General features: G+C 45.4%; 1 protein-coding gene across 1 annotated transcript; it reads left to right on the forward strand.

Annotated features, from left to right (window-relative positions):
* Window positions 1-12,239: 12,239 nt before the first annotated feature.
* On the forward strand, window positions 12,240-83,229 carry rerea (arginine-glutamic acid dipeptide (RE) repeats a; the record flags this gene model as incomplete). The annotated part of the gene is made up of 21 exons (XM_079175227.1): window positions 12,240-12,585; window positions 21,262-21,332; window positions 45,862-45,967; window positions 47,645-47,741; window positions 49,248-49,352; window positions 54,457-54,505; window positions 55,023-55,147; window positions 56,530-56,629; window positions 57,339-57,437; window positions 65,105-65,185; window positions 74,556-74,718; window positions 74,835-74,927; window positions 75,450-75,649; window positions 75,904-76,062; window positions 76,158-76,271; window positions 76,367-77,739; window positions 78,401-78,623; window positions 78,718-79,441; window positions 80,411-80,581; window positions 80,696-80,876; window positions 80,967-83,229. The coding sequence occupies 21 exons, from the start codon at window positions 12,240-12,242 to the stop codon at window positions 80,998-81,000; spliced, it is 4,614 nt and encodes a 1,537-aa protein (XP_079031353.1). The 3' UTR covers window positions 81,001-83,229.
* Between the last annotated feature and the right edge of the window lie 38,444 nt (window positions 83,230-121,673).

Genomic DNA, 121,673 nt, shown 5'->3' on the forward strand with positions numbered 1-121,673 from the left:
TAAGATGTCTTTTTAAAATGACAAATGAGCCCCAAGGAATTCAAGCAAAATGGACACAATGTGAATACTACTGAGTCCTTGTACTCCTCGAGTCACCTTTTTCTCAGTGAGGTTGGTGTGTTTACGCACCACTTTCTTCGTGGCTGCTCTTAGGATGAGTTATTTATCCGTAGACCTCGACAGATCAATGTCCAATTACAGTTTTGTCTATTTTTTTGGCTCGTGGCCATCACACTGCAGAGTATGTTCATCTGAAGTACGGAGTCTAGACAATGTCTGCTGAGTCGGTAATTTAGCCCATATTCGGTAAAGGTTTGTCTTTTGATACCTCCGTCTTCATTGGCACCGGTCTCAACAGCCGCACCGAGTTGGATTATTGGCACATTATCCGCATAATGCTGCGAGTCTAGCGCTGCCTAAGCCTTGAAGCACAGCCCCGTTATTGTGCAGATGTATTGCTTTGTCCACACAATGAGAAAATATTGACTTGTTGTCACTCACTCATTTGATTAGTTGAGCGGGTGATTCTGCTTTTCATTTGTCACCCTGGCAACGCAAATGGGGGGAAAACAGCAACAGCCTCTCTCCATCCAGTAATGAAGCACTGGAGCATTGCAGACCATCACATCTGGAAAACCTCTCTCTCTCTCTCTCCCCCCCTCTCTCTCTAAGAAGGAGTGAATGTCTTTATCACTCACGCTGTATCATTGGCACTTGTCAGCTCAGCTTGTATCCACAAAAAAACAACATTTGACAGCTTTCTCGCTGCAGAATGTGCAGCAGCGTGGGAGGGACGCACTCCAACAATTCCACTTTTGATTTTTACAGCTTAGTTGAGTGAGATTTATCCGTATTTACAGTGTTGGCGAGTTACTCCATTTTCTTTTGTCTGTAAGACGAGCAGCTTAAAGCAGTCTGCTGCTGTGTGTGTGTGTGTGGGCCCGGTCACAGAGAGAGCAGCTCACATTTAACCCAACAGGATTCATCAGCAGCCTCCTTCCTCTAAAAAATAATGAGGTAGACTGTAAGGGCCGCCCCCCCAGGCTGCATGTAGGGAGATGATCTCTACGAACCGGCAAATCATTCCTGTTTTTTTTTATGCTAAAAAGACAGGCTAATGACTGTTCTTGATGTGTGTCAGTGCTTTTAGTTAACTAGCTTTAATTCACGGAATGATCTAATGGGCTTGATTGTCAAGTCGAGCAGAGGCAGTCAGTGAGGGGGGGGGGGGTGTAATTGTTTTTGCTGGCGGTGATTCTTTCTGGAAAGGGATGACTGCACAATCCAGATATGTAAACTAGAAGGCAGTGTGCTGATACCTCGTCCTATCGACCTTGCTTTTTGAGTTAATCTTCCCCAGCTCTGCCCAGACACTCGTTGGATTCAACGGTTTGCTTAAACCGAACCTGTGTCCGCTCAATTTTGCAACTCAAACACGTATCATCGTATGTGAGAAATCTTGAGGAAATCATTAACTGTGACGGCGCACCATGAAAAACAAAGAGCGGCAGAGATCAAGACAACAGATGCTCAAAGGGTTTGATTCTGCTTATTGGAGCGTGACACTTGTGTAGTGCAGAAGAGAATCTCACCGCGTTCATGCTAGACAATGATGGTGTGTCTTGCCAATGCCCTGTCAGTCATTTGTTCTCCAGAGGCATTCGCAATATTCATTTCATTTTTTTTTCTTCTTTTTTTTTGCATTCACTCAACACTCACATTTCTTTGTTTGCTTGAGCCTGGTGTCGAGTTCAGGTTGCTTGTTTTGCCTGAACAAGACAGCTTGTAATATTTATCAGGAGGAGGCAGAGTACACTTCCACCTCTTGTGTTTTAATAAAGAACAACGTCGCTCAGCCAGTAAAAGAGGAAGGTTGCTACGATAAAGAAAGCGGACTCTTATTGGCCAGATAGAGATCAACCGAAGACCAACCAGGAAGCAGTTTGCAAACACACATTTCTTTTGGGGCGGGGGGTTAGTGTTGGAGTCAGCGTCGGGGCAACACTGGACATCTGTCTCCGAGTGATCTATAACGCCCACGATCCCTCCCACAGACTGTCGACTTTGGCACTCAAGCAGTACACCGGTTGCTGTAGTACACCCAGCCACCCACAACAGCGGCTTATCTCGCTAGCATAACAAAACAAAAAAAACCGGCCTAACAAAGAGGACGGACAGCAATGGGACACACGGCAAACAGAGGACCGTAAGAGCGCCGCGACACCGTAACTCCACTTCAAAATGGAGGCCTTTGTTCTGAGGTAGTTTGGAGAGGACACCGTAGCGAGTTAGCAGCACATCTTTTCATCCACAAACACACTCACTCCCACTCACTCAGCCTGCTGTCAGTGAAGGAGATCCTCGGCCGGATAGGGCTTCAGAGAAAGGTATTCCTCTGAGACTGTTGTTGAGGGATATGGTCCTGCCATGCGCTGATTAAAGGGACACTTGTAGATAATCCTTTTGGGGGAAAAAGGGGGTCTTTATTGTGGCAGTGGGGGTGAGGGGCCGACAAAAAAGCCCCAGATTTAGATTTAGTTAATGGTTATCACCTTGGTGTGATCGGCAAACTCTGCTAAGATAAATATTTAATGACGGGGCGGATGAAATAGAGCCGTTACTGACTGCCGGCGAGAAACGGAGCTTCTATTTAGAGCCCGTACTGTTTCATAAAGTCGCCGGGTTGGTAGACAGCCCAAGGTTATTAGTGTGGTATGAGAGGAGTGTGTGTGTTTGCGGTGTGTCTGTGGGTCGCTGAAGAGTTCTCACTCTGTTCTTACTGCGGCGATATGAAGGAGAGAAACGCACTCAGTTGGTTATCGGGCATTCACTCGTGAACCCTTGATGGATTACGAGTGTGTGTGTGTGTGTGTGTGTGTGTGTGTGTGTGTGTGTGTGTGTGTGTGTGTGTGTGTGTGTGTGTGTGTGTGTGTGTGTGTGTGTGTGTGTGTGTGTGTGTGTGTGTGTGTGTTAGAAACGGCGATAATGCACGACAGCGACGCTATCGAGACGCACTTCACTTGAACTATTTGTACAAGCAAAACAGCTGTATGTTTTGCCCTTTACTACCTTAGCTTTGCTCTGTGTCGTTTCACGTGCTCGCTGCCCCCCTGGGCTCTTGTTTGATGTCATTCATGTCATGCAAAATTGATTGCGAAGGCTCGCACAAATGCTGCGCCGCAATGAAGTTATCACGGTGTAAAGAAAGATTCCCCCTACATCTATTCTCCTAAACACACACTGTCACACTCGAGTGAATAGAACCTGTTTAAAACGCTGTCAGCCTTGCTGTTAGATCTGTGGCTGGGATTATGAAGTGACGCCTGTATTAGGATTTGAATGCTACCGCACAGCTCATTTAAACACTGATCTAGGCTCTCGCTTGATTCATCCTGTTTACTCATTACATGATAGCTATGGCGAAAGCAATTACTTTCAGCTTTGAAGTACCTTGCTTTTTGGTCACACTGCGACTCTTATTCATTTCGCCGGAGCTCCCAAGGCCCCGTGGCTTCCAATCAGTCCGGTGAGCGGCGTGCGCTAACGTCTTGCCTCTTTGTGTAGGAAATAGGTGGGTAAACACGGCCGAGTCCTTGAAGCACTTCCCCATCCCTGCTATTGGATTACCAGATGCCTTTCCGGGTCTCATCTGCACAGACGAGTGCCAAGATCAATGGAGCTCTTAGTGCAAAGCTAATTCGATCAGGACTGGCTTTGCTACTGCTGATCAGAGATTTCTTTCTTCTTCTTTCTTTTTTTTTTGTAAACGTGAAACAAAAACTTAATCAAGTCAAGCTCGCATCCAATAGAGCCCGTATTTTCAGCCGCCAATTACGAGGCATTTCATATTCATTATTGAATCGTTGAGGAGAGGTGTGGAGATGGAAGTAGTGAACCGCTGCGTAAAGTGATCCGGCCAGTTTTATGCTGAGTGTAGCAGGAACGCTGCTTTTTCTCCAGCAGAGAGCAACTGGCATCATAAATAAGCTACGAGCATGTTTTTGAGAGGGATGAGGTGTCTCCCGCTCTGACAGCGAGCAGAGAGAGAAGGGTTGAAGGGCATATTGACCCTCTTGTTCTGGAAAGTGAAAAGCAGACTCTTCAGTGCCCCTTGTTCCCCATTAATTATTGTTTGATGCTAATAAAGGAGGGAGGGGGGGGAGGGGGGTGGGGATGGGGGGGCATGTTATGAAACATAATTATTCATTGCAGCATTTCCCCCTCGACGAGCCTTGCCTCCCCTCCTCCCCTTGTGCTTAGTGAGGAAGCTGCCAGGGCTGTCAGTTGAGTACAGCAGGCAAAGATGTCCCCTCAGCCTTTTAAGGGGGGGTGGGGGACACACACACACACACACACACAGGAGGGAGCAGGGTGAAGGGCGCCATTTGCCCGGGTGATATATGAGGAGAGACAGCAATATATGTAAGGAGCTGCTGAAAGAAAGATAGAAGGTCAAGGCACATTACACTCCCGCCATTTATTGGCTGAGCACATAGTCTGACCTGGACTGCAAATACAGTTGCTCAGCAGCAGCAGCAGCAGCTTTTTGTTTGTTTATATACGTATGTGTGTGCTTGTAAATGTGCGTGTCAATGGCCTACACATTTTAGATTGACACGTGTGTGTGTGTGTGTGTGTGTGTACACTTAGATGAATGCTGTACTGTAGTGAATATGCTCTCAGTGGCTTTTTATAAGCTTGCAGATGCAGCGGGAAGCTGTTTTAACAAGGCTGTAGCTCCTCAAAGGTGTCCTCCTAGATTTCCATTCAGTGACTACTAGAGGCTGATCTCCTATGCATGAGCACAGCATATGGCGTGCTCATGCATAGGAGATCACAACGCAAGCATGGGATTAGGTAACAATTGTGTCGTGGTAATTGAGTGCAGTATAAACAGTCATTCCAGCAGCGCATATATATATATATATATATATATATATATATATATATATATATATATATATATATATATTTCTTCTCCTGTTTTTATTTAGTTGTATAAAGATAAAGATATAAAGCCTATCGTTCAGGTGATGATCTCTGTGTTCTGAGTGTTATTGGCAGAGGCAGACCTACGTTGTGTTTTCATTGTCATTAATCGCAATGGCCCGGTGGTGAGAGGAGAAGTCGGCGAGGCGGCCACGGTCAAAGCCTAACATTAACATTCCAAGAATATCTGAGGCTTATTCACAGCAACTCAGCCGCACAGCCGGCTGCATTCACCTTCGGTTTAAAAAGACTCAACGGGCCTGTAGTCTGCTTGAGATATGTTGTGTCGGCTGGTATTTTTAAAAAAGATTTTATGGGGGAGCATTTTCACCTTTACTTGACAGAGGCCAGTGTAGAAATGGGGGAGAGAGCGAGTGTGAGGGTGAGGGGTGGGGGGTGTATGACCTACACCAAAGGTCCTGAGGCCAGAATTGAAACCAGCACGTTGCAGTTAAATGTGCTGTAGCCACTTGGCTACTGAGTGCCGGGCGGTATTTCTAATGTGTCATTGTTGTTGCAATATGTAATCCAATATATTGCAGTCGCTAGGTGTTTGGAGAGATGAAAAATATGCAGCTTGTGTTTGCTCGAGGCACAGCACACTATCAGTCGGGGAACAAGTCTCCATTTCACACATGAACAGACAGAGTTAATCTGTGGATCACTACAGCACGCTGCGTAATATCCAGTTTCTATTCTCATATTTTCCCAAAAGCCCATCCCCCCCCCCCGCCCCCGCTGCTAATGCTTTCGGAAAATAGTTACCTTTCGTAGCCGGCATGTATTTTTAGATAGGCCGAAGTATTCGCTTGTGGTCCAGGTAGTAAAGCCTGACTCCTTGAGACTCTTTTAAATTAACGGTGTGTATTTGTAACCTGTGTATGTGTGTGGCCCCTGTGTGTGTGTGTGTGTGTGTGTGTGTGTGTGTGTGTGTTTGTGGCAGGGTGCATTAAATGCCACTGCTGTAAGAGGCCCCGGTCCCAGCTGCTGCATGTTTTATGAGCTGTCCTCTGAGGATATGGGAGCTCAGATCCTGCTTGTTTCCAGCAGTGTTTTCATCACTCCTGGCCACTTCCCCCAAGCTGTGTTTTTTTCTCTCTCTCTCGCTCTCTTTTTGATGAGGGAGAAGGAAACGCATCCAGAATAAGGCAATATTTACAACACAGCCCCGTCTGTGGCCGCAGCGTGGCCCGCTGCACGGAGGCCCTACAGACTCCTGATTCATATTATTCTCCCATGCGCACTGCAGAGGGTGCTTTCCCCTCTGCCTCGGATCACCGGCCCACACCACTGAGATGGTGGATGACAAGGCTGAACGCTACACTGAATATTCCACTCCTTCCCCGCTGGCTGCTCTCTGAAGCCGCCCCCTTTTTCCTTGAACAAACACATTTCCAACTGGAGAACATTCACTCGCGCCGTCTGTTTACAGTGTTACACATTGACTCGGGAGTTATGGCTGCGCGGTTTGCGAGAACGCTGAAATTAGCACGGAGGGTAACAAACAAAAAGGGGGATGTTGTGCGTTAACAATCCTTTGTTGTGTTTTTTTTCGTAACGACAGCCAATCGCGACTGTTTGGTTGTGTGGCAGTTGGTAGTTAGAGGAGAGGCGTTTGCATATGAAATAATAGCCCTTCCTAATTAGAGGTAATGCCATCCTGTGGTATCTAGAGGTGGAGGTGTTTTTTTTTTTTTTGGGCTCGCATCATTATAAGACGTTTAATGGAGGGATTGCCCCCCCCCCCCCCCTCCTCCTCCTTTCCCTCCTCCTCCCCACCATCTGCTCGAGAATGGAGCAGAGTTTGCCGACACACAGCTAAATAATTTAGGCGGAAAAAATGGTTCTGTGTACTGACCTAATGGCTTTGTTTTTTTTGGGAGACATCCTTCAGTAACCCCGCCGGTCTGTGCTGTCGGTGTGAAACCCCAGAGCTGTCTTATCTGTCGCTCTCATCTATTTATGTTAGTTCTTCCTCTGTGTTGGCACATCACTCTGTGTGGCGCGGTGATTAGAGTAGCTGGAGGATGTAGGGCAACCATATGAATACATTTCCTCCTCACCCACGCTCATTCAGACGACCAGTTGCAGTTGAACTGATGGATGCAATCGTTGAGCTGATCTTGGAGGAAGGGGGGGGGGGGGGGTTGATTGCAGGATATCAGTGCAAGTGGTGCATGATTGAGTGCTCAAATATTAAAATTCTCAAGAGTCCTTTTATTCTAACAGACGAAAAAAATCAGTGTTGTCTTTTTCACTATGCACATCTGACATGAAAGTGTCATGTAACTCACTCCCCCCCCTTTACAGCTCTGCTCCATTTTTATGTTTGAAGATACATATATGACACCAATATTTTTAAGTGCAAGTCAGGGTTGGATGTGTCCCCAGTGCATATTTATACCTCTCCTGACCTCAGTTCTACCCTTTGGGTAAATTTCCATTACAACAGCATAATTCACGGAAAAATTATTGTATCGTCAGTGCTTCTCGAGAGGTGAAAGACACAAGAAATCCTTTCAAATCAGGCACTTTATTCACACGGCCTACACATCTACAGGGAAGCTCAATCAAGAGACACATTCATGATAGCGCTGTGCTTGCCGCTACATACCTCACATTCCCCTGCTTCTCTTATCAATGACACATTGGGAGAGGTCCATTACCGGCCCCTGCCCACAATTATTAATTTCTCAAGAGTGCCTCGCGTAGAGGAAGAGGGGGAAAGGGTGACAATGGACAACCCTGGCATTTCCCTCAGGAGCCGTGTCTAAACATGACGCCCGGCGTAGCAGTCGGAGCGGCCCGAAATGGCCTTCAGCTCGACAAAAAACGTGGCCGACTGAGAGGGGGACCGTGTCTGGAAGTAACTGGTATTAAGGCTGCGAAATGAAGTCCTGCTCACAGACCCTGTACATAATGGACATCTCGGGCTGTGGAGCCGCCCCCTCAGGGCCCATTCGGGGACTAGAGGAGGATATTTTGACTAGACGGAGTAGAGGCTTCGGCCCCGTGGAGCACACGGTCTGAGCCCTCGCGTCTGTGGTGGAAAGTACCTGTGGACTGTTGGACAGAGAATATGTTTGTCTTTGTGGATGTTCGGTTTACGTTACAGAAAGACGCCAGTATATGCTGGAGGATTTAGTACATTCTCTTAATGTTTTGAGACAGTGATAGTTTAATGTTGCACACGGTGTCATTTTGCATAAGAATCTGCTCTTGTGCAGCAGCCTTTTTTTTACCGTTGGAGTCTCGAGGCAGGCTTAAATGTTGGAAAGCCCCAAGCTATCTTTTTCTCGAGCACGGCTTTTACCTACTAAACTAACCCCGGATGCCGACTAAAAATAGAGCCTTTTGTGAGCACAGCTTTAGCAGAGAGAGAGAGAGAAAAAAAAAAAAAAGATGCGGTTTACTCATCAGTGAATTGAAAAACAAGTGGAGCAGACAAGTGTCTCTGCCCTGCCAATGTGAACTAAAACAGAGAGGGCCTCGGAGAATAAAGCGAGCCGTGATTGCACCAGGTAAGACAAAGCAGAGGCGGCGTGCAGAGACCACAGAGAATCCCTTATGAAGTGGCCTACCCCTCGCCTCCAGCTGAGCCTTTCATTGTACTGTTGTTTCTAGGGGCCTTTGGGTGGCAGCTTAGATTAGATCGCACCGAGTAATGGATTGGAGCTGACGAAAAACCCGCTGCAGCTCCGCATCACCGCAGCTAGGATCCGTCCACTGCTGAGGATCTGGCTGCTTTATTCGGATCAATTTGAGTTGCCCTCATTGTTAATAACCCTGTGTTTATTCATGCTAACATTGTTCTCCTCTAATCTGTATTCACGCGAGTATTTCATTCAATCCCTCCGCAAAGCCGGCCCTAAATCCTTGCCAATCACATTTTGCTACTTCATAATTCTCCAATTGAATATGCCATGAATGACTCTCTCTCCCAAAACTGAGCGGATCACTGTGCTGGATATATTGTCTTTATTTTACATTTTACATTTAAATGTAGAAAATTCTAGTTCCTCTATTATTTAAAAAAAGAAATGCTGTATGAATAAAATGTCCAGCTTTTGCGAATTTTAAATCCAAGATATTCAATTACAAAAATTTGGCGGGATAAAAAAAAAAGAAAGAAACCCGACAGCTGTATAGGTACTCAAGCAAAGCGTGTTAATTTGGATGTTTATCCATAGACATGTTTTAATTTAAAACTACAGAGATGAGCATGGATTTGGGTAAATGCGAGAGTGATTGGAATGAATAAAACATGGATTTTCTTCTTTCTTTTTTTAAGGCTGTTTGGGAGCGAAAAACAACCAAAAAGAAGCTGTGTTTAGTAACAGAAACCTGCTGTGTGGCCATTGTGGGGGATGATGTGTTAATCGAGCCACAAACTGTGTGTTTTTTTCGGGCCAGAGGTCTCATTTCTACCGCCTTGGAAAAGAGAAATGTATTTGAGCAGGGCCCCGCTGGCTGCTAGTGCTTGACTCCATTGCAGTAATGTAAATGGTGGATTAGGCAACGTTGGCTGGGACGCCCTTAACCACCTCTCCGGCCACTGCCCCCCCCCCCCCCCCGGCCCCCCCTTCTCTTTTCCATTAAGACAGCTGGTATCTTTCAAAGGGTCCCGGCTCAGTGATTGATGTGTAATAGCTCCGAGCCTCACCTGCCCCCTCACAGCGTTATTCATCGGCCAGCTTTTCTACTGAGCACTTTGTTTCCCGGGTTGTGGGTGGAGAGCCCCCCCCCCCCCCCCCCCTCCTCACTCTCTCTCTCTGTCTCTCTATCCGTCTCACTCTCTCTTTCTCTTCCCTGTCAGCCATCAATACATTATGACTTTTCATTGCCACGGTGGCACTACTTCACACTGAATCGCTCCTTTTTTTACTCACTCAATGTGTTCGACTTCAGATTGCTCATGTATCTGCATCACACTGCAGCTGCTGATGTGCAACAAACGAGCCGTAGACGTATTGTTAACTGACTAGTGAAAGTTTGAACACCAATTAAGAGCAAGCGCATGTCCGTACGGGGGATTTTTTTTAATGAAAAAATACAACTATGTCATTGGAGATCCAGAAATTGGAATGAGGCAGTTGTGTGTAAAGTGTATCCAGATGTGAGCTAATAGCACCTAGATTGTTAAGATACTTATAGAAGCTTACAGCGGCCCACGACATCAAAGGAGAATGGGCCAGCCCTCCATTTGCAACAGTTCAGGGTCCTCGTTGCTCTCGCTGGGAGAGGCTTATGTTACTGATTAGAGGGGAGTAGTGCTGCTTAGCTCACACACGGATTGTGGCAGCTCCCCGCATTTAGAGCCGTGCAATCAAATGGTACCTTCATCAATGTTTTCATGTTCCTCACACCTCCGAGTCATGCTGCTGGATATGGACACAGGACCCCCTCTTGTGTCCATATCCAGCAGCATGACTCGGAGGGGGGGGGGGGCACAGTATGTATTTTGGCACACACCGACAGAGGTGTGTATCCGCGTCGAGGTGTGTGTGTGTGTGTGTCCTTTCCTGAGCCCTTGCGTCCTCTGTGTTGCGCACTAATGTGCTTCCTGCATATGCGTACGCTGGCGGCCCAGTGGTCGCCGTGGTAACTCATCATTAGGTGATTAATGGGGCTGTGACGAGGCTGCGGTTTAATCAGGCCCGGTGTTTGTGTTGAAGCCGACGACAAGAGCAGCTGCCCTGTCAGTTGGTGTCTGCTCGTGAGATGACAGCACCCGCTGCTGAGGAGCGCCGTTGTCAAACACGCTTCATTGTGTGTGTGTGTGTGCGTGCGTGTGTGTGTGTGTGTGTGTGTGTGTGTGTGTGTGTGTGTGTGTGTGTGTGTGTGTGAGTCAAAACCCTCTCCACCTTCCTCTCTCCTTCTGCTCTTTACATCCCATTCTCTCTCCAGCCTTTACAATAAACGCACGTCCCCTTGCAGACACGCTGTATAAATCTCCACTCGAAGCGGAGTCTGCTTCACCTGGCTCCATCTCTTCTTCCCCTTCCTAATTTTTCACTCTCCCTCTCCCACCCTGCTATCACCACCATGGTAACGCGGGCGCTGATTGCCTGGTCTGCTCCCTCTGGGGGCTGTAATAACTATTTCTAGTTAATTTGTTGCAGTGGGGGGTGGGGGGGGGGGGTAAACACTGGCAGTAAATGAGAAGCCTCCTTTGTAGGCACAGTGTGTGGTGGCAGTGTGGTGCAGACGGCGTGCTGCTTCAGCTTTTGCCCGCTTCACTGTTTACGGAGGATTTCATTATGGCATGAGGAAGCGGGAGCTGGGTTTCCTTTTTGAGTGAACAACAGCAGAAAATGGCAGTGGACCCGGCACGGCAAATGACTGGCTCAGCCTCTCTCCTTACCCAGTGGATTGCTGTGTTCTTCCCTCCAGAGCTGTCACTTCACATTAACACAGCGGTGACTGTCAGACGGGGCAGAGGGTTGGGGTGCTGTTCAGTAAGCCAGAGTACACACACACACACACACACACTGCCACACACAGATGAGTAAAATTCAGCCTTGTGTCATCACAGATGGTCTGCAGAAAAGCGAGCCAGTTAACGCCGTCGTTGAGCTTTATGCTGCGTCGCTCCCATTGAAGGCGACAAGCAGCGTCTTGTGCCGAAAAGCCCCTCGACACATTATCTCCGAGGAATTCTATTGGCTGCCAGCCTCGTCCTCAATGCTGCAATACCTCTCTATGCGTATTCAGTTACGACTCCCCTTAAGCTTATTGTGTTACAAATACTGTGCATGTAGCACTTGTCATTGTCTCTCTCTCTTTCCACTCTTTTGCCCTTTAATAACTCAGTTTCTGAAAGAATGAAAATATGCTTGAGCAGGAAGCTAGGAGGTTCTGTTCTTTGATAAAGCTACTCAGTGCTCTCCAGAGTATACATGGTCGTGGAGGGGAGTGCCAACAATTACTGTGATGTTGAGAAGAGTCAGCACAGCTGCCTGATCTCTAGGAACTAATCTTGTTTTTCTCCCCCCACAAAAGATCTCCTCCAGCACAAAAACAAAACCCTCTTTACTTAGAAAATGTTGCTTCCTTACTATAAGGATAATGAGTTATGCTAATTGTCCCTCTTCTCTTGTCCACAGCTTTTCTGAAACACTGGGGTTGTTGGTGTGGCCAAATTTTCCCTGGATTTGACTGGTAAATTCAGAAGACTGAAGCCCAGGCTCACAGTCTACCTTTCACGGAGGCCCAGCCGTGAGAGGACTGAGGAAGGCACGTGGCGGATCATGACGGCCGACAAAGAGAAGGAGAGGGAGAAAGAGCGGGACAGGGACAGAGACAGGGACCGGGACAAGAGAGAGTCCGGTAAGTCCCGCCGGCAGGACGGGGAGAGCGAGAGCTCCAGGCCCCGGCGCAGCTGTACGCTGGAGGGCGGGGCCAAGAACTATGCAGAGAGCGACCACAGCGAGGACGAGGACAATGGCAGCACGGGCGGAGGAAGCGGCACGGCGGAGGAGGCCGGCAAGAAGGGCAAGAAGAAGACGCCCAAGAAGAAGTCGCGCTACGAGCGCACGGAGAACGGGGAAATCACGTCCTTCATCACGGAAGACGATGTTGTTTACAGACCCGGAGGTAAGTCCTAGTCACGACTAATCTTAAGTGGGTATGCGAGTGGGCTGCACTCGTCTGCATGGTCACCAACTGCGGTGAACAGTAGTCCATCTCCATGAATCAATTTCCCAGTTTAACAGCACAATCACTATGTCCCACTTTGTTGTCAATCAGCTGTTTTGGGGGAAGAATTGATTCACATTTTGACTGAATCAAAGATGAATCCCTTGGTTAAAGAAGCGGTCGTCTCTGTGTTGCAATAAGCTGCTGAGGGATTGTAGAGTAGCAACTCTCTAACAGCAGAAGTACTTCCTCAGGCTAGAGGCCAATACGTCATACAATCAATTCCAAGTTGACCCACTCTGTGCTTTGTCTTGGCTTAAGTCAATAAAGCAAAGTGGTGCTTCACTGGATGATGTGATAGTGACGACAGCCACGATAATGATTTCATCCCAACACCGTCTGCCTCCCTGAATGTATGCTATCTCCTCCGGGGCCGAAAGGTACTCTGGTTTCCTGTAGAGATGTTTGAGCTACGCTGCGGCGTGTTTTTATTCCGTCTGATGCGCGAGGCTAAAAGGAGAACCAACCTTTTCCGCAGCTGTAAACATGGCCTCTCTTTCACCTACTGTTTAGAAATTGGTTGTATTAGAGGGAGGGGGGGTGTCAACACTTACTGTCGGGAAGGAAGCCAGACCAGCTAGGTGTGTGTGTGTGTGTGTGTGTGTGTGTGTGTGTGTGTGTGTGTGTGTGTGTGTGTGTGTGTGTGTGTGTGTGTGTGTGTGTGTGTGTGTGTGTGTGTGTGTGTGTGTGTGTGTGTGTGTGTGTGTGTGTGTGTGTTAGTGTGCTCTCAGCTACTGCTCGCTGCTATCCGCAGTGCAAACTAAATCACTGCTGCCCGTGTCTTTTCGTTTATCTAGCAGCTAGCAAAAGGTCAAGTAGTGTGAGAGGGAGAGGGGGGGGGAGGAAATTACAACCAGTGTGTTATTGTCACAGCATTGTTATTGTCTTCTTCAACTACCTGCCCATAAACACATCCACCCAAACACTCCCTCCCTTTTTTTGCCTTTTCAAATACTAAAGAGACAACTTCAAGTAGGTGCAGTGAAACAGCCAGACCTCCCCACCCTACACTTACCGTCTAGCTGCGCAATCTTGTCGGCTAAATTATCTCCATCTGCACCGGTATCAGTAGAAGTACCTCTAGAACGCATTAACCCAAGTCTCGTTGTTGCTCACTCTCTATTTCTGTTTCTCTAACTCTCAGCAACAGACTCCATTGAAGCATTTTTTGCGCCGCATTTCATGTTTAATAGAGAGAGCACCAGCGCTTTGTCTCATACTTAACCATGCGGAGAGGGGAGGGGGGGGGGGGTAGAGAGAGAGAGAGGGGGACGGAAGCAGTCAGTCACATCAATGAAACATTCAAAAGGCACATAAACAAAGTCGACCGTCTCAGTGGATTAGCCCTGCCGAATATTTATATTTCCACATCCGAGTGCACAAGCACAGCCAGTGTCTGGTTGATGGGGAATATTTATGTTTCCTGTCTTCTCCCTCAATTAGTTTGACAGGTCTAGAACAGAGCGGCTCGAGTGTCACACAACCTGCCCTCCCTCCACAGAGACTGCTGCTGTTAGATTGGTTTAGATTAGGGATGAGAACAGGATTGGGTAGTCGGTGGCCCCAGCACCAGTACACTAGTTTGTAATTTACCTCCTATTGTCAATGTAGAAGATCCTCCACCTCAGCAACTGACCTCCTGCTGTCTCCTCTGCTCATTGTTCAAGTGATAAGCCCTGTGTGTGTGTGTTTGTGTGTAGTGTGTGCGTGTGTGTGTGTGTAGGGCGTGTTTTCCTCCTCCTGCTTGGTCATTGGTAGCAGCCTTCTTGCAATCAGATTTGATGCGTGCAGCTTAGGCAGGCACAAAGCCTGCGATGGATTATGCTTTACTAAATGTTAAATCCTTTTATAGCCGTCTAGTGACACACAATATGTAAAACTAACCACCCCTGGAGAGGGATTTACTCCGCCCCAGACATGGGGAGAGAGAAGAACTCGGTGACGGTAAGAGGGGCAGAATCAGAAAGAATTTGTCAACCAAAAATGCTGTTTTGATTGCTTTTGACACAGGGAGCTTTAGAAAAACATACAGGCCTGTGTCATCACACAAGACATAATAGGTAAGCCAGTAGTGAAGCCGTCTGCACACTCCCAATCTGCAGCCACCTCCCAATCTCTCTGCTCAGCCTCTCTATCCCTTGAAGATGGGTTCAGGCGGCTTAGTGCACATCGATTGGATGGGTGTGCAGTCGGGCCAGTAGGTGGGCCTGCAGCTAACTGCTACTGCTTAAAATAAAAAAGGATGGAGGAGTGTGTCTGCGGCGGTGGCCGGGGGACTTTGTCCCAGGCCACTGGTGTGGTGGGCTACTGGGGTGAACAGTGCAAACAGACATGCCAAATCGATCTGTGTCCTGTGGCTGAGCTCTCACCTTTTTCCCCAGGCCCCGGCAAAAACCCTTCCAGAGCGTGTTCTCCACACTCGTCCACCACCCCACCCCAGAGTATAGATCCTCTCTCTGGAGATTATACCCACTGCCATAGGGGGGGGATCAATAGGAGACACCCTAGAAGCAAGAACACACGCATGCACAGGTCACTGATAACCACTATTTCTGCATGCTCACAAGTGTACTTCGACTTATATTCATGCACACACCAACACATATACAAGGCATGCTTTTAGCAGTCATAGAGCCAGTTCCTATCTGTCAAAAAAGCACACTCCTGCAACACACAAAGACACAACACGGTCCACATTGCTCATCCCGGCTCTCCACTGCAGCAGGACTCTGCTTGGCGCTGCAGGCGGCTGGCTGCCATAGCATGTCTCCTTCCTTCTTAACTGACTGGCTGGCTAGTCTGTTTAAAATGGAGAGAGCTAATGGAAACCACCTGCCCCCCCCCCCCCCCACTCCTTCAGCCCTTCTACCGCAGTTTATGTCACACAACATGGCTGCCACAGCCAACCCTACTGAGTTTCAGGACGATAATGATTAGATTGGATCATGTCGTAGAAGGCGAAGTGTATAATATGTATAATACAGAGAGATTGCAGGCTAGTCTGAGAAAAACACCTTGTGTGTATGAGTGTTGGGGGAGTTGTTGATATGGACAGCTGGCGCTTCTTGCCGCAGCCACAAAAGAACCCTAGGGAGTGTGTGTGTGTGTGTGTGTGTGTGTGTGTGTGTCTCATGTGCACACAAAGTAAGTGTGTGTCTGACACACACATGTAGAGCTGGATAACTAGCACTCCCTCTCTTCTTCAAACTCTGGACCAACTGTTGGCAGTCACACAACACAATTTCTTATACATTTTAAACTTAATATTTATATTTAATAAAAAGTGAGTTTTGAACGAGTGTAAAATATGATTTCAAGTGAATGGGCTTAACCGACAAACTGACAGTTGCTCTAACACACCAACCCTTTACAGGGTTCGGACAAAGTCTTTAAAGTTTGAAGCATGTTTAATTTGAACCGCTTTTTTACGCTTGAACTTGAATATAATTCTTGAAAAATGCTAAATTTTCAACATAATCTGGTGTTTCATCTACACAACCACCCATGTGAACCAAAAAACATTTTAGTATTTGAAGTGAATATTTGTTTGTTACACACTAGACTCAGCGGACCCCCTTCAGCCGTCAGGAGAAAGTAAAAGAACTGAATGAGTTGCCATGAGCAATAAAGTTTTATTGAACAAGTGTTGCAACTGTCGCTGATTTGCATCGCTGCCGGTATAAATAGTTTTGATGCAAAGTATTTGCAGGCGAGCGTTTCACATTTTCGCGTATTGTTTTTTTCCTCACGCCGCTGGTCGGTAAAGGCCTTTTACTCTGGAGATAGGCGAGCGTTGAATAATCATAATCAAAACATCACAGTTAATGTGAACAGCTGATAAAATAGGCAAAGTGTTAATCCTCATTGATTGCTGTGGGTATAATTGAATTCTGGGAATTTGTATTTTTCACAGTTGCATTATTTGTTACAGTTTAGATGTGATGATAAAGGCTTCGAGGGTCTTGACATTTTTGGATTAGGTACCTTTTAAAGTGCTTGGATTTGACTCTTAAAAGGCTGTACGAACCCTTCATTCAGTGCCTTTAAAAGTGATTTATAATGTAAGGTACCTCGCACAGAATTCCATCATGGGTATACATTTGAACTGCAAATCATTTATTACTTAAAGTGAATTGCCCTTCATAGGAACGCAACATTCGACTGAGGTCTGTTTTCAGTACGAGTCCTCTTGAGAAGCCTGTCTAATGTGGTGCAGTATGGGTCAGATCGGTCACTCTGCACCGCGGTCTGGAGCTGGATGAGCATCGCACATCCCCTGCTCCACAAAGACTAGCTGCAGATCAGTTTGGCTAACATGAGGGACAAGCCCTTGGAGTCGTCTCGCATTGAAACATAGCAGTGTAAATCTGTAGCCTGTCGCTAACTGAACAGATCTATTTAAAAAAAAAAAAACTCTCTGCTCGCCCATCTCTCCCCACGCTGGAGACTCTGGGAAAAGGGCTTTTTAGTGAAATCCAACCACCTGCCGACTGCTAAATGAGAAAGCGTGGGCTAGCCGAGAGGGAGAGGAGAGGAGAGGAGAGGAGGCGGAGTGGGGGGGGGGGGGGGGGGGGGGTTGTCAAAGAGCCTCTGTTCTCCCCTAGGAGCCCAGTCAGCTGTAGGCCTGCCCTATTGTAGAAAGCCGATGGTATCGCTTGCCAGGTATTTCCCCCTGTTTTTCCAGCGAGAGGAAGCGAGCGTTATTGGGCTCGTGGATGGCGATCGAGGAAGGAAGGGAAGTTGGGGAAGAATCAAAGTATCCGTGTGCCTGCAGGCCTTGACCCAGCAGGAAGTGGCCCAAGGCTGACTTGGTCATCAGCTGGTCCTCCTTGCAGAGAGCGGTCTGTGCTGGATCAGTAATGACACCAGTTCCCCCTCTTTCTCCAGAGCTCTCTCTCTCTTTCTCTCTTGGCCCTCTAGTCCCCTCACACCCCTGTGGTTCCATTATTGCATTCCTTGTGCTATTTAATTTTAGGATCAGTACACTCAAGGGGGGTAGCTTTGCTAAAGCTGTGCACTACTCTGCTGTGTGTGTGTGTGTGTGTGTGTGTGCGTGTGTGTGCGCGCGTGTGTGTGCGCGTGTGTACGTTTGCGCATGTGTGCTCTGCCATGTTTGAGCCGAGCACCCCTTTTAACAATGCAGGTGCGTCCTGCCTCATGGCTAACACTTACCACCTGCTAGCACGGCTTAGACAAATGCCCCTCTTGATGTAATAAGCCTGTTTGTGTCCCAAAATGTGCTCATAGTCTTGCTGCGTTTAGCTGATCTCATTCCACTGCCTCCCCCCCCCAATCACTGTTTACAAAACATTGGCATATATGACTGTGTTCACATTGAGACTTTTCCACTGTTGGCGGCTCGTAAAAGAAAGCCAAGCTGATTTTTATCTAAGGAAACCCCCCCCACCTCCCCTCCCCTCTGCTGAAATGCTGCAGCAAATTAAATAGCATCTTATTTGCTTGATACAGAGAGAGAGGGAAGGACACGGCTCTTTTGCTGAGGCTAGGTGTGTTTTAGATTAGACATGCTTGGAAGCCATTAGAGAATGGCTGGCTGAACAATGAGCTACAGCTGAGTAAATTACTGTGTGTGTGTGTGTGTGTGTGTGTGTGTGTGTGTGTGTAAAAATATATATATATATGTGTGTGTGTGTGTGTGTGTGTCACACGAGGTTGTAACAATGAATATGATGTCGCTTAAACTCGGCGGTGACGATGTAATTGGAGGAACGGTGACCGCCAGGATCAGGTTTCAGCGCAGTGCTCAGGTCTAAGGAGCTGTGCTCAGTATCTTCACGATGACGTCCCCCGTGTGTCAAAAGCATTGAACTTTCCCTCGCTCTCTGTCTTTGTGGGTGGCGCGGCGGTCGGCGGTGGATTGTAGGGTGGAGGCGAGTAGAAGAAGTTAAACTTAACAGCTGCAAAGGGAGCGAGAGCGCTCTACTACAAAGGCCCTGCTGTGGCTCTCCCTCCTACGGCGAAGGCCACATCCATCCAACGAGCACACACTTCAACCCTAAGAGAAGGGCCCATCCCCCCCCACACAGACCCCTCCACAGCTAAACCTCTCGTCCCTCCCCTTTCCACTTCCCCACTTGAGCGAGGAGACCCACTTCCAACTGCACAAAATGGCAGGAATGTTTAACAAGCCCGGCAGACCCCGAAGGAACCGCGTCCCCCCCCCCCCCACACACACACACACACACACACACACACACACACACACACACACACACACACACACACACACACACACCCAACCTCCCTGAGCGCCGTTGCCTCCTTTTTGGTTCAAGCGGGAAGAGTCCGAAGCATTAACCGGGTTTTAACTCCCACGTTCATTGGGAATCGTATTATAGCCGCTCTCAGAGAAATGCCCTTGAGGTAGTCAACTTTTAGTGCCCAGGATGAATTCAAAATGTGCTTTTGACGTTCGGAGAATAGACTCGCTCGCTGTCTGCGAATGATTAAACTAGATCCCTGTCTCTCTCTCTCTCTTCTTTTCTTCCAAACCGCCTATCTTTTTCACTCCTGCTGTCTGTTCTTTACGCCTGTTGATGTGCTCTGGGGTGCAGACACGGAGATCTGGCCCCTCTAAATGAATGTGCCGACGAGGTGAAGGGACACTAAACCCTAATTCCCCCGATTTGACTCCTCCGAAACATGTCATCTCATTCAGATTAGTCTCTTTTGTTCTCGGCCCTCCCTCCCTCCCCCCACTCCCTCCCCCCACTCCCTCGCTCCCCTCCTCCTCCTCCTCCTCCTCCTCCTCCTCCTCCCGCGTCTCTGTCTCTCTCTCTCAACACACACACTGTGTTGCTCACAGATCACACAATAGCACTGATGGATATTTTCATTCATGTTATCTTGTAAATGACTTCCAGGGATGGTGTAGAGGAGGGAGAAAAAGGAGGGAGCGGGGAGAAGAGAGAAGAGGGCAGTAGTGAGAGATATAATGCGTCACTCAGAGCCAGCGAGGGCGATAACCCCCCCCCCCCCCCCAGAACAGCTCATTCAGCCCACAGCAGATAACAAGCCCACCCTGGGGTTACACACACACACACACACACACACACACACATGCACAGAGCCTCTTAAAAAAAACAAAGCCCATGATGTCACAGTCGCACTCGTACACACCAGCCCCTCTACAAATGGTGTCTTGGGTGTCGGAGCCATTTAATATCTGTGCCACCCCTCTTTTGCTCTGTAAGCGGTAAGATAAACCACAGCCAGATCGATAACTCTGTTGACACAAACAAATAAATAACAGACGACGGTGCCATCAGTCACTGGAGAAAAAAAAAAAAAAAAGCTAGCCGCTCATCTTTTGTTTGGAAAAGTGTGGCGTAGTCCTTCTGCTCAGCGTTAGTTTTTGGTGAAATGATCGCCAGCAGTGTGCGTTGTTAGTGCACGTCTTACCTTTTTTTTTTTTACTCAGAGCTTACAGGCCGTCTTCATCGCCCGCGTGTTGATGCGAGCGTGAGCGCCCGTTGCACCAAATGGCAGGCAAAGCCAGCCTTGGGAGCAGTCAACATAGCTTGTTGCATTGCTTCCATTTGAACAGAAGGTCAATTTTTACGTGTGTGATGTATCTTTCCAATCAATTAAGTGTCTGTGGCTTTTGATTGCTTTGCCCCGTTGAGCAAGCAGGAGCTGTCTTTTACTGGTTGTTATTTAAACCAAAAATAAATATATATTTTTGTCTCCGTTTGATCACACTCCTGTTTTTTTTTTGTGTTGCAGCTAAAAGCAAAAGCGCAAGGTGAATGGGAGACTATTATGCTAATTTGCCTTTTGTGGATTCAAATCTCTTTTTTCTCCTCTAATAATTCTAACCCTTGGCTGTTTTTCTGGAAAGTACTGTGCCAGGCTTAGCCGTAACCATTAGCCGTGTCCCCCCGCCTCCTCCTCCCTTTCTTCTCCACAGAAGTGGCTGTGTGTTTTTGTCCTCTGCAGCGTGAATGTTTTTGTTAAGGAGATGAGGGTTCGCGACCCGGCCATACCACCAGTCACATTCAATTTAACAGCACAGCCGGGCCAGGGCCACCTCCTCACACACACACACACACAATGTGAGGGGGCTGCGTTTAACACTCGAGGGTTATGTAATTTGGCAACATTTTAAAACATGAGAGGACAGAAGGTGAATTTTTTTTGGGGGGGGGGAGGTTTCGCCGCTATGCTAACACAAAGCTAACTTGGCATATATCAGTGCAGCGACAGAAGTTGTCATTTTTTTGTAGGAGCGCGTTACAGTGCTGACTCGTGGGGTAGAATGGGTTTAAAGTCAGTATTACTCACTGGTGTATAAATGGAGTGGAACAATAACATAATTCCCCTTGGGCGTAATGTTTGCTTTGGAAAGGCAACCTTGTAGCGCTCCAAAAGTCCTTAATCCTATTACTCGCATTCCAATTGAATTTGACTCGAGGAGAAAAATGTCTTTTCAGCAGAGGTAACGGCACCCAAAATAATATATTACCGAGTCTGTCTGCATAAAACATGAACGCTTTGGGAAGAGTGAAGATCTTCCTTCAAGCTCACTTTTCTTTTGTTTCTTTTCTCTCACAGATTGTGTGTACATTGAAAGTCGGCGGCCCAACACTCCCTACTTCATTTGTAGCATTCAGGATTTCAAGCTGGTGAGTACATTTTCACTTCCTGTCTGTGCTGTTTTATCCCCTTGTGTCCTCACACTGAGGGCCTGAGGGTCACCACTGATTCGCCCACCCACCCCGTGTGGCGGGGCGTTTAGGTGGAGGGTTGCACATTTGTGGTACACTGTGGTAGTCTGATGAGGACGGACTACAAATCATAGTGAAATAAAATCAGTTTGTTTCAGGAAGTTTGTTTTTAAAGGGTGATGTGGAAAAGAGAATCCGGCTTGAATATTAACCACCTTTGTGGTCCGCTGGCAGTGTAATAATGCTTGCGATGGAAATAAAGATGTTTGTCGATGCACTTAATTGATTTAATGAAGGAGACCATCACCAGTTTTCAATTGATTTTTTTTTTTTTTTACAGCCTAATGTGGCCAAATTGCCTCTTTTGCTGAATAAAGAAAGAAATTAGTTTTTAATTTGCCACTGAGAAAGGCTGATTCATCAGACTCAGTCAGTTTAGTGAAGTGGTGCTTGTTTTCTCCGCAATAGGACACCTACAATGTAACACACACAGACAAATTGATATTCACACACTGCATTCTCTATGTCTGCTAAAGTGGGGGAGGGGATTATATTGAGTTCACCCGACAGATCTGTCTTTATTCATGTTGAGGAGAAAGAAATGCAGTTAGATCATTTTCTACACTGTAGTCCTCTAATGGCACACTGAACAGCTTACAGCGACCTGCAAGCCATTCCAATTACCTTTTTTTTTAAATCAATATATGATCTTGAAGTGCTGTATTAGAGGTCATTGCTACCAAACAAGTGTTTCTTTTGACTCCGGAAATTTGCCGGGTCACAAAGTTCCCCAAATGCGAACCCACCGCCTGAAGTCAGTTGTTTTTAATTGGTCCTTTGTCCCGTTTTCACATATGGAGCTCGGAACACGTTTTGGCCGCAGCTTTGCAGTGATGTGCATTTAATGCAGCAAAGGCTGCTGGAATATGTTAGTGATGGGTCCGTGTTGCCAAATGAAGCGGCACCTGACCCTGCCGGAGCGAGCATCGCCCGTCTCTTAACGGATCGGTTGTCTGAGCAGAGTGCAGAAGGCCTCGGTGAGGGGCGGCCGGGCCCCAGGGGGCCAAAGTAATGGCTGCCAACAGCTAGGGTGATGATGTGAGGTCAGCTCAGAGGCCACCCACAACACTTCTGGAGAAGGTGGACTAGTGTGTGTGTATGTATATATACGTGTGTGCGTGTGTGTGTATTTGAGGTGGGTGTGTTGGCACTTAAGTTTCATGTGTGAATACGTTTCTGCGTGAAGGGCAGTTGTTGTGTGAAGAAGGGTTTTTAAGGTGAGCTGGAGGCCTTGCAGAGGGGAGGAGAGCCAGACCCCACAGCAGCAGGGCTGTAATCGGATTGCTGCTAGAGAGTGCTGAGGACGGCAGGAACCCCTTCCTCGTGCACACGCACACACACACACACACACACACACACACACACACACACACACACCTGCACCTTGATTAACAGTGCCAGAAGAGGTCTGGGGCAGAGATTGTCCGCGGAGGGGGGAGAGAATACTGGCTTCATTAGCTGACCCCTCTCTCTCTCTCTCTCTCTCTCTCTTTTCACTCTTTCTCTCTCTCTATGTGTCTCCCGCTCTCTCTCACTCCCCCCTCCCACCCACCCATCTGTAATTAATGAAGAGCCATCTGCATGCCTGTATGTGTTTGAGCAGACTGTACCCTTGTCCTCCTATGTTAAAACAACAAGCCCTGCTGGCTCTCTAAACAAGTACAGCATTTTTCAACGAGCTCACTTTGTCGCTGGGCTACAAATCACAAAAGATTGGCACTGTGTTAGCGATGTTGTCTATTCACTAGACCAGCACTAAATCCTCTTTGAGGATGATAGCTGATTCAGGCTACAATTGCACACGTTGGTGTAAAGTACCATCTACCCTGCTGTCAATACTAGGGCACAGACCTTTCTGCTCTTTAGTCGGACGTGATGGTCAGCGTAATGTCATTTCCTTCTCTTGCCACAATATGTCGAAAAGGAGAAACGACAAGCGACGTGAGCTCCATGGAAGTGCGCCATGCATCAGACGTCAACTTGTTCTCTTTATTTCCTATCCTCTCATCCCTGCTTGCCTCTGTCTCCGACCCCCACTTATCGATCCCCCCTCCCCCCCTCTGTGTGGGAGAGCAGGGCTCTGCAGGCGCAGCAGAGGGGGAGGAAATTTCATTGGTCCCGAACCAAACAACCTCATCAATATTGCCCGTCTCGCACCCTTCTTTTTTCCTGTCTCTCTCTCTCCCCCCCCCCCCCCCTTTCTGTGGCTCCTCCCTCAGTCTTTAGGTTGTATCAGTCTCACTCGTGTACTTTATCTAATGACCTGTGAATCCAATTAGCGTTGTATAGAAATCCTGAATGCAGCTATCAATCTTTCCTGCCTCTCTGTGTCTCCATATCTTTTTTTCCTCTCTCTGTGAGTGGACATTCTGCATGTATGTGTGTTTTTTTTAATGCTTCTGTACACACGGCGCAGTCGTTCATTAATAAGACATGCACAAAATAAATCCATTCTGCAGCATTATTGGGGTCGTTTTGAACATTTAGTTTCCCCAGTTTGTTTACTCAACAATGCTGCCCACTGTGACCTCTGTGACATATTGATCCAGTCATATGGATTTCAGTCTCCGCCCCTTCCTCCTAAAATGTCTGCCTAGAAACAGAGGTGGCCAGTAGGAGGCCATTTTAACCGTTAACGGTGTTAAACAAAATCAGGGGTGGAAGCAAAACATCCAAATGCAGCCAGTTAATTATCTTTCATGCCCATGTTTAAATATTAGCTGGTAACAACATGAACTACAATTATTTCCAAAACCTACAAGACGAGATCCACATTTGAAGCATTAAAACGGTGGCACTACAAGTGAAATACTGCTTATGATGGAACCATTCAACGTTAAAGGTAAATTTAGGTGACTAAGGGACTAGAATCGCTGCTATTGCTCCAAATGCACACAGAACTAGTCAGCAAAATGTGTCTTTTCTTCCTTCTGATGTGATCAATTAGGTCAAATACGGGCCAACAATCCTCCGGTGTGTTTTCCCACAAGGGCTAGTTTCAGTTTACACCCGGTGCCGTGACCTTGTAATGTGTTTACAATCTATATCTGATAAGAGTAATGCAGTCAGCCTGCCGACCGCTCAGTGTGTGTGTGTATGATATGTTGGTCATAACGTTGACATGCAACTTATGTGATGAACATGCATATATATCTGCATCATCACTCCACACGCACACTGTGTTGTTGTGAGAGGAGAACCAATAAGGGACTGAGCTGTGGGCAATCTGCAGCCATTGAGCCCGGCTTCACCGATCCATCCTGCTGTTCTTACCTAGATTGTCTCCTCCGTCTCCATTTCTCTCACTCTCATCTGTCTGCTTCTACACTTCATCCCCCCCTCATCCCCACTCCTCTTTATCAGCTGTCACTCACCCCCTCGCTCCTCCCATCCCATGTTCTAGTCATTGTGTCCATGTCCTCGACGCTCATTGACCCCCCCCCCCCCCCCCCCCCTCTCTCTGCTTGTATCTAACCTCATTTGCTGTTATTGGCCTAGTCAGCTGTGTTCAGTCCTCCCTCCCTTCCTTCCCCACATCCCTCTCTCTTACTCCCTCTGCTTTTTCCCAGAGTCCCCGTCTCTCTCCCTCTTTCGCTAATGGAGTGATTGCAGCGTTTCTCCCTCTGGGAACACAGGATTGAGGAGCCCAGTACGCCAACATACCCACCCACCCACACACACACACACACAGACTCTCTGCCACACACACACATCTCTGGATCTCCCTGCTTACGGACATTTAATTAGATGCCATGTACAATGCAATTATCGTGCCAGGAGTCCGGCTCGTATGTTGCAGGCCTGATCAGCTTAAAAGGATGAGGGATTTTCTTTGTCATATAATCAGTATACTGTGTGTGTGTGTGTGTGTGTGCTTGTGTACTGTATCCAGTGATTATCATGTTGTGTAAGGTCATAACCGTCTCCAGGTTTAGTGCTCTGTTTGCACTGTGAGATGTGTGCACTTGAAAACACGCTCTGATGGAGTGTGTTCGTTTGGGCTTCCAGCACTCTCTATAACCTTTACTCATATTAACTCTCTTAACTGTGGACTTTCAAATTTACGCAAAAATAATAAATAATCTTACAAAAAAAGTGTCTGCTGCAATTATTTGGTAAGAAATGAAGTTCGGCTGCAATTGAGATTTGTTACATGCATCCCAGATGCTCACCCAGCCGCGTACACTTAGCTGCATTTAGGAACTATTTGACACAGTCTCTGTGTGACGGGTGGACTTTTCTGGTGTTTTTGTGAAAACATATCACTTGTTTGTGTTTTAAAATTTGTTGAACCGCTTAATGGGGAAATCCAAAACACTTGATTTGCAGATAGTTTGGAAATTAAATGATGTTTTCTACATTTTTACTGAGCATTGCAACACGGCACAATTATTTTTAGGACTATAATACAATTTGCAGTTATGTTTTAATGATGCTTAATGTATCTATTTGTATTTATTTAAATAAAAATCCAGACTTAAAACAATGGTGCAAGATTAAAATATGTTGTATTATAAACATACATGTTTAACTTGATGTGATCACCTTCAAAGATCTAATAAAAAGATCTAATTAAAAGTCATTTATCACTTATGAACATCCAGTTATCAATGTATAACCAGATCATATTCACTCTCCATGTGTAGTTACATGTGTATTATAATGCATGTTTGTGTTGGATGGATTTAACAGCATAGCTTTCCCTGTAGCCATGTAAACACACACACACACACACACACACACACACACACACCAAATGTTAATTGTATCCCAGACAACTGCATCTTGATGCCTTGAGCTGGTGCTTATCATACAACCCTTTTAAAATGCCTCCTATTCAAAGTCCATAATTAAAAATGTTTGATAAAGATGCAAATATATGTGCATAAATATGGATGCTCAACATGAGCAGTTATTAGGTTTTCTGTGGACCCTGAGTACAGTCCTAATGGAATCCAAAGTGCTGAGAATTAGCTTAACAATGAGAGCCACTAGCTAATTAGCTTGCGGCTAGCTTGTCTGCGCTCATTCAGAATCCATGCAAAACATGTCACTTGATGTACAATGTGGCATTGGTAAGTGGAGGTCCCTGGCATCCTTCTGATCCTCCCTCAGATTTCTGCCTTTCTGTAAAGCTGCAGTCACAATGTGCGCTGTGATGCATGCAGCGGGGAGTCAATGAAAGGACGAACGTCAGCTTGTAATGCACAACCGTTGCGTTTCTTCCACCAAAACGTCTCTGATTGGCGCCGAGCCGTCGAGATGATTGCAGAAGGTTGACTAGACGGGCATCACTTGTCTCTCGTCACTGCCTAGAAGGCTGAGTTCCCTCTTTTTATCTCCCCCGTTTCTCCCTTCACGGCTGCCCACCCTCCCCATTGAACATTTTGAAATGCAATTATGGATCAGTGAGCACCGCCATCAGTCGCACTTCTTGTTAATATTTATCGAGTAGAGCAGCAGCCGCTGCCATCTCTTGAGAGAGGGGCGCTACCCTCATTAGGGGCAATTTTGTGTGTGTGTGTGTGTGTGTGTGTGTGTGTGTGTGTGTGTGTGTAAAAGATCCTCAGCTCTTCCTTTCATTCCACGGTCCACTCAGCTGCTTTAAGCGACGTGGTACATTTCACAGACGCGAACATGTGGAGGTGCAGCCCTTTCACTATTGTGTGTGTGTGTGTGTGTGTGTGGCTGTCTTAAGTGTCTGCTTTCTGTGAGGAGGCAGCTCTGACAAGGGCATCTATGGACATGGCCGGCCAGCCGAGCCTGCTGCAAGCTGTGTGATTGAAGCATTCTGCCTGTAATGTTCCCCATTGAGTAGCCGCCTTAAAGCAATAGAACCGCAGCATAACGGCTACTAAACCCTGAACGGCTGTTCTTTGTCACTCACCTACAAAAGGGAAAACAGACCAGAAAATTGCTGCTGATTTTTATAACTGTGGTTCGGCTGCAGCAGGTTAACATGAGAAGCGGAGTATTTTTATTCAATGTGAACAAATCAAATCATGTTCAGATTACCTCCCATTTATTTGACAAATAGCCCCCCCGCCCCTGCTCACTCTCCTCCCCTCACAGCTGGTTGTGAGCAGACACTGAGCAAAAGATTTTTTTATTTATTTTTACTGCTGCTCTGGCAGTATCAAGTGACTCTCCCCATTATGACCGTGTTGATTAATGCTCCTCGATGAGGAGGTATGCCCCCCCCCCCCCTCCTCCTTTAGTGCCACGGCACACTTGAAATTTCATTGAGTAAAGCTATAAATGCCATTCTTTGTGGTAACATTAGGTCTCTTAGCTGAGGTGCCGGGGGTCACTAGGTGCAGCAGCTGCTGTTTCTGTGCGAGTATGTTTCTTAAGCGGACACAATCTGCGAGGCTGACGAGCGCGAGTCCTCCTCTGGTGTCGGTTTGCGAGCGCTGTGCGTTTCTGGAATCGGATGGATACAGGCACGCATCTCTCAAACGGCTACACGGCTCTGTCTCTCTTTGGGGAGGCAGGTATGATTGATTGTCCACAGGAGCGCAGTGAGGAATAAATAAAGCAATACAAATGGCAAGGTTGAGATAACAACATAGTGCAGGGAGGCTGTATTCAGCTCTGCTTGTGGGTATAACACCAAATCTACCCTCCCCCCTGGCTCCTCGCCTCTGTTCTCCCCCGTATCCCCCTCTTTTCATCTTTTTGGACAGATAACACTTTTTTCTCTCATCCTCACTGCCCTCCCTGTGCATTAGCTAAATGCTGCTATGGAAACTATGTGCTCAGCCAATGGGATTCTCTCTTTCTCTCGGATAGAAGATGGGAGGGGAGGGAGGTAGAGACGGACTGAAATCAAAATGGGGTTTTGTGTGTGTTTTTTATGAGTGCTGATTACCTTCCCAGACATAGAGGGTGCAGCCTCTGGATAGTGGGGGGTTGGGAGGGCTGAAGGGCCGGGCTAGCTAGCGGTCGTAGCATTTTCATAAGACTCTTTAAAAGCTCAATCAATAGCCACCTCTTTGACCCACTACTGCTAAATTATTCAGCAGAGAAGCCTTTCGCCCACTCTTCTCCCCCTTTGGACTTTCATTAGTCGAGTTTACTTTCACCAGCTTGGATGCATCTCTCTCACACACACACACACACACACACACGGATGCATGCAGATTTGTCAAGTCATTTTTCAGTGACGGATGACATTTGGGCCTTGCATATATATCCAAGTGCTAATTTCACCCCTCGTCGCTGAGTTGTTGAAATATTCAGCGGCTCCTCCGACACTTTTCTTTTTTATTCTGGCACATCACAAGTGAAATTGTCTCCTCTGATGTCTTCACTAACATCTGAAGCGAATTCACGGCACTCTGGCGTGGAGCACTGCATTTTTATCTGTAAAGCAGTAGAACAAACAGGCAGAGCCATCTTCCTGGGCTCCGGCGTTGATGAGAAAGTGGTAAAACAAAGACGCCAAGAAAAGCAGGTATATTTGAAGCTCGAAAGAACCTCAGGACTCCCAACCTGGTCGTTGTATATGAAAATAATGACAGGGGCTTTTGAATGACCTGAGCAGGTCTGCCTTTGAAATGAAAACAGGCGACTCCTCCATAGGGGGTTGCACACTAAATTAGAGGTTGAAAGGTCCTTTGAAGTATGCAAATGCTCATCGTGTCTAACAATCACTGGGGCTAGATGGTTTCTACGGTAGATACCAGAGAACTGCACATGAGGCCCTTCAACACTGTGTGTGTGTGTGTGTGTGTGTGTGTGTAGACTACAGTACATCTATTTAAATATTTGTTTATATCCTACATATAAGCAAATTAGTTTTTATGGGCTATTGCTATAATTTATGTGATGTGATTATGTCACATTTTGTAGACTTTTTCATTGTCTTCATCTCTAAAACAATTATGGAAAAGTAAAATACAATATTGGGAAATACTGGCCGCAAGTTTGAGGGAAATGCCACATCTTGAGTTGTTGTCTCCCCTCTCACCGTTTTAATGCACAGGCTTGTCGGGGCTCAAGGCCGATGGCCGCAACAGCAGCTGGTTTTTCTTTTTTTTACTCGGACACAATCTGCAACTTTTTATAGCAGAAGTATATCTGACTGAGATCTGTTTCTCTTACTGACTGACGGGTGAGAGGTGACTGACGCATGTAAAGAGAAGGTGGTTCGCTCCCTCTCTCTCGTGTCGTCTCTGTGTGTGTGTGTGTGTGTGTGTGTGTGTGTGTGTGTGTGTGTGTGTGTGTGTGTGTGTGTGTGTGTGTGTGTGTGTGTGTGTGTGTGTGTGTGTGTGTGTTTGAGAGTGAGAGTGTGTGTGTTTGTCAGCCCGAATATTATGTGTGAGAGAGATTGCTCGGCCTAAAGTTTGTTGCCTGTACACAACATGTCGTCAGTGTGGGAGTTCTTCAGCTTGCAATTAGTCACAGCTGCAAGTCCAAAATAAGCACTGGAAGAACAACTAACTTAATCAGACATTTATTATGTTGTAATTCGTTCCCGTGCATGCAGCTCAGAGTAATCAGTGACCGGCTCCTCCGCCAACATTTAGAGTCTCTCCCTAGCACATCCTGCTTATAACAGTTAAATTATAACACTGTCAAGATGTGTCCAGATGTAATCTTGTCAAATTATTTTTGTGAGAAACTTGAGTAAATACAGTTGTTTTAAGGAGCTGTATTCACAGAAATATAAAAGAGATATTGGAGAACTGTTTAAGTGCTTAACACTAGCTCTAAGTAGCTTATAATACATAATTAAAACTACCAATGCCAATAAAAATACAATCCTTTATTTCCTGCTCATTAGAATTAAGTGTTTTTATGCAAATAACCACTGTGAGGACAATAACAAAGTAAAAGGATAACATTTACACTTTTTGACATTTACACTGACTTTTAAAACAGTTTTCGGGACAGCTCTGGGCTTTCAAGTAGTATAGTTCTTTAGAAAGGAAATTAAAATCAGCAAAAATCCCAATTGGCAGGTCAGATTTAAGAAAAATCGTAAATGGGAATCGTCCAAGAAAATTGCAATCAGTGCATCTTTAGTGTGTATCTCAGGAGTATCGTGTTCAGAGCAGAATCTCTCGTCTCTGCCAGGCCACCCAGCACTGAGTGTAGTAACCAGACACTAAACACATTTGCGTGGATTGGTCAAGCTTTAATTGGATTGGCCTCTGCTTTGAAAATGGACGGCTAATTTTACCCCACCTCCCCGTCCTCGCCCACTCTACGTTTCCACTTCCCTCCTGCTGTTATTTTTCTCCTTTCCGCCCTCCACTATTCCCCGCTCTCTCAGCTTAAGTGGGTATCTGGCGGGCTTTGCCACTGGTTCGCAGCTCAGCTCAGTGTAATTTCCACCTTGTCCAATGTGTGACATGCCAATAAAAAAAGAATGAGAGAGAGGAAGAGGAGGAGGAGGGGCAAGAGGGTACCGCTGTGGAAGTGGAGATTTACAGTGGTATCGAGTTCACACGCTTCTACCAGGGCCCCTCTCTTTCTCCGTTAAAGAACACATGGTGCAAATTAACTCTCGCCGGTCGAGAGAGAGCACAGCGAGGAAGGAAAGAGCGAAGCAGGGACCAGGGCATCGGGCAGAGAGAGGAGCAGACACGAGCAGAGGACATTTAGGGGATTGCTGTGAGGTCTGAGGAATGTCGACACTTCGTACCTCGGAGCCCGCTGCCTCACGCGGCCCTTAAAACAACAGCAACATCACCACGGGCTGCCACCTCCAGCAGCTCATACAGACCGTCTGACTTTATCTATTCTCCATCTTGCTTCACGCTTGTTGATCTAATGCAACGCAACCGGCTCACATGTGCTCATGCTTTAATCATGAAAGGGGGGAATATCACTCATGTTTAAGAGCTCTCGTGTGCCACCGCTCTAGCACAATGACGTCCAGTCAGTAAACACGAACAAGGAAACCGTCTCTTAAACCTCCAAACCAAAGAACAAGAGTCTGTATCAGTCATGTAATCAAGATTTAGACACGGGAGGGTCCTCACAGATCTAGCTTTTACTGTTAAATCAGGATTTTTACTCTGAACCATAAAATGCACCATATCCCCAAAGATTTACTCGGCACAGCCTCGCCTTAAGTAGAACAAAAGGTGTCTCAGTTACTGCAGAGAAAATATGTAACATTTAAAAAGGAGGACAGGCGGGTTTTTCTAGATTTTGACCAATAACAAATGTGGACCGATTCTTTTGTGTGTGTGTGTGTGTGTGTTTCCTGTACAGTGCGTCACATGTCCGCCTGCAGTGGCTGCTTTGATGGGCCGGTCTAAATTGTGTTTGCCTGTCTTGTCACCGCCAATGGATCACACGGGCCGAGGGGGAACCACAGCTGGGAGGGGCTTGGAGACGCTTCACCACACACGCACACACACACACACTTCATTTATTCTGTGCATAGGTGTTTGTGCATTTTCGTGACTTCAAAACCCACACACAAAAACATTACACACTTCATTATTCTTGCGTTGTGAGTCCCTAGCTGTGCTTACCACAAAACCCTCCACTCCAAACCTCACAATTCTCAACCATCGCCTCAATTCGTCTGCTTGTTTCAGCAGCACATACCTCGGCTGGGATTTTATGCTACTACCAGTTGATTTCATTGTTGCCTGGATCTTAAACCGTACACTGTGAAGCAGCATAAACACTATCTGTGATAGTAAAGACATTTCCTGGCATCAAAGGGCTGAGCTGTGCTATCCCCTCAGTAGCTGTATTCATTTCTGCTCCCGCCACGCTCAAACGCTCTTTGTTCTTCTCTTTATAGGAATGTACTTAACAGTTTGGCAGTGTTGTGTTTGTGAACAGAGCCGCCTTTGTTCCAGCAGGCAGTTAACACTTGTGCACAGAGCAGAGGGAGGAAAAGTCTGCGTTATTAAGCCTACTGTTAAATTAGCCTAAGCACTATCTTAATGAAATGATTAAGAAAATACAGACCTCCCCTAAGTCCCCCTTTTTTTTTTTTTTGTACAGCTGTCAAATCCCCATGTCTTTTATCCAGCAGCTTCTCCTCTATCCCCGTGGCCTGCTGTTGTTAAGGCAAGCCGCTGCCGTGCGAGGCTATCTATATTTGGAGCTTTGTGATCCGTGCTGTGTAATTTCCTCATCTTACTCGCTCCGGAGCTAATTGAAATAATCGGAGCATTTTTATTTTTTATTTTTTTTTATTCCAGATGGTTCTGGCTGAGTGTTTATGGTAGGACTAACACAGTCCGCTGTGTAGACTTTCACTGCAGCGTCACGACAAGCTAACCGTGGGCTATTGAGTTTAACAGCCCATTTATAGATCGCCATAATGCCCTCCCCATTTGAGGGTGAATAACTCTTTTATAGGCTCCCATCATTTGCTGTTTTCATATCTTACGGCATTCTTCACCTTCTTCCACATTATTTCCCTCCGACTCCTCTGTTCTTCCTCTCCTCTACTGTCTGGCCCTTGTGATGAATCTTGTGCTTCAAGGCATTGTGGGATGGGGGGGGGGGGGGGCTGATTTGGGCCCATTACTGATGGTTGCCCAGCACGTGGGCTTGTCTGTATCAGTTCACACACCAGCTAGAAAGGACAGTGGGGGGGGGGGGGGACAACAACTCCTGCCTCCCTCCCACCATCTCCTCCCTTCATCCTCTCTTCTCCAGGTGAAATGGAATGATTTAATGTGCTGCCCTGTCGGATTGGGTAATGGAGTTGGCGGATGAGTGTGAGAGGCTCTCTCCATCAGCAAAGGGGAGGGGGTGTCGGAGGTGATTGAGACCCCCCCTCTCTGTGTAGGTGTGATCCCAGTATAGACGGTGACCTCTCGTCCTCGCCTTCCCTGCAGAGCCAAGACACACACACACACACACACTTACTCTAAACGCACGGCCCATTTCTTCATCGCGTGTGCCGCAGTGGAACCTGTGCTTACACTCCTCTAGCTGCAGACTGGTGACGGGACCTGTAGGGGACCGATGGAGCTCGCTGTTAACAGATGGCTGACTGTCTCGTGTAGTACCTTTTTGGCTCAAAACGCCATCTCCAAAGATGCCTCCCTGGATCGTTAGAGGGTTTTATAGATGGGGCTTACTCTGAGTGATAATGAGACATAATGTTATTTATTTGTCAAAGCACTGCTTTAGCTTTCTCTGTAGCTGCTAATTGAGTGTTTCATGCAGGTTAATTTAAGACTTTCTGTTTATCAGATCACACAACTTGAAATAAAGTCACTTTGAGCCTGTCTAAGAGGTTACATTGCAGCACAATACAAATACTAATTTAAACAGTGAAAGGGAGAATATTGATTAATCCTATTGATCACCCTCACACTGTCCTTGCTCTCACCCAGCGTCTTTGTTTGGGCCGTTAACATTTTACATGCTGTCGAACCCTTTTTTATCAACATTCACATCCAGTCCACCTCAGCATAAAGCCTAAAGGCGGAGGTCTTGCTTCTTTAGAGAGTCAATACAATAACCCTGCTCTTGCGTGGACGGCTGTTTTGGGACTCCTGCTTAACTCGGGGACACAGCAGCAACTGGCCATAATTAGGTGCAAACTGTTTGCGGCACACTAAAATGACATTTAAATGCCAAATGGCAGTGAGGCTGTGAGCCCTCGTTAGCTCATCAGCAAGGACTCCTCATCCAAAACCTTTAGCACTCCAGCTATCGTCAGCAGAGGTGCTGCCTTCTGGTAAACAGGAGAGGGTAGGTATTTAACTAATTCACTTACTTAACACTAAGTGTGTGCATATGAGGCGGCAGCTCCTGCTGCTAGCACTTTTTTAGCCAAGCTCAGCGTTTGGTGAGGAAATAGCCATGCAGCTATTCACTCACCTAGTAGATGATTTGATTTTTTTTACTCCCAATAAATCCTCAGATGTCTTGCAACTGTACACAGCTGATTTTGGCTCTTTGGAAAAGCCTTTTGTCTATGTAGCACTGACACCCACTCTATGCTGTTTCATATAACTGCTCTGTCTTTAGTGCAGCTTTTAGCTGCTAGTCTGGTGCTTGTGGACACCGCAGGCCCTTATAAGGAGCGTGTGTGTGTGTCAGCTCTGTGTGGTTCTGCAGAGAATCACAAGGTGTCTGGAGCCCACCTGTCAAGCCTTACTACAGCCACCTTTTACACCAGCCTGACAAAAACCACCGGAGCACAGCCGTATGCCAGCCTGCTGATGTGCTATGCTAACATGCTATAACAAAAATATTTATGACGGTAATACGTCATGCTAAGCTCGCAGTCATTGGTTGCCTTGAATGAAAAGAAGCAGTGTTTTCACAGGGCTGGTGCAGCGGCCGCTGAGCTTTATAGCCTTTAAAGTAAAGCAAGGCTACACATCCACACACCCCGACCAAAGACTCTAGTGTGTGTGTGTGAGTAGCGTGTTTAATCACTGCTAGCTGGTGGGCTCAGAGGGAGAGGTGGAATCAATTCAGTGGGCTATGAAGAGAGGAGAGAGAAAGGAGGAGGGGGAGGGAGGGAGGAGGCTGATCAATATCATAGCAGCAGGGTGGAGTAATATCCACTTCATGCAGCGCCGCCACAAACAGGGAGGATTGTGGGAACAGAACAGAAATGAGAGAGAAGAAGAGAGGGAGGGGCAGCGGTAAAAAGATGCAAATCTCCGTGGCGCCGGTAAACAAGAGGCTTTGTGTCAATCACCAGATGAAGTGGCACATTTAGCATTCCCCTCTCTCCCTCAACCATTCCAACACTGCTGGGGATTGTTTGCTCGGCGACGGTGGGCGTGGCTGCACGGTTGATAATGTATGGGCTGCCATGGCAATGATACCCACCTTTTAAGAGAGTCATCAATAACCCCGCCCTGTTGTATTCCACCGACTGTTAGTCAATGTCAGCTGGATCATTCCATCATCAGCCTATCATATCGCTCTCCACACACAATCTAGTACAAGTATCCACTCTGTTACAAAGGGGCCAGCTGTAAGAACACCTAATCACCCTCCACCCAAGGACAGGTGGGTGTCAATCACAGCGCCACAACAGAGGAGGAAAGGCAAGAATCGGGCCGGCAGAAACGGGCTGAAAGCAGAGTAAAGCTCTCTCTTTGTGCTTTGTCGTGTGAGGTTGTTTGCGCGGTAGCAAATCTCACGCGGATGCAGATTGCATGGTATGGTGAACCGTGTTCTCCTTTCTGCTCGATTTAACTTCAAAGCAGCGACCGGGCTGAGCCGTGCAGGCTTTGCGTTGCCGTGTAGAGCTAGAGAGACAGGATGTGATGGCGGACAACTGAACTGTGCACTGTAAACGAACACTTCCTCTGCGGTCGGTAGGAAGTCCCCGCCAAACCATACGGTCACACTGGGATGCACAGATCATCTGTATGTGTGTGTGTGTATGTGTCTGTGTGTGTGTGCATTCCTTGGATTTCCTCTGTGGCTTTCTGAATGTGTTTGTGCATTTATTCCACTGTTGCTGTGTGTAGTATCTTACCCTGAACACGCACGTTACAACTAATTACATTGACCTGGCCTCTTATCTAACACACCGTACAGACATTTTTAAAGACAGAGGTAGAAGTGTGCGTGCGTGCGTGCGTGCGTGCGTGCGTGCGTGCGTGCGTGCGTGCGTGCGTGCGTGCGAGCGAGCGAGCGAGAGAGAGTGACCTTTCAGTAGTGGCAGCAGGGGGCAAGTGAAGGGTGAAAGTGAAGTAAAAGGTGACTTGCAGAGAAGAAAGCACTGTTTTCAGACACAGCAGTGACCTCGCTGTCTTTTCTTTCTCTTTTTTTTTGTCTTTCCTTCCTTCTCTCACTCACTGCGGGTAAACAGTCATCCCCCTCTCCTCCCTGACAGAGTGAGCTGAGGCAAGTAATTCCCCCGTCAACAGCAAAATCCTTTACCTCCCCTGCCCAGCCCTGGATGCTGCTGCACAAAGCAAATGCAGTCTGAGCTTGTGCGTGTGTGTGTGTGCGTGTGTGTGTGCATGTTCAAAGTATGCCTTTTGATTTACAGGCACACACACAGATAAATGGGTGGAGAAGACTTTGATGTGCCTCGGTTGCAGAGAGTAGAGATGTTGGTGTGTTGTCTCTCTCTCTCTCTCTCTCTCTCTCTCTCTCTCTCTCTCTCTGCGCGCTGTATCTGTGTGTGAGTGTCTCAACGTTATGTGTTTGACACACTGAGCTCATCATGACACCCATGCTTTTCCCATGTTCTGCATTAGTGAGCGATTGTTTCAGAACCATGTGTATTTTATTGTGTTACAGTTTTGGAAGTGAGCAGCATATAAATTGCTGCAGTTTTAATTCGTATTTTCTATTTATCACCTATTGATCCAATATCTTCTCTTGCTATATTGTCAATATTGTAAACAAAACGACGAATACCGAATGTAGAAAGAAAAGGTTATTATGGTTTAATTTTACATTCCCATCTTCCCTCTGCTACCTTCAAGCTGTGAAGGGTTTAATGACATGCAAGAATACAATGCATCATATTGCATCCTGGAGGATATCACTAGGTGCTTAAAGTCTCGACAGAATGTGTGCAAAAGGTCTATTGTTTCACAGCAGGTCTGTTCAGTTAATGCAACCGGGTTGTGCATGGTGTTTCACTCTTTATTCTGCCTTACTACATTTAATAATGTTTACCTCCACAAACCATTTATCTTGCTTTGCCTCATTATCTCATCCTTTTATACCATACACCCACTTGACAGTTGAAGCTAAACAAAGTTAATTGCGTAGGAGGATCGATCAATGCTACTGTCACAGAGACGTGAACAATTCACCCGTAACCATCAATTTTACAAATGCCTTTTGGACTTCCTAACTGAAACCAGACTTGGTTTGTACTTTTGTAACGATTGAATTAAAGAAGCAACATGTTCGGGAAAAAATGCTGTTTCAAAGGGACTTTAATTTCAGGTCAGATTAAGCACATTTCAAATGAAACTCAATATGGCGGCTGTTATAACCGGTCTAGACTGGGAGTCATGCAGTACAACTCCTTCTAGCAGTGGGCCAGCCTTGTTATTGCAGCTGTGTTGTCTACAATACATCTCTTGTTGCGGCACAGCAGGAGGCTGCTTAACGCTTCTGGCCCGTGCGTGTGCGTGTGCATGTGCGTGTGCACACGTGTTATAATCACATTCTTCCCCAGCATTCAAACTGCAGTTGCTGTGAGTGATTTTGTGAGCTGTAACTGTATTTGGTGAGAGGCCTGTAACTTTAAATCTTTTGTTTACCACACACTCGCGTCTGATAGCCGACCGCATTTGCATCCGCATTGATATATCATCGCACACATTGGTAGGTAATTTGCATGTGATTATTTGCATATTGTACAAAGCAAGCGTGCCATGACAGACCACCCACTGCTCAGCTAGTGCGGCATCTGGCTGATACACAGCTTACATGATGTATTACTGATAGGGCCGGTGTCAGCGCGAGGCAAGGTCACCTTCAGACGCAGAGATAGAGAGGAGAGAGGAGAGAGTTGAGAGACAGAGAGATGGAGGGATGGATATCTTCAGAAGTATACAATTCAATCAGCGGTTGAGCTCACGGTGGGACCGGCCCTTCAAGGCCATTTTGCGATGCTGTCTGTCCAGTTTCACGCGCAGCGTTAGGATCTGTCTTTGCATGCTTGCTCTCTTCCTCGCTTCCTATTTGCCTCCATCTCCGACTGTGTGTCGCCACTCTTCTCTCTTTTGTGTGTGTGTGTGTGTGTGTGTGTTTGTGTTTGTCTTTGTCTCCTTACAAAGAAACGATTGCATGTATGTATGCGGAAATGAGCTTTGGCGCGTGTGTTAGAAGGATCATAAATATTCCTATTAGCTGTGTATCGATGTGTGCTGACCATACAGAGCAACACACACACACACACACACACACACACACACAACAAGCCTCTAGATTTCTCTGTATCTATGTCACTCTCACACACACACTCCCCATAGACACTTCTCATGGCCTGACAGCTGCTCTTCCATGGAGAAGACCTCCAAAGCATTCTCAGAAACATACACACATAGATACACAGTCTGTTCTATCATCCCTCTCAAAGCACACACCCCCTCAGTCTTTGAAGTGGCACACATCCTAACACACAAAACACCTTTCTGACTCCCCGGTGAGTCGTTGACTGGGTTGTACTACGCGCACACAACCTGTCCACCCTTCACACACATATCATGAATCTTATTTGCTTCGCACGCGTATTACTACTGCATTAACCTACACGTAAGCCTGAAAGTTAAATATGTGTGTGTGTGTGTGTGCTGATTAGTATTGGCTGAGGCAAGCCTTCTCATTTCCTGTCTTCCATTAAAGCGCTCAATCAGCCCACATCTCCTTCTCTGCCATGTCCTGCTCAGGAGGCTGCCGCTGGTAGTCTCATACACACACAAGCACACACACACAAGCCGAGTCTGGATAAGCTTGCTGGGCAGACGTCCAAAGTGACACACAAAACACAAACACACACACAGCCTAATATTCATATCCTTTCTGCACAACCCTGTCAGTGAGCAGTCCCCCCTCTCTTCCTACACAGCAGTCGTCCAGTCAGTATTACTAAGATGTGTCATTAGCTCACCAGGCTATGCTAACAAGGCAGAGCTAACACAATGGATCACAGGCAAACAGCCTCCCAAACAAAACACCAGGCTGTTGAAACACTCTGCGCAACACAAAGGAAGCCTGTGTCGTCCAAAAACACCAGTATTCCTCAGTCTTCTCACGTGTGTGTGTGTGTCTAACTCTGAGTCCTGACTCATGGGTATTACCTTGAGACCAGACAAGTCTCTGCTCTCAAGAGAACATCCCAGGCTACACGCATACACACACACGCACTGGCAAACACACTTGCACACGCAGAGGAAGCCAGGTATCAAAGCGAGATGGCTTTGAAGCGGCTAAATGAAAGACTGAAGGCAGAAATGACAATGTTTTCTGGCAGGCTATAACTGTACGTCTGGCTGGGAGGGAGGGCTTGAGAAATAAAGTCGGTATTATGATCTGAACACCCAGATATGAGCTCTTCTAACAGCCTCCATCTGTCCTCGCACAGCCTATGTTTGAAGTCTCACTTGGATCTGCATTCTAGTCTATAACCTGCTCGTGCTGCAAGGATTCCAGTCTGTGTTCTCAAAACAAGAGGAAGAAAAAAAAAGTGCCTGTTTATTTGTGTGTAGCCTAAATCACTGAACACAAGTTGTCAGGTCCCTGGTGCTCCGTGCCTGTGGTCTGCAGATAATGATCATCATTAGTGGATTTCTTTTTTTTTTTTATATATCCCCTCTCTCCTTTCGCCTTTCATGGTGCTGCTCTCTGTACCATCCCTGGAATCGTCTTAAATTTCTTGGCGTGCAGCAGATGAGCGTCGGAGGCAAAGACAAATATTTAAGTTGGACACAGCCCGGCTGTTTTATGGAGCGTGCAGCGGAGGCTGGTGTTCTCGATTCCCAGCAGCGCGACGTGGTCGACGTCATGCATTGCTCTTAATATTTCTGCCATTATTTTACTGGCTCTCACTGGGACCCAATTGAAAGAAAGCAGAGATGAAGCGAAGACTTGTGCAATCAGCCCCTGCTTGTCATCAGCATGGAGGTGAAACACAGTTTAGGATGAGCGAGGCCTCAGACACAGCAGTCATGTGCGGTGCTTGTGACTCTCCAGTGTGTAAAGTGTGGTTGTCCGTGTGATCCACCAGTAGTGGCCCTCAGGTCTTAATTGGTATCATCTGTGAGTTCCGCGTGACTCGACCCTTCTCCTCTTTCTTCTCCACCTACTCTTTCGCACCATCCCTCATTCTTTTGCCTGGATGACAGGAGGACCTGTTAACATCACTCAGAAGTGTCGCTGTGTGTCGTCAATCTGTACAACGACACGACTAGCGAGTCCGTCGTGAAGGGGTTTATGCACGTCTGCTCGATTCCTTAAAGGAGGGGGGGGTGATTACATTTAAGGCAGGCGTGGGCGCTCATGTTCAAAGGCACACACACACACACACACACACACACAAAGAGCAACAAGAGCAAATCTGCCCACTTTGAAACGGCTAATGCTCATCCAATCCAATATGGAGCCGGGCTGACAGATGGGCCCAGTGTGTTCCAAGCAGAGGGTGCCGATTTAATATCCAAAGAGGTCAAGCCAAAGAGAGGCAGAGAGAGGCAGAGAGAGAGGCAGAGAGAGAGAGAGAAAGAGCGAGAGAGAGAGACCCCTGTGTAGGCACGGCGCAAAGGTCTTTGCCAGCACCACCACCACCGCAGCTGGGACTCACCTCACCTCCTCCCTCTGCCTCCCACACCCTCTCTCCATTCGTTCTTGTTGCCAGGCGGGGAGGCAGGCTGTGTGCAGTTCCTCCTCGCAAACATTGTAATCAGCATTTGTTGACTGTTATTATATGGGCCTTGGAGACGGAGGCTTGAGGGGCAGGTTACCCTTCCTTTTTCCTCCATGTAGCCAAGTGCTCACTGTGAAGCCCATAAGGAGGGGAGGATTGCAGAGTGGAATCCTGCTGCTGCTGCTGCTGGCGCTGACAGCCTGATTTAGAGGCGCTTTTTCTTACCTCTGACACAGAGTCCCAGCCTGCCCCGCTTTACTGCAAGGTTGGGAGAAGAATAGCGGTGCTTATCCTGAAAGCCTGTTATTTGTGTGTGAGAGAGAGAGAGAGAGAGAGAGAGAGAGAGAGAGAGAGAGAGAGAGAGAGAGAGAGAGAGAGAGAGAGAGAGAGAGAGAGAGAGAGAGAGAGAGAGAGAGAGAGAGAGAGAGAGAGAGAGAGCATTGGCTTGTATGCGTGTGTTTGCTCTCGCACCATGCTGGCATTTCTTTTTAACATCCTCCTTTGTCAGTCACTGAGATGTCGTGCATTGCTTTAGCACAGCAGATCTCTTGTACCTCGCCAGTTTACGTTCACACACACACACACACACACACACACATGCAGTTTTTGAGTGTGTGCGTGTTCTGTCGTCCAGATGGAAGTGCTTATTGAGTGCTGGTGTGCTGGCAGAAATCTCTGTCTCAGAGAGAGCAGGAGAAAATAAGGAGGAAAATGAGGAAGAGGGAAAGCCAAGTGGAGAACCCTTCCAATCAGATCCATCATCTTTGTGTTTGTGTGTGTGTGTTTGTGTGTGTGTGTGTGTGTGTGTTTATGCGAGTGTATGAGTGATCTTCCCAGCCAGCCCTTCCTGCCTCCCTCTCTCTAATCTTATCATGTCGGAGCAGCAGATTAGTCCTCCCAGATCCCCATCTCTGCCTCCAAATGCCACAATCAGCCTTTTGTTCTTTGGCTGTGCTTACTCTCTCTCCCCTTGCGGCTGGCGAGGTGAACCCTCCCACAATCCGTCCTCCCCTCCGTGCCCATTTTGAGCCCCCGCCTGTCAATGTCACACCGTTACCAGCCGTGATCCACCGTGCTTGAGCCTCCCCTGCCCCTGGGGCGTTAGCTAACTGAGCCGTTAGCTCAGCCAGCCTGCTAGCCTAGCTGAACTGCTTGACATTCCTTGCTAACACTGAGCTGCTGCTGCTGCTGCTGCTGCTGCTCTTGTCTGTTTGACCTCCTCCCTCCCTCCCTCGCTCTCTGCTGTCTCCTTTGTCTGTGTGTTTGGGATCTGTCTTTCCTTCCTTACTTCTGGCTGCCACCTCCTGAAGGAAGTCATAGATCCTGGCTGCTGATGTCACCAGTGAGAGGGGGGGGGGTTAGCAGAGGAAGAAGAGAGTGTTTGAAAAGCAGAGAAAATAAACAGAGGTTTCCTGTTAACGAGGTGCACTGGGGGCCTGTCGTGTGGGAGCGGGAGGGTCTGGTTTTGTTTTAAAGCAAAGCTCTAGTGTTACAGTTCGGGGAGGAGGACCAATGGGGTATTAGGTTTGAGGGTTACAGGTTGTAACAACGTTCTCTCGGTGGTGTCACAGCTCGCCTCGGCTGCAAGGCAGTGACCATATTGTAAAGGCCACAGCGAGCAGATGCGGGAGAAAGTCCGGCGCTGTGCACTCTCCCCAACATTGAATCGTATTAGTGTTGTCGTTGGTTTTGAAATGAAAAGCACTGTATTGATTTCACACTCTCTTAGCGGAGAACATGGAATTAATCCCAGACTCAGTCCATCGTTTACGTGTACGTCTAACAGAGCTGGGTTCCTTTTCACATTTAAAGCCTGTTGTGGTTAAAAGGAAAGTCTGCCCTCTGTATTTCCTTCATTCCCCGGGTCTTTGTAGTGGTGTGGTCGTACACAGGGGCCCCAGCGCCAGAGTTGACTGCACACACATGCAGCCACACAAAGAAAACTGCACAGCCATTATGGATCCAAGGGGCCAGCCACCTTTAGCTAGTCGGAGGGAGAATTAACCGACTCACACAATGCCTGGCTTGTCCTGGCTGCTTTAAGAACAGTGATGAATGCACTGGGTTGTTTTTTATTTGTATTAATAGTGATATCGTTTGGATTCATTCTACAATGATAATAACAATCTGTATTTCTAAAAAAGATAAAACAAACAAGTCACAGTCATTAGGTTTACAAAAAAACTGATTATAAAACGATGTTGGTAAATAAAAAAACAATGTAGTGTAAAAGAAACCAGCTCATAGGAAATGAAAACTCAAATAGCATGAGTGAAAACATGACTGGACAACCTTTGTGGTGTGCTGCTCACAACCTAAATAGCTGTCAAACCAGACACTTTAAATTCTTTCAATATTTCCCAGTATATAACCATTTGAGTGCCCTCCTATAATCCCGCCCCTGTCTGATGAGTGTACCCAAGAATGCCACAGGCAAGGCTGAGCCACTGCAGGGAGGAGGGGTGCTATTGTGCTCAGCCCCAAAGCATGACTCTCAGATTTATATCTCCTCAGTGAATAAAGGGGTGGCCTTGTACCCTGGGGGGTTTCAGTGAAGCAGGAGGAGGATAGTTGTAATTTTAAGTCTGAGGAAATGAGAAGGTCTTGCTCCTCCTACCTTAATCCAAGCCTTTCTCTCTCCTCAGCTCCCCCCTATGTCTCCTTTGCTTTGCTTCCTTTGCACTATATATTTTTTTTCCTCCTCTTGTTTAATTTCTTTCCCTCAGTAGTGGGTTAGTAAGTCTTTTGGCCTCTCCGCGGTGAGCAACATTCCCAGGGTTTAAGGCCCAGGAGGAGGGAGGGCAGGGCCATGTTTAGCCTCTGGCAGGACAGACAAAGATGGCCGACATTGTGCGGGGCTGGGCTCTCTACAGGCAGCGTGGAATGTCTCTAATCAATTCAGCATTGTGGTCCCTCTTATATGTTCTCTCTGTTATTTTCTATGGCAGGAGGAAAAAAAACAATAGAAAGACAATACAGCTAGGAGTTTGTATGGCGAGCCTGAGCAGTCCATCATTCCTTTTCATTTTCTCCTCGTGTTATCGGCTCATTTTTTTCCACCCCGTGTGTTTATAGAATTGTGATAATTGAAAGCTATGCTTCACTCCCACTACGTGCTCCATATGTTGCTCTCTCTCTCTCTCTCTCTCTCTCCCCCCCACACACCTCCCTCCCTCTTTTGCCTGAAGAGGGCTTAACGCCGCTGTGAGCTTCTAAACAGCAATCTGCTCTTGAGAGCGTCGGCTACTTTGTAGCGACGAGGATACTGATGATAGCCGAAGTAACGTTCGCTCTGTGCTTTGGCTCGTTCGGTTGCTTTAAAGTAATGCGGGCTCATGAATTAAGGTGTAAAACCAGTGTGTGTGTGTGTGGTGCGTCTCTCCGCCTGCTTGTGCTTTTCTGTTTTGCCTTTGATTTCTGGGTCTTACAGGCAGAAAATGAAATGTTCAGGTAGCACACTGGCAGCATTTACAGTCTCCTTAAAGTATTAATTATGTATAAGCAGCGGATAACTACTCGTTCTGATGTGGCAGGCAGTCTGTTAGTCTAGAGGGCAACAGTGTCTGATCACTGGATAGACAAGAGGTTAGGATGGGTGGGCTAACTGCCAGGGGGGGGCATGACGTCATTGCACACATTTCTTCACACATGGTGTGTCTAGGACTATGTGCCTGAGAGGGGGGGGGGGGGGGGATGTGTCTGTGTCTCCAGTCCATAAGTATGGCTCTCTGTTGAATCACAAGCAAAGTGTGTGCTTGTGTGATGTTCCGCGTACACTCGCGTACAATCGTTCAGAGCAGTAAATGCAGCTGACTTGACTGCGTGCCAGCTGCTGTTTAACACGTCCAGGCTCACTTACTCAGTCATTCCTCCTCCCGGCTCAAGGTTGGAGAAAGGGAGGAACGAGGGAAAGGAGAAAAAAAACGGAGGTGGAGGGTTGGAATGAGAAAGATGGAGAAGAGGAAGGGAGGAAGAGGAGGGAGGAATGGAGAGAGTGAGAAAAGCAGAGGTGGGCTTGAGGGTTTAGGGAGGTGATGATTTGCTTGGCTGCGTGTGCTCAGCCTCCTCCCCAGTGACACAAGCGAACAATGTACTCTAAAGGCTTTAAATATCTTTACTCTGACCTCATGTTCCTGCACACACACACACACACACACACACACACACACACACAGATACAGTTAAGAGCCTGGAAAGAGCGGAAGTTAAACTGTCTGTCTTAGATTACCGGAGACCCCCCCCCCCCCCCCTTCCATTTTTTTTCCATATGCTCGTTTCTCCTTTACTCCTGCGGGGGGTGTCAGCGGTGGTGCAGGTGTCTCAGTCGGTTAGTGCAGCGCAGCGTAGCAGAGCCCCTTAATAAAAATGGCTGGGATAGTGTCGCAGTCCAGCACCCAGCCCAGCAGTCTCTAATGTTCTTTCAAACCACTGTGACGGTCAGTTGGGCTCATGTGAAGGCGCAATAAATATTTTATAACATGAAATGAAAACACTAGTTTGCCCTTTTCATCTCTCACCTCAGCGTTGGCCTCAGTTTCTGCCATTTTCTTCCCTCTCCCCCTTTTCCCCCCCCTCCTCTGTTTATTTTATTGACTGGTCCTGGAAAAGCTTTCTTCTCACCTCAGTGCTGCCACCTGCTGGTCATCTGAGGGATTACACGCTTTTGCTGACTTGCACTTTATCAAAAGCCCAGTGGGTGGCAGCACTTAAAGAGAATTGAGCCCAAAGCACAATAAAGGGATACAGTGCCTGTTTATGAGTACACTTTAATAGCCTTAATAGAATAGTGTTTTTGTTGTCATGAAGTGATGAGAAGACAGAGGATTGAACACTCATCCACCCCTCATGGTTCCTCTCTCTCCACACTTCCTCCAGCAGCGGCCATCCCACTGTTTACTTTATTAAAGCTCTAAATGCTTCTGCAATCCCTTTTTAATTGACTCGGTTTCTCCGTGTGCGTTTTGGCATCAGCCTGCGTGAGTCATAAACAGAGCGCTTGCACAGCGTCGCTGTTTGCCAAGAGGCCAGTTTGTGACGTCGTAATCAAACAAAATGATGTCTGTTTATCTTACTGTGGGATCCGTTCTTTGTCTCCTGCTCACTCGCTCTGTGTGTCTCTCTGTGTTGCAGAGTAAACGGGACCATCTGCTGATGAATGTGAAATGGTACTACCGCCAGTCAGAGGTGCCCGACTCTGTCTACCAGCACCTGGTGCAGGATCGCAACAATGAGAACGGTGAGACTGCCTTTTGTTCGCTGAAATACATCCACGCATGTGCATATATATATATATATATATATATATATATATATATATATATATACAGTACACACACACAGAAAGTCAATACACTTACTGGCTCTGTAACACAACACTCCTTCACCAACACACACACACACACACCTGCCTCATCTCTCCAGAATGTCGGGGGGGGGGGGGTATAAGCGTTAGCTGTGAATTGCATTTCAAACAGAAACCAGAAGCCGATGTCCCAGGCGGCCGAGCCAATCCCGTGGCTCGGCGCTGTTCCCAGGGTAACACTCCTTCAAGCCAGACAGCAGAGCTGTCAAGTGTTAATAACCCGCAATGTCATGTGGCCTTTGAGCACTCTCTCGACACCATCGGTGTTGGTGCACTCATCACACTCTGACACATACACATCTACAGGAACATAAGCACAGTCACTTGTTTAAGCAGCTGGATATCAAATGCTGATGACGAGAAGGAAATCTAACATTCTACATCGACTTGTGAGATATATATATATATATAGATATATATATCTATATAGTAGATTATAGATATATAATCTGTTGATGAATAAGTAATAGGATTTTACAGAATAGCCTATGCTGAGCCACATAATACATATTGTTCTTTATTCATATTAATATGAAAACATTTAAATTAAATCATTTAATTAAGATTTTTTTATGAAACAAATTCTTAATTAATAAAGCCATCACATATTGTACATATATATAAATCCTTAGAGTGAGCGTCTCAACACGTTTGGTTGATTGGTTAATTATATCCGTCATTATTATTTTCTCAACCCACTTTGCTGCAGGAAGCACTCCGTGTTCTTGCTCTGAGCCGTTTACAGATACTTGCAGTTTCTTGTTAGTTCTGTATTTGGTTTTCAACGGTACATGTTCCTCTTAAGAATGCTTCTATTTAAACTCAGTATTGAGAAAAAAAATGTACTCACAACACACACACACACACACACACACACACCTGTTGACGGATCCTGTTGGCCGTTAGCGGTTCTCATTAGCTCCAGTTCCCCTTATGGCTGAACTTTTCTCAGTGTTGCTCACAGCTTACAGTCAACTCAACATACATGTGTGTATATAATGTGTAAAACAGCTGTGTAACCAGAGAACATATGCAGTCCCAGTTATAACGAGAGAAACGGGGCGTTGTGCTGTTTCCTCTTTCTACAATGATCCACGTATCTCTTGTGTCACAGGGAAAGCTTTATTTTAGTTTCGCATCATTGCAGCGCTGTGCTCCTCTATCTGCAGCAGGGACTCTGCATTATTAGAATTAATGTCACAAGGTGTGTGGTAGTGGCCACAGCACGCCACAAATCAGGTCATTTGTCAACTACAAGTGCCTGCCAGCCAGCCGCCCCCCCCTCCCCCCCCCAAGGGTCATTTCACTAGAGAACCGAACATTAGGCCCTCTCCTCAGGGGACCACACTTTATTGAGTTATGTGGCATAATAGGACCTCTGCAGAAGTACTTTGTACTTACACAGAACTGTGCTCATGATTTCCATTAGTGAGTTAAAATACTCAGAACGACTTCATCTCTGTTCCCTCTTCGTCATAGATGAATGAGTTGTCTTTAGTTGTATATCGTGTAGATATGTATTCAGTACCGCTGTGGTTTTTCTTCCTCCAGACTCTGGCCGGGAGCTGGTCATCACAGACCCAGTGGTCAGAAGTCGAGAACTCTTCATCTCTGACTATGTGGACACTTATCATGCTGCTGCTCTCAGGTAAACAATAACACACACAGATCTACATGCACACACACACACACACACACACACACTGGGAGCTTTATAATCGTATCAAACATGTCCGCCTCTAAATATCCAGGGACATTGCAACGCTTGCATCTATAGCACAGTACCTCCGTTACAGCTGCTATTTGTGGTGCTTTGTTGAGTTAACGGTTAATCACAGTGAAAATTTACCTGAAGTTTTATTTGTGTTTTATGGAAAACATATGGAAACTTGCTGTCAGGTTGTACAGCAGTTAAAGTAATCCATATTCTATTTCATGTAAATGATATTTTACCGTCACCGGTTTAGTGCTGTCATACAATGAATCCTGTAATCAAAGACTTCTTATATACTCAAACAGATTCACGACGAACACCATCTGTGTTTTAGTAGATGCAACACTGTTGTAAAATACTCGCCTGCTGTGATCCACATTCAGGAGACCGAAGAATGACTCTTTACGACAATGTATCTGAGCAGTGGAGACAAAAGAGTAATAGTCCTACATAACTGTTGTGTTTATATATCGGCTGTCCATGATGGAACATGATATAGCGTGCTTTAATGCTGTGAGCAGGTGCTGTATAAATAGTGCAGGTGTGTTAAGATGCAAAGCCATGAATGAGACACGTGCATCAACCTGTTTCACATTAAAAAAAAAAGAAGAAATGGCTCTTCATCAACTGCCACATACACACACCTGTCAGAACATGAGGCAGTCGCTCTCTCCGTGCTTGATGTCAGGAGAGAGGAATACAGGCGTAATCCTTTTCTTGGTCTGAAATGAGTTACTCTGTTGTCATTCTGTGTTCCTGCCTCTGCCTCTTCAGTCATTCCTGTCTGACCACCTCTCGCACTTCCCCTTCTCTGTAACCCAAACCATCTGTGAGCCGCACAGCGGCGGGCAGTCAGAGCCGTGTCTCCCAGAAACCACAGATTTCAGGGCAAATTAGCTGCAACTTCTCCTGCACACAGCAGCGCTTTGATTTGACTTGTTTTCCAGGCTTTAGATAAACGGGAGGGAATTCCAGTGGGATGCTGTAATGCCGCAGCTCAGCTCCCCTTTAATCTGTTCAGAGGGAGGAAGATACTGTTTCTCTACGAGGCAGCCCTGCTCCATATGCCAGGGGTATCTGTTATTTAGAGAGAGCCCGACACCAGGGTGCTGGAAACAGGAAATGGTATCAAGATGTGGTCAGAGTCTCGGCCCTCTTGGCTCGTTTTGATTCCTGTCCAGATCTCTGCAGCGTCTGTCTCCCTCGCCGGCAGGACTGACATGTTCAGCTGGTGTTTATGGGTTCAGGAGCCAGAGCTTGATGTCTCACCGCAAAGTCAGCAGGCACTGACAGGCTGCTCTATACCTGCTGCTGTATTTGTCACCTCCGATAGACGAACACCCCCGGAGCTTCTAATTAGGCCCACGTCTGCGCCTTCTCGCCCATCATTTTGTCATGTAGTTTGCTTTTGTCTAATAAAGCCTGTCTTCTCTCACACAGGGGGAAATGCAACATTTCCCATTTCTCCGACATTTTTGCTGCCAGGGAGTTCAAAGCCCGCATCGACTCCTTTTTCTATATCCTCGGATATAACCCCGAGACCAGGTGAGGAGCTTTCTGTCACGTCACCTCCATTGATACGTTCTCCTTCTCAATCCTCCCACAGGTCATAAATGCTGGGTCAAATGTCTGCAACTCTTATACCAATTTAGTTAAAATTGGGGGTTTTTCGTCTAGAAATTGTCAGAACATGGCCATTACAATTTCTAAAGCCCAAGATAATGCCTATAAATGTCCTTGTTTTTTTTCCGATCAACAACCCAAAACCTGCAAATATTCAGTTTCCATCACATTAGACGAAGAAGAGCCGCTTCAGGTTTAACTAGGTAATATTTAGCTTTATTGAGTTATTTGAATAATGACTCAAATTATTAATTTATTATTAAAATTGAAAATGCAAAGACAATATTCATTATCTGTCCATGTGACTTACTTGCTAATAGTTTCAGATTTATATTTAAATCTATGATGGGTTAAATTTAATTGCGAATAAGATAATAGCTGTTAGTTACAGCTGAGCGGTATACTGATATAAAAAGACATGAGACAAGATGGTGGGTTTTATGAAGTAATATTACCAGAATGATCATACAACATCCCAACTAGAATTAAATAATGTTCGACGGCACCAATAGGCAAATTAAAAACTATTGAGTCAATATATTTGGGTATTTTAGTAGCATCAATACTATTAAAATGTAAGCATGTTTTAGGAGAAGAGATGAACGAGTCATCTTTCTCTGTTTCAGTAGACATAAAGCTTTCTGCTTCTTTGTCTGCTCTCTGCTCATCACTGCTGTCGGTGTCATCAGTGCACACAGATTGGTCCTAATGTGGTGAAATTACAGGGACCGAGCCGGTGGAAACCCCCGTGGCTTTAATTGTTGAGGCGTTTGTTGATATTTGTCCAATTACACGTCAAGTTTGAACTTTTTATTTTAACGCTATTATTAAGATTAGAATGAAAAAATTGTATTTTAGGTCTTTTGTTTGATTATGATGAACGGCATTTTTCACAGAAGACATCGTGACGTGTTACAGTATGAAAATCACAGGTGTGAATTAAAACGAATGATGAGAGAATTTAGTTTAGCTGCCTCAGTTTCAGGATCCCTGTATTGTGCGCGCTGGCTCAATAGAGGGAACAGACTCATTGTTAATAATAACAGTTATTAGTGACACCTGTACTTTTCCTGCTGTGACACACCTGACCTCTCACACTAATAATCATACACTACATTTGTTTCATCATGTCGAGTGGCATTGTTGATTATTGGTCATTTTTGGAAATTATTATTATAATAGGTTTTGGGTAATCAATGCAATTTAATATGACTGTAGTGCTATAGTTCCATACGGTATGCTATGTAGGTAGGTTATGTATTTTAATTACATTCTCTATTGCACTGATAATAACGTCTCCCTGTGATTTTAAAAATTTACTTTTGATTTACACAATTGTAACACATTGTTACCACAACTGCTCAGCTGGCAGCAATGTGAAATGATTAATGTGTGTCATGAACTCTGAAGACCGACTGATGAGTGTACGCTCCAGCAGATATGTTGTTTAAATACAAAAGTGCGCTAGATAAAATGTTAGTGCATTGTAGTTTGTTGTGCTAGAAGAGAATAGTAAATATCAATCTTTTTTTCCAAACTAATTTGAATATTTAAACATTTAAAATCATCATGTATATGTCATTATTTACCTTTGTATCATTTATGTTTTGTATAGTTGATATACATTTTCCCAAAAGGAAAAATATATCTAAAATACTTGTGGTACATGCTGGTTGGTTTATTGAACACGACGAGCCGCTGAATTCATTTATGTGCGCGAGCAAAGTTGGCGTTTGTGACAAAAGAATCCACTGGTGGTGTTTGGAGTGTCTCACGTGTTGCAGTGACGGCTGTCCTTGTTATTGGCACCGAGGGTTGCCAGTTGGGAACCCCCTCCTTCAGGGCCCCGTTCAGTCTTCCGCTCCCTCCTCCTCCTCCTCCTCCTCCTCCTCCTCCGCTCCGCTCCGCTCGTTTGGTATTCTGAGCGGGCTGTCTGCAGCCTTGCAATTTCACTCTTGTTTATTATGGCGCAGATATACGAGGAGAGATGAATTCCGTATCCTGCATGCGTGCCTGTCTGCCTCCGCGCGCGCGCGCGTGTGTGTGTGTGTGTGTGTGTGTGTGTGAGCTTGTGTGAGGTCGCAGCACATGCTCAGTAGTGTCTGTAGAGGAGCGAGCCGAGCTTCCGACGCTGTACGCGCAGGCTGAGGTCACAGCACAAGCTCAGTGAATACCTCTCCGGAGCGAATGCGTGCTTCTCCATTTTGAGCACCTAGAAATAGGTGGGAGAGGGGGAGTGAATTCCAACGAGCATCCTACACACACAGTGTCACCACCCGACCTTTAGGGCTCGATGTCAGAAATGGACGATTTGTTCAGTCCCCGGAGGTAGGTCTGCGATCATATTCTCGTGCTTGCTCGTGCCTGCTCGTGCCGTTCTCAGTCGCCCGCGCGAATGTTGTCTCGTTTTCACGTCTGCCCGTGTGATGTTTGCGGGCTGTCCACATCGCTGTTGTTGTGTTAGCCGGCTGTGTTTGTGTCGGGTCGGGTCGGGTCGGGTCGGGTCGGGGGGGGGGGAGCACGACAGCGAGCGTGCACCAGTAGAAGGAGAATCGGTACCGGCTGTCATTAGAGAGCTCAGACACCGTTACGCGTTCGCGCTGCAACAATGGAAACGCCGTTGTATCGCACCGTTACGTGTGTGTGTTGCCTTCAACGTGCATATAAACGCATTGTTCGCGATGCAGCCGCTGGTACCAGGCGAATGCACGTGCACGTAGTATGCTTATATGACGGTTAGACGACACCGTGTAGGCTAACGTTACCCTGGCTCCATTTTGCAGCTCCTGTTTACAACCCGGGACGACATGGCGCGCGGAGCGGTGCTGCTGTTGCACACAGAGCTCGAGCAACTTTGCGACCAGCTGCGATGTGTACACGCTGCTCGTCATGCTGGTTAAATACCATCAAGTTGGGTCTGTTTTTGCTGTTCGGCAATTATGTCAGTGTGCCACAGACTCGCGCCGTGATTGGCTGGAATTGATGGAGGGGGCGGGGCTATCCTTGATTGTACACACAGAGTTGACCAGACTGTGACGTTGTTGTTGTTGTTGTTTTTTGGGTTTAATAAGTAGGCCTGTAATTATTTGGCAGCACTGTGCTAAGGCTGAGATAGATCTGAAGTTGTTTGAAACAACCGGGCATGTTTCACATTGTTTGTTGTGCTAGACAACAGGCTTTGTGCTTATTAGAGAGAGAATACATTATTACAAGAAGTCAGTATTAATACTAAGAACTGTAATGTAGTGCTTGATGTTTGCCTTTCGCATCTACATTATGAATCAGAAAACACTAGCTTCTGAGTTAAATTATTTCCCAGATTTGTCTGCAAGAAATTAAAACATATGCTGAACATATTACTCACACAGCCATATTTTTTAATACACCACATGTGTGTTGGTACTTTCTGCTGGCTGTTTCTGTTCAGGTCTACCTGCAGTCATAATGGAAACTCCTTCGAGCTTCCTGCTGCGATACATCTGTATTCTGCCTCCTCTCTCAGGGCCCGTGCTGCATTCCATCTGAATGTCGACCGTCTGCTCTCAGGAGTCAAACATGACGGTCCTCAGGACGCCGTTCTCACTCTGGTGCACGGGTCCTCGTTTGTCTTCCTTACAGCCTCCTGCCAAACGGACCTGGCTGACTGCACGCTGTCTGGGACACATTCGTACAACTTTTTCTCAGCAGGAACACAAACCAGATCGTCATTCGCTTTAAATTAGCAGACGACATGCGGATATGGATTTGTTTTAACCATTCAGCAAATGTAGACATTCTTTGTTTTTAAAAAGCAGGGTTTGTATTTCTGTGTTCCATAATTCGTACATCTCTAATAATCCAAAGAAATAATTAGTTCTGCGATGCCACTAGTAATAGCGATACCAAAACTTTCAGCGTAATATTGGCACAAAAACACTGCTTGAAGTACGGAGTGTTGTGAAATCGTTCTCAAACCTTAAGGAATCTAATCTGAAGTGCTGATGACGCAGGAAACCACCATATTTTACCTTTATCAGCGCTATTCATCACTGGGTTTTCAGTCGGCCATATTCTGGTTGCTTTACATAGTTTGTCTTTATCTGCTGAGAATGTTTGTAACAAAATGAAATTCCCTATTCCGACATGTTCTGGAGCAGCAGACGACCCCGGCTCGCCCGGCGTCGTTTACTGCAGCTGAAATTCAGTTTGTTTTCTTTGGCCTGTGCCGATACATACTGTCTGTGCCGGCGCTTCTGTCAGCCATAGTTCACAGCAGTGAGGGTTCCTCCTCTCTGATGTCTGGGAGGAGGCGGAGCTCTGTGTAAGGAGGGGGGGGGGGGGGGGGGTCAGACACGCAGCCGTCACAGTGTTCTGCGGTTGGACGGCAGTAAAGAGACCAGAGGGCCGAGGCCTCTCGGGTTTCCTGCGGGTCTCCGTGATGGAGTGCGAGCTTCTCCGGGTGCAAATCACGCTGACAGGTTCTGGGCCGCCCCGGCGCTCGCCTGTATGAAAATTGGCGCTGTTACCTAGGCAACAGAGGGGAAAGGCTTTTCAAAGGGAACATCTTGTCATTTTCTTTAATCCACTGCAGCTGGAGATTCGGAAACACTATTATTAAATTGCAGTTGCCATGGCTACCGACATTTGTACCGGCAGCCGTTGCAGAGGCGCTCGCCCCTGCATATCAAGAGCCCCCCCCCCCCCCCCCCCCCCCCTCCTCCTCCTCCTTTTAGGGGATTCTGTTTTATTGCTGCATCCACAATATCAGACCTGTAAATGTGCTCCGCTCAGCTGTGCAGTGAGCAGCCAACCCAATAATATTCTCCTGAAATCTTTATTTGCGTGTCAGAATAAAACATTGTGTACGTTTTTCTCTCACACCTGTGAAGACGTCTTGTCCTTGTGTCCCCCCCCCCCCCCCCGCTCTGTATTGTGATCTCGCCCAGGTCACATATTGTTACTTTCTGCCGACAGATTTCCTTCAGCCAGCTTTGAAATGTTGCCACGTAAATGTTTTGTTTCAATCTGCTCTTTGTCCTTTTCTCAGGCGACTAAACAGCACACAAGGGGAAATCCGAGTGGGACCCAGTCACCAAGTAAGTCATTGCACAGCACACATCACCCATACCTGTGTTAAATGCAGCACATCTAAAACGGTCTATCTAAATATAAAACAGCAATTGTGATGCCGGTGGAATCAAGATCCTTTTAAACTGGACAAGTGTCATTTACATTAAAGTTTGCATAAAGTTTGTATAAAGTTTGCATGATCATTTACTGGAGCGTTTGCATCTGCCAGCCTGCGCTGTCGTGAAACTGTGCTGTAGCTTTGTGTAATAACTGTGAATAAAAAAACTGAAGTACGTTATTTATGTTACCGGGGAGGATCTGCTTTATCTTTATAAAAAAAAAAGCAAGTCCTCTGAGTCCTGCAGTTCTGTGTTGTGTTAAGATGTTCAATCATTGTGGCTATAACTTGTCCCCGCTGTCCCCGCCCCGCCACTCGATGAACAGTCGATGACAGCGGGTTGAAAGCTGATATTTTGTTCAAGCTTGCTTGCTATTTGTAGTGTGACACCATCTGTCCCTCTCCTTCTCCCTGGACCTAATTAGGCCAAGCTCCCCGAGCTGCAGCCTTTCCCCTCTCCTGGTGGCCAGGCCGTGACCGAGAACGAGGAGCTGGTCTGGATGCCGGGGGTCAATGACTGTGATCTTCTCATGTACCTCAGAGCCGCAAGGTGAGCCCAGAGAGAGAGAGAGAGAGAGAACCGGGGTTCAGATCTGGCCGGGCTGCAAGGTCTCTCGCCTACAAGTTCAAGGGAAAACTATCACCAATGAGGTTAAAGATAGTTATTTCAAAAAGATGTAACCCCAAACTGTCGCTTTGCCCTCGCCGTATTGATCAAAGCGTACTTCAAATTCAGTACTCTCAAGTATCAAAGACTCATCAGCAATAAACACGTCTACAGGACCGCAGTGGCATAATTACACAGTTTAAAGTTAATGTGTGAAATCCAGTTTTACTGACGATCGTTATCCGCCAATATTCAGTCAAATGTGCGATCAGGACATCGTTTATGCTTTTCTAGTCGCCGATCCGTGTTTAGATTGACAGGAGAGCCAGTAGCATGATGCGTTCAGGCTCTGTTCAGTGAAAATGAGTATTGGGAGAAGGTAAATTATAGCTTATCATCATGTGTTCACGTGTAAACTCGTAAAACGTAGCGTTGAGAGAAACTAAATCCAGTTGTTTGAAGGAGATGTTTTTAAAACAACATAAATAGATATTAGAGATGAATTATGAGCTGTTTAACTTCCTAAAACTAGCTCTAAGCAGAATATAATACATCATTAAACTACTAATGACAATAAAAATACAATCTTTTATTTCCTTATCATTTGAATTGTGCTTTTATGAAGAAAAAAAGCATAGAAATGTACTCTAACACAGTAAAAGTACAACGTTTAGAATTTTTGATGGTTTAACTGACTTCAGAGCGGTTAAAAGTCTGGAGCCTCGTAGACCAGCTGTATAACCAAACAACAAAGGGATCTGTAGCTGCCAATATGGATCATCAATGATCGGCAGTTAGTATCGGCGGCAAAAAAAACGTTATCAGAGATCTCTAAAAGATATATTTGCTCCCTTTTTTTCTTTTGTGCCGATCTGTGATCTGATCTGTGATCTGATCTGTGATCTGATCCGTGACTCTGATCCGTGTTACGATCCGAACTGTGAGTTTTATGATCCATCGCACCACTAATGTATACATATATATATAGATACATACATAAAAGCAGGGAATATCAAATGTGCTAAGGACATCAAAACATTCAGCCCTTCTGCCCCGATTACCTGTAGTTAGTATTATTAATAGTTTTGTTTTTTGTCATCTGTCTACTTGAAATATGTAATTTATTGTCACCACTGTTCAAGTTTGAGGGGAAATCACTTGAGGTGACCCCGCTTATAAACATGTTTCATCTTTAAAATGCCTGATATGAGACATGATTTAAAAAGAAGAAGGAAGAACCTACATGGACATTAAAGTCAGTTAAGAGGTATAGAAACAGCTCTGTAATCACGTGTATGTGACTGTTTTACGTCTTGTGTCCACAGGAGCATGGCTGCCTTTGCAGGGATGTGTGACGGAGGCTCAACAGAAGACGGGTGTTTAGCAGCCTCACGAGACGACACTACACTAAACGCACTTAACACTGTAAGTAGCCATGCAACAAGTCTAAACGCACTAAAACCAAGTTCACGTAGTAGAAACAACAACAAAAATGTTTTCCATCGCAGTGACTCCGCTGTTACTCGAGCTTCGCTGCGGCTCTGCAGTGATGGGCAATGACACGGCCCCTGAGCCAGTAGAGTGGCCCCCCGTAGTGAACCCACCCTCAGAGGTTTACAATACATTAGGCGTAATGAGAGATTTGTCTGTCACATTGACAATGAATACCGAGGAATCAAGCACAAGAAGGAGATTAGAATCATCATAAACAGGGCATTTATATTCCGACTCTATAAACTGGGAAATTAACATAGCGGGCAGGTCGTTGTCTCTCGACCTTCCTCTCTATTTGCAATTCCAATGAGTAATGCTTGTTTATTCTCATAGGAAGAGCTCCAGCGCTGCCGGTTTCACCCAATCGAATGTGACACAGGGCTTAAAAGCTGCACGGCGATTGCCTTTGTCGCCGTTTTGTTTATTTCCAGGCGGGCTCTCGGTGTCTTTGCACAGAATTTCCTCTGACGCTCTAAAATCTCTAGTACAAGGTTCAGCCACTCTTCCATGTAAAAACCTTTTTTTTTTGCAATACAAATCCGCTCAAAATGTCCCTCTTGTGTCACTGCATCTTAGTAAATGATTGAATTACTGCATGCATGAGAATTACGAGCTGACATGTTGTTGTGATCGTCCTCAGCTTCACGAGAGCAGCTACGATGCAGGGAAAGCTCTCCAGCGTCTGGTGAAGAAGCCCGTACCCAAACTGATAGAGAAGTGCTGGTCTGAGGATGAAGTGGTAAGCGCACAGTGCTTCTCATTTGGAAATGCATTCACCAAGACATCCTGCAGGGAAAATGATTATTTCAAAGATACAAGTCGGCGCAGACAACAGCTAGAGTTTAGTTACTTCAGGGTATTGTATAGTTGATAGCAGTATTTCTGGTGTGGGTACCTGCTTGTCGGTCAGAGCTTGCTTTGTGTCTTTAGAGGGAGCTGTTGAGAGAGAGTTAAAACGGGGCTCTTGGCCCGGTCCTCACAAGGCATCAGTAAAAAAAACACTCGTCAGTTTCCAGCCCCTCCGAGGGCCAAGAGCAGCTGCATCCTGTTTATCACCCGCAGAATAAACCCCGAGTGTGGAAGTCTGCAAAGGGAAAAAGATTGAGGGCTGGTAATGTTAGCCGCCATTTGAATTTAGATGTGGATTTCACCACAGCTGTTAAGTGGCTAGAATCAGAAAATGGCAGCCCTTCTCCCTGATCAAACGGCACGACATGAACAGGTAGGAAGGAGGAATAACACCGTGTCAAAACAACCGAGAGCTGCGACTTTTGCCTCGATGATTTATGACACACTGTGCTACATGTTTGTGCACACACACACACACTCCCTTTTAAAGATAATACAACCGACTGATCTGACTGAAGATCTTAGGAAAACACAAGGCTCCACCACTAAAAGTCTTCTCTGTTAGTTTTTCCTCCTCTGTGAATCTTCCTTTATTTTTCCCACTTTGATATTGTTTGGTAATGCTGAAGCTCGGCAGTGTTTTGTTGAGCTTTGAATCAGCTCTCTCGCAGCCACTGGAAGTGAACGGGTGTATTCGTCTTGTAATTGAACATGATGGGCACAATTTGAATAAAGCCAGAGCTCACGGCAAGACCGCCGCGAATCACAACGAATTAAGTCAGCCGTCGTTTTGTGGACTAGTTATGAGTGTTCGCCTTTCATTTATGTTCGCTTGCTGGCGCCACGCTTAACTGCTGTGTGAAGACGATCAGAGCGGGGACCAGGGGTGTTGATGGGAGGTCTAACACACACACACCACTTGTCAAAGAAGCACAGTAGGGGCTCAACAGTAGGAGCTGTAACTCTATTCAGACAGTGAAGCAATCACTTCAGAAATGAGACAAATGTTGCTTTGCAGAGTTATTCATCTGTAATGATTTACCCTGATATATTCTGAGTGATGATATTGATGTGTGGAAAAATCTAATAACGCTATATCGGCAGTCTTGATGCAGATCCCTCGCTTTTGTTTTTCTATAGAATTGTGCACAGGTTACATACTGATCGGGACATTTTACAGTCACTATCTAAATGACTTTAAACCTAGTTTTGCATTTCTGTGATAGAATTTCTTGTTAATTATCGGCCAACAAACTATACACAGTCGATACACTGGCCTGGTGGATTCATTGGTCTCGCCCGTTTACCACAACATAGCAAATGTATACAAATGACATGTCTTGTGGAGGCGGTCAGCAGGCCGTTAGTGCTCCACCTGCCCCACAGCCTGGAGAAGCAGCAGCTTGACTCTGGGCGACCAAGGACACGTCTCCCAGTGATCTGATCGCCGGTTGTGCCTTTTCAGCACCGCAGCCTTGAGGGACAGGTGTAAATGTAGCTCCAACCTTGACACACTCGCAGAAACCAGCCCCGCTGCTCTTCATTTATTCATCATCCCCCCCCCCCTTCTCCATCTGCCTCTCCTCTTCCCTCTCATCCCCTCCAGGACGAGCTTCATTATCCCTTCCTGCTCTTTTTCACCCCACCCCTGCATTCCTTTAGAGATGTGAATAAAAGTGACAGCGGCGGAGCTGAGATGACAGAATCAGCCTGTCTGCAGGGTCACTTGTCACCCCCCCCCTCTTTGACTTCTCTCACCCCGCTCCACCTCTCTTCTTCCCTCTCCGTTTGCAGCTGCTGCCACGAAGCACATAATCCTGAGCCCCGTTGCAGCTCCCTAACTATAGGAAAACATCTATGATTTGTCCCCACACACCTCCCACAGAGAGATAAGACCACCGCCACGATCATTTGTAAGACGTTTCACTGCTGCGATGGAGGAAGTGACGACGCGAAGGAGTGTTTGTTTCAATTTGATTGTCTTCTCGCTGGCTAGGAAAATACTTTCACTTCAGTGAGACGTGTTACAGTCGACCCCTTCTTACTGTCAGAGTATCATTACGACTTTAAGAAATGGAAAATCCATCCCCTTGACGTGAGCGCCACTCAAACTGTTTTATGCATCAGTAAAGTGATAACTATAGATTACAGCAAAGGAAAATCTCTAATTATTTAAATATAAAACGAGCACCATTTCAGCAGAAACCTCTCCCGTGGTGTCTCGCCTCCTCGCAGCTGTTGAGGGTAGAGCAGTGGTTGATTTAATCACAGAGGAAAGGGGAACGTAATCTGTTATTGAGGGCAGACAGTCAGACGTGGAATAGTTTCTCTGTTGTTTCTGAAGTCTGAGATGTGTAGTCCCACCACACCACTTCTTTAAGTGTGTTTCATCAGAAGCAAACTCGGTGCTTACTGCCCGCTCTCTTCCCGTCCTTTAGTGCGATTTTCCTCAGCGGCAAAAATAAACTCTTTGAAAACGGGAACAAAAAGCACTTGAAGTGAAAAGCAGACAGTTTGTTTCTGTTTGTTGCCACTCAATGTTTCTCCACTGATGCTTTATTACAGCAATAATGTTACAACACCGAGACGTTTTCCTGTCTAAATAAGCACTTGTTGAACAGCATGAAAGCACAATTAGCTGACAGGATATGATCATCAACTTATTAGATAATTAAAATGAATCCTCTTACAGATTATAAATGAACCGTTTTTGGGGACTCCTGTGCCACTGCGGACACTCTCTGCACATGTTTCACGTTATTAATAAAGTTGTGGATCTAAGATTGTAGAATCCTTAAAGTGGCGAATCAATCATAGTTAATATGATGTGATTATTTATCAGTTGAAAAACCAAAAACTACACAGTAAACAGGCATCGCTATTGTTACGTATTGTATACTTTTTTATGAAAAATCCATTCTTTTTAATTAATTCTATAATTGTAAAATGTGTTATATTATACACACAGATGTCATTTTAACCTCAACTCATCCACCTCAGTTTCCACCACCCAGATTCTTTATTGGAAGTTTTATGACAGGAATAAAAAATAAAAAGAACGGAAATTTAAATAATGTATACACTTCTACAACAACTACATTATATCTTGTAACTCACGCAAATATTAAAACTTAAATTCTCACCTAGCCTCAGATGCATTGGTCCTGTCTGTTGTCCCACCTAAAGCTATCATTTGCCTAAATCTCAACCGTATCAGATACATAGGTTTTATCCGATAAGTTATCTATTTAAATACTCTGTCATCTGTACCTTCCCTACCCGCAGACGGGGGGGAGGGGAGGTCATCAAAGCAAACTCGATATCATGAAATTGTCTCCTCTCATGAAGCTGCTGTCATCCCTGATTGTAAATAAGTGGTGCTAATAATGCATCGGCCAACAGGAGGTGCCATACAAACAACATAAAGCAGCAGCAGTGGCGCTGTGCGTCGCCGTGTCAGAGACAGAGCGGCTGATCTATGGCGGCCGATCTATTCCTCAGCCAGCTGCGCTGTGCCGCGGCTCATCTCCGGCTGTGTCTTCAGCTGATGGATGAGTGGAGCAGGCTGCCGACAGCACAGAGGTGGAAGGGAGGGAGGGAGGGAGGGAGGGTGAGGCAGAGAGTAGCGGCCCCCCAGTGGTCGGACAAAAGCCTACGGGCCTAAGACACACTGCTCGACCAAAACCACCGCGGGCGGATAAAACACGACACGTCGCCTCGCATCCCCCGCTGCAGGCTGCAGATTATATTAAAGTTAGATGAGCAGCTTTACTCCAGCTGTTCTCGTCTGCAGAGGGAGCTCCGTCCGCAGCGGTAGAGATTTAGTGTCAACAGTTTGTTCTTCCACCCTTATGGTGCAGTGCCAGCAATGCTTTTTAGGGTTGTTCAGTAACTAAATAGCAGGATGGGTGTGTGCTGGAATTTCCTGTCACCTTTTGTGTCGGTGCAAGCACAAAGCAGCAGAGGACGTTACTCTGCCTGCTGAAAGTTGGCAGAAGATCTTTGTGTTTTTGTGTTTATGGTGAATGCAAAGTATTGTCTTGTTGATTTCTTATCAAAGCGTATGTATCTCCTTTGACGTCTGCATACATGTTTGTCTTTATGTGTAGTGTCAGTGCAAAGAGGACGTGGGTAGTCTAGTGTCTGCCGCTGCGGCCTCCCCCTCTCTTCTTCTAGCATGTTGTGATTTCCTCTCTGCACCCCGTGGCCAATCTTATTACTAACTGATATTTCAGAGCAGTGTGTGTTCTTTTTTCTTTTTTTTCCCCTTTTGGTTTTTGGCTCGCCGGCCGATTGTCCTCGGCCCTCCGGGTTTATACACGGCAGGCTCTGAAAGGTCAGCTTTTAACAACAAGTCAAGTATAATGACTCCATATTGAGTGAAAGTGGCTTTGTTTGCTGTTGGACAGTATTGCGTCAGTGTTGTCGTGGAATGACATTTTAGCAGGAATTATGTCCCATGTGCGTGTCTGCGCCACCCGTTGGTCATCGTGATACCATCTTTGTGCATATGTCTGCATTATCTCAACCGGTTTTACAACTCCCAACAATCAACTCTCAAGCAGGAAGTGCGTACACACAACAATGGCCTATTGAATCCTTTCTTCTTCTCCTCCTCCCTTTTATATGTCTCCTCTCCGGCCTCACAATAGTGCTCTGTTAGTCTCCTAAAGGAAACTCAGGGCGGGTGAAAAGCGCCAGCTCTCTGGAACACACTCGGAGAGAGAAGCCTGTTGTTTCTGCACAGCGGATGGCCATTTAGTAGCGCTTCCACCCAGCCCCCCTCTCTCTCTTCCTCCCCCTTCTCTCTCTCTGTCTCTCTCTCTCAGCACTCTCAGCCCCTCCTCCACCGCTGTGTTGCCTAGCAACGGAGGGCTGGAGCAATCGGAGCAGGGGCAGAGCGATTCAGGGAGCAGATTGGCGGATGATTTATTAGCCGGGCTGGAGAGCAGTGAGCCCAGGCAGCTGAAATGGAGCCTTAAACTGGAGCCGATGTGCAGAGAGGGGAGGAGGGAACCAGCGAGAGAAAGAAAACGGAAGGGAGGAGGGAGACGGGGGGGAGCATGAGAGGGAGAGGGGGGGGGGGGGGGGGCATGCACACGGCTCCTCTGTGGAGACGGGCGGACGGACAGACTGTGTAAATAGTACAGTCGGGGAACATAATTAAGGTGACATAATTAGGACAGACACACAGGCTGCATGGGCAGGTCTAGTTATTGAGCAGGCCTGCCGTCACTGCGAGGAAGGAAATCTCAATCTAAACCGCACTCAATTCAGTCGGCAGAATCCCCCTCTGTGTAAAAAGAATCAAAGGCCTTCCTCTTCTGAGAATACTTACTTGCCGACGCTGAGACGCAGCACTTTAACCTCACGGCTGCTAAAGACGCATTGTTGAAATGTGTCGTACTCGGGACTAACTGCTTCAGGATGATTCAAATATTTTTTGCATCCTCCTTGAAATTTTGCACACAAACAAAGCTAATATTTCAAGTCAATATTGACCTAGTTTTGTCATCGCCCCCTGTGACGGTGATCCTCTCTGCAGTGGCGTTCTCACTGGTCATGTGTGGCCCTGTGGAAGTTTGACTGACAGTCCAAGCGGTAATCTGCTCTGAACCCCTCCAGTGGTTGGAGATGGGTGGAGGATGTTGGGTGGGGTGGGGGGGGGGCGTTAGAGCTTGTGTTGGAGACGGCTCCATCTACTGGCTAATCAACCGCTACACCTTTCGGTCTGATTAATGCATATGAACTGCTGTCTCATGTCACTGATGAGGCCGTCAGCTCCGTCACATCTAGCTTGTGGTCGGGCCACGTTTGACTATTTAGTCTGGTTTAACTCAGACTTACACTTTTACATTTCGTCCCTGACAATTACACTGTTAGACCCTAAAGCTTGAGACTATTGAGTGTGTTTGCGCAATGGAGATAATGGCCATTCCTTCCTGTTGGTGAGATAGGTCTGTCTTTCTCCATAACGACAGCGGTGTTTTGCTTCTGTAAATTTTGCCGTTTGTTCCCCACCAGAACTCTCGGCGTGTAAACAATCTCTGGTTACATAACGTGCATGCCATGGAAAATGAACTCCCAACCCCGGGGAGAGACTCCATGTCTAGTTTTCCCTCTCGCTTGTCTCCTTCCACCATGTCCGAGAACGCTGTCCACACAAATCCTCTCAGCCTGCCTCCCCTCTCAGCCTGGCAGCTAGTTGAGTTTGCGCCTCTGAGTGCGTGCCCCCTCCTCCTCCTCCCCCCCAAAGCTCTGAATACATTTAAAGGACTGCTGTAGTTTCTGTTTTAATGAATCAGGCAGATTTGGTGTAGTTTTACTCACAAACAGTGGCCTAGCTTTTCCCATGTGTGGGGGTGGAGGCATGAGCCAGTGTTAAGAGGATCCAGAACGAGCTGAAATGCGCGCCGTGTCCGACCCTCGCGTGAGGCTCAGGACTCCACTCCGGGTTTTCCAGCCTGCTGCGAACCAGAGGCTCTCTTGCAGAAAGATCACATGTAAAGCCGTCCCCTTTGTAGTGGAAGAGCAGCGAGTGACAAGCTATTTCTTGCTTGTAAAAGAAAAGGAGGAAAAAAAGGGGCAATGTACCGTTGGAGACGTTGTGGATTTTCCCCCTAAATTTGCCCGTTTTACCGGTGGCTGGACGTGGAGATTTGTGCCGTGCTCCCTGAGGACTTTTCCCCGCTTTTCGCTGGAGTTACTTGGTGGAAACGGTTTGGCTGAGACCACGGAGGAGCGGGGCTCGCCTCTGGAACAAGAAAGTAAATCTGCTGCTTGTCTGCTTCGCTGGTTATGAATGTTTTCAGCCTCCGCTCTTTTCATGGCTCGCGGTCCGTGGCTCTTAAAGGAGAAGACATGCATTTAGGTTGGTCAGCTCTGTCGTATTTTATCTGTGGCTGGTGTTGTTTTTGTGCTCGTCGACGTGAGGCGGTGTGGTCACATTTTCACGTCCGATTGAATCCGGTGTTATGAAGTAGTAATTTCTGTCATCATGCCGTTCATCTCCATTCACTCAGGCAAGGATATATTTGTTGGTTTTAAATTGTGTCATGTTTTCTATGCTGTTTTTAAAAAATAGAAATCGCACCACCATGCACAGTGAGGCATTTTCCTGCTGTACAACTCGCAAGTTTAGCCTTTGACTTTAAACTTTTCACTATTCACTAACAAAACGCTCAACGTGGACACTGTCAACCGTGCTCTCACATTAGATGTTTTTTTATTGTGTATTTTCTCTCCACATGAGAAGACCAGCGTCTCTCTCTGCCTTACTTGTCATTTCCTCTCTTGTTTTGCTCTGACAGTCTTTTCTCCCGAGTTTAAACGGCGACAGAGATTTCTAGATGCACACGAAACCTCCCTGACCACAGACTAACAGAATGAAAGCAATGCTTTTTTTTTATTTGTCGCGGGGTGAGCGTGTAACTTTATGCGGTCACAGTTAAGCTGACTTCACAGACACTAACTGGCCTCTTTTTTCTCTCTCTCTCTCTCTCTCTCTCTCTCTCTCCCTCTCTCTCTCTCTCTTTCCTCCTCTGTGAAACATTGCAGAAGCGCTTCATTAAAGGGTTGAGACAGTTCGGCAAAAACTTCTTCAGGATCCGAAAAGAGCTGCTGCCCAACAAAGAAACGGTAAGACGAGTTATTTGTTTAATAGCACTGAAACATCTCAAATGAGCTGCAGTGTGGTTTGCTCGTAACTAATGGAGAGCAGCAGCAGCAGTAAAACATTGTTGGTGTGATATTCTGAGCATGGCTGGTTTTTAACCAGAGCTCTTATTGATAAGAAGTAAGTGCTGCATGCCATCAACTGTGCTGCAGTATTGTCAGATCTCCCTTCAGGCTCTCTGGAAATAATAATAAATAAGAATACTTCTAGTTATACCTGAGAAAAGAAAAGGCTAAATGTACTTTACAGACTTCACCACTGAAACCTTACAAGTGACACGCTGCACATTAATTAGCGTCCTCTGTTAGTAAGTAAGTAGTAAACAAGTTGTGCAGATGTGATGTGAGCCACTGTGTTCATAGCACGTCTCTGGCCTGCTTTAGCTCATGATTGTGCTAAAGTGTTATAGCAGTGCTCGATTTTTTTATTTTTTACATTTTATTTTTTTACATTTTCACCAACTTTTACTTGACTCTAAAGTGCAGCGTAATGGCTTCCTCAAGGATTAAGAAGCAGGTTACGGTGGGAGCTCTTTAAGTGTACAACAAACAGGAAACCTCTGTGAGGAAACCATTTTAGTTTGTGGCTCAAAGTGGCAACTTGGGGACACATGCCTTTCTCTTGAAGGCCCAATCAATTATTTATTTATCATAACAAATAAAGATATATTCACATACTTGAATCCAGATTTTAAATTGAAGATGTAAAATCTGCTTTTTCGTTCTCCTTTGTTTGCTGACATCACTGGTGTCAACAAACCTTCAACAGCAACAATATGAATAAGTTGCTGTCATTGTAAATTACCTGGAATTAGGTTCCACATTTGTGCTCTTCTGTTTGCATTTGAAGCACAGATTATTGTGTCTTAACTACTTTCAGGATTAAATTATAATGTGTGTTCTCGCATTATGCTTCTTCTTTCGTGGTGGTTTTAAGATAACAAATACCTTTTTGATTAAAGGAGTCAAAGTGATTTAATGTGCCATGCTTTGAGGAATTGTTGTAATTGTTTATGTACACGGGACTTTCCCTCTTCTGTGTGTGTGCAAGCGTCAATGTGTTAATCATTACTGCACAACTGTGTGACTTTCCTCATGGTACAACTGAGTCGAATCCTGGACTAACGAGGAAAAACACAACAGTCAACCTTATTAAATGTGATTGTTATGTTGAAAACAAAACATAGCAACCGCATAGACTTCATGTTGTTTGTCTTTTTAATTCTTTGTCTCATTATATCTGCACAAGGAGAACTGCAAGAGCTTTGTTTTTGATCTCCACTATAACTGGCAATAACGGGAACATGCTGTACATGCACATGTTGCTTCAAAGTCCCCCACACCTTTTGACTTGGCTGTTCAATTATTCTTAGATATGCGTTTTCATTCACAAAGCCGCGCAGACCTCGCCGTTTCTGCGAGGCTGCTCCTGCTGGAAGTGTGCCGATGCAGTGCTGACACAGACATCAAAGGTGTTTGTCGTACTTCCCGCCACTTCATTTCCTTGTCTGCTGTGAGCTGTGAGGATGTGTCGGCCCTGCTCCTCAAACACTCCCTAAATATCATGTTATATTTTTTACTCAGGAGCCTCTTCGGTGTCACCTCCGTTTGTGCTACATTTTTTTTATTCCTCAAAACCAATTTGAACCTCTTGAATAAGAGATTAAAGTGTATGAACACGGTTTCCCCCTCGCAGAGGTTTCTTCAATTATTTTCACTGGTTTTGAAATATACGACTAGTCCAGTTGATTGGCTATAAAGGAGGTATTAATGTAATTCAACCTGGAGGGGGAGTCTACTTGGCAGGAGAGGTAATAGACCTCCTCCAGGATCTAGGCCTGCCACCACCACAGAGCAGAGAGATTCATTTTCCCCCCTACAAATGGAAAATAAACTGCCCTTTAAACATATGAAAAGAGAGGAAAATGACTGGGAGAGCATGGGGAGGGTAGCTGTGATGAGAGGAGAAGGGGCAACATGGGGCGTGAGCTCAATAGAGACACTAAACAGCCTGGGTTGTCGTCGCACAGGAAAAAAAAAAAAACTCTTTTGCTTATGATTGAACTTGCTTTTGTGCTGAACGACTTATCTCTGCGAGTCAATACCCGAGGAAAGCTCATTTCATTTTTTTCTACCTGCTCATTCCCAAATCCTATCTATTTTACGTCCTTCGAAAACCGCAAAGATTTTCCCATTATCTCCAGTAGCAGGCTTGCATGCCAAATAAAAAAAAAGAAGAAGCATGTTGCAGAACTGAGGGAGCTACTGCCCTAAGTCCTGGTTGTGGAGCCGGAGTGTAGAGCGTAGAAGCCCTTTTGGGGGCTGATGTCCAGAGGTCCAGTACAGCGTGTCTGCCCCTCACTGCTCCTCCTGCTCGGCCCTCAAACACCCTGTACCCTGGGTAAGCACCCAGCGCTGTGTAAACACACCGGGCCTGACTAGCACTCAGGAATGCTTTATATAAAGTCACATAAAGGCCCGGAGAGGGGGGAAGTGGGTGTGTCGCCTGACCGTCTGCAACTAGCTTCGCTGCCACCATTTGCTTCACTCGAGGGAGGGACGTCATGGAACATGAGCTCGCTGCTTCCAGTGTTTAAACAACTAAATATGCTGAAATGGCAGCTCGCAGATAACTCTGCTCTTGATATTTTTCACTGGAGGGGTTTTCACAAGGAGCGCACAGAGGATATCAACAGCAAAGTATTTGCCGAGCAGATTTGTATCGGCTCGAGCTCCGTTTGCTGTGCAGCCAAACAGAGAAATTGACGGTCGGAAATGAGAGCGAATTGGGAAGTGTTGACTTATTTCCATACAGGACTGAGCCCAAACCGTTTCATTGGTGGAATAAAGTACTGCAGTTAACCTGCAAATTACACATGAAGATATTACAGTGCAAATAAGAAGCTATTATTTAACCAGTTTGGGAATTACACTGAAAAATGTGTTCATGCCACTGTGTTCAGTACAGCTTGTCTTTGTGTCCAGTGAGAGAGTTATAAACTCATTTGTTTACTTTATAGTCACACATCGGTGTGTTGTGTATTTATGGATCATAAAAATGTTTCACGTTAGAACGCAGAGCAACTACAATCCAATAAAGTAGATGAAGAAATGGAAAACAATTTACAGGCATAGAACAATGCTCGCTGTGTGTGTGTGTGTGTGTGTGTGTGTGTGTGTGAATGTTTATCGGTTCATTTTTACCTCCAGGCCCCATTCCTGCATCCTGTAGGTTATTCTCTTTACTCCATGATTAACTATTCAAGTTACCCGCATAGAATTTGCATTAGCACCAAAACACTTAACTAATTGTAATGTTGTCTTACTTTTAAAATTTGTGAAGAATTTAGATATTATTGTTTTTTTAAGTTTGTTTGTATGAATCTGCTGCCGTTTAAGTAAAACATTCGGCACATTTTTCACAGCAAAACATCAGCTGCAAGTCATGCAAAGTTACAGGACAGGAAAAGTTCAAACATTAAAATGATTCATAGCAACATTTTCTGGTTCCTGCTTTGTTTTTGGCAGATGGAAAAACCAGATAGTCTGTTTTTGGTCTTTGTTGATGTCACAAGTCAAACAAGTGTCCTCCGATGGCAAACAGTTTGATTCCAACAGCTGGGCAAGTAGCAGCAATCATAAAAACAAAAATATATATATATATAGCTATTATTCTCAGTAGCAGTTGTGTCTTTATTTAGCAGGTGAAGCACAAACGTCACTGTGACTGTCGAGCACGTTCATGATTTTCAGGAGCTGTGGGCATATGGCTGACCTGAGCTGTGTGTCTGATTTTTTTATTTTTTATTTTTATTTTTAAACGCTGCCCTGCTTGTGTCGACACTCGGACTAACCAGGCTGTGATGTGCTGAGCGGCTCTTGCAGCATCTTGTCCTCTCCGAGAAAAGCGAGCTCTCAACCCCCCCTCCCCCCTCCCCAGGCCCTGTCATTTACAGGATGGCCAACAGGAGAACAGTGTTCTCAACACAACCTCGCAGCAGATGTTTGCCCCGGTACAATCTGTACAAACGTCAAATTGAATTCATTGCCATGTCCTTAGCTCAGCAGCCAGAACCTTGGGGATGACTGTGATTATAAATACTTTGGTTCAAACACTAATTAAACCAGCTACAAACTACAGGGGCCTGGTCCAGTTGGCAGCAGCTGTCAGTAGTGTGACAGAACAGCTTTCGTGTTTGGTAAATGATATGACTTGTTTAGGCAATGGAATCGCTGTCGGCGGATGGAAGCTCAACCAGCGAGTATTGATGTTCTTTTAGTAGACCACAGGCAATTTAGCGCAGCGGAGTGTGGGCAAAATCTCTCTTTTTTTCCCAGCCGAATAGATGGAGCACAGAGAGCAGGAGCTCCCTGTGTAATTGAGTTCTCTGGTAAGCTTCATGTCGTGGTTTTTGAGGGACTAGCTTATCAGCTGAACACGCAGGATCGGCCCTCCAGCTAAAAAAAAAAAAAAAGGCACTGTTGCCATCCAATCTGCTTTCATTGGCAAAAGCGCTTACAGCAGGAGAAACACGAGTGCTGATTCTTCAGCATGTGCATCCCTGACCTGTGAAAGCAGAGCTTATTCAGTCATTCTCCAGCAGAAAGGCGCCGCGCAGCAGGGAACGGCTGTCCATTTCACCGCCTTTCACATGCACTCTGCTCCACCAGCCAAGGTCCTTTTCACTATTCAGTCGCCAAAACTCTCTAAAGTCCAAAGAGGACAGAGAAAACCATTTTAATTTGACCTGGTTTTCACCTGAGAACTTGTACATTTGCTGGAATATTTTTTTATATTCCAAGTTCCCACTGAATATTTTTTACGTAATCTGTATCATATAAAGACAACATTAATTTATGATTCAACATATTAATGTCAAAAGACTCAAGATAAGGAGGCGTGTGCTTTTTCTTCACTTCGGGACGCGTCATATGGCCCAGCAGGCATCGCGAATACGAATCTGACCTATTTAACCACATTAGCGTGTGCAGAGTTGCCCCGTACAGTTACAGTCAAACACTCAGTGAAACGATACACTGTACAACCTGTCATGGCCGGTGAAGAATACCAAGTCCAGGGGGTCGAGCACATGCATAATTAAACCGTGGTTTGATTTAGCTAAGAGAAACGAATGAGGAAGCGGTCCTCCCTCCTCCGGCTGCAGACTGTGGAGGGAAGCAGGAGGAGCACAGGTTCACGCTGCACTAATGGATGTTTACACGACTCGCTATCAGCCAGCAGAACCCAGACATCACATGCTCCCTGCACGCTGCTGCTAAAGAGCCTTAAGTTTTAAGCAGAGATTTTTATTTGCAGAGAGATTTTTTTTTTTTTTTTTTTTTTTCAGGAAGGGTTGTGGTTGGATTCAATGTCGATTGTCCATTGTTATCCTCTACTGGCTCTTTCAGCCTCCCTCTCGGCTCTCCTCTCCACACATCGGCCCTCCCCCTCCTCAACTCTCCCCTGTTCTGTCCTCCTTCCCCTTGCTCTTGCCAGTAACGGCCTTAACCGTTTGGCTTCATGTCAAAGCAGGGGCCTTTTGTGGCTCTGTCACAAATCTGCCAGGAAAAACAGAAACCATCTGTTCAGGCCTGGGCCTGAGAGGGGATGAGGGTGTAAATACACAAGTTTAGCCCTCAGCCTCGGCCCTGCCCGCGCACACAGGACCACCGAGCCCAGTGACGGATCCTGCACTCCCACTCAGCCTCGACCGGCACTCCCACCCGCAATTCAACGGTTTCACGGTTAACCTTATTCAGTCTAAATCTCACAAACAGGAACATAAGACGGTTTACAGCTCAGTGAGTACAAAACCTGTTGACTTCTGTTACAAAGTGCACGAAGCCATTAATGAAATCTAATTTTATTTGAATGAGGTTAAAATGCACTTTAACCTCCTAACTTAATTTATATCTATATAGATAAATATAAAAAATATATTTAAGTGCTAGCAAAAGACTTGAATACAATTTTTCAGCTATTATTCTAAAGAGTTCAGGTTATTTTTTAATTAATTTATGCTTATTACAATAACTAGAAGAGCACAAATGATGAAGAACTTGTTTCTTACGGATGGTTGAGTGTCAAGAAAACATTGCTTTACATAATCTTGAACCCTTCGACAATTTCTCTCTCACATACGTTTGCACACACACACACGCACGTATGTAGACGACCATTTTAAGTGGCAATAACTGGAATGGTAGCCCTGAGTGTCGTGATAGGAGGGTAAGCCCCTTCCTTGTCGGATAATCCACTGGCCAGAAAGCTCCTGCGGATGGAAGCAGTCTAAAAGGCCTTATAATACTGAGCTTATGTTGTCAGTATCTCGTGTAGTGCGGAGCGGCAGCACACTCTGTACCGCGCCGCAGTGATTTACAGCACTGGGGGGAAATTACGGTGCGGAGGCCAGGGCCCATCCAGTTTTATGTTTCAGGTATTTCCATGAATTTCCAGCGGATACCGCTGAGCTGTTTTTAGATGCAGGTTCATGGAACCTTTTCCGTTTCACTGTCGTCTTCATTTTACTTAGAAACGGCAACTTTCCTCTGTAGCCTCAATAAGTACATAAGAACTCGCTGGCTAAACACCTAATCGTGGGGAAGAAACACACGGTGATGAAAGCTAAAGTGTTGCTGTGGGCATTTGGCCGCATGACAGAGAAACGTACACAAGTCTGTGTGAGAGGTCGGACATGTGCGACTTCTGGGGAACCACATTTGACGTGCAGACGGGCTGAGAGACGTAATCTGTCTTTGACATTAATTTACAGCACAAAGCCTCTCTCAACCACATCCCATGTTCAACTGCAGACATCATAACTCCACCACACATTGAAAGTCTTCAATCTTCAGCAACACTTTGTCAATGTGACTGTATTCAGAATTTGTATTCATTAACTGTTAAAGTAAAATATATTTACAAGTAGTAAGCGTTTTAATGGAGGGCCAGAGCACATTTCTTCTTGCTTTTATTATAATTTTTTTTTACCAGCAGTGACTTTTCAGCTCAAGTGAATTAATAAAAGCTCCTTTTTGTTTTCCCCTTTCCATTTTGCACCCGGCTGTACTCATCAGTGCACCTGTTAATTCCCATTCAAAAGCCCAGGCTAATGTTTTCATTAGCCCCTAGCCCCGATGTAGCGGTACTTGACACGGTGTAAGTGATGGAGAGGCAGGGTGACCTTTCCCTGTGTCGGCCAAGCTATTGTTGAGGCCGTGTAGTTGTCAGCCTGCAGCGAGGAGGCAGAGAGGCACTGCTGAGAACAGTCATTAAGCACAGAGCAGAGCCAGCGCTCGGCACCACTCAACACTTTTGATCTGCACATTTCAATTAGATTTCACATCAGGACGCCGGCCTTCCCTCAGTTAGCACCTGCGCCCTGCCTGCCCATGTGGCCGGCCAGGCTGAAGAGGCAGGAAACGACTAGAAAGTTCTGGTGCAAGCCTGAAATAGAAGCTCAAACGCATGGGGGGGGGTGATATAATCATCTAATATCATTAGCTGTTCTGTTTCTTGGCATAACCAAACAAACAACAACAAAGAAATATTAATATTATAATAGAAATGACTTTAAATGTTCCAGAAATAGCTGGTTAATCTTTCCTTCTTCCTTCAACTGTTTTTGTATTTTAAAGGAGTTCTACTGATTTGTCCCTGCTGAGCTTCCACATGTGGAATCGTTCCCAGTACTCCAGATGTGCTCATCTGCAACCGTCTAAAAAGCCCTGGCACAAGCTGTGGGGCTTGGGACAGTTTTGCTCTGGAGCGCTGGCTTTGGCATAGCACGGCGCAGCACCTTAATTTACCCTGAAATTTGAGAGGGTTTCATCGAGCTCAGCTACTCTCAGTAAATGTTCCCAACGCTGCTTTGCCTGATAAGGCGGACTCCTACAGCCACTGGGAGATATGAATTTCCCCAAAGAACCACATGAAGGGAGAGGTTATTAACCAAGCCTAAGCCCACAGAGTCGAGCTGTTTCTGCCAATCAAAGCTGTGATTGAGAAAGACTTAACTCGTTCCTTAATGTCAGATACTCATTTGTGATGAAGGAGCAAACACTGGCCGATCCCCGACCTTTGCTTTCTCACAGCAAACAAAAAGAAACCAACTAGCCTCGAGTAGTTTCGATTTCATAAGATACTAAAATAAAGCTGCAGTTACCTTCATGTTCTATTGAATATTGTACTTTTGAAATCGCTGGCCTTGATTAAATTTTATTTTCTCTTATTGTTAAAAGAGCTTTTTATTGCCACTTCATGCACCATTTCATCATACCCTCTCCTGCCATTTGTTTGTTTTGGAACATTTTGAGAGAAGATGTTAAGTTGTTAATGTTAATGCATTGAGAGCAATGCACTGACTAATTCATGTCAAGTTTCTCAGCCGAAGCAGAGAAGGAAAACAATCGATAGCCATTAAACCCTGGGTGCTTTCTTGAACAGCAGTTTAACAGACCTCGGGGCAGTGGATGGGTGCCCTCTGGGCTGTGAAGATTACAGGTGACTTACTGCTCGCCCAACAATCGCGCCACACCTTCATGAATTTGTTACAGAGGGCCGCTAACAAATGAGGGTCCACGGGTGAGGGAGAAAAGGGCAAAGCCCCACAGGAAACTACATAATGGTGCCCGACTCCTGTCGCCAATTTCCAAGGCTCGTGTATTATGAGTGTGGCCGGAAAGCGGCAGTTAATATGCACCCGCTGCCTCAGCAAAGTGCTTTCTGATCCATGATTGCGTGTGTTAATGTTTCAGTTGGGTATTGATTTCCTGGCGGCCTTTTGTACACTGGATTTATCCGCCTCGCTCTCTGGCAAGCGCGCCCCTCCGAATGTTTGATTAAAGTTCAATTGACTCTTCCAGTGAAGGGGCGAGGAGCCATTTCACTCCCTATTTGTAGCGCCAAAGCTCTGCCTGACATGTTCTTTTGTTCCCATTCAACCTCCTGCCACCCAGGCAGCCACCAATGCACTGATCCTAATATCCCTGCATTCAGTGAGCCTCCTCGCCTAATCCCGGGACAGACAGGGCCACAGCATAAACATGCCCGGCCAGCCACAAATCCTGGCATGGATTTGCCCACTCCTTGGCCTTTCACTATGAAACGCTTCGCTGACTGCTAATGTGTATTTTCTGCGTATTTTATTCAACCTAACTGCAGATATTTCACAGTGACTATTTCCAGCAACTTGGATACATTTACCTTTTTTTTAAATTCAGACACCTATTTGCAGTCAAAGTGATGCCTCCCCCTCATTCGTCCTCCCGTTTGTGTTCTTGTGATATATTTGTCTCGTTTTAACTGAATTTTCCTTTTGTTTTGTCATTTCAGGGGGAGCTCATTACCTTCTACTACTATTGGAAGAAGACCCCCGAGGCAGCCAGTTGTCGAGCCCACCGCAGACACCGCCGCCAGCCCGTCTTCCGTCGCATCAAGACGCGAACCGCTTCGACTCCTGTCAACACTCCCTCACGCCCCCCCTCCAGCGAGTTCTGTACGTATATTTGACCTCGTCCGTGGAAGCCAGACGGGAAAGGCGGAGCGATGACCTGATCTGGTGTCGGAGGGATTCGTGTGAAATGTTTTTTTTTTCTTTTCTCTCTCTTCCAGTGGACCTCAGCTCAGCCAGTGAAGATGACTTTGACAGTGAAGACAGCGAACAGGAGCTGAAGGGCTACGCCTGCCGCCACTGTTTCACGACCAGTAAGTCGTCACGCTCCGCACTTGCAGTCACTCATGCTGGTCATATGGACTCGCTTTGGTATTCCTGTCTTGATGAGGATCAGTGCGGGTCTGCACACGCCCTGCACTGTGTGTGACAGATGGCAGGACAAATTTGATCAAATCAGACACGAGCCCACAGCGTGTTCACTCTCACCACCTCATTATCCTTACCCCTCCATCCACACAGCTGGCTCCCAGTGCCGGGCTCCCATCTGATCACACTTAGGTTCTCGCCATCTCAACCAGGGTGGCTAATAACCTAACCCATATAGACCTTATTAGTGCACTACTGAAAATGTAAATACAGTATTTAGCGGAGGACAGAGTCCCACGTTGATTCATGAAAAGTAATATCTATCTCATTAGATGTGAAACTACACAGTATCTTAATGGCATTCTCTATATTCGACAATATTATTGTAGTTGTGAGATCACGTCTGTGTGTACTTCTTACTGCCTGTGAGAATGTGCTATTTCACAACTGTAAATGGCTTTCCTCAGCCTCCAAGGACTGGCACCACGGGGGTCGGGAGAACATCTTGCTGTGCACAGACTGCCGCATTCACTTCAAGAAGTACGGCGAGCTGCCCCCCATCGAGAAGCCAGTGGACCCGCCGCCATTTATGTTCAAACCTGTCAAAGAGGAAGAGGATGGACTCAGCGGGAAGCATAGCATGAGGACCCGACGGAACAGAGGCTCGGTGCGCATACTCTCATCTATCCCTCTATTTTCACCTTCAGGAATCATAGCCTCAAAGTTATCCCTTGAGCCAGAACACAAAGCAGAAAGCGTATCATCTCTAGACAAGTATTGCAGCGAGAGACATCCATTGTTTCAGAAATATTGCTTTGTACAAATATTTAGAAAAAGTAGGATTTGGACTTGTGTGTGGTGTATGTCCATCTTCAGTCAATATTAGTCGCGATTCATGTTGACTCTGTTTGTTTTTATCAGATGTCGACGCTACGTAGTGGTCGTAAGAAGCAGACCAGTCCTGATGGCAGAACCTCGCCGACCAACGAGGACTTGCGCTCCAGCGGACGCACCTCTCCCAGCGCAGCAAGTACTGACAGCACAGACAGCAAGACAGACTCCATGAAGAAGCCCAGCAAGGTAAACGCAGCATAGACTGCTCGTAAACGTTTGTTTTTCTGTGCACGTATCTCTGTGAAATGTACCCTAATGGCTCTGCCGCTTTGGCTCCACAGAAGATTAAAGAGGAGGCTCCTTCACCTATGAAGAGTGCCAAACGGCAGCGAGAGAAGGGAGCTTCGGACACGGAGGAGCCCGAGAGGGCCAGCGTTAAAAAGTCCAAGACACAAGTGAGTCTGGGTTCTTTGTTTTTCTGTTCGGATGTGTTTCAATGGAATGCTCTTGTGTTGTGATACTCATCGCTCTCTCCCCGCTTTCCCCGCAGGAGCTGAGTCGACCAGACTCGCCGTCAGAATGCGAAGGGGAGGGAGAGGGCGAGGGTGAGAGCTCTGATGGGCGCAGCATCAACGAGGAGCTCAGTAGCGATCCTAAAGACATTGACCAGGACAACCGGAGCTCCTCCCCAAGCATCCCCAGCCCCCGCGACAATGAGAGCGACTCAGACTCGTCCGCCCAGCAGCAGCAGCTCCTGCAGAGCCAGCACCCTCAAGTCATCCAGTGTCAGCCAGGCACCTCATCCGCCTCCTCGGCACCGCCTCCGCCTACAACCTCAGCCCCCTCATTGCCCCCACAGGTCTCCCCCACAGCGGCCTCCACCTCTCTACCTCCCCAGCCTCTGCCCCTGGTAAGCCCTATGTCTCTTATCCAGTCAGGAGCATCCCATCACCCTCAAAGGCTCCCCTCTCCACATTCACCTTTGACTCAGGCTCCGCCTTCTGTCCCCCCTGTCCCACCTCAATCGTTACCCAGCTCGCATCACGGGCCGATGCCTCCCTTGCCACATCCGCTGCAGCCTGGCCCCACACACATGCCTCACCCTCTCTCCATGCCCCCTCAGGGCTTCCCAATGGGTCAGTCTCAGGTCCCGCCCCTGCCAATCTGTGGCCAGTCACAGCAAAGGCCGCACACTCCTCCTTCCCAATCCCAGTCATCTGCTCAGAGTGGCCAGCCTCCCAGAGAGCAGCCCCTTCCCCCCGCCCCAATGTCCATGCCTCACATCAAGCCCCCGCCAACCACACCCATCCCTCAGATGCCCAACCCACAGTCCCACAAACACCCACCGCACGCGTCAGCACCTCCATTCCCTCAGATGCCTTCAAACCTGCCGCCGCCACCTGCCCTCAAGCCCCTCAGCTCTTTATCAACACACCATCCTCCATCAGCACACCCGCCTCCCCTACAGCTCATGCCTCAGGGGCAGCAGCTCCAGCCTCCCCCAGCGCAGCCTCCAGTTCTCACTCAGTCCCAGAGCCTCCCACCGTCAGCCAGCCACCAACCTCCTCCGGCTCCGCCTCTGCCGCCCTCCGCAGCAGCCTCGCACTCCAACGGGCCACCGCAGCCACCGTTCTCGTCTCACCCTTTCAATACAGTTCTACCTCCGACCGGCCCTCCCCCATCCTCGTCAAACTCTATGCCTGGCATTCAGCCTCCATCTTCCTCCGCGCCACCCTCCTCCATCTCCATGCCGCTGCCTGCCTCTGTCACTTGTGCCGGTCCGGGCCCAGTACCACCTGTACAAATCAAAGAGGAGCCTCTGGACGAGACGGAAGAGCCAGAGAGCCCGCCGCCCCCTCAGAGAAGCCCCTCCCCGGAGCCTACCATTGTCAATACGCCCAGCCATGCCAGCCAGTCAGCACGGTATGTCTACAAACACCAATTTCTACCCAAACACTTTCCGTAAAAAGGGGAAAACATACACCTGCGCAAGCTGTTATTTATCAGTTGTCTGTTGAGCTGCTTACTGTCTTGTCTGGGGATGCTGATTAGCTCTCAAACACATCCAACAACAAAGAGTCTCTGCCTTCAGATTTTAAGGCTTTGATGTAAACAACAAATCAAATACCCTCAGCAAAACGGGCATCCAAGGCCACAATTAGCCCTGAGCTCTGAGGGGCTCATGGCGCGGAATTATCGGGGATGGAGAGCAGGGAGATTAATTACAGTGAACTAAGGCATCTGAATATGAGTATCTGTAGTTTCCTTTTGCTTAAGCGGCTCTCCGACTGCCAATGAATAGCAATGAGGGTTTTAATACATACTCAACATAGCAGCAAAAGTGATTGCCATGGGAGTTTGTTTCCTTGTGAATAATGGACCAGTGTTCGCTAATAAAATAAGCTGTCTTTTCTTCTAATGGGACATTATCCTGCCATTTAACAGGCTGAATCAAACATGAATGTCTCTCTAGCCTCATTTGTTTTGTTTGTAACAAGAATTAATTCATGAACTGGAACATCCTTTCTATTTTAATATTGAATAAGTAAATATTGAATTGTGTATCTCTTTACCATGACCACAGGTTCTACAAGCACCTGGACCGGGGTTACAACTCGTGTGCTAGGACAGATTACTACTTCACGCCACTGGCTTCGTCTAAACTGGCCAAGAAGCGAGAGGAAGCTCTGGAGAAAGCCAAGAGGGAAGCAGAGCAGAAACTACGCGAAGAGAAGGACAGAGAGAGGGAAAGGGAAAAAGAGCGGGAACGAGATCGGGAACGAGAAAAAGATGCCGAACGAGCTGCGGTAAGCGGTTTTGTTTGTCTCCCTTTTGTTTGCCAGTGGTTCATTTTTTGCTTTTTTAAAAATCTCACTTAACATGGTGTTCCTCTCCTCACAGAAAGCCTCCAGTTCCTCTCATGAGAGCAGGATGTGTGAAGCTCAGATGATTGGCCCCGTCCACATGCGTCAACATTACGACGGCCCGCCCACTTCTATCGCAGCTGTGCCTCCGTACATCGGCCCCGACACGCCTGCCCTGCGGACCCTCAGCGAGTACGCCCGACCCCACGTCATGTCCCCCACCAACCGAAACCACCCGTTCTTCGTGTCCCTCAACCCTGCAGACCCGCTGCTGGCCTACCACATGCCCGGCTTGTACAATGCCGACCCGGCCATGCGGGAGCGCGAGCTACGAGAACGGGAGATGCGCGAGAGGGAGATTCGTGAGAGGGAGCTGAGGGAAAGGATGAAACCTGGTTTTGAGATTAAGCCTCCAGAGATGGACACACTTCACCCTTCCACAAACCCCATGGAGCACTTTGCCCGGCATGGGGCCATCACGTTGCCCCACATGGCCGGCCATCACCCTTTCGCCGCCTTCCATCCGGGCCTGAACCCATTAGAGCGTGAGCGGCTGGCCCTCGCTGCTGGGCCCCAGCTGCGGGCAGAAATGAGCTACCCAGAGAGGTTGGCTGCAGAGAGACTCCATGCTGAGAGGATGGCCACAGTAGCCAACGATCCCATCGCCCGTCTGCAGATGTTCAACGTCACGCCACACCACCACCAGCACTCGCATATTCACTCCCATCTCCACCTCCACCAGCAAGATCCTCTTCACCAAGGTAAAGAGAAGCCCTGTGTACAGTACATACATGCAAATGCCATTGTACCACTTAAAATAGCACAACATATTGAACAAATATATATATATATTTTAATTACAAACGTTAAGGGTTGCACTCTAAAACATGAATTTCGGGAAAACTACATGCTGTTAATGGCTAGTTATTTGGCAAGCAGTCGCTTTGTCCTAAATTAATTTGCTAAATAGAGGTTGCAAATTGGAAGGTAATGTTAAGATTTTTCATTTTCTGAATGTGTTATTGTGTGCTTCTGATGTTGTTGTGTGATATTTTTCAATTAAACATTTTTACACGGAAAGGGAGATCTGTATTATCACCGCAAAGATAAGAAAAATATCTTTATATAAAACGTTGGTAAATATAAATATTATAGTATAATTCAACAATACTAAAGGCCCAAGAATAGACCCTTGGGGCACTCCACGGATTAATTGCTTAGGAATTCAGGTCACTTGATGTGTTATGTGAAAGTTAAATAATGTACAATAAGAACTTTGAAGTGTAAGTTTTAAGGAGATATTTGTCGTGTATCCTGTGCTTTCATTTGAATCAAGTTGTCTGTACATACAATGATGCATATGATATGTGATACTTCTCTCATAACAGTGCAGAGTGAACAGAAGGGACTTTGAATTAATGATAATTCCTTTTCCATCTTTTCTAGATTAACATCTTTACCATATGATCTGAAATTCCACCTCGTATTTAGTCTCTGTAGTAATGTACGGCATTGACATACGAGTCTGGATTTAAGCATATTATATCCTGATGGAGCCAGCAGATGCTTTACTGTGGATAAATATAGTAAAGTCGTCCCTGCACTCTTTTGGTCAACCTTGAGAGGAGTAACATTATATTATGCTGTGTATCACTGTTGCCTGTGGCATGCGCTGTCTGTGATGTCGTAAAATGAGTGTACCCTGAACCTAAGACTCTGACCGCCAGAAGGTGGTGAATGTCTTGTGTGTCCTCCAGGCTCCGGGGGCCATCCCCTGGCATTAGATCCCCTTGGAGGAGGACCTCACCTGGCTCGCTTCCCTTACCCGCACGGCGGCATCCCCAACGCTCTCCTCGGCCAGCATCCGCAAGAACACGAGATGCTTCGCCACCCGGTTTTCGGTAGGCTCTCTGCCAATATATCGTCTCTCATTAACGGCAACATCGCATCCGATCTGTCAATCCGAGCTCTGCCAGATCCCCATGATCGAATCATGTGCTTGTGCCTTCCTCCAGGTACTCCATACCCACGAGAACTACAAGGAGGTCTGCCACCGCAAATGTCCGCAGCCCACCAGCTGCAGGCCATGCATGCCCAGTCTGCTGAGCTCCAGAGGCTGGCCATGGAGCAGCAGTGGCTCCACGGACACCATCACATGCACGGAGGGCCCATGCCCGGCCAGGAGGACTACTACAGGTCAGATAAACAACAGACATTGGACTAAATAACATTTAGATAAAGTGTGTGTGTGTGTGTGATATTAATACGTTGTCGTTTGTGTTTCAGCCGGCTGAAGAAGGAGAGTGACAAGCAGCTGTAACCAGCCATGGGAGGCAGCGACTGACAGGTGCAGGACACAGGAAGTTGTTACAGAGTTGTTCATTCAGTTTTGAAGAACGGAAAATGCCAAGTGGATCGTCTGAGAATTCTTCTGATATTTGTTTTTTTTGTTCCTGTCAAGGACTCTTTTTTTTAACTATTATTTTTCAAGACATTGACTTTCTTTGGTATATAGCCAGTAGTGACAACGTCCTCAAGACTCCTGCATGACAAGCTTCCCTGACATTTTTTTTTTGTAGGTGCTAGAACAAGACACTGTGCTTATCAACAAACAAACAACAACAAAAAAAGACAAGACCGGTCAGGCCGTTTATGGAAAAATAACAAGTGCTATCTTAAACTCGACATTTATTTTAATACATTGTTGGAGGTTTTTCATAATTTTGAGAAAAGCTACAGCATGGCGTTTTTTGAGTCTGTAAATAGTATATATAAACATATAATTATTATTATAATTATTATTATTACTAGGTGTGGACTCCAAACCAAGTCGTTTCAACCTCCGATATAATTGTTTTGAAGCATTATCCCTTGTTTCAGAGGGGAGCCCCATGGCATTATATGAGCAGTTTCTGAGAGAGTCGTGGTTCAGTTGTAACGTTCCTCTGACGTCACTGTGTTAGATTTAGTCCCACATGAACTATGTAAACCATAAACCTGTCGCACCCGCATCCATTCATCACACACCTTTGACACGCAGCAGGTTGCCAGAATGTGTAAACTCAACGTGTTGAGTTGATGATTTGAAACACTTGAAGAGGTGACACAGTAGTCACCGACGCCGTCGATGAAAAAGAAAACAGAAGTTTGCACTGAGAGAGTTTTCCTTGAGCTCCACTCGATTGGTTTCATGCTTTCACTTAAAAATCTATATTGCATTACTTTTTTATTTTTTTTTATTTTACAGAGGATGATTTTTAATTATGATTTTAAACATGTGGACGCCAAAAACACATTTGGCTGAACTGAAGAAATTTTAAATTTCAAGTTGCTGTTTTTTTGTTGCTGTTTTTTTTTAAATAACCAGGACCTGAATTTTAACTTTGTTCACTATGTCAGGAGGCTAACGGGACTTCAGGATTGTTTTAAACGTGTGAATGGTTGTGACTCGGTGCTACCTGTGTTGTGGTTGTCCTCTTTTCTCCACCTGGTGTTTGTTGCAGGGCTCATGTCCGACTGAGTCATCCTCCAGCTAGGCTGTAATAATGTTCACTGTGACACTAGAGGGGGGGGGGGGGGCCTGCCGACACGTGACGACCAAGAGATAGAGGGTCGACGGTGTGTGTGTGTGTGTGTGTGTGTGTCTGTGTGTGTGTGCGTCTGTGTGAGAGCGTCTGTGTGTTTTCCTCACAATGTTTTTGTATGCCTTGGTTCTTTGGGGATACACACACACACACACACACACTCCTTGGCCTCAGGAGTGTGTGTGTGTGTGTGTGTGTGTATGTGTGTGTGTGTGTGTGTGTGTGTGTGTGTGTGTGTGCCACTGACTGTTACAAGTTGTGTTGACCTGTCATACCAGTGCACATGAGCCCACATTTTATTTTTATTTTTATTTTATTTTTAGCTCTTGTCATGATGAGTTCTGCTTTCGTTCCATGCACTAAGACTGTTTGACCGTCATGGACATTTACACAACTGTGGCTTTTTTTTTTAAATTTCTTTTAACCAAATGAAGAAACTGTACTTGCATTTAGAAGTGACCATATCTTCCCTTGGAGCACTATAATTTACATTTAAACACTTGCAAACAACATCAAACTCATGCCCCCTTTTTAAATATCCCCCAAAAAAGTCTTCGACGAGAACCCGCCATTTTGTCTTGCCATCTCCCACCTCCTGTCTCTCTTCTGACGACGTACTCCTCCTCATCCTCCTCATCATCACCTTTGCCTCGTTTTCCTGACGATTCCCTTGCCTTTTACTCCCTCTTTTTGTGTCTCCAAAACCTTTGATGTTAAGTGTTGTCAATGGTTTAGCTTCTTGTTTCAAAGCGGCAATAGCAGAATGTAAATTCTGACTGCTAAGATTTATATATATACTGGTATCTTGAAGCTTATTGTATATATGAGTAGTCGCCATGGGATGACACAATGTAAACAAAAAGTAGAAATAATAAGAAAAATTGTGAGTCCTGTGTTCTCTCCATTTGAGTATTTTGTAATTTTTTTGAAAAATTTGTGGAATTAAAATAAACGACTAAGTTACACCACAAGGAGCGACTTGATTTATTTTGTTCTGCCTTCTGATGCATCATATTTCTTTCTTTGTGTGCTGAGGTAGAGCAGACTGCCAAATCCCATCAGCCGTGAGACACAATAATCCTGTTTCAAGGGTAAACAATTTTGATTACTCTGCTCATTCGCTGAACGAAACAAAACACCCTCAATTCCCCCAGTTTTTTGTTTTCATATGTGAAATGTAATTCTCACGCTGAGCAGGGGAGCTGATGCTGGGTCTGTTTAGATAATACGCCTTCCTACATTTGCTCTTGAATAATAAAGAGTTTTTTGCTTGACGGTTGAAATGTGTTGCAGAATAGATCAAGCATTCCCTTTTTTCCTTATTTTATTTCAGCTTTCTATTTTCTCAGTTTCACAAACACCGAGCTTTAGGAGATCTCCCCAGCAGCAGGTAGTAAATCTCAGAGCCGAATATTGCACTGCTTCGGTATAATAACATCAAAGCCAGGCTAAGCCAGAAGGAACACTTACTCAGGCTGAGATGCCTTGCTATCAGCGGGGCAGGGCTGTCATTTCATCCTGCGTGTGGGGGAGTGATAGACCAGCAATCTGTGATGGTGTGCCGCAGTGATGGCTGTCATTTTGAGAGGGAGCTATTATTCTACTGCTGCTCTCTGAAATGATGCCCTGTCCTCGGGAAAAATCAAGGTTCCTTGGATGCTCCATCCTGGGGCTGTCATGTGACGGCCGCCTTGTGAGGAGGTGCTGCCTGTTGTCGCCGGCTCACTTCACCTCCCCATAAGACACAACAAGACGTCGGAGCCGAGCAGCGCCGGCTGGTTGAATAATTCATCACCCCCTCCTCCTCCTCTTCCTCCTCCTCCTCCTCCACACCGGCGATGGAGCGACTGTGACTTGTGTCAACTCAAATCCCTTTCATAATACCGTGTGTACCCCTCAGGCAGGCACACAGGATACATGGTCTCAAAAAAAAATCCGCTCCCTCTGTCTGAATAGCAATATGTCTTGTGCTGCTCTCGCAGTGTTATTGTATCAGTTGCAGCAGGTCTCGGACATATAGCCTCATCATCTCCTCCATCCTGCCGTCTTTTCTTTCGCTCCACCGGCTCTGCCTGCTGCAGAGAGTGATGCTCGGTGGCAGAGAGGAGCCTACATGCTATTAGTGCATTCAGTCGGAAGGTAGCTCTGCTGTTGCCCTGTTTATCTTAAGATGAGCTATGTTGACACAGAAAGCAAATCTGCTGTGGGTGGAATTCCTCATCCAGTGTCTGCATTAGATATAAAGGAGACATGATACTAAGTGCATTTTATACGTGTGGTATTATTCATCAGTTAGGTGCAGAATCATCATTGGTTTCATCTTTTCTCCTCAGATCTGGACCTAAATTCTGTCATTTAGAAAACAAGCAGCCTCAGGTTATGTAAAAAAAACTCAATAAATCGAGCACAGCTGTAGGAATTTGATGCATGCAAATATAGGTAATTAAACACATCTGACATGCAAATGAGCCCCTCTCCAATATGCATACATGCATTTGATTTAAAACAAGGTTTGTCCCTGCATTTCAAACATCTGAATACTGCATATTAATGAGGCAACCTTCATTTTCCAAGGAAAGGTTAAAGCAAGGTTTTTCTATCAAACACAGGAATGATGACTGCACCTGGGAGGATAAACTTCTAAAGTATGCTACATGGTAAAATACTAAAGTTGGTTTTCAAGCACTTTCCCTGTGAAGTCGGGTTAAAGGTCCAAACACAAAGCAGCCGTGGAAACAAACACGCTGCTGCATGAAAGACAGAAACATCCTCCAGATTTCCATATGAAAGACTCCACAGTTTGTCAAGTGTCCCTGACCCTCTCATCCTCTTCCCCCAGCTGTAATCATCTCCCTCCTCACCAAACATGACTCATGACTTTGTTAGACTTTCTGTACAGTAAGAAGTGTGTGTCAGTGTATTCAGAAGTTAACTGTGTTAAATGGAAACAGGAGAGTGTGTCGGGCCTTTTGACACATTTGAATAGATGGAGCGATGGGGCGAGACATCTTTCTCAGCCTACGGATCTCCTTTAGCAAACAGTAAGTTATAAACTATAAAATAATGCTTTTTGTATTGTATACATGTATATAGTTTGCTACTTTTGCTTAAGTTCATTTAAATTGTTTTAGTTAATCCTACATTTCAGTGTGAAATATGATATACTTTTATACTACACTATTTTATAATAGATAATAAGTCTGAAAGGAGCCGTTCTGTTCATGATTATTTTTGATACTTTTTACTTGCTTCTAGAAAACAATTCATTTATATTCTATGCGTTACTCTCACTTGTCAAAACCAGCTGCCTACATTACCCACAATGCAACTTGATCGCAGAGAGCCAAGTGGATTCAGGTATGTTGAGTTAGCAGCGGTTTACGTGGCTTCAAACTGCTAGCCTCCAGCGTGCTACAGAGGTCTGGTGAGGTCACGTCGTTCTAACGCCCACAACCAGATGCTTTCCTTTTCAGACTTGTAGTCTTCTCCCCCAACCGATGCTGACTCAGGGAACATCACTTGAGGCAATTACACACCTTGCTTTCTTCACATATGTAGTTGCAGTCCCAGAGACCCCCGAAACAGACTTTGACGTGTCAAATCGGTGGAATTTCCCTTTAAATAGAAGATCTGAATACTGCTACACGGTTGAGGGTCGAGGTAGAATAAACAATTTGTTGTGAAGAAGTTTTACTGTCATCATCGGAACACCAGAGCTCTACGTTACATCTTGGTTGCCCACCAATAAAAAGATTTTTGAAACGGAAGAAGTTGGAAAATATCAGCTCTGCATGCCACAGCGTAATGTTTCATGTCCGAGAGTCGGCTTCCATTTTGATCCAACCTTAATGTTCAATCCTCGCAAGTGTCCTGTAACCCAAACTCTCCCGGTGTGTGTGTCTGTATGACTTTATCTCTATGAATCTGTTTGCGTTGCTGCCTGCTGTTTGTGGCCTTAGCTGCAGCTCCCATGCGTCTAATGATATCCTGCTCTCACATTCCTGTCATAACCAATGTGGATTCCCCCTTGTCTGCACCAGCAGATCAACCCGGTGCGGCCACTGGCCCGACCCGAGCATTCCTCACCCACTCCCAACACACACACACACACACACACGCCCTCAGGAGGCCTTGGTTTTGCCGACACCTACCGCAAAACCTCACACACACTGCCTCTCGTTCTCCCACACTCTCGCTCTCCCTTCAGTTTCTATTGTCTTGAGTTAGATTTCAAGGGAACAGCCTGCAGCCAGAGTCCTAGGAACTCTTTGTTCAATAAAGCGTGCCAGGTTCGGTTGCTCGCTGGCAGAGTATAGACAATGCAAGGCTCACACGCTAGACTTCCAGGCTCCTCTTTAATGTGTTGTCATAAAACATGCAGCTGGCAGAGACTTAACGTTCAGCGGGACTAGGTATTGCCCTGCCGACTGTCCTCATGGGCCTACATGCTTCTTTCGTCAGCGTCTGTGCACCATCAGAGTCACACTGACCTGACATTTGAGATTCCTCACAACATTTCAATCCGCCCAGTGGAAAGTTTGAAAAAAAAAAATAAGGAGACTGCTGGGGCTGCAGTCCGCAAAAATGTCCTCTCCTGTCATCTCAGAACACCGGGACAGTGGAGGGATATTGGTTCTTATGGCAGTGCACTCTTTTCAGATGAAAATAGGACTTCAAACTGTCATCTGGTTTACTTCTCCTCTGCTATAATGGAAAAGAAATGTAGAATGTATTTAGGAAACGATCTTCGTTCTGCCATGTGGCTCACCCCCAACAACTTAAATGTAGTCTGGAGGGTTTCATAACCTTTCATAACTCAGAAACAGATTTGTTGTACTTTTTTACAAACATATTTTTGTTAATCCTTAAACCAGAAAGTGTATAATAAATCCCAAACCAACTTGCACAGACACTGGCTGAACAACGGCTGACATTATGAACTTCTTTACAAAGAAATAGAAGTATGTAGCTGGTGTGCTTCAGTTTGCTCTGGTTATTATTTTCTCCAACAGTTTTGTTAACTAAACGTTCTACATTTCTTTCTGCATTAATGTTGGATATTAAAAAACAGATCCCATGCATAAAGACATCGTAATGTAACAAAACAACAGCGTAAGAAAGCTTAGAAATATAATATAGAGATTGAGTTTTCTCACTCTAACAGTAGACCTACATTAAAACTGTGTACATGTAAAACTACATCACGTTATCAGTTGGATCCTGTTTTACCTTCGAGGTCTTTATCATGGAAAGCAGAAACGTTTGCTAAAACCGGTTAAAAACAGGAAGCTCACAGTATTGTCCGACTTGGTTCACAAACAATGTTTTATTGACTTTATTTAACTTCTTGCCATCAGAGTAACACAGCCCAGAGAACTGACGTCAGTTAAATCTGATAGAACGCTGATTTGTGCGCTCAAGATCAGAACACATCCTGCTTTTGCAGATCGCTGTGCGTTTTATAACTGCTTGAGTTTCTTCTTAAGTCACTGTTGATGAGTGCTATTGTCCTACAATGAGGAAACGGAGGAGCTGCTTACAGGAAAGATTAAAGCAAATTGTGGATATCTCCAGGAATATCTCAGAAGAATACCAACAAAATAGCAATTAAACCCTGTAAAGACATGTTGATGTCTATCTTTGAAGTTATCAGTGATATCAGTGATAGTTTGGTTGTCAAGCTTTGGTGTGCATAATATCTAGTTTACACAAGATTGACACGCTCCAGTTTCCTCCACATATATGCATATTAAAAACTATTTTACTCAAAGAAATGGGTTTATTCATTCATAATTACATGTGATTTCTACTGCTGCACTCACTGCCTTTCTACATACATCCTGTTTCTCACTCGGGCTGTAACTATTACTTCCATCGTTGATTAAACGTGTAGTCTTAATATTCGAGGAAGTTCAAAAATGCTGATAACAAGAGACCAAGGTGACGTATTTAGTATTTTATGTCCAGCCAATAGTCCGAAACCCAAAGATTTAGAGTGACATAAAGAGCAAAGCAGCAAACCCTCAGTTGGAACCAGCGAATGTTTAACATCTTCTATTTATAAATTACTTTGATAAATAATTGATGAACTAAATTGTTGTCAATTCATATTTTACCTGTTGATTAATCAACAAATAAATTAACCGAGCACAAATTTGCACACATAATCCATTCTACTTCAGTCGACTGACAAAATAATTTTTTTTACAGGAAACAATATTTCAATAAGGTCCAAATAAATCTATGCTTTAGTCACTTACTTCAACATTTCTTTTGTTTGAACACAATTTATGTATCTTTCTGCAAATCCACCAGTTTCTGTTCACTGGACTGATTCCAATTACTGTGTGTAACTTAACTTCAGCGATGTGACAGCACATTAGATTTGGGGATCAAACGCCCAAATCATTAACCGACTGACCTAATGTGCCATAGCTCAGCGGCTCCACACAGTCTCCCATCATGCAGATAACCCAGGTTTGACCCTGGCCTGTCACACCATGCTGCCGTGGCTTTATAAAGCCTGCCCGTCTCAGGGTAGCAACAGCACCGAAGCTAAATAAATCACAGACAGTAAATGGCTCGTGCTCCTCAGCTATTTCCCCCGCTATCATCAGTCTGTGTGCCAGGACTGATAGCACGCTGTCGGTCGCCTGCTACCTTGGAGTAGCCCAGCAGTGGCTTTCTCAGTGAGGCAATGGGTCCCCCCCCCCCCTGCTGTTCTGAGGACTAGGATAGCAAAGGAAAAGGTGCTCTGAGGGTCAACAAGTGGCTTAGAGGTGCCATGCTGTGGCTTGGGGGCCAGAGGAGAAAGCCAGCACTCCGACCTTGTGTTTGTTGTAATGGCCGTCCCTGTGATAGATGGCGATGTCAGAGCATACACCTGCTGTGCCATGGGGCTGTCCACTTGCCCTGACGCAGATGGATTGGCCTTTGTTTTTTTTTTTCCCCCTCACCTCCGCCGTGTAATTAATCTCCAGTGCGAGTCTATGGAAGAGACTGCGACTGTGAGCTGCAGGCCGATGAACTCACCGGCGGGCGGTTAGGGGCGGCTTTCAAGGCCCCGACGACGAGCACCGCCAAGGCGATGGCAAAAGAAGATGTTTAAATGCATGCTGCTCCAGGCCTCCTCCTTTGCACTTGGTTATCAAAAGAAGAGGTGACGAGCACAATATTTGTCCCTGCTGCAGAGTAGGATTTATCTTGGGGGGGGGGGGAATAGCATCTCTTGGAAGATTCGGCAGTAATAGACCCTCTCAGGCACCATTGCCATCCCATACTTTACACTGAGGCCTGTTTCTCCTTACCTATTGCTTCACCCGCACCACATATTTTCTGCTCCATTTCACAAGATAATAAGACTGTGGGCGAAAATGGCTTGAAGCTAATGAACATATGTGCGCTGCAATTTTTTATATTCTGTTTGAGTTTATCAGTATGAAAACTGCCAATTGACCACATTACAGGGAGGAAGATTGGTTCAACAAAGGCTACACATTTTTGTCCCTATATTATTATTTTAAAAGGCAAGCTTTAATACCGCAGAATACTACAGTACTGTACTTTTATATAGACCATGTGGTGTTACACTGAGAGATCCAGAGCTTATCTGAGGGAGCCACACTAGTACAGTCTCTGCCAATTGAGTTGTATTATAAGACGGATTTATTATAAAATGTAATGACAGTAAATTGTTGGTATCTCTATAACGACACAAATGAATAAAGCATCTTTTGAGCTTTGTGATCCAGGGGTTTGTAGGAAGTGTTTGTGATTTGAGCATTAAGTCCTCTTTCGGGTGCAGTAGTGGGCTGCTAATCAGAGACTGTGGTTAATCCCTTGGCTGTGGTGCTTGTCACCAGCTGAGAGCAGTGGGGTTATGGACAAACTGAAGCCCCCTTGAGATGGTGGTGTGAAGCAAATCCAGGGAAATCACTGAGCCTCGAAATGAGCCAAATGGAGACGAAAATAAAAGAGGCGTACACTGTATTTTTTTTTTCCGAAGGAAGGAAAGTCTTCATAAAGCTTTAATGCTGTGCAGAGGGACAGGTCAGTTTAATGAGGTGATGTGAAGCCTGGAAATGAATAGTGTTGTGATATCCTGCAGCACAGCAAATAGAAGCACTGGGAGCCATTGAGTTTCAGAGCCTGAGGCGCAGGACTGCAGAGCAAACAGGCAGAGTGTTAGTTCACTAAATGATGCAGAATGGACGCTGGATAATCACCACACTGCTCGTAAATTCTCCTTCAAAAGGCACTTCGTAGAGTAAAGTGACTGCACTGTCTTTAGCCTGGACTGTAACAAATATGCGGTCCAGATAATCTTCTCACCATATCAACACCTGATAGAAATTATATTATAACAATCCGATTTAAATTGTACTTGATGAATAGACGCGTCTTCACTATTGCAAACAGAGCAAATGCATCAGGCGGGATGCACACCGCTCACCCAGATATTCTACGTTCATGTTGAACATTTCTCTGGTGCAGCCCCCGGGGTTATGGAGGAACAGTGCGTGGTTTAGTCGAGCCCTCCTCCCTCCCTGTAAGCCCTCAACTCCGGTGGCTGGCTGCAGATTTAATGGGTTTAGCAGCTGTTGAGGAAAAGCAGTGAGGGCTTGTGGCATATGCTCCGGTTAGAACAAAGAGCAGCGAGCACACCACACGAGCTACAGCCGCCTGAGCCGAACGCGGTGCTGCCACATGGGCTGCAGTTAAACTATTTTACAGCTTGTCTTCATTCAGTTTATTTGATTGACTTGCTGTTAACGTGCTGTTCCATCTTTTGTGTGCTTTTAGTGGCGTTTTTTGATCATTTCCCGCCAATTCACAAAATATATTCCAAGAATATTGCTGTTTAGGTGTCTTTTTTATATGCTTGCAATGTGACATTTACTTTCTTTTTACTGTGTGAGGTTTTACAGTGAGTGGGTACGCTATTAATTCACGAAACGAGAGCAGAGGATGGTGTATATCAAATATAAAAGGCACTTGACAAGGCTGCCCTCTTCAGGGAGAGCTGTAACCCCTCCAACACGTCTGCTGACAATGTGCTCCATGATGCTGTGTGGATAGAAAGTGGTGCAGAGAGTCCTCTAGTGGAAATAGACACAAATGACTCTGTGGAAAGGTTTGTCTATTTTTATGCAAACAGACACATTTCTGCCCCGGGTGACATGTGCATCAAATTAATGACAATGTAAAGGTTGACTTTGACTTTTATGTTTTCAAAAGGAAGAGAAGTCCACATTTTATGGACTCATTTTAATTTTCTGCCAGGAACATTTTTGTATTTGATTTGGCAAAGTGCTCTACTGCTGCCTGTAAATATGATCAGATTATTAGCTGAAAACTAATTAACTCTGGCAAATATGTGATCCTCAACACTTGGTTGTGTTGAATTATTACTCTGCTTTATTGTAGTAGCAGCGGTATTTAACATGGCATGCAGTATTTCCTGCACACATAACAATCTGACAGATTGCACAGATACCTTTTTCTACACATACATCTGGCCCGTGCAGTCTGGTTACACCTACAATTACCAGCTGTTGTGGACACACACACATGCTGATGTAAGTTGTATTGTAGTTTGCACAGTTGCTCTGTGCATATATGAGCTTCAACAGGCAGTATGTGTAAACAGTGATAATGTTGTGTTTGTGCACTGTGTGTGTGTGTGTGTGTTTTGCTCGGTTTCCTAACTGTTAGCAAGCACGCTGTGCTGCCATGTTCTCCCACTCACTGCTGACAGAATCAGCTCAGTGACTGTGTGGGAGTCAAGTGTGGCAGGTTTGCTGACTGTCTGTACTCGTAACAGTACAAGCTCCCTAAATCAAGGAAGATGCTCTTCATGTGTGTGTGTGTGTGTCTCTGTAGCGCATGAATACAAGTAGGTAGTAAAAGCTGTCTCCTGGATTGCCTGCTTGCCCTCATTAAAGGAAAAAAAAAGTTCTTTCACTAGCTACGCTGCAAGGAGGCAGAAATGCTTAAACAAATCAAATAAAATGGTAAACACTTGACATTGTGTGGGAGAGATATGAGAGGGCGGCCTGTGAAGGGGAATAAAGGGAAGATGAGACAGAGCGAGAGGCCACTGCAAGGACAAAGGCTTATCGTGTGTAATCTCCACCAGTGTTGCTTGTCCGTCTCATCATGGCCGACCTTGTCTCGAGCTCTGCTGTAAGCGTGACTCCCTGTCCCGACTCGGCTGAGCCGACCCGTCACACTCTGTTTGTCTGTGGGCCTCTCGTCCTGCACCAACCAACCGGCAGCACCGCCCTACTTCACTGTGTGACAACATGAAGTGCAGCTGTAGAGAAATAAGGTTACATTTGGGAAAAGGTGTCTCAAAAGAAGATCATATTTATTTACGCTGTTTATTTATTGTACTGCAGTTTTGTTTGAGGGCATTTACACGTGCCAGGCTCCACAGAGGAATTCATGTTTAAAATTGTAATAATATATATATATATTAATTATAGATATGCTATTTAAAAGTATCCTGTAGACACAAGGGTTTATGGTATATATAATTTTCCAGTTTATTGTGACCTCACATGTTGTTTCTGTTGTCAGAGGTTATCGACCAGCAGAGGGCGCCAGAGTAAAATCCTAACAAATCAGGTTTGTTTTAAAATGTATTCAGTATTTAAGTGACACAGAGGACAACAAAGCATAATAGAAAGTTGTTTTTCCCCGAGCTCTTCTGTTGACTCTTGCTTATTAGTGGACTATCAACAGAGAATACAGGATTTTAGAGGGGAACCTGTTATGCAGCGCTGTTGGGAAAGGCGTCAATCTTTCAGGCAATTTATTATTTCTCTAGTGTAAAGTCTTGAGTCTTGTTTATGCACCCTTAATTGTAAACAAAAGGTAACATTTACTCTCGTATACTTATATTCAGTTCTATTGCATCTGAAATGCTTTCCAATAGCTTTTCCAGTGACATCATTTAATGATTTCCAAAGGCATTTCCCCCACAAAGCAATTCAAATTCCCGTAGTAAATAGGTATAAACATCCAGCAACTATTCTTTTCTACCATGGTATAATGTGTACAATATAAACCCACCCAACAATAGTAGCCTACGTGGAGTAGCCAATACAAGAGAACTGTATTTGCAGACCTGTAGGCTAATTGAGGCTATAGTGCCATGTGTGCCACTTTAAACATTCTTAAAGTAGAACAATATAAAACAATAGAATATTTATAGGCCCACACAATACCTTTATATTTAATCTAATCATCAGTTTACTACTTTGCACTAATATTTTGTCATGATTTGGTGAAGGTTAGTTGAGCCTTTCTATGGACTCACACAGAATGCAGACTGAGCCTTCACATTAAAAGCCTGTCATTTGTTTTGCATTATCACGAAAAACAAATCAACGAATGCATATTTTACACTGAAAACTAACCGGATGCGATCGGTGGTGATAAAAAACAGCAACCGATAAAAACCCATCACCTGATCACAACAGGTGTAGACAGTCCACATGTCAAATAAATAAAACAATGAGTTGTCCTTTATCGACAAACGGTAAGTAACCACACTAATAACGGCCAGTTATCAGAAAGGCATTAGTCAGACAAATAACTGTCCAACATGAAGAAGATAATTAACGTTAAAGTTAACCTAAAAACGTTAGTTTGTCTCTGTCGCTGAACGTTAAAATCACCAATATCTTTGCTAGCTAACGTTAGCCGACGTTAGGTTGACGTTAGTTTAATCACGTCTGGGGTTAGGTTCTGTGCTGTGGAAACCCTCGAGAGGGAGTGAAGGTGTGCATCAGTGAGACGACTCCTGTGTGTGTTTTTGTTCATCCTCACCACAGAGAAAAGCTGCTCACACAGGTCTGTGCTTTCAAACACGCAGAGCGTCTGAGCAGCGTGCTGGCGGAGTTGAGGCATCGTTTCGGGGATGAAGCTTGGAAACTAGCTACAATCAGCTAAAGCAGGTCTGTAACTCCAGCTTTGAGCTCCTGTCAGTCTTCACCACAGGCCTAGCAGACTTCTGATTATTTTCTTTACTCAAAATACATAAAAGAAATAGTAAAAATACAACAAAAAAGAAAATAAGTATTACTCCCCGTCGGGGAATCGAACCCCGGTCTTCCGCGTGACAGGCGGAGATACTGTCCACTATACTAACGAGGAGGGACGTAAAGCATCATGTGACCGGATGTGACGAATAAATGGGCTGACCCGGAACGGCTAATTAATATTCAGTAGGTGTAAAGTGTGTTTTTAATAAAAAAGTATAGTTTGTAAAACGCTGCTTCACTGTGATGAAGCAAAGTCCAGTTGTGAAATAAATAAATCCTGCTCACAGTGTTACCTGGTTGATGTCTAAAGAGGTAAATATTGCACTTTTTACTATAATCTACAACATTTGTAGGAAACATGGTTACTGGAAACTGCTAGTTGACAGTCATAGACCTTAAACGTTAGCTAAGCTAATGTTAACTGATATCCGCACATGTAACGTACAAAACAGAAGTATGCCTTTCATTCATGTAGGCCTAGTTACGATATTCACGTTGACATAAAGACGGCCAGTCACGACTCTGACATTCAGGTTATATGAAAGTACGATAACTGGACTGGATATTTCTTAATGTAGCATCAGCTAAGGAAATTAGTATTTAGCTTCCTGGATCCTGAGGCCTAACGTTACTTACGTTACACTGTGTGTGTGTGTGTGTGTGTGTGTGTGAATATCCTACCACTGTAATTACTATTCACATCACACATAACAATAAGTATTATTACAATTATAAATGCGGAGATAAATAATAACACACGTTTTTATAACATGTTTACAACATAAATCATAAGAGGAAAAGGGGAGAAAAACCCTCCATCTTCCTCCTGCCTTTTTAAAATCTTCCCATTTCAGGACCACATTTTTATTCCAGTACGTACGTTTATTTAACTCCTTGAAAAATGACTTTAGTACAAGTATTGTTTGAAAAAAATGTAAATAAAGATCTGGGAATAATCACCATTTTCCACAGCTGACTTGTCGTCCCACCATCTTTATAATTTAGTGTCGGTAACAAAACTAAAAAGTTTGTCCAGCTCACTTTTTGCAAAACAAATAGAAATGTCTACCATGTATCGTTCAGACACTCCTCTTCCTTCTTCATAAAAGATTCAACAGCAGTCTAATATTTTATCCTGCCTGAGCTGTTTTAATTGACATAGTTTTATTTATCACCATTTAACCAGTGTGTCAGTTTCATTTTCCACACGTATCACCCAAATACAGAAAAAAAGGATTTCAGCATTTACGTTATTCTATTACTGTATACATTTCTATATTTCAATATACTATATAGTTGAGCTTTTATTCACATTTTTTGAGTATACATCATTAACAATTATTAATAGTTGTAGAATTAAAAACACAGTTTCATATTCTGACAGCTGGTAGGTGAGCTGTCGGTTTCTCTCCACAAGATGGAGCACTAACCACATGTTTTAGTTTTTGGTGTGTTTGCGCTTGTTGCCATTCAGCGTAGATGATAACCAGGAAACCCTCATGCCAGGATTATAGCATACAGTAGGTGGTGCTAGTGGTTTATCACCTGAGTGAAGACCCTGTAAACTGCATAATTGGAGGTTTCAGCTATGTATAGGAAAACAATCATAAATACTTTAAATGTTTTTGGTTGATTAACTGTAATTAGTTGGCTTGAATTCATAAATTGCATTCGTCATCACCTTGCTAACCGGTGTCCTTCATGATTTATAGTAATAGCATGTTGGATTGTTATTACTGGACAACATTTAAGTGCTTTAACTGTACTAAACTCTGACTCCCATCCACATGTATGTAGCCTAAACATGACTTCAATTGATGGAATTCAATTCAAACGATTCACTTCCACCTATCCGTCATCATCTCGGTCCCTCTTACTCAGCGAAACGAGTATTTGAATTCAAGCTTATCAAATGATGAAAGTGAAGAAATGATTTCCATGCAATAGAATGTGTTCATAACCAAAGAATTGTTATGCATTTGTCTCAAACTGATTGTAACGGGCTTCAATCGACTCTCAGAGGTACATTTTACTGTGGCCACCTCACAGTCGTACGGCTTTTTGCCTCATCAGAAAATCACCGCTATGCCCAAGAGACAATTACAGTCATTTCCACAAAGATTGGACTGTAGGAGGAAAGTGGGGCGGAATCTGTGTGTGTGTGTGTGTGTTTTTTTGCATGTTTATGTCTCTGATGTGTGTGTGTGTGTGTGTGTGTGTGGGGGGGGGGGGGGGGGGGGGGGATGGGGGTCGTCATCATTGACATTCATTATAGTGAAGTCTTTGCCCTTTCACCTCTCCTACAGTTGCATTGGGAGGAAAGACCAGCTGATCTGACCTGACCTGACACCTCAACCAACATGCATCGTAATCTAGATGGCTGTCACAAGGTACAGTAAGATACATTTATATATATATACATACACAGTATATATTACCACTAACAATTAGTTTCCACATTAGATATGCGATATCAGCGTGATTATCCAATTAATAAAACTATTACAAGGAGACTTCGCATCTTTGGCCTCCATTTGATATTTTACAGCGTGTGCCACTGAGGGTTTTACAAGAAACTAACTATAATCGTATTATCAGTTAGCGTTGTTTAATTCACTTGATTCAGTTATATGAAGCAAGCTTGTATTGATTCAACCAGTTGATGTTGCATTAGTGACAAATCTTTGATAACATGCCGGATGCCATGCAGGCTTAAACACCATATTTACCTTTTGCTTCATTACATCAGAACTTTAAAGCTCAATTTTGATCACAGGCTGATAGAAGACTATTGATTCTTCCGCTTTTTACTGTATATATATTTATTCCCCAAAATGCTCTATTCACGATTGAAAGGTCCAAGCTACCATGTTGATGGTGCTGTTTATATTTCTAATGTAAGTCACTTGAATAGTCTGTCAATCCTAAATTGCTTTTCCAGTCATGAATCAACAGTAAAGTATATCTATTTTAACCTTCAACCAAAAATACATCCAAGCATGTTCATGTGTTTATATTAAGATAATAGCAGGTACCTTCCACACTTGATTGTTTGATTATAAATGCTAGGCTTCATTTTGTTGTCTAACAATAAACAAGATCAGGCAGTGAGGGTGATCTTACTCCACAGCTGACCAGAGGACACAGAGGTCTGAGTGACCGGAGGTCATTTTGTGTCAGGAAACCTTTGGAAAGCTTGAGCTAATCATTTGATTGTCTTTGAGGAAGACAATTCCTGGAAGTTACACTTCAGCTTTTTAGTTGAGTGGAAGCAAACCTTTTTTTTGGTGAGGACTAGCGGCAGGCCCTCTCCTCTCCAGAGAGTAATTCTGTTGGATTAAAGTATGACCACAACCCACTGTGTCTCTGACCCGTCCACCCGTCAATGTCTGCAGGGCTGTGTGCGCTCCCTCTAACGGGGCTGAACAAGTTTTACAAACTGTGATAACTACACAAACTCATAAAGAGTAACACAGAAACATACTCAGGTGAATTAGCTCCAGCTACTTGCTCTCCTGTCTTGGTAATGAATGCTTAAATGCAGGCAATGTTTTTGCAGTGTATCGTATGCATTGTTCTTGATGAGGCCCTGTGGTACCTCAAGCCACAGCTAATGCGAAATGTTGCCTTTAGCCTCCCAGCATCTCAAATAACCCTCGTACAATCATGCAGACCCTTCTATAATGTTGATCTTTTGTATAATATCTATGTTATTGTTACAGCTATCTCCTTTCACCTCAGTTTACCTGATAGCTATTATTGTTTAGTTAGGATAGGATAGTGCTTCTGTAGGTGTGTGTTTTTTCGAACAAGTGTAGATGCTGTTGTTTGTATTTTGCGTGTGCCCTCACGTCTATATGTCGGCGTATGCGCGCAGCCATATATTGTAGTATGTGTGTGTGTTGCGGGTGATGTTAGCTTCCTGAGGCTGATTACCACCCTCTTCCCAGCGCCTTGTTTTTGCCCGTCTCTCCGCCTGTGTGGAAGTTGTGTGGGCACCTTCTGGATTGCCTCACCGCCGAAGCATGCCGGACCCTGTTATCCAGCTATCCATCTGTGTTATTGATTTTTTTCTTCTTTTTTTTTTTTTCCCTCTTTGTAGAGTTTCATCTTTCCTCCACTTTTCTATAGAACGAGGGAGAGCGAGAGAGAAAGGAGGGGCGAGCAAGGGGGCAGAGCAGAGATCTGAGAGCTGGTAGAAGAGGGGAGGGGGGAGGGAGGAGGGATGGAGCATTGGAGGAGCGGAGCAGCGGTGGGGCTTCTGAGGGTAGGGGTGTAAGAGGTTGGGTGGGGGGGAGGGGTGGGGGGGGGGGCACTCAGCCTGGACTATGGATGAGCAGAGAGAAAGAGGCGCTCTTGAAGTGTTGGAGCTTTTTTCTCTCTCTCTTCGTTTCTCTTCATTCTCTTGGGAGCGCCCCCTTCCTCCTCCTCCTCCTCTCCTTCCTCCTCCATCCTGCTCCGAGGCGCCTCTGGTACACACGCTCCACTCGCCCCCCCTCTCCTCCTCCTCCTCTTCTTCCTCCTGCCTCTCGTTCCGTCCGCCTGCCTGCCGTCTCTCCTTCCCCGGGGGGGCCTGGGCAGTGCTGGCGGCGCAGCCGTGATTTGCAGGAGATTTGTCTAAGTGAGAAGCAATTAGTGTGCCTAAGCACTGCTAATGTATGCATGCTGGGGCCGCCGCAGCCCCTCCTCCTCCTCGGTGGTGCCAGGCCAGGCCAGGCCAGGCCAGACCAGGGCACCATTGGCGTTGTCTTCCCTTGTCTCTTTTCATCTGCTGGCCGTCATCTTGCTCTCACTCTCCTTCAGATGACCCAGTCCTCCCTCCGATTCTTCTAGCGCCGTAATTAGTAAACCAATTGCACTGAAGTTTGTGTTATTTTCCGTGTCCCTTTATTGAAAGTATTCAAATGTATGCAACCGTATATATTATTTATTCCAGTCTAGAGGCTTCTCTAAAAAGTGGCGGGGTAGAGTGGGGTTGTGAACGTTTTACCTTGTAAACTCCATTGAGGCTCATGAAGGTGATTTCGGTCCTTCATCTTCACCTACATGTGCTTCCATTGTAGATTCGGAGGAGGCTTAAGTACGCCTGGAAATTCAAGTCTATCGCACACTGATGGTGAGTGGTAGCAGAATTTCAGTGCAGTAATCCTTACACTTGAGTATACACTTAAATGAACACACACACACACACACACACACACACACACACACACACAGATGCACAACAAAGTGGAACAGTGGTGGGTGGTAGGATTCCCTTTGAAACCTGCGGTGTAGAAAGGCTTGTTTGCGAGGGTGCAAGCGTGAGGGACGTTCTGCATGCTGCGACTACTTGAAGATGAACTTTGGCCTTTTCTACACGTTCACTTTCTCTTACTGAGACAAAAACAAGATTAAGTCTGCTCATCTCTACGCCGCACTGACTGCCTTCCAAGTGGGAGCCTACATGGACCGTGGGTGGTTTTGGAGCTATGGTGCTCGTTAATTAAAGATAGGCTAATTACTGGCGCGTCTTAGCCCGGCTTTTGCGGCGCTGATAAGAGGATAATCCTGGAGAGAAAGGCGGAGATCGAACTGGTCCCCGGTAGACCAGGCCTCCTGCTTGACTGGAAGAACCCCCCCACGCCTGCTTCTTTAAAACCAGAGAGTATAGAATATTCAAGCAGGCTGCACTTCAGCAAGAGGAAGCCTACATAAAAGGCATTAGCCATTGCTTGTTAGGGTTTCTGAGGCTATTTTAAAACTACATCCACTGGTTTAGCTAAATTTGGCTAAGAAAAAGCATAATTGTTATGGGATTTCTCTGGTCACGTTTTCCCCAGTGAGGAAAGTCTTGAATTCCACATCCTCCCTGAAACATATTTATTTTGTGCCTTGCTCAAAAAAAACACACACGTGTGTGTCTGTCTGCTAATTTGGATGCTAAATTGTTTGTGGTTCTATTAACTTGTTTGTCCATTGGAGCCTTTCTCTCATTCCAGATAGACAAACACACACATGCGTACATTTAAGTAATCACATTTACAATCCACCTCACACTCGCATGACTTAAAGGTTGCATGACCCGACTATCACTCACATGTCTCCAACCCATATTTTCTCATGGTGAGTTAGCCATTAGCACTCGCTGGGCTGTTCCCATATGCTGGGCCTCCACAGATCTATAATTCAGGGGTGGCAGATGTCCCCGTGCATTATTCATGAGTGCCGTTCCATGCCGGGCTAGCAAGCGAGCGAGCCAGCGGCAGAACCGCCACACGGTCCTTGCATATAGGGGGTCTTTTCCATGTTGACCTGCGACTGCGCCTTCCTTACAACTCCATCTGCAAATGGACCGCAGTGAGCTTTTCAGAGGCCGAGAGCAGCAAGTTGCTCTTTCAGATGACAGAGAGCATCATGGGATTGGGAAGCCACGTAAAGGCTGTTGATATTATTCTGTTTAGTACGTATAATTGTGATGAAGTCATGAATTCTTTTTTTTTTTTAAAGGGAAACATCATCGATTTTATGTGTCAATTTACCTGCAACGGAGTGTTACAGTCTGTCTCAGAGTGGTCTAATGTCTTTTGTGGTGCTAGAGGAGCTTTTTCAATCTGAGAAAGCATTATGGGAAGTGTAGGATCCAGTCTTTGGTGGGTTTTTTATGGTCAACTTTATGGAAGTATAACATCGCTGGAGTGACCTTTTTTAAAGGGTTAGTTCACCATAATCAGACAAAGGAAAACGTGTTTTTCTCTTGCCTCTTGTGGTACCTAGCCATGCAGATAATTCCTGGTTTAAAGGTATCTTTCTCTAAGATTTCTGCTGCCATTCAGTTCAATGGAGGTGAATGGGATTTTGTTTGTAGTCCTTACTGGATTGAAAAATTAAGAAATCATTGGCAACATGTCTTTCCATACATAATCTCCCTGATAATCCATCAAACACTCTTATCAACAATTTTCATAGAGATCGTTCTTGCAGTAGAAAATAGTTCTGGTGACGGTTGAAGTTTATTTTTAGTAATTTGGGTTTAAAACTCTCCATCTCTTCTTATTACACCTCGGACTGTGTAACACAGTATAGAATATTCTAGCTGCTTTGGAGCAGAGGAAGAGGTTGGATTTTGCTTATGTGCATGAGTGAGGCATCTACTCTGTAAATCACACCTACATACCTGGAGGAGACAGCAGCGTTGTGTGCTGATACCCTCAAAGAGTGGGAGATAAAAAACACACACACACACACACACACACAGGCACCCAAGATCACAAGCTGCCGCCAGCGCCAAGCCTGGCCGGCGCTGAACTGGCAACCCGATACCTCCTCCGGAGCCGTGCGAAGGGGGAGTGTTGGTGTGGGAGAGAGGCTTCCATAAAGTCTGTCCCGCCGGTCGGCCGTAACCTGAGCTCCAGCAGACAGCCGCGGTGCCTTGCAGTCAGGCACGGAGCTCTCTGTGTGTGTGTGTGTGTGTGTGTGTGTGTGTGTGTGTGTGTGTGTGTGTGTGTGTGTGTGTGTGTGTGTGTGTGTGTGTGTGTGTGTGTGTGTGTGTGTCTGGATGTGGATGTGTGTGTGTGTGTGTGTGCGTGCGTGTGTGTGCGAGGGGATGGGTGACATGCTACCACACGCTTGTTACCACGCTTAGGATCAGGCCTATGTGTATATTACGAACACCCCCTTTGACTTTGTCTTTTTCACAACTTTACACACACACACACACACCCTATATTACTCTAAAATTCATTTTAGCAATGTGTTAATACATCCATCTCCCTGAAATTGAGACAGATGACGGGACCTTTGTCACTGAGTTTTTCTTTCCTTCAGGTTTTAGACCCTTTTCCAATATCTAGTCCCTCTTTACCTTCTGTGAGCGTCCAACGTGACCGTCATCCAAAACACATTAGACGTCAGCGAGCAGAAAACTGCCGTCAGCTGCCATAATGCTAGCTGTTGCTGCCAGGGCGCTGCCCTTTACGGATGTGAACGTGGTGTGAGCTGGATTGGAGAAGGAGCGTGTGCGTGTGCGTGTGCGTGTGCGTGTGCGTGTGCGTGTGCGTGTGCGTGTGCGTGTGTGTGTGTGGGGTGATCGTGCTTGTCTCTGGTCTGGCAGAGGGACAGGAGCCTTTTGTGCGGTTGCAGTGGGTGAGGAGGTTAACTGAGCCACAGCATAGCCAAGACGCTGCCTGGGATATTGACAGGTTGGAACCTGAGGGCTCCTGCAGGATAGGAACACACTGCCAGAGGCTTGGTTACCACCACCGCCTGCCTGCCTGCCTCCCAGGGAGGGAGGGGGTATGAGCTGGAAAGGCTGGGCGAAGGGAAGAATCTGATTTTAGTCTGCCAAAATGACTAGAAAAAGAGGATCATGGGAGTGATTTGGCTGGGCTGTATGGTTACAGTCAGTATCGCTATATTAATAAGAAGACCTTTTTTTCTAATGGTGATGCATATCAAAAAATGGAAAATGGATGCAAAATCAAATCTGAAATATTTGAATTGATGTTTATTGCAATGAAGTGTGTTCAACTGTAATGCTTTACACCAAACAAAACTCTTAACATGTGTGAAGCAAAAATATTCAACAACAACAATCGGATCAAATCATCACAGTGTGATATACTGGAAGTCAATAAACGACGGCTTTAGACCTAAAGAGTGATGCGAAGAATTGGTGATTTAAAAAAAAACAACAACACTGCTTGTTCCAAGCGTGACAACTTAGTTCACAGCGTTTAGTGAGGGATTCGTTGTTGCTCCATCTTTGCGGAGCTCCGCTTTGCTGCTTTCGCGCAGTAAGAAGCTGAGTACATGGTCTGTGTGGTTCAGGGTCATTCGCCATGGTAACGGTGGACCAGGTCAGAAGGTGATTGGCTGAGCTGAGGAGGGTGCTGGCGGCTGTTTGTTGATCCTCTGATAGGGGTTACCTACCCCTGACCTCCACACAAATCAATACGGCCTCCTTAAACTTTCATTTGTCCTTGTTTGCTCATGCTCACCTCCGATTGGGAGCAATTAAAGTAGAGTCTTAAAAAAAAACATGTTTTTAGCCTAAATTGAATATGGGAAGGGACGAGGTTTGAGCTTTATTACTTCCTGTTAGTTGGGATAAATGCAAAATAACTGCATTATTGATGTGTATATTTTTATACAGTTCTCCTATAAACCTCTAAGAAGATATTGAACTGTATGGATTTACTGTGTGTCAATATTTCATATAGCATGCCGCACGTACATTTAGACGTGAACTAGCATGGCCTTTGTATTGAAGTAGGTGAAGTTGGTAAATTTCCAGTCACACTATGATTTCAGAGAATGCTCTTTGTACTGTGTTTATAGAGAACCTGTGTGGTGTAGGGAGTCCCTCCAACGCAGGAAAGCCTTTGAGAAGCTCCTTCCTGTCTCTTCACCTCCTCTTCATTGCACTTTTGTTTCTCTCTCTCCTCTCACCCCCTTGTTCTCACTTTCACTACCCGTAAACCCCGGTGTGGCCTACGAGGTTACCGTGTTCCTGTGCTGAGCAGCAGGGCTGTGTGGGCTCATGACTTCTTTTGGGTAACTCTTCTCCATTCTGGGGTCACCCTTTTCAACTCCTCCACACAGGGAATCACCTCACTGAAAGGCGTTGGTGGGTAGTTGCACTGAAACTTTGCAGTCTTCCACAGTGTGAGGGACATGCAGTGCTGTTAGTTCCCAAAACTGACAGGTCAGAATACAATGTAAGCCTCAGAGCATCCTTGTTACTGTGTATCAGACTCAAGCTTCAGTACTTTATTGCCATATCAACGTAGATGGCAGGAATTTGCCTCAGTGCTGCTTAGGTACGAAATGCAAACAGCAGTCGACAGTTGCTGCCCAACTCCATACACAGCTACTGTCATCGTCCCAACAGGCTCTCACAGTGGATTGTACAGTGAGTGACAGCCAATAAGTGTAATAAATGTGTTTTTTGTAACATTACGATGAAAAAGTACAAAATCACAATCCTCTGGTAACAGTATTTTGGAGGTACCAGACCTAGTACCTAGGTGTGTCTTGCTAAAAAATGCCTGATCCATGCAATCCATCACTTTTCATACAAATGTAGGTATTGTATTAAATGAAACTGGGACAGTTCATACAAATAGACATTTCCTGTAAGAACAGTTAATTAGTGTTTATTTTTATTCCATCTATAAATAGTTAATTTGTGTAGTAAAAATACAAGAATAAATAGATAGAATAAAATTAAAAAAACAATGGAAAATATAAAAATGCTGCCAAAATGCCTCAATATGTATATACATATATATATTTAATTATGCTATTACTAAATACATGGTGTCGTTTTATGTAAAAAATAAAATGACTAAACTGAAAAGTCATCTGAAAACAGACCGCTAACAACATGCACCTGACATGCATCAGTACCTAGTTATCTGTCTAACAAACTGAACTTCTATCTGTGCCGTTGAGAAGGAGAAGCAGGAGAAGCACAGGTGTAATTAATAACACAAATAACGACTGCATTCAATTTAGGTGACCTAGTTTCATGGTCCTGGTGTTGTGCATGCTGGCTCACACTGTCGTGGCTTACTGGGGACACATAATGAAATCGAGCCGTCGTTAATGTTATTAGTGACACCTGTTCTTTTCCTGCTATAAAGACTCAAATTGTCTGCTGTGAAACTGGTTTATGTAGATTAATAACTGATAGCAGCATTTACAGTCAGGAAATAGAATCAAAGTAAAATCATTTCCTGGTTAAATGACATTTTTGATTTTCATCTCGTCAGTCTACTTCGGTTCAATCTATGTTTGGTTTTCACTTTCTTTGCTCGTAAGCAGTCAATCTGTTTCTCTGTCTTTGTTTTCCTGTCGAAGCTTCTGTGATAAAACGCATCACTTCCTCCTTACCAGAGCATTTATACAAGAAAATGGTTGCTACTCTGCTAAGAAAAAATCACTCACTTCTCTGTTATATATAGACATATTTATTATTTACATTTATTTGGAAATGTCACAGATTAATATTGTAACTCTGGATATGATATCGCTACTCATTCTTCCTTTAGATCTGTAACCTACGGTCTGAGGACATTTAACTACAATACGGTGTGACTAAATGTCAGAAAACGGCTTCTTCTGGCCTGTTTCAGTAAATGTGTTGTTGATTGTGTGTGTGTGTGCGTGCGTGCGTGTGTGTGTGTGAGAGAGAGTTAAAGTAAATGATCTCCAGAGAGTTTGGCTGTCGTGGCGTTGGGAGGGCTGCCTGCGTCGTGGCCGTGGCTGCGTGGAGCAGCAGCAGCACAGGAAACGCGTCAAAGCGCTGAGAGCTAACTGGAACCAGATGTATGAGGCTGCCGGCCGGGGGATTCTCACCGTGGAACAAGAGCGTCAGCGGGGGAAGTTCACTTCCCCCTGACTGTCTTGCCGTCTTCTAAGTCTGTATCTCTGAATCTTTTGTCTTTGGTTCGGTTCCTCCTTTCTCTCTGTCAAAACTACTTGATTTATCAGTAGTTTGAGGTCAAAGCAGTTGAGAGACTCCACAGCAGGAGATGAATAAAATAGCGGTGGCCAAGAGAAAATATTTGTTTTCGTTTTTCCTCTTTTTGCACATCCTGCATAATCAAAAAGGCTACACCTTCCATTCTTATGTGGAAAGTAAATACTAGATGGTAGAAACTATGATTTCTATCGTTAAAAAAATACAAATACGCAAATGTTTTCAAGATTCGGTATGTGTGGCAGTTTCTAGTTTCAATACAAAATAACGGCTCATCTCACACGACTGATATAACTAGGCGTACTCGACCATTTCTAGTTTTACTACCCCATGTCTTTGAAGCTCTCCATAGTGGGAGATAGAGTTGGCCTGCTTTCTATGCCTGGGAGCATTGCCTGCCCTCCTCCGCTTCACTGCCCCCTGACTTTCTCTCACATATACAGTTCAGACACACACACACACATGCGCATTTAAGCACACGTGCGCACACACACACGCACATACTCAGGCATACACTTAACTTACTCACTCATGCACAGCAATCATACATGGCACGTGCACACACACATGGCGACCAATGCACCGCTGAGGCTGTATGCGCAAGACTCCAGCTGAGCCTCTAGTCTACCCAGGGCTGCTGAAGGCTCGCCTCGGTCTCACTTCAGTATCTCTGCCATTGGCGGATCCCCTAACACAGGCCACTAGGCAACAGAGACAACAACACACACCCACACACTCTCCTGCGGTGACAAATGTTCTATAATATCAACTTCCAACTGATAGACTGACAAACAACAACAACTTGGGTGGCACTCTGAAACAGGACAACAATTACAGATCATAAACGTAGGCCAGTGTGTTGAGAGCGTGCTTGTGGATGCGTGTCTATCATTGGCAGTGAGATGAATGATCCACCACTGTTTGGTCAGAGCTATTTTCTTTTTCTTTGCCGCTTCGAGGTGAATCGGCGCAGCCTGAAGGTCCTCGATAGCTCTGGGTGAGAGCGGCTTTCAGCAGGCTGTTAGTCTTATCATCACACACACGTGCGCACGCACACACACACACACACGCACACACAAAGACGCGCTGTCCCCTCTGACCCAGGCCGTTTCCTGCCCCTGGCTGATCTATTGGCGGATGCCTGCCCTGTGACTGTAGAGAACGAGAGAAAAAGAGGAGGGGAAAGAAAGTGTGTGTGTGTGTGTGTGTGTGTGTGCGCTTACGGCCTGTCCCAGCGAATCGATATCCGTCTCGTATCCCTGAGCTGTGCCTGACCCCTGGCCGACCTTGCTCAGCATTGGTGGTTGGAGAGTGTTTTTTTTTTTCTTTTTGGGGTCTGAAAATGTGAGAGGCACATCGAGTTTTACCCCCTTGCTAATAGAGGTCCGGGGCCACGGAAGAGTGTGAAAACTCCTGACTTAAATGTGCCGGTCTGACGAGGCAGCGACGACGTATCTGAGAAATGGGGAAAAACAGGAAATACTTGGATTAGTTGCCATCATTTCACAGTTGGCCAACGTATAGTTCTGAAGTATTTCCTCAGAGATTAGTGTGACGTGATTATAAACTGCAACAATGAATATCAGTGACGTATCTCTGCAGAGAGATTGTGGTTTTAAAGCTAGCAGTGGAATCATTCTTACCTACAGGAAAAAAGCAGAAAAAAAGTTTACCTTAAATTTTATATGACCCTGTTGTGCTCAGGGCTGAGATACTAAAAGCCTCTCTGTGTGTGTGTGTGTGTGTATGTGTGTGTGTGTGTGTGTGTGTGTGTGTGTGTGTGTGTGCGTGTGTGCATGTGTGTGTGAATACGTGCATGTGCCTGTTTGTGTGAGGCCAACATAGAACTTGCCTTGACGTTGGTTTGCTAGTTGGACTCAGCCTTGCGTGTTGTTGGTGTGTGCTGATAGAGGCTCCAGCTCCCGGGCTGAGTGGGGCTGCGGGTGCTAGCCGCCGCCGGCACTAATTGAACCCTGCCGCTAAGGTAAGGGGGGGGGGGGGGGGGGGGGGAGGAGGAGGCTGTCAGCGAGGGAGAGAAAAGAAAAAAAGAGAGGGAAGAGAAAAAAAAAGCGTGGCGAGGGCGAAGTGCCCCTGGGGGGTTGGGTCCCTGCCTGCTTTTCGTTCTCCAGCTCCTTCCCCCCCCCCCTCCCCGTCTAAATAGCCGTGCCGGCGCTCCAGGGCTTCCTGCGCCTTATCTGCTGATAATTGGGCACTGGAGCTCCACAGCTCGCTTATGAAATATAGATTCCTGACGGAGAGGAAGGATGGGGGGAAGGAGAGGTAGGTTGGTGGAGGGAGTGTGCAGGCAGAGAAAAAGCCCCTGGTCGTATCAGAGAGTGTGTGTGGAGCCTTGTAGGCTCCTCGTTGTTGCTCTGGCTCGTTTAGCAAGCACACCCCACTGTAGTAAGGGCGAAGGCCTCTGCGCTGAGCAGCCCACACTGTCACAGACAATTGAAAAACAATGCTTTGTTCCTATTGTTCGTTTGCACCCACAGGGTTCAAAGAGCTATGAATTGCGGGGGTGAATGCTTGTTGTGTAGTTTGTCACCGAGCATGTGAAACATTCTCAAGCAATTTCAAACGGCGGAGAATCGCCCCATGTGCAACACAAAACTCACTGCTCTACAGTCCGCGCTCACAATCTTTTCTTCATACTGGAAACGGTGTGAGTAGCCTGCGTAGTTACGATGTCATTTGAATACCCTGATGAGGGTACAGTATGTTATGAAACTCAGTATTCCTCTGTGTACGAATGGAGGAGGATGTTTTTGTCCTGCAGTGAGGTTGGGATGCTATTTGCAGTCTCATGGGGGAATGTTATTGGATCACAACATGGAGACCAATTCCCAGAGAGAGAAGAGCAGTGAATACTCTGCTGGGTGCTCAACACATAGATCCCTCTTATCCAAGACTAGCTTTTTGCTCTGAATAAGGTTGTTAATTTAGAGTTTATCTATTCTATTTAAGAAATATATTATACCTCAGTAGTAAGGCAATACATTCTGTCTGTAAAAACAAACTATTTTATAATCAAATGCCCCATACTGTGCTCAGCTGTCCTGACTTAAGTCAGTGGGAGTTAGTCTCTCTGAATGCCTCTTTTTGGAATGAACTTTGTGTAGAAACTCGTGGATACAGGACCGAACAGCTCAAAACTGTCGTCTCATATATACATATACAGTAATCATTCAAAAGGCTGTATCGCATCAAAAAAATCAAAGGTGTTTCTTGTCTTTTCCTCAGACCTGTCGTCATCTGTCCTCAAATTCATTTTAAATACCCACCTGCACACACAGGTCTGTGCATGTCCCAATTAGTCAGTGAGCGGTTGTGTTAATGAATAGGGAGCTACCTGCTAGGTTGTGGAAACGGGCTGGAAGGCTGACGTTTTGCAGCACGGTGGTCTTAAGAGTACAGTAAATGCACTAAATGCAGGCTATATAAGCACACTTTTTGTTTTGAGGCACTAGAAAAGGAAGAAATGGCCCGGGCGAAAGCAATCTCAGGAGTGATTCCCCTCTGCCTTACCTTTTGTGTATTTCACATTATCCTTTAAACAACTCCAGCTCACGTCTCAATTGTGGCCAAAAGTCATAGAAACATACACCCTGAGTAACGGCTCCATCATCGGAGTAACCACACGAGTTACATGTTTTTCACCCAAACCACCTTTTATTTATGGGACACAAATACCAGCACTGTGTTACACATTGATCTTGGCACGGACACGGCGCACTCTCTGTATCATTTCCCTTGGATCACTTGGGCCCTATTGGTCAATAGCAATTGCAATACCCTGCTCTATGGGGCCAGACAAATTCATTTCAATTACAATTAGCATGGAGGCCCAGCGGCTGATTTATGGCCTTGTTTTCCTTTCCGTGCGTTCCCCCGCGCATAAATCACCCCTACACCGGCCCGTGTGATCCTCACTTCATCTACCTGCCAAGGCAGCCGCCCTGCCGTGCATTCCTGGATCCCCTCCCCTCTTCCCTCCCCTCCCCAACCCTTTGACCGCGGGTAACAGTGGGCGTCCGAAACTTGCACCTGACTCAGACCAAGGGAGCAGGGCTGCACTTAACTTTAGTGCTGGGGCATCCGATTGGCACTCATTTATCATGTGCAATGAACAGATGGTCTTTGGGGGAAAATGCATGAAAAGCTGTGGTTTTATAAGAACACCGAAATTATCTCGTGTTCAATTTGATCCTGACGAATGCAGCGTAAAGAAATATTCCTGGTCTTTGCAAACACACATGCAGGATACACACCTATATAAATACATAAATCGATAGAAGAAACGCCAATGCTATCACCTGATTAACGTTTACATTTTTATGGACTCTGGTCATGTGCTGCAGTCCAGAACGCAGGTCTGGAATTTTTCAGTCTTGACTGGGAAATTACGTTACAACACTCTTATCCTTCACTTGACATTTGGTTACCATCAGTTGGGGATTAGCAGGCCTATTTTGGATAGTCTGGAAACTGTTTGGGACAGAGCAGTGTCTCTCCACGCCTCCTGTGCTGTGTCGGAGGCTGAGTCATCTGAGGCTCGACGTTTCCACTGGGACAATGTACCAATCCTTGGTGGCCACACTCAAGTCTTGTTTATACAGCCCCGTCCGCGGCCTTGTGGATCTGGCAGCAGCCCTCTTGCTTCCTACCTCTGTCCCCTTCCCTGCTCCTCCACCCTTTGACGTTCTACCTCAAAGGCTTGGCGTGTGTTTTTGTGGGTCGGGACACATTGACCAAGGCAATGGTGTCTCTGTGGAAAGCCAGTGAATTCAGAGGGCCAATAAAAACATAAGGCCGTGCGCTGCTCAGGGCAGACTAAACATCTGTTCGCACAACATCCTGACTAGAGCTTCGCTGGTGGGTGGGCTACGTGCAAGCATGTGCATTAACTCGTACCTGTATGAACGTGGTCACCCCAGGTAAATGAAAACTAAGCCTAGATTACCCATTTTTATTATGTTACTGTATAGTTAAACAACAAGTGAAACCAGATGCAAACAGTGTAGAGCTCCTTATTTAATCCGCTTCAATGATTGTAATAGTGTTAAAGGGATAGATTTCTTTGTTTGAGGTACTCATCCATCGACAGTTAGCGGGTGAATAAGAAACAACAAGGGAAAAGAATGGGTTTTATTAAATCAACTACAAGAGCATTTCAAGAACACTGAGGTAGATTCACTTTATTAATCAACTTCACATACATTAGCTAAATAAAGAGGACCAGCCTACACATTGCCGACAATTGACTTTGTCCCATAGAAAACGTACAAACTGAACTGCAAAGCTCAGGTTTGTTTGCATCAGGTAGGGTGACGCACAACACCGTGGACGCTTGTGTTGTGGTCCGAGTTTCAGAACTGTTACACCCCTAAATTTAAGTGTCCACTACACGATGCTGGGAAAGCTACTCGGAGAGTGCAGTGAGCTGCCTCTCACTTACTTACGCGCATTAAATGAAGCTTCACTACACTGAAGCTACTCCTCAGGCAAGCTAGGCTACAGCATCATGGCTAAAGCAGTTTTACTACATTGAACCAACTTCATCCCAAGTCAGTGCTTTTAATTTATAAAATATGAATATTTATAGGCCTAATATAAATAAATAATATATAAATTAGTTGAATATACATTACATCCATGCACACTTAATTCTAACATCCATGGATAATCATGCACCTACCATAGCAGGTCCATACATATAATTAAACAGAGTATGTTCATGGCCGTATGTGTTGACCTACAGCCACGGCGGCTACCTGAGGATCAATTCCACTCCGTCCTCACCCTGTGCCACCTTTCCATCAAGTAAAACACAAGCTCGCGTGTCTTTTCCCCGCAGCAGAGGTCTCGGATGCATCAGCCCGAAGATTGGTTTATGATGTCACCATTATATAGAAGTGCTTCTGTCGGCCACTCAGACTTTACACGTCTGCATATGATGGTGGCGTCACTTACTGATCCGTAACAGTTTTATTTCAGACCGCAGCAGACTGCTCCGCTGTGCTTGAGCTTCAGAAATGCTTGGGTAAATGTAGCTTGTGTGGACACTACCTCACTACTCGATCAATAAAACAGCTACGCTGCTGAAAAAAGCTATTTGATTTCAGAAAACAGCGACGCTACCAGCAAGCTACTGAGAAATGTAGTTAAACTCGTATCGCTGCTACTTTAAGTGCTGCTACTGCCCAACACTGACGCTATATTTAGAATATTTGCACCGCTTCACCCCCTGCCCTCAGACAGCCATTTCCGACAGCTAACTGAGGCCTTTATATCAATCCATGCTCTCTTCAAAGCCACACGACTCCTTTGACAAAAACAGTAATTATACCTTGCAGAACACGGGGGTTGCTGGTCTACCACTGCCGCGATTGGTTGGTTCTGATTCTGATGGCCTAATAGTTGTTTAGCTCACTTGCTAGATACACATTAGCACTTGACAAAAAACATTTGCTAATGACGCACTCATATTTATTAACGGCATGCTTGATGTCTTATTGTAAAGGGAAAAAAGGTTATAACGTGTTTTTTTTGTTTTTTCCCTCTTTACATAAACCAGTATGGTACGTGTGTTGGTAAATAGGGCAGGAGACCCAACAGTATATGGGCGGGTCCTTCCTGATTAAAGAGCTACTTAAAAAGAGAAAAAGGGAGATACATAAAAAATTCACCAACATTGCTGTTATTCTAAAATAGCTTTTGTTCCTTTATGGCTTATAAATTATCTGTAAAGCACTTACAACAAGGCCTCTAAAAATATATTGCGATATGTAATAAATAAAATGTGACTCGCGTCGTGGAGTGTGAAGTGAATTTTCAGATCATTCTGACCGCTGAAGTGGTTTTGTGAGACTAATTTTAAATTTACCAAGAATTGCAGTTTGACATATTTTCTAATGTAATGCAGCACCATTTAAATCGATAACTTTTTAGATCAAATATACCAAATAGGGTATGAATCTATTCTGATCCATGCCACCCCTAATTATCACCTCAATCTTTACCAAACTTAACAGCAACACACATTTTCTGTGTAAATTGCTGTTCGTGGCAAACTTAGTACTCTTATCTTTTTCACAAGCAGATATTTATAATCCATCAAACCTTATTTAAAAAATCATAAATATATATATATATATATTTATTTCATATACTAGTTCAACACAAGTTCTTTTCGATTTGGGTCATATTTTTATCGGCTTATTTGAGTTTTTACAATCCATCTTGATTTAGGGTACGTGTGGATACAATGTGTTGGGCCCGCAAGGAGCTCCGTTTTTCAACCCTTTTTTGTAAAATAGTATCAGTCTTCCACATGTGGCACCTTTTTGTCCCGGGAGGTGGTGTTTTCACCTGACCTTGCTGTGACCGAAGCAGCCTCTTCTGTTTAACACCTGGGTGCTGAGTGAGGAAGTTCAGTCTCTCCCTCTCCCACACAGGAAGTTATTCCCTTTCTACAAACAACACAGAAATCTGTAGGATAAGCAGAGAAGAGAGCGAGTTAAGACCCCCAAGTCTCCAACATCACCGGAAGCTGTTGGATAAGCTGAGCAGAAAATGTAGAGAGCGAAATGAATGTTGCCTCTCCTGCTTCTGAAGTATTTATGAGGACGTTCCACTAAGACTGAACTTCTCTCTCACAGACATGAGCATCAGCCCAGGTAGAATTCATTTCACCCACTGCAGCTTTAGGATATTCATGTTTGGATACAATTAAGGGCGGCAAAAGAATTGACCTTTCAAATGAGCGTGGAGGATTTTTCTCTGATTCAAGGCGTCCTGGCGGAGCAATTTTCATATTGCGCTGATCAAACAAAACTACTTTGTCCCACTATAACATCACTTCAAAAGTGTCTCATACAAACACCCATCCAATCAAGCAAACACAATTGTCTTTTGATTCATTAATCATGCGCCAACTCACACAAAACCTTTCCTTTTTCCTTCTCTCACACCGACACATTCACAAACACACGCACAATGTAGACGAGCATCGGTGCAGACGCACATGCACGCACACTTTTACAGACGGAGAGAATAAGCTACCCTGAGAGGGAGTGCTGTATTGGGTTTTCTTCAGGAAGTGCGGCTCCTCCAAAGCTCTGGTCAGATGAAAGGCGAAGAGCTGTATCGATCGGCCCAGAGCGGGGGTGGGGGTAGATGGAGCGAGTGGTGTGTCTGCCTGATGCAGGGCTGCCTGCCAGGCGAGGAGCAAGAGGCCAGAGGGGTACGGTGGGCTGAGAGGGGGGGGGGGGCAGCGAGTTGTCGCTGTGGCTCCGTGGCCCCGTGGCTCCACCATAACCCCCTGGCCCCTCAGTGGAGAATGAACAGCGTGTACACGCACACGCACACAATGCCAGCACTAGTCTGCTGTTGTTGATGAGAGCTGTCAGAGAATGAAACTACACGGCTATGAGTGAGAGAGCGAGAGAGCGAGAGAGTGAGAGAGTGAGAGAGCAAGACAAACACACAAAACATTTTTCATGCGGTTATCTTGTAGGGCTCAGTATAATATGACATTTTTTCAAAACATATTTTTCTACAAAACCTTTTTAAATTAATTATTTTAACGACAGAAGCCAAAGTTCTCTAATGTAGTCTGAACACCAGCGGCTGTATACAAACTTTGCCTAAATAAAATTTGGATTTAAACAAGACAGTGAATCTATGAATTTACCTTTCAGCAGAAATCATTAAGTCTAATAATTAGTCTGTTGTTGAGTCCCCCAACAACAGACTAATTTGATGGGGTACTACCATGTAATCAACGATAACCTCAGCACTGCAAATTAAATGACCTTACACTCGGTACTCTTACGTCAAAAAATACAAAAGTTCTTCAGAAAAATACAAACATTTAGTTTTATGAAAGTAGCTGACAGTGAAAATCCGCAAGCACAGAACATTAAGCTTTGAGTATAGTCACTCCTCTAGGCGTTGGATGGTATCGCCATGGGCACGCTCTAAGTGAAAACCATTTTCTGGATGGGCTGTTTTAAATAAATAAAAGTGAAACAGTTGACAGACCATTATTTTACATCTCCAAATCATATGATGTGAGCAGCTACAGGCTCATGTAGCAGCAGTGAAGTCTTATCCCACTGCTCGGTCTGTGACGACCCGTGTCAAACAAACCACACTCGGTAGAGGAGGAAGGTTGGTTTGACCTGCGAATACACAAGTTTGTGTTTTTCACTTGGAAAAGACTTAGAAAATAGAGAAGTGCTTGCCTGTGGCATGTATGAATTCTCTCTCGGTGTCTTATCAGATTCATTTGAGCCGACACAGGACCATATGTGGACTTGGGCTGGGCGTGCCCGACCCGCTGCACTTTGTGCCCCGGGGGAGAGATCGGCCAGGGCGGCTTGCTAATTGAAATGTGTTGGCGACTCATCGACGTCTCGGCTCCGGTTTCAGGGCTATTTCGAACCGCAGTGCTGATTGCTGGTTTCACATCACACAGGGAAAAAAAAAATCAATAGTAGCTGGGAGAGCGAGGGTTTATTCTTTGCGAGCGGACATTAATGCTTTGCAGAAGAGCGTTTGATATTTATCATTTGTCAATTCGTCTCTGCAGATCAACCTGAGCAGAATATATCTAAATTGCTGAGAGTTTCCAAAAAATAATTTGGTTTCAATGTCCAGATCCACAACAGCTTTCACAGGCTTGGACAGACCAAGTAATTGCAATCTTTTTTTTTTTTTTAATTTATTTCCCTCAAAACTTTTCTTGTGTTTTTTTTTGTTATTGTATGTTTTCAACAGAGAGATAAACACTCTTGACCTTTGGTGATCACCAAAGGGGCCTCGTTGTTGGAAAGGTGGCTCATGTGATTTACAGGGACTTTGATTGTGCTTTTGGCGCTGCACAATTCAGAAGGCTGAATCTGTCAGCGTTTTCCGTCAGTGTGCACGTAGACCGTTTTATTCAGTGTAGATTGTCGAACACTTTTTTTTGCAGTTCAGTGGACAGAGCATGGCTTATTTAACATCTTAGATTGAAAGACTAGTTTTAGTTCCTAAAACAGCTTATCTGCCCTATTTCTTTTTTTCTCACAAAAACAACATAATACAGTGATACTTTAAAAATTATTTCAGAATTTGGCACACACTAGATACTGTTGATTTTCTCAAACATCATTTAATGTCCATGTCCTTACCACTTTGATCCTCAATTATTCTGCTAAGCCTTTCACTAAATAACCGGACAACAATGTCTGCTTTTGTAGTGGTGATAATGTCGGCCATTGTTTTGATCTTTTGTTGGATTCCATGGGCCTAATTTGGTATTAAGTTATGGTCATTAATGGCACTGCCCATATCAACGAGTTCTGTTCTCATTGCATTGTTTGAAATCACTAAGTCGGATCTCTTGAAGGCTAATGTAGCCCACTATCTGGGCTTTGGCTGCTGGTGCTGCTACCCTTCAAACACAGAGTGAGCCCTTTGAAAAATGGATTGCGGAAGAGATAAGAAATAATTTATGTTCCTATCACTGCCTCGCACAAATATGGCGGGGAATACTGTGCCAATAACTCCCACAAACTCGGAGAGGCACGCTATCTTTTACTGCACAAATTATTAACGGCGTTGGGGAGGAAGGGGAGACGCTGTGCATTTTTTTTGCTAGATAGACCTGGCTCATTGCTCGTTGAAGCTTTGAGTTCACCACAGCGCTTAATAATCAAAGATAAGGACTACTGAAGTGAAAACTGAATAAACAAACTTGTAGGACTTTTAATTTTTCCATTATTCCCAGACGAAAGTTTCATTTAGACAAAATGAGAAGCTGTGAAATCATTATTTTCTGTGTGTGTGTGTTCGTGTGTGAACAGGGAATAGGAGGAGGAGGGGAGGGAGTCCAAAGGGGAGTGTTGAGGGAGGATACTCGGGGTCGGGTGTCCGCTCGCCTCTGTCGGCTGGCGTTGACAGCTACAGACGCTGGTCTAAAATGAGAATCCTCTTGGGCCGCCTGCCTGCCCATCCAGCAAGAAAATAAATCCCATGTGGAAGAGCCGCTGTGTGGGATCACAGACAGCCGCCTGACCCCCCAGATCCGCCGGGGGAGGCCAAGGGCGCCGGCACGACAGCATAACCCCCCTCCACTCCACTCCACCCCCCCCCCCCCCCCCCCCCCCCCCCCCCCCCCCCCGCCCCCGCCCGCCCGCCCGCCAGGGTCTAATGTTACTCTGCCTGCCTGCCAACTCTGAAGTTCTGGAGTTCGAGGACTGCGTTGGTCCCACAGTAGTTCAGGTTTAAAACAGATTTTTTTTTTTTTTGGGACATTTTTGGATGAGTGCTTGGATGAAGATTTAGCTTAAGGCCTAGGTTATACCACACAAATAGCACCAAGGTCTTTCTGTGCTTACAGAGCCATACACTGTTAAAATGTTTTGAAACCTAAAACGAAGGGGAAATTTGACTTAAACCTCTTTGAAAAAAAAGGGGCTGGTGCCGTCGCTGGTGTTCAGAGACGGCACACAGTGGCCAAAACACACAGCCTGCTGAGCAATTAGAGACACGTACTGAGAATGTAAAGTTTTGAAATACGATGTGGTGTTTAGCACCACCACCAGATGGAGGGCATTGTAATGCCAAATTCAGTGCTTTCTCTTTGTCAGAATTTCTCTGATCAACATTGTTCCCCCTTCTAACGTATGATGTGTCTCCGTGTCTGCTAACTGCTAAGTACACTCAAAGCCCACAGACTGCATCCCCTGAAACATTTTCTGATATTAAATTCCACAAATTCCAATTTAGGAGAGCTAATCTCCCTCCAGGACCCCTGAGAAGTATCATGTCTAGATAAAATGAGAATGAGTCAGCAAAAGGTAGCAGGGGAGCTAATAGATTTAACGAGTATTAATGACTACAACAGAAGGTTGACCTGAAACAAGAGATGTTGTCCAACTATTTCTGCTCTGATTGGCTCAAATAGAAGTGGTAGGAAAAAAATGAAGTGGTGAACCATGAAATTGGTCCACTGTAATGGCTAGGTATGCAATTCAACATCTTCATCATCTTCACAGATATTTGGTATTGCGTCCATATTGCAAATGCAGGAGGTAATTCTCCCTTTACGTAGTGAGGCAGAAGGAAGGTTGTGGAGGTCTGGGTGGTGGATGGAGGTGTAGTGTGTAGAACTCACACCGGAGACCACAGACCTGCTATTAATATATATATTTTTGTTTAATTGTAACGACAAACTTCCCCCAAACACCCAAGTGTTTTAGTTGCCCTAACATACCTAAACAATAGTGTGTCTTTCCCTCACATCAACCGTACCGTAGTGGCCGTGTGCAGAACTCAATGTTCTTGACTATAGAGCTGCAGACCGGCAATTCTTGTACATCTCCAACATCCTTTGCCTCCACATCAATACAATGGAAGTCAATGTTTCACAGTGTCTCCTTGTGAAACCAATTGACAATGTGCTTTTTGCGGATTATCAAGAGAGATATTGAACGTAAGCACTGTATTCGATGCCGTGTCAGTACATGTATGAACAATAAATCTTCGGGTAATCTTCGGCTGGTTCAGTCTGTGAACTGAACGTGACAGCTTGAGCTAGCAACGGACTGAACGTACCAATGAACCGCAAGTCGGGCGTACGAATAGTGGCGCGTTCACTTTACCGCTACAGGCTCCACGCTGAACTGCATTTGAACTGTGACGCAACTAATTGGCTCATAGGAGAACATTTGAAGAACTACACAGTCAGCGACGCAAAGAAGTCTTTGAACCGAACAGAATGAAGTGATCAGAGTAAGCAAAGAGATTTGTAATTCCCAGCAGATGAAACAGCCTTCCACTATGATGAGAAAATATGCTAATTTCTCATTTGGGTGAAGTGGCTCCTACAACTAGACTACGGCTCCTGAAAAGTCTATAGAAGTAGAACTCGTGGGTTAAATTCACACTAATTGGGATCAACCGCCAGTCTTCAAGCAAAACTTAAGTTGCTTTTTTGCTTAACTTCCTCCCGCGACTTTATCGGCTCTTGGCTTTATTTCTATTGGGAGAATTGGACTAGAAGTACTGCGTAGGCCTCCTAAAGAAATTCATACTCTGCTTTAAATAGTTAATTACTCTCGCCGTGTCTCCGGCGGTGTCTGGCTGTGGATACGGTTGGTGTGGGGGGGGGAGACGGAGCCGCTTCTGTCTGTCTTCCTTTCTTTTTTTCCAGTAGGGGAAGGCCTATATATTTTGCAGCTCATGTCTGAAAGGCTGGCTCCAAGCGCCAGGGGTGGGCTCTCGCTCTCTGATGGTTTTCCAGTGAGTATTTGTCAGGTCAGACTGTGCACCGCCCGGCGGTCTCCGCTCCTCTCCCCGGGTTATTTATTACCTCTCTCCCCCGCCGGCAGCGCTGCGGCTCCGGGGCCGCTGCCAACAACGGCGCAGAGGCGGGGGCCGCGTTAGGGGGGTTCTCGTTGGACGACGAGGGCAAAAAGGAATGGACGTTAAATGCATTTTTTTGAGGACGGACAGAGTTTCAGGCTTTATAACATGGTGAAGTTTGCCGTCCTCGAGATTTTTCGTAAACATCCTGTGTAGTTTGCAGACTGACCTCAGAACCAGGAGTGAACTGGTCTGAATTGTTGGCTGTATATCAAGTTCAGTCGTGTGTGTGTGTTTTTGTGATACCCCAACCTAGTGGCACATTGTATGGCTCAAAGAATCATCATTAGCACTGAAATAATTACTCAATTAAAATGAATTTCCAACAATTTTCATACTTGAATAATTATTTTAAGTCAATTGGAAGGATTTGCTGTTTTTCTAATATATCTATCATAGTAGATCAAATATGTTTTTGTGTTTTGGACTGTGTCACATTAAACAAGCAATTTGAAGTCAAGTTCAAATCTAAATTATGATGACATTTTTAGTTTTTGCCAACATGTTATAGGCTAAATGATTAAGATATTAAGAACCTACAGATTAATCCATAATGACCATAATCACCATAGTTAATCACCATAGTTAGTCCATGATAATGTTGATCCATGGTACTGCCATACAGGCAATTTGCATAATATTGGAAATCAGCCATCTACAATATCTATATATAAAACCCTAACCCATATATACAATTCTAATTGTCAGTATCCTTGTTAAACGGGAAAATGGACGTGCAAAGTGGAAAGACATCCAAAAAGCAAGGACCATCCATTTATTATTATTATTTCGGTTTCACTGGGTGAAACGGCTCCTTTTCAGTACACTGACGGCAACATGAACACCATTTAATTTAATAGTTATACAAACATAAACTATCAAAAAAGACAGAACAGTTGAGTTAAAGTATCTGGAGATATAGACAAAGCATATTGTGATGTTGAAGACAGTGAAACATATCTTTATGTGAACATTAGTGTTACATAATATTAATAACACAATGGGAGGAACCATTCTCGTCTCAATATTTATTATTTGTCTAACCTAAAATCTTAAAGTGGATGATTTTATTTAGTTTTTTGATAAATTTGTTTTCTTCCGTGGATATTGAGGAAATCTGCCAATGGTACAAATACACAACACAAACTAAAAATAAAGAGTGTTTACTGATGGTTTTGGTGTCAGACTCGGAGTTAGTGTTTTGTAGACTCACCAGATTAATCACACTTGAAACTGCATTCAGGAACAGAAAGAGAAACTATAATATGAGGAGACACCGGTGTCCCCGTAGTGAGTAGCTTCTATTTTTGTGTTTTGAGTAAAAGGCACCCATTTCCCTTTTAATCCATCAGTCTTGCTGTGAAATCTAAAACCACACTTTGAAAAGTCATATCATAGATATTATTAAAGAGCCATGTGAGGAACACATGAACATCGCACAGTAAGCAGAAGGAACTGGCTGTAGTCATAGCAAGATACCATTACTGTAATATAGTTATGTATTGATAATTGGCATTTCCTAATTTGTTTTAAATTCATGGGGTGTGTGAGCAGGTGTGCGTTTTTCCGTGCGTTAGATACACAGGACTCTGCCACGCAGTAGTAAAAGAAGCAAGAAAAGGTTGAGGTAGAAAGGTTAAATAAGGTTTCCCGATCACATCAAACATTTCTATGAACAAAGGCTGATGGAAAAATCGACTCCGTTTACGCCTAAGCGATTTTCGAAGATGGTGGAAGTTGAAGTGTCATCACCGTACAAGTTTGGGGAACCCCTCCGCGATGAGCCATCGAGAATGAGTCACGATCAGGGACGGGGACCAGGTGTAGGAGGGTTAGGGTGTCCCCTTTATGACTGGTTTCACCAGGGCTCTCCCGAGGCTGCAACCTCCAGCAACCAACGCACACATCCGCAAGCTTTCCATCAAGACATTTCGATGCGGTGAGGGCTGGTTTGATAAAGAGAGACTCACAGAGCTTCTCATCTGAAATGTAGTGTTCCACTTCCTAGAAATGGGTTTGTAAACATACGCCATAAAATGTCAGCGGCTCATGATTAATGTCACTGCTTCTGTTGAGAACACTCACCAACATGTGGGAAGTGACATTATTGTTCGGTTGAAAAATGTTGCCTTTCGATTTCATTCTTTTTCAGACTGAGTTCACTCTGAAAGGTTTAGCTCTTGGATAAGTGATTTCAGGTCACTTTTTGTATTTTTTTAGCTGTGAGTGTAAAATCAGTTTTGGTCTCTTTCTGATCCACAAACCCACTAATTCCATAACATTCCCTTGAGACATCACAACTCCTCGGCTCCAGAAGGAAAAATGTCGATCTTCGGCCCGTCACTGTCTTTGGTGAGGTTGCTGGCGGGTGTTTTTGTAAACGTCTGCCGTGTCTGTTTGCCTGCCGGCTGTCGGCGTTATACCAGTTCTGGCCAGGCTGTGGTCTCTGGCCTTCCCGTACACCGCTTCCGCCTGCGGT

Source organism: Pholis gunnellus (assembly GCF_910591455.1).
Source record: "Pholis gunnellus genome assembly, chromosome: 2".
NCBI lineage: Eukaryota > Metazoa > Chordata > Actinopteri > Perciformes > Pholidae > Pholis > Pholis gunnellus.